This window comes from Lissotriton helveticus, chromosome 8, assembly GCF_964261635.1.
Source record: "Lissotriton helveticus chromosome 8, aLisHel1.1, whole genome shotgun sequence".
Lineage (NCBI taxonomy): Eukaryota > Metazoa > Chordata > Amphibia > Caudata > Salamandridae > Lissotriton > Lissotriton helveticus.
Window position 1 is genome coordinate 557800137 of NC_136069.1, and position 144179 is coordinate 557944315.

The 144179-nt window shown below is 43.1% G+C and overlaps 1 pseudogene; it reads right to left on the reverse strand.

Annotated features, from left to right (window-relative positions):
- Positions 1-78675: 78675 nt before the first annotated feature.
- LOC144771710 (platelet-activating factor acetylhydrolase IB subunit alpha2 pseudogene) lies at positions 78676-79363 on the reverse strand (annotated as a pseudogene).
- Between the last annotated feature and the right edge of the window lie 64816 nt (positions 79364-144179).

Genomic DNA, 144179 nt, shown 5'->3' on the forward strand with positions numbered 1-144179 from the left:
TCTGGGTGTCCACTATTTCTAAGTATACAATTGCTTAATCATCATTTTCATATGGTAATCCCACCAAGGAAAGGATGTAGGAAAGGGCTATTGTAATCCCGACAGTTGTGCCTGCCTCAGCACCACTGCCATTTGAGGATGCAGCTCCGACTGCTGCCCTGTCTTGCGTTGGAAAGCTGTGGATCTGACCACCAGCAACGTGATGCAGAGGTCAGACCAAAGGGCTGTGGCTGGCCAGACCACCACTCACAGCCTGCCAGCATTCCGCCTGCCTCTATGGTAATGTGGCCCTGTTTCTACTCATATAATCAGTAAATGCTGGTCTGCTTTGGCTAGCATACATCTAAACTCCTAAACCAACAGAGTTATAGGTGTTTTCAGTAACCTAGCACATGGTTCTTAGATTCTCAATATGTTCCTGGAAACAGATCTAACCCTTTTGTTAGTTACTTCTGCATGCAGGACTATAAGTGAAAAATATCCATGGGTAACACATGCCCTTAACCAATCCCAGATCATAAGACAACAGTAGGAAAAAATGTCAGACAGAAGCAAAAATCGCTGTGGCCATCATACAACAACTATCACTTCCAGAACTTCAGCAAGCGGCCTTGTAAAATTGCTGCAAGAAGGACCCCATCACTTCCAGGACCACAGCAGATAGAGTTGGCATAAAGTTGAATAATTGTGGTTAGCTCCATACACCAACCCCCAACACAGATCACTGAGCCTAGCATCATGTGCACACATTATTATGATTACTTTCATCAATATGCACCATTTGCACTAGTGCCTAGACTCTTAACGCCTCCGGCACAACTTCATAGGGCTAAAAAAAGCTCACTCTCTGCTCTACTCCAGGACTCACAGCAATACTTGAGCAGAGGTTTATAGCAGCTGATATCTCTTGCTGTTGCCAAACCCAGTGTACCAATCCCAAAGTCACTCCATTTCTCCTGCATGTGTGCCCACCTAGCATGAACTTGCACAAAATATCCTTCATGAGCCGGACAAATGTGCATGAGAGGGAGCCTGACATGAGCAGCCGATTCACAACCAGGAAGGATCGCTACACTATTGACATGACTGGAAGGTGGATCCTCAGGAATAGTACCAAACAGAGTGTCACCTTCCTGCAGCTCTGGCTCTAGCAATGAACTTTAACACAGATAGATAGGGTGGCCAGATGGGGGGTGGATGATAGGCTGTGTACTGCAGGGAAGGAAATCTGAAAAATATACAGCAAAGAAGAGCAAAATTCAACATTCCAATTACTCTTAAAAAGAAAACAATATGGCGACAAAAGCTTTTATTAAGGAAATGTTTCAGTTCAAATTAAACACTGCTTCAATTTTTATGGTGTTGGAGGCATTTAAAGCCGCCTTAAGGTGACAACTTATTTCCTACAGAGTATGGATTGCTAAACAAAACATCAGGAATTATCTAAAGTTAAGGGGGAGCTAAAATATTTTTTTGCTTGTTGTGCTAGCAGAGGTTTCAGGGAGTTAAGCATATCAACAAAAACTCTACTAGGAGAACTAGCATAGCAGCAAATGTCTGTCTTGGACTACGAAAAGCCAGAAAAGTGTCCACATAGCTGAAGGATCCAATCTCCCATCAATTAGTAGAAGATTACTATAAGATCACAGATATTTTTCTAATGCATTTTTAAAACCATTTTCCAGAAACACAGACAATAGCTGAACATGAGCTAATTTCATATTTAGAATTTTTAGATCTGCCTCAATTTTTGAAGAAGAGTATGGGGTGCGCGAGGAGCACTCTCAGTTTAAAGTTCAAACTCACTTTTATGTTGGTGCTATGATTGTTAGGATTGTCACTCCTGGGTCAAACAGTGGTTTTGACCAGCCTATAGGTTAGTCCAATCATGCACTTTTCACTCAGTGTTTTCCTACACCTGCTCAGTTTGATATATCAATTCACAATATCATCAAAGTTCAATCTTTTTTAATATTCTTAGTTTAGACCGTAATTCATTTTATACTTCATGAACCATTACTTTTTCAAAGTCATATCAACAGTGTAAATTGCATTTTCATTTACAGTTATACATAGCGTTATATACAGTGTTACATTTTCCAAATAGTAATCAGCATTGATATTTCACACGCCCGATGCATTTCGGTACTGAGTACATTCCTCAGGGACAAAAACTACAAAACAAGAAGAAGAATAATATGTACATTAATGCGTGTGCCCACAGTAGCTCTGGGTTTATCAGTTTTCTCGTTGTTATGATGCATACCTTTTTATTAGTGATTTCTTCGTTGAAACCCTATGAGATGAAAGAATTTCTAATTGTTATTTATATTGTTATGGGTTCCTAAATGACGTGAAAGTATTATCGTTTACTTCTCTTACCTAAGGAAGCTGTGTGTCAAGACCAATTCTGCAATGAAAGTGGTGAATGCAAAGTATTTAGTGCTTCATGTCTACTGATAAGGTTGCCATACGGGTAATACAAAAAGAAAATAACTAAGCCTACCTTAGATGGATGGCAATTTATGCGAAAACCTATACGATGAGAAAGCAATAAAAAAATTGCATTAATGCTTAGGTCTGTAGGTGGAGGATGTTAATGCCGGTTACTTGACGTGTACTCCTACCTTACGGTCAGTCTTACTGGTGCTTTCTGCAAAAAAACGATAGTGCATATATTTAAGCCGTGATACTCCGCAATATCGATTAAGTAGTGTCAAAATCATTTTTTCATACCGCATTACTCATAAAACGTACCTAATGTTGAAACCGCTGCCGTCTATAAACTCGGACGCCGAAAAATCCCAGAACGCTATCTTCCTTATCGTCCTCTATACAAGTACTCGTGGGTTGGCATGATCATAAAAAATGGACTGGTTTAAGTTTGATGGGCGCCATCTTACATTGGTGTGCCCCTCATGGGTTTAGCTACCTGTGCCGATACCTACCTATGTTGACTGGAAATTATATTAAAGAGATCTCGTAAACTAAATTGTCTTACCAATTTTTGAGAACAAACGTTTCATATGATTGGTCATGTTAGGGAGATACAAATGACCGACGAACACTGTCTTGATGGTTCTAATGACGATACCTATTTGTACTCCATCTTGGATTTGTGTTGTGTATATTAAGACTAACTCACCGATATCAAGATTAGTTCATGGGTGATTATGTTATATTCCTACGTGTTATTACGATAAATGGTGTTACTCAATGTTATACGTGTTTACACCAAATATAGGTAAATGTATGTACTCATTGGGTTGCATTAACCCAAGGATCAGTGCTGGAATTATACATTGATCTTTGCAATGGAGACCTTGGTTGAAAAAACAATATACATTAAGTATCTATACATCGTTTGTTACATATTTGAAATAACTTGTTACAGAATCATTGCTTCTAAGAAGCTATAGTCAACAATAATATGTACTCTAACCTCAGTGCATAGTGCCTAAATTCATATACCCTCAGTAAGATTATTGTTCCTTTTCTAAATGTAAGCGATTTCTCAGTTCATACATAAGTGTCATGATAGCTCATATCAATAAAGTTTTAGTTCTTTCTTAAGGGAATGCCATTACTAAATGCCTCTCATTGGGGATTTCTCTACCCTATGTTCTAAGACTCTCTCATAAGTAACACGATAGATCATATCGGTCATTCAGCCCGATTGGAGTCATTGTTTGTAGAGTTCTGATCCAAAATAACTCTCGTTGCAGTAATCTTTGTTTGTTGTCAACCCCTTGTTGTATTTCAACCTTCTCTATCACAAAAAAACTTATTTGGGATATCGAATGGTGCAATTCTTGCCAGTGTTGTGCTAAAGGTGATGTCGCTGTTACATTTCTGATCTTACTCTTATGTTCCGTTATTCTTATTTTGAGTTTCCGTTCAGTCTTGCCTACATACATCTTGCCGCAAGGGCATTTGATTGCATAGACAACGTTCTGTACGTTACAATCACTCGTATGCCTCAATGGTACCTTTTTGCCTGTTGTTGGATGGTTAAACGAATCACCTGTAATCACATTATTACAGTGTATGCAATTCTGACAACGTGTTGTCCCTTTATATGTTCTCTCTTCACTTTGAGGTTTCGGATGCTTTGAAATTTCTTTTAAATTTCTTCCTCTAGTGTATGCATGAAGCGGCAAATCTTTGAACAGACCTTTGAAATCTGGTTCTGTAGCAAGTAGTTCCCATCTTTTGTTGATTATTGTTTAAATGTTTTTAGACCGGGTTGTATACTTAGATACAAAAACCATTCTATCCCTACTTGTTTTCTCTTTGGGTTTTAGCAGATCTTTTCTGTCTATTTTAAGGGCTTTCTCCTTGTTTTGTTGTAGTTTGTCCAACGGATATCCTCTTTGTGTGTATTTAACCAGGTGTTCATCCATCTTAATCAAACCTGTGTGAGTTTCTGATCAGATGCGTTTTATCCTCAAACATTATGAGTACAGTAGATTGTTAATCAAGCTTCTCGGATGGAAGCTGTCTTATGCCAATGCATTGTTTCGATCAGTGGGTTTAGAATATAATTCAGTGCAAAAACATGTTTCCCGTTTAATTATCCTTACATCCAGGAAGTCTACACTTTGTTTGTCGATTCTATGTGTTACTTTTATTCTGGGGTCTACGTTGTTCAGTTCCATGATCATTCTTTCAAGATCCTGAATGGGAGCTTTCCAAATCAGAAAAATATCGTCAATAAATCGACAGTATAATCTAATATTTTGCCAATGTGGTGTAGTCATTAGATTCTCTGATTCAAACTGTGCCATGAAGATGTTTGCATATGACGGTGCCCCTGAAAATCCCATGGATGTCCCTGTTAGTTGTGCAAAGTATTGGGTATTCCATTTAAAATAGCTATTTTGTAGACAAAATTTCAGCAATTTCAGGATCAAAATTTTTTCTGCCTGTATCTCTCCCATCTGAAGCAATGCCCATTCTACCGAGTCTAATCCAGCTGTGTGCGGAATGGAGGCATAAAGTGCTACCACATCGATAGTACATAATATCCACGACTCGGTGTAATCATCGTTTAGACTGGCAAGTTTGTTTAAAAAATCGGTAGTGTTCTTGATATATGAGCTCCTATTTTGGACAAATTGCTGGAGAAAATGATCCAGATATCTTCCGATGGGATCAAATATTGATCCACACCCCGAAACTATGGGTCTAAATGGTGGATCCTGCGGGTTCTTGTGGATTTTTGGAATCATGTATAATTCGGGGCATCTGGGGTGTGTTGAGTACAAATAGGCCCGGGTTTTCGTGACTATCCAGTTGTTGTCTTCTGCTTCTTGCAATAATTGGTTAAGTAATGATTGTACTTGCTTCGTTGGTTCAGTGTCCAAGGGTAAATAGGTGTTGCTGTCATTTACATCCATGTCAACCTTATGTATATAGTAAACAGTGTCCATTACAACAATTGCTCCTCCTTTATCTGCTGGATGTATGGTTAGATGCTTGTTATCGGTTAGGTTTTGTAATGTATGTTGTTCCTGTTTAGTTAAGTTCTGGTGTGCCATTTTAAAAAAATCCAATGCCTCAATATCCTTTTTCACCATTATCTCGAATGTATCCAGCATTTTGTGTGAGATAGGCGGTTGGTAAGTACTCTTAGGTTTGAATACTGCCTCTTGGTCTGTCTGAGTTGAGGTATCTGATTCCAAAACATTAGTAAAGAAATGCCGTAATCTGAGTGTTCTCATGAACCGGTAAAACGCCGCTTCAGTCTCTATTTCATTGGCTCTTGTTGTTGGGACAAATGACAATCCTTTATTTAATACTTTAAGTTGAAATTTGTTTAAGTTCGTGGTTGACATATTGATGACTACATTACTGTCCTCCCGCTTCTCAGTGCTTTGCCTGCCCCTTCCTCGCCGGGTCGGGCGGTTTCGCTGGTTCCTCCTAATTGTGACGTCGGTTGTAATCCTTTGTTCTGGGCCTGTGACAAAAAAGCCACACTGCTGGTTGTAGGTTGTGCTTCCGTGGATTGATTCACTGGCCTATTAGTGTCTGATGTTATGTTGACTGGACCTCTGTTGATTGTTATTTCCTTATCCGTGACTAAGCTTTTTTCCGATGAGTGCGTTGTTGCTGTTGTTTTTTTTGGTTCAAATCTTCGGCGAGTGTATATGTCAGCCCATGTGTACACTTCATTTAATTTATAGTCTATGGTGTCGCGATTGTACTTGCGCAGCTTTCCTTCCTGCAGCTCTTTGCTATATTTGTCTAATTTTTGTTTGATTCCTTCTAAATTCATTTGCCATGTATCTGTTTCCAGTCTTTTTTCCAGATCCATTTTAAGCATGTTGATTTCCTCCTCAAGTTCTCTATAGTCTTGCATAGTTCTTCTACTATAAGGAGTATAAGATCCAGGGAACATTTGTTAAGGATACTATACCACTTTTCCATGAATTTAGCGTCAAGGTTGAAACGGAACAACATCGGTTTGATTGCCAATCTAAGTCCTCTGGGGATTCGTTGTGCTTTATGATATTGCACTAGTGTTGAGGCATGCATTTTTTGGTTGAGTTGTCGACGAGTTAGATATTCCAATTGTTTAAGTTGTTGGCTGATAGAACTGCCATGGGCGTCTTGAGTACGTACTTCTTGTATGAGTGAATATATTTTGTCTGCCTGATCCGCTGTGTATGCCAATGTTGCTGCTCTGTTGTCTGTGATTCCTGTAATTTGATCGAACTGCATTTTTCAATGGGTGCTTCCTCGCTGTTTTGACAGTTAATTGGAACAAGAGTATGGTGTGCGCGAGGAGCACTCTCAGTTTAAAGTTCAAACTCACTTTTATGTTGGTGCTATGATTGTTAGGATTGTCACTCCTGGGTCAAACAGTGGTTTTGACTAGCCTATAGGTTAGTCCAATCATGCACTTTTCACTCGGTGTTTTCCTACACCTGCTCAGTTTGATATATCAATTCACAATATCATCAAAGTTCACTCTTTTTTAATATTCTTAGTTTTGACCGTAATTCATTTTATACTTCATGAACCATTACTTTTTCAAAGTCATATCAACAGTGTAAATTGCATTTTCATTTACAGTTATACATAGTAAGCATGACCTATAGGCTAGTCAAAACCACTGTTCCAATTAACTGTCAAAACAGCGAGGAAGCACCCATTGAAAAATGCAGTTCGATCAAATTACAGGAATCACAGACAACAGAGCAGCAACATTGGCATACACAGCGGATCAGGCAGACAAAATATATTCACTCATACAAGAAGTACGTACTCAAGACGCCCATGGCAGTTCTATCAGCCAACAACTTAAACAATTGGAATATCTAACTCGTCGACAACTCAACCAAAAAATGCATGCCTCAACACTAGTGCAATATCATAAAGCACAACGAATCCCCAGAGGACTTAGATTGGCAATCAAACCGATGTTGTTCCGTTTCAACCTTAACGCTAAATTCATGGAAAAGTGGTATAGTATCCTTAACAAATGTTCCCTGGATCTTATACTCCTTATAGTAGAAGAACTATCCAAGACTATTAGAGAACTTGAGGAGGAAATCAACATGCTTAAAATGGATCTGGAAAAAAGACTGGAAACAGATACATGGCAAATGAATTTAGAAGGAATCAAACAAAAATTAGACAAATATAGCAAAGAGCTGCAGGAAGGAAAGCTGCGCAAGTACAAACGCGACACCATAGACTATAAATTAAATGAAGTGTACACATGGGCTGACATATACACTTGCCGAAGATTTGAACCAAAAAAAACAACAGCAACAACGCACTCATCGGAAGAAAGCTTAGTCACGGATAAGGAAATAACAATCAACAGAGGTCCAGTCAACATAACATCAGACACTAGACACTAATAGGCCAGTGAATCAATCCACGGAAGCACAACCTACAACCAGCAGTGTGGCTTTTTTGTCACAGGCCCACAACAAAGGATTACAACCGACGTCACAATTAGGAGGAACCAGCCAAACCGCCCGACCAGGCGAGGAAGGGGCAGGCAAAGCACTGAGAAACGGGAGGACAGTAATTTAGTCATCAATATGTCAACCACGAACTTAAACAAATTTGAACTTAAAGTATTAAATAAAGGATTGTCATTTGTCCCAACAACAAGAGCCAATGAAATAGAGACTGAAGCAGCGTTTTACCGGTTCATGAGAACACTCAGATTACGGCATTTCTTTACTAATGTTTTGGAATCAGATACCTCAACCCAGACAGACCGAGAGGCAGTATTCAAACCTAAGAGTACTTACCAACCGCCTATCTCACACAAAATGCTGGATACATTCGAGATAATGGTGAAAAAGGATATTGAGGCATTGGATTTTAAAAAAATGGCACACCAGAACTTAACTAAACAGGAACAACATACATTACAAAACCTAACCAATAACAAGCATCTAACCATACATCCAGCAGATAAAGGAGGAGCAATTGTTGTAATGGACACTGTTTACTATATACATAAGGTTGACATGCATGTAAATGACAGCAACACCTATTTACCCTTGGACACTGAACCAACGAAGCAAGTACAATCATTACTTAACCAATTATTGCAAGAAGCAGAAGACAACAACTGGATAGACACGAAAACCTGGGCCTATTTGTACTCAACACACCCCAGATGCCCCGAATTATACATGATTCCGAAAATCCACAAGAACCCGCAGGATCCACCATTTAGACCCATAGTTTTGGGGTGTGGATCAATATTTGATCCCATCGGAAGATATCTGGATCATTTTCTCCAGCAATTTGTCCAAAATTGGAGCTCATATATCAAGGACACTACCGATTTTTTAAACAAACTTGCCAGTCTTGACGATGATTACACCGAGTCGTGGATATTATGTACTATCGATGTGGTAGCACTTTATACCTCCATTCCGCACACAGCTGGATTAGACTCGGTAGAATGGGCATTGCTTCAGATGGGAGAGATACAGGCAGAAAAAATTTTGATCCTGAAATTGCTGAAATTTTGTCTACAAAATAGCTATTTTAAAAGGAATACCCAATACTTTGCACAACTAACAGGGACATCCATGGGATTTTCAGGGGCACCATCATATGCAAACATCTTCATGGCACAGTTTGAATCAGAGAATCTAATGAATACACCACATTGGCAAAATATTAGATTATACTGTCGATTTATTGACAATATTTTTCTGATTTGGAAAGCTCCCATTCAGGATCTTGAAAGAATGATCATGGAACTGAACAACGTAGACCCCAGAATAAAAGTAACACATAGAATCGACAAACAAAGTGTAGACTTCCTGGATGTAAGGATAATTAAACGGGAAACATGTTTTTGCACTGAATTATATTCTAAACCCACTGATCGAAACAATGCATTGGCATACGACAGCTTCCATTCGAGAAGCTTGATTAACAATCTACCGTACTCACAATGTTTGAGGATAAAACGCATCTGTTCAGAAACTCAGACAGGTTTGATTAAGATGGATGAACACCTGGTTAAATACACACAAAGAGGATATCAGTTTGACAAACTACAACAAAACAAGGAGAAAGCCCTTAAAATAGACAGAAAAGATCTGCTAAAACCCAAAGAGAAAACAAGTAAGGATAGAATGGTTTTTGTATCTAAGTATACAACCCGGTCTAAAAACACTAAAACAATAATCAACAAAAGATGGGAACTACTTGCTACAGAACCAGATTTCAAAGGTCTGTTCAAAGATTTGCCGCTTCATGCATACACTAGAGGAAGAAATTTAAAAGAAATTTTAAAGCATCCGAAACCTCAAAGTGAAGAGAGAACATATAAAGGGACAACACGTTGTCAGAATTGCATACACTGTAATAATTTGATTACAGGTGATTCGTTTAAACATCCAACAACAGGCAAAAAGGTACCATTGAGGCATACGAGTGATTGTAACGTACAGAACGTTGTCTATGCAATCAAATGCCCTTGCGGCAAGATGTATGTGGGCAAGGCTGAACGGAAACTCAAAATAAGAATAACGGAACATAAGAGTAAGATCAGAAATGTAACAGCGACATCACCTTTAGCACAACACTGGCAAGAATTGCACCATTCGATATCCCAAATACGTTTTTTTGTGATAGAGAAGGTTGAAATACAACAAGGGGTTGACAACAAACAAAGATTACTGCAACGAGAGTTATTTTGGATCAGAACTCTACAAACAATGACTCCAATTGGGCTGAATGACCGATATGATCTATCGCGTTGCTTATGAGAGAGTCCTAGAACATAGGGTAGAGAAATCCCCAATGAGAGGCATTTAGTAATGGCATTCCCTTAAGAAAGAACTAAAACTTTATTGATATGAGCTATCATGACACTTATGTATGAACTGAGCAATCGCTTCCATTTAGAAAAGGAACAATAATCTTACTGAGGGTATATGAATTTAGGCACTATGCACTGAGGTTAGAGTACATATTATTGTTGACTATAGCTTCTTAGAAGCAATGATTCTGTAACAAGTTATTTCAAATATGTAACAAACGATGTATAGATACTTAATGTATATTGTTTTTTCAACCAAGGTCTCCATTGCAAAGATCAATGTATAATTCCAGCACTGATCCTTGGGTTAATGCAACCCAATGAGTACATACATTTACCTATATTTGGTGTAAACACGTATAACATTGAGTAACACCATTTATCGTAATAACACGTAGGAATATAACATAATCACCCATGAACTAATCTTGATATCGGTAAGTTAGTCTTAATATACACAACACAAATCCAAGATGGAGTACAAATAGGTATCGTCATTAAAACCATCAAGACCGTGTTCGTCGGTCCTTTGAATCTCCCTTACATGACCAATCATATGAAACGTTTTTTCGCAAAAATTGGTAAGACAATTTAGTTTACGAGATCTATTTAATATAATTTCCAGTCAACATAGGTAGGTATCGGCACAGGTAGCTAAACCCATGAGGGGCACACCAATGTAAGATGGCGCCCATCAAACTTAAACCAGTCCGTTTTTTATGATCATGCCGACCCACGAGCACTTGTATAGAGGACGATAAGGAAGATAGCGTTCCGGGATTTTTCGGCGTCCGAGTTTATAGACGGCAGCGGTTTCAACATTAGGTACGTTTTATGAGTAATGCGGTATGAAAAAATGATTTTGACATATTGCGGAGTATCACGGCTTAAATATATGCACTATCGTTTTTTTGCAGAAAGCACCAGTAAGACTGACCGTAAGGTAGGAGTACACGGCAAGTAACCGGCATTAACATCCTCCACCTACAGACCTAAGCATTAATGCAATTTTTTTATTGCTTTCTCATCGTATAGGTTTTCGCATAAATTGCCATCCATCTAAGGTAGGCTTAGTTATTTTCTTTTTGTATTACCCGTATGGCAACCTTATCAGTAGACATGAAGCACTAAATACTTTGCATTCACCACTTTCATTGCAGAATTGGTCTTGACACACAGCTTCCTTAGGTAAGAGAAGTAAACGATAATACTTTCACGTCATTTAGGAACCCATAAGAATATAAATAACAATTAGAAATTCTTTCATCTCATAGGGTTTCAACGAAGAAATCACTAATAAAAAGGTATGCATCATAACAACGAGAAAACTGATAAACCCAGAGCTACTGTGGGCACACTCATTAATGTACATATTATTATTCTTCTTGTTTTGTATTTTTTGCCCCTGAGGAAGGTACTTAGTACCGAAATGCATCGGGCGTGTGAAATATCAATGCTGATTACTATTTGGAAAATGTAACACTGTATATAACGCTATGTATAACTGTAAATGAAAATGCAATTTACACTGTTGATATGACTTTGAAAAAGTACTGGTTCATGAAGTATAAAATGAATTACGGTCAAAACTAAGAATATTAAAAAAGAGTGAACTTTGATGATATTGTGAATTGATATATCAAACTGAGCAGGTGTAGGAAAACACCGAGTGAAAAGTGCATGATTGGACTAACCTATAGACTAGTCAAAACCTCAATTTTTGAAGAAACATATTAAGCAGCCTAACAATGTTATAGAACTAGTAGAAAGTGTTGAAGTTCCAAAAAACATGGCTAATGCTAAGGCTAATGGGTGTGAATGAAGGGATTCTGGTAGAGGAGTATAAGGGGTTTCAAGACAAACTACTCCTTTTTAGGTCTCGCCTGAGCCAGCGCATGCACTGCTCTGCGAGACATTTAGTTAGGGCTTTTAAAAGTGCTGCCACACAGCCTAGCGTTTGCGTTCACGCGTGCATGCATGCGCGCAGCCTTAAGCTTTCAGTGCCCTGGCTTTCCTTTATGGATTTTCTTTGCCGTGCACACCACTCCCAGGCTCATCCCCTGCTCCCCCTCCCGCCACAGAGCACGTCTCGCAGCCGCACGTCCAACTCCTGCTTCTCCCCCTCCCCCACAACATAACGCGTCTCACAGCCGCTCGTGCGCGGCCAATTCTTGTATATTGCCTGCTACCCGATCCCAGATTAGATGTTGACATTTGACTTTGCGATGCAAGGCGCGCTAGAAAATTTGTTTTATTAATTAAATTGTTTACTTACCTGCAATTATCCATATGCCGGTTTTTAGCACCCTCCACCCCGCCCCTCCCCCTCCCCGCCTCCCTGCCCCACCGTAACTCCCTCCACGAGCCGTGGCTGATAGAATAATAGCATTAGTATTTGATGTTCTGAGAGCTCTTTAATATGATCTCCTCTAGTCATTAGTCCGAAATTTGGAATGCACCCTCAATTCAATTCAATTCAATAAGCTTTATTCGATTATAATAAAACAACCATAAAAGCACATATAAAACAATGATAAAAAGCCTATACATTTCATTTGGTTAACAGTAATCAATCATAACTATAAAATCAGTTTAAAACATCATACTTTTCCTAACATCAATTGATCGCAAAATATAAGTCACGGTAAAAAAAACAAATATCTGGCTCTCGCAATGTACACAACAGATTCATAGCAGCATTCGTGGTTAAAGTGCAGTATTTTTTAAACAAGGGTTTAGGGAGGCAATACAGAGATGCAGATACAGGTCACATATAAGGAGAAAGTGCAAAGTGCTCTGTTTAGTAAGTCCATCACATGGGCATGGGGAAACAGGGTACTTTTTTACACATGGAAATGCAACCAGATTATGGACAATGCCTAATCTCATTCTAGTGAGAACAAATCGATGTGATGTTCTAGTTATCAGGCCTAAATATTGTTGGAATCCCTCAGTTTCCAGATATGAGTAATAAAACTTACTGGTTGTTAAATGTTCACTCATTTTTTGGCGTTCAAGGTTTTTCTTCGTCAAAAATGTTTTCTTCATTTCTGGTTTCGTGATATCAATTGCTCCATTGGAGGTTTCCATAATGTTTATATTAAATAAATCTTTAAATGTTGTTACTATATATTTAAGCCACCCGATCTCTAAACAGTTATCTAGGTGAAGGCAATCATTAATAATACTTCTATTAAACATAGTTTCTTCCTTCAACCACATAGACCTCCATACAAGCAGTGGTCTCAGCCCGATTAAATCCGTCAAATAGTTGAAATAGTTGAGCCCCACTTCGCTATGTATTAAATCAGGGAAAGCAGACGTGGGTAAACAGAGTAACTTTTTAAGGAACCTGTTTTCCTCTATTTGCAGTTCTTCATGGTGGTAATGGCCCAAAAACCCCCGCACCATAAAGTGCTATTGAGGTACATCTAGATTGGTAAATGTGCAACATATCGCGAATTCGTAACAGCAAACTTGAGAACCCCGTATGCACTTTTAGCCAATTTGGACCTAACATTCATCACTTCCTGTAACCATATTCCGTTACCAGTCAAAATTATCCCTAGGTAACAGAACTTATCGACTGTTAACATTTTTTGTTGATCTACAAAGAAAGATTTCGTTCTCCCAGTGCTCGAGCCACAGATCATAGTGTACGTTTTGGTTTTATTGATCATCAACTTTCTACCCTTAATAAAATCTGTAAATGTATCTATTATCCTCTGTATGCTCCTTGGTGTCCTTGATAAAAGTACAGTGTCATCTGCATAAAGCAGAACCGGCACATCTTGGCCCTCCACTTGGGGTGCATCCGACTTTACAGTTTTAAGTGCTGCGTCTACTTCATTTATTTAAGGGGTACACTCTCCCCTTCGACCATAGTGCACCGATGTTGATAATTTTTCATAGAACCTTGCCAAAAAGAATATGATGGACTCTGGGGCTCCAAGACCCAATAAAATCGGCCATAGCAGGGCATGGTCCACTAAATCAAATGCACTGCTTAGATCAGCAAAAAATCGGCCATAGCAGGGCATGGTCCACTAAATCAAATGCACTGCTTAGATCAGCAAAGCAAAGAAAAAGGGACCCTTGCTTTGAACGGGTATATTTACCAATTATTAGATCCAAGTTAATGCATTGTTCCAGGGTTTCCCACCCTTTCCTGAATCCATATTGCGATTGCGTTAAGATCCCATTTTCCTCTACCCACTCCTCTAACCTGACAAGTAGGACCCTACTCATAATTTTGTTTGAAGAATCTAAAAGAGAGATCGGTCGGTATTTTTTGGCTTCAGATCTATTCCATTTCTTAAATATAGGGATTATCATGGATTCGCCCCATGGCAGCAATAAAAGCTCTATTTAGTATCGGTACCCTGAGAGCTGGTGTAGCTTTATATACATCTACTGGTACACCATTCGGGCCGGGTGCTTTCCCTCCCTTGCTACTGTTGATTCCTTGCTCTACCTCTGTAAAATGTGCAACCCATGCTTCACTACTGACATGGGATGTCAAATCGGGGGCCTCGTCGTTTTTTAGAAAGGGTGAATTAACTGTTTCCCAGAACAACTGGCTGTTCGATGTATCCACAGCCAATGTTAATTTGTCCCAGGCCTGCTCTTGAAGCTCCCTCTTTCTCCGTTTTAATTGTTCTTTATAGGCCAGTCTTAAATTTCTGACAAGCAATATGTCCCTATTATTTCTAGACAAGGCTTGTTTTAGCTGGCTCAAGGAGTGAGTACATGCGTGGTCAAACCACCTTTTATTCTGCACACATTTTTTATTAATGGTTGTAGTCAAGGATTGCACACTCAATTTAAAAGAAACAATCCTGATAGCTAGGTCGTTATGGTGATTTCGTTTAGTTTATCAGAAATGAAGGAAAACAAATGAATCAATATATCAGGTTAAGGATAGGTTAGTCAACTTCTAATAAGGCATTTGAAATAGTTCAGGAAGGGACCTGAAACATGACAGTTCAAGCAGTCTCCCAGAAAGGAAGAGACCACTCAGCACACGCAGTGTAAGCGTCAGTTTGTATAGAAAGCCAGGTGAGTCTACATCGGGCAAATCAAGATTTGCCAAGGATAGCTCCACAAAGAAATTCGTAAGTAACAAATATCCAACAGCTCATGTGTCACCCACTCCAGCCAGACAAGAAGAAGGTCCACGTAAGTTAATTAGAGCAACATTATATCCTTGAAATTCCAGGGGTGACACCTCCTGGAATCACCTCTTCTGGTCAGACCACTCAGTCCACTGGTCAGTTTGTATGGGATAGGTGTCAAGAAACATAAAGAAGACACGAATTTTAGAAGGAAAGGGTGGGAAAATTGTGCAGTCCTTACGCAATCCTGTGTGTGAATCATTAGTACAATGCTCCGTCCACAAGAGCACATAACAAGTTTAAGAGGACAGTTTCCCAGGCAGCTGTTCAGAATTGTATCAGGAAAAGGCAGCAAAGCCTATTGTACAGGATATGAGAACTCAGGAAAGAAAACACTGTTTCACATTATTTGTTAAACTGAGGAATTCTCTCACAAATAGTAGATTCAGCAAGTCAAGGGACCTCACATATGCCATCAGGCCTACATTAAATTTTAGCTAAGATAACATAAAACATATATAATTAATAATCATACATTCATAAGAAATATAAGACATTATAATTCTAGTATAACTCTGATGCACTTGAAATCATGTAGTGTGGTTACAAATAACATGTGACAGTATGACAGATTTTTTTTGTGGTTTTCTCATGTCACTAAAGTTTATATGTGGATCTTACGCTGTCCTTGATAGGAACAATAGATTTAGCAGTGGCTCGATCAATCCCTTTGGCGGTAATCACTTTAGATGCCGCCAAGGCATTTGACAGAGTCAGCTGGCGTTTTTTATGGGGTGTGCTGGAGGCTATGGGTTTAGGCGGAGATTTTATAAGAGATATGCAAAAGCTGTACAAACATCCAACGGCCAAGATTCTTATTAACGGTACATTGACAAGGAGTTTTGAGATCCAAAGAGGGACAAGGCAAGGCTGCCCCTTGTCTCCACTCCTTTTCGACCTGTACATAGAGCCACTAGCATACCTGCTGAGAACTGATGACCAAATCATGCCTATACATCAACTTCTGTCACATAGTAAAATCGCGTTATACGCAGACAATTTAATAAAATATACCTCTGACCCAGCCCATACACGGATGTATGTCATTACAACGCATGCTTTCACAACGCATGCCTTTACCACGCAAGTTTTACAAGGCAAGTCGTTACAACGACTTGCGTTGGGGGGTGCTGGATAGTGAGTAGTTTAATTTACTATTCCAACTCCAGTCCCCGTGGATAGTAGGGAAGGTGTTGGATAGTAAATTAAACTATTCCCTATCCTAGAGTGCCCCCCAGCGCAAGTCGTTGTAATGACTTGCGTTGTAATAGTTGCATGGTAATGGTATGTCGTTGTAATAGTTGCGTTGTAATGGTTGTTCTCCCCCATACACTAATAAGAATGAAACAACTGACAAATGAATATGGGGCTTTCTCGGGCTATACAATAAATTCATTAATGACAGAAGTGATGTGTTGGAGCTTGGAGGATTGGGGCGGTATAAGATGTAAAGAAATGAGATATTTGGGGATAGACATCACTGATAAAATTGAAGAGATCCCCTCCTGTAATTTGAGGTCATGAAGAGGGTGGAGAAGCAACTAACTAGAAATTTCCGCTCCCCATTTACGGGAGAGTAAATCTGGTTATGATGTCTGTCTAACCAAAGCTTAGATATCTTTTTAATGGGATACCTCTTACCTTTCCTGAAGAAGAAATAAATAAAATCCAGGGTAAAATATCAACCTTTATCTGGGCATCTCGGGGTATACGCTTGTCATTGAATAAACTACAGAGAAGTCTTAAAAAGGGGGCGTTAGCATTGCCTGACCTCCAATGTTTTTGTATGGCCTTCCAATTTAAAAATATCCGTATGCTGGCAGGGGATCCCTCGAGTAGTACATGGGGGTTAATACTGGGTGAATAGTTAAGGTTTTAAGTCCAAAAGCAGTGTTATACAAATTTGGAGTCCAAATATTTTTTAAAATTTAAGATTAAAAATCCTAAAATAGGCAATAAAATTATGGCTTACAGTGAGACAGCTTTTAAACAGCTGTTACTTTTCAGACTTTTCTCCAATCTGGGAATCCCCAGGAACCCCAGAATGTATGAAAGACACGCTGAGTTTACCACTAAAACAGGCAGGAATAGCAAACTGGGGGGATCTTCTATCAGCAGAAGGAATGACTCCGTGGGATGTACTGAATAATAGGACTGGCAAGAGATAAAGGTTCAAATACCTGAAGCTTACCCTATGGTCCTCCACTATTGTAGAGGAGGTGGGGGGCAATTGGGACTTTGAAGCTTCATTACAGGACATAAACCCAAGCACTAAAGAAGTGGCAAAATGGTATGGACACTTCTTGGAGGCTGAAGAGGACAAAATGAATGCTCTAACGGATGTCTGGGCAAGCTCATTGTAAGAAGACTATATACAATCTTTGTGGACGTAATCTTTGAAAACTTTATACACCTTTGTATCGTCTGCCAATCTTAAATGCCATCATTTTTTTGTCATTCATAGGATATATTGGATTTCTCAAAGATTGGCTAAGTTTGTATCACAACCGGTCCCCAGTTATAGGAGGTGTAATCTTTTAACGGCCAGCGATGTCCAAGTCTTCTTTTCTTGCCCAGGTATCCAAGAATACTGGAACAATTTTGAAACCACTCTAGAGGCTATCTTTACCAAGAATATTGTCCTGACTGAACCTCTGGTGTTCTTTGGGTTCGATAATGCATCCCGGCAGGCTTTGAACAGTAAACAAAGGGGCCTACTATTTAACTTGCTGCTTTTGGGAAGAAGAGAGATACGCCAAAGATGGTTGGATCCCCTGCCCCCTCATCCAGTTGTCTGGTTAAACACAATAAATTGGACATGCAAACTAGACATCAAATGCAACCCACATAGGTCAAAAGAGCTATGGAACGACTATTTGACCTGGACAGAATAGGATTTTAATTTAAAGATTGTTGGTCTGGTTATTAACTCAGTTACATGGTCCAATGATCACATCATGCAGTGGGCTTTGTGGAGGTTGGCCCTGCTCGCCCCTCATAAGACTAGCGCCAGTGTGGTCTGGCGTCTGCATGGACCATGGACGGATCGAGGGCCATGGTGAAATGAGGACTGAAAAAACCGAACGTTTATATGTAAGTTCCTCTCCAAGAACCTGAACACTAGATCAAACTACACAAGTTTGGAGATCACTGGATGTTGGAAAGTGGATTATTGGTAGGGGCAAATGTATATCTGCCACTGGCAATAATCCACTTTCCAACATTTGGTGGCAGCATTGGGATCCCGCAAGAAAAAGCTTCATAAAAGTTTCTAAGTCCGAACGAAGAAAAGGTGACCTGGAGCAACCGCAAGAGCCAAGCTGCCTGCCTTCAACCACGAGTTGACCTGTATCCTTCGTTCCTCCCGCTGGAAGGATCAGGAGATCGGACTATCATAAGTTTGACCAGGAGCTTTTTGCAGGTCAATCTGGCGAACCCTCAGCGGATCTGGACTGGCTGAGAGCTTCGAGAAACCCCAGGAATAAAAGCTCTAGAAAAGTTTCTAAGCCAGAAGGTAAAAACTTTGATTGAGACCTACCACATGGGGTAGCTGACCAGGGCTCCATCACGGTTGGCCTGAAACTTTGACTTTCACCCGATCTATCACAACCAGCTGTCCCGATAACGAGCTATAGGTTTTCATGTGCTAGATAGTGCTAAATCGTTATAAAATTCATATCTCCGACTCCCTACATTGGATTTCTGTTGTTTTGGTCTCATTTTGAAGATTTTTTATAAATTGGTGTGGATTTTTATTGGGATTGTGTCTTAATTATTTACTGAATGTGTGTTTTTAAATGCTTTACATACCTGTCTTTGAAGTTAAGCCTTGCTGCTCACAGCCAAGCTACCAAGGGTTGAGCATTGGAATTATTTTCTAAGACCTATTCTGAGCCCTATACTGTGTTAGTGGCCTTATTGCCAGTGGTGGATATACATTTGCCCTACTAATAATCCACTTTCCAACACTGGAGGATTACTGCAGGATGCTGAGCAGAAGCTGGGACTTGAACAAGGTTCCACAAAGACAACATCTCTGACTTTTAGGTCACATCGTCCCCGAAAGCATTTAAATGCTTTCTCTGATTATAAGTCTGGTAACTCAGTAAGGACATACGTTTCAGCCAATTTAGACATTTCTGGCTGTTGAAGAGGTAACCCTCCTAGAGATGGTTGCAATGGTTACACGTGTCTTGAAAACAACGTTCTGTTTCATTTTGTAGCTAAGTATTTAAATATTTAAAATGTAATAATCAGCCTTCATTATCTGCACATATCCGGTGGATGATTATATATCAATGTGATAAAGTTTGTCACATTATAGTCACATATTGCATATACCCTCATGCTGTCACACAGTAATTTACCATTCTCTGCCTATCGTGCTTTTCCCCTATCCTTTCACTCACATTGATAATCAAATGCTATACTAGCTGAGAATGCTGGTGTTTTGCTCTAACCAAGACAATGGCACCTCATTGCATGACCTACATTGTAATTCATAAACAAATCTGTACTTTAGCTATAGTTTTGTAAGGATTTTAGCATATTGCATATTACACAGTCTACAATAGTAATACTTATGGTTAGATTTAACATTGTGAAGGCTTCGTTCATTTTCTTAATAACTTTGATACAGTTTAATGAATCTGTTCCAAAATAAAGGTTCATCCAGCTTCAGCTCGGCTTGGCAAGTACTGTGTAGATACATCCATTGGAGGGCACAAAAGGGATTTTTACCATTTTAACTCCTGTAGGAATCTTTGCTTCCCAGTGCAGAACAAATGACTGAACCCAGTACATCAAACCTGACATGAAAGTAGACATTCAGTCTAGTATCAGTGCATGGTTTTGTGTAAATCCATTCTGTAATTCTCAAGATATTAGCTCTTACATAGTTTTGGGTGGGCTTGAAAGCACTATAAAGTTATAGATATCTGGATCATTATACCACGGATGGTCCTAAAACCCAATTGTGTGGAATATCTGGGGACTAATTTTAAAAACCAATCAAACTAAATTCAAAGGAGATAGCTTATTTCTCCTGTTGCTCTTTTTAAATCTGAGAAATCATTGGCAGGTTTGTGAACCAGCTCTCTCTTTTTGGCAGTCTGCAACACAGAAAAATCTTTTATGGCCGTCATTACCAGAAATAGGGCTTAATCCCGGTGTCCTGAAAGAAATGTAAAGGCCACATAAAGGGGCAGTGTGATCACACACTGACTCCCAAGAATAGGTGAGTGGATCACAAAGTGCCCTATAATTTACATTGTTTTAAAAAATCTTGTTTGTGTTCGAAACGCCTCCTGAAGTGCACATGCCCTGGGAGATCACCAGGCACCACCGTATCTGTTTGCATTTAGAAGTCTGTACCCGAGAACAAGTTTACAAACTCAGAAACGGAGTTCGAAAAACGGCCTGTTGTGTTTTTTTTCTTTCGCATACTCTGGCGGACGCGCATACATACTAAAAGTCACTGACCTGTTTTGGGCCCCTCTAGAACTTCCCCTTGAATGCAGACAAAATATTTTGGCAGAGCAGGTCTTCCTATTATAAGTCGCCAGAACAAAAATGTTAAGGAAAGGAGTGATGCCAATGGTAGAAATTCTTAGTGGTGTGCTAAAGTGGTGCAAATTGCTTATGCATGATTAAAATACTTGAAATTAAGCATAGATATGCGAAAAGTAAAGCCGTCATTCTGCACTATATTTTGGGACAAAATGTGTTCTTGGATCAATTGTGTGGTGTATGGACGCATTTAAACAAAAGCACTGAGAACAACAGCTGTCTGCATTCTGTTGTTACTGTGCATTTGCAGTAGTAACTGTTTACTGCAAATTCCATGTCTGTTCTAAATTTTAACTGCATGAGGTGCATGTATGAAAAGCGGGGTTTGTTGAGCATTTTTGTACGTTCATTTTTATGTGCATCATTAACAACGTGCAGAATATATCTTACACACGTACACACCAATATGGTACAGTTGCTTTAAAACGCATTATCTATGGGGTGTAGAAGTGAGTTTTTCTGATCCTTGTTAGCTATTCCTCAAATTAGTTTTAAACACTATCTTGTCCTAGATGGAAGTCACACTTGCGCGGATGTATTTTCCCCCACCTACGTCTCTCTTCACAATTTCTACAGCACACAGTCAAGCTGAGATACACGTGTTTATTTCCACTGTTGATGTTTATGGTGCTTTCGGTCACTTTCTTTGGCTCAGTCACAAACTGCTACTATAACCTCAAGGTCCTTCCGCTGCTTTTCTGTGCTATATTCATTAATATGCAAAATAAACAATTGACGGAATGCTGAACAATGCAAACATTCACCCCCAGTCACAAGGATCTGCGTTAAATCCATCATTCTTTTGCTCACCACACCAGCCCAGTTTGGACCCAGCCAAATGAAAATCAGTCTTGACCCTGTTCCTTTGGGAACAGTCCAGTCCGAACTGCCAAGCCAGGTCCTCCCTGGACCGGAAACAAGCAGGACATCATGATTCATTAGCCAGGCTAGCTTTAATCCAGTGGTGTAGTGAGTACAGGACCCACGTCTGGGCATACCCTTCCCACTTAGGGTGACTTATGCAAAATTAACATATGCTGGACCCTGCGCCATCGCTATCGATGTTACAGGAGGGGCCACACAAGCGTCTGCTGCCCCTTCTGTAATATAAAGTGCCCTGGGGCGCGCACATCAGGTGCAAAAGCCCGTTGCGCCCCTGGGGCACTGTGTGTATTACAGCCCCAGGCCTGCAACCAGCTTTTGGATTTGGTCAAGGATCAAAAATACTAAAATTATTGAAGAAAAGAAAAGCTAAAGTGAGTTTTTAGGCAGAAACGATAACTTAGGTTTATAAAAACAAAGCACTTCACTTTAAACAAGCTTTTCAAGTACAGTTATGTTTATGAATTAAATCAGAATAACATTTAAATTCACAATTTATGGTTAGCTTCACAACCCTAAATTCACTTAAAAGCCAAGTAAACCACCACTCTAACATCAAGCACAAAGGTTATGATAATAACATATATAAAACTCTAGTCAGTAACATTCTTACATTGCCACCATGTGGTTCTGTTGACATTTTCAAATAATCTATCACCAGAACCACTTGGTGGCAGTACAGAATGACACTAGGAATCAAGTAGCAGGATGAACATACATTCTCATATCAGAACATGGGAATCATATTGTATCATGAGTCCCTCACTCAAATGGAATACAAGCAACAACATTTACGGACGGGTATCTTCAATGTTTTTTAAGTACAGAATTAGCTCATTCATGGCTGCATGTGGCACATTTCAGTTGTCTCATAGATTTTCCAACCAAAGTGGAATTATCTGAAGTCACAGGGATAAAAAGAGTCAAATCACTAACCGTAGTCATGGATATTAAAGGTATACTCCAGGATGTGGACATCACAATAGGAATACAAAGTTACTCTCTCCATTGATCAATATAAATAGATAACTATCATTCTATGCTCAGGGCCCACTGGGCAGGAAGGGGATACTGGGCTAGAGTTGCGTTTGGGGTCGTTTAGAACTGGTGTCCTGGGGCCTGACTTACTTTGGCTTTGAAAACTGTGAAAAATAGACCCTTTCCATACTTCACTCTCAAGGTAACAAGGGCAAGAAGGAAGGCTCCCAATAGCCAGAACACACTATGGAGGTTACCCCCTGTGGTAGGTCACCATCAATGTGGCAGCTGCGTGGTTTGTCCACAGAATAAGCAATGCAAGGAGATTAAACTCACCGACTCATTTACATGGCACTTAAAAAGGCATACCAATTGCAATAGTTCCCACTGTATCTACCTTCTGATATGCCCCTGTAATAGATACTATGTTGGCATGACAACGAGACAGGTGAAGGTTAGGATCATGGAACATAAAAGCAACATTCTCTGTGGTAAGACCCATACCAGGCTGTACGAACATTACAAGCAGCGAGGCCATCCCGCAGATAGCATGCAGTGGTTGGTACTAGAATCCCATCCCTACATGACACAGCAGGCATTATTTAAACTGGAACAAAGATGGGTTCATCGCCTTAGCTTGGACACTGTGGGCCTGAATGATTCGGTGCCCTGGGCGTCTGTTAGCAGCTAAATTACTGTCACTTCTCGAAGGCTACAGTGAGCAAGTATTCACTTAGCCTTGACTGGGGTATCTAGTCTGCTCTTTCTATAGGGTTTTCCCATAGACTGGCTGCCCCCATCTGATTTCAGTCTTGGGCACTGCACTGACGGCCACTCTTTGGATGCCCTTGCATCACTACTGACACCACTCCAATATGGCCACCGTATGAGAACTCTACATTACACATTATACTCTACATGATGAGAGATCCCTGGCATTACAGATTCGTCAGCCATCCAATCCAGATACATACCCCGGGAACCAGCTCGCTTCTCGGACATCCTACCCAATCCCATTCCACCGAGCAAATGGATGTGAGGATTCAACCTCGAGATAGTTGTGAGATAGTTGTGAATCTGGGCTCCACGATCCAGATTCCCCTTGGGTAGTGAGAGGGTTTATCCCCCGTTGAGGCACTTGTCCGGAGGGATACAGGGGCGTGTCAATACCAACAGCGCCAGGCATTAACCTACCACTTGACACCATTCAAAGATGGCCGAACAGTAAACGGCCGCATTTCACCTACAGTAAGCGTGCAGACGTAACCTCGATGCTAGCCACGCCCTCCGTGGGCGTCCGAGGCAACGCGGCGTTGATAACCCTGGTCCTGGCGGATGACGGGCACCAGCTGTTCCGCGCCCTGACCAGGCGCTGTACGTGGGGGTAGGTGCTGACAGGTGATGTTCCCACGCCGGTCAGGTAAGTGTGTGCCTGGGTTCCTGCGATGCGGGTCCTCTGGATGTCTTCGCTTGCACTAGACCTATGCCTGATGGTCGACCGTCGAGACCCATCTTGTGTGGTCCTTGGAGACACAACGCTGCCACGGGTCCGCTGCTCCTTTCTGTGGGTACTATGTGCGGATGTGGGGCTGGACGCGGACTGGGGGTTGCCCAACCTCCCCTGATGCCTTGTGCGGACGGGGGGTTGGGTTGTCCTCCGCCCGCGTTCCGGTTCTGTGCCTGACACGTCGGTCCTCCTGCGGGATACCTTTCCCCGACTGTGGCTCCCTCACCCGGTGGCTTAGCGTTCAGGTCTCCCCTGTGCTACCTTAGCATTGGGTCCCTCCCGGAGGTTAGCTACTGTCACGGGCTGCCTCTATCTGCTTCGGGTACAATGGTGGATTCCGCAGCGCTCTACCCTTTGAGCATCTCCTGTTCCCACTTGTGAGCCCCCTCTACAATTTCTGTTCCCAATAGGTACCATATCCATATGCGTGTCGAACCCACGGGAACAGTCTGCGGGGCCCTAGTAGGTTTCACTTAGGGTAAGGACCATGCTCCTTCATATACATTATTTTCTGTATCCACTGTGAAAGAATGGCTTTGTTTTGTGTTGTTGTTTTCTTCCTCGAACGTAGATAAGTTTGCTTCCTCGAACGCAGAAAATTGCCCTTTTCCTTGTGTTCTTTTGTTTAAATTTACGTAGTGAGTCCATTGGTCAGCTCTTAATTTTCTTGACTGAGTAATGGTTGCTCCGTGAGGTGCCCCCACTGTGCAATAGCTTCACTCACCGATTTTATTTAGCCCGTGTTACGGCTATTAACAACCAGACAGTGTGTGCCCTCTGGAACCACTTCAAATACAGATATCCTTTGCACATACATTTGGTTTCTGCTACCTATTTGACCCTTCCTACTTTTCCTTTTAGGTCAAATCCTACAGAGTAGGACCAAAGGCCTGCCCGTTTACCGACCTACCAAGGTTGTATACTTTCTATGTTTTTAATATTTTCACTTGTGTGCACTGTGTAGTACGCTACCGATAGGTCCTGAAGAATTGCCCTAGTGGCATGAAACATGTCGACCAATAAAGAGGGTAGAGTTAGTCACCTGGACCAACTAAGCAGGTTTCAACTCCCCCTTTTCACCCTTTTACTAAGGGAGCCAGCCACGCCATTAAACTCCCCCTGTGGACTGACTCACCTTTTTTAAACACCCTTCACCACTTTTTCACGACTACACCACACGAGAACACTCACACTTCCGCTCATTTTTTCGGCCGGGACAAAAGATCTCCACCAAAAGTAGTACCCTCGGGTACTCCGTCAGTCATTGCAGCGCCGGTCTGACGTAGGAGCAAAGAGCCGATGATGAAGCTCGACACCTAGCCGCTGAGTGATGAAGTATGTCACTTAGCCTGCTGGATGTGTGAGGTTCTTTAGTCCCACCAAGGGAACCCCTTAGTTCCCTGCTGGTTCACTTTCCTCTTGGTCACACACTATCACAACAAACTCTGGGGAACTTCTAATTGTAGATTACTGTCGGGACATGTACAGTGGACCCCATTAAATATCGTCCTATCAAGGTTCCCCCTTTTGTATTAATAGCTTCACGTGGGTTCACCCCCACGGAACCATTGAGGTTACCTATAGTGCTAGCGCACTATAAGGTCCAACAGGGTCGTAACCCGGTCACTGTGAGAGGACACTTCCTCTGCAAGTGATTTTTAAAAACGTCTGGAGACCTCCCCAACTATGGAGGACGTCCCAGGTCTTAGTTTCGATGAAGAAGCCATTGCAGAGGCATTAAGAACAACACCTTCGCTCCTTGGAGCAGCAGAAACACCCGCCTCAGGGTCTAACAATGAGGACTGGACTACCATCACAGTACTCAAGAAAGAGTGGCTCAGAATTACCATTCATGGAGCATTAATGACTGAGTACCTGAGAGCCAACATAGCTCCCCAGGGCCTTATTGTCAATATCGTACCCAGATTATTCTTAGAGGACGGCACGTTCAAATTTGACTGGTGCCAGGTATCCTGGAAATGTACGAAAGATCTACTGTTTCTGATAGTCAAATCAGCCAAAAGATTAGCCGATGCCTTACTTGAGAAAATCTCTGCTATTGAAGCCACCATGAGGTCATCCACAAACAAATCTGCCAAGACCGCTTTCACTGCTAAATTGGCAGAGATCAATCAGGAGATCAGCGATAGTCAGGAATATCTCTTGAAACAGAAGATGGCCAAGCTGCAAAAAGATGTGGACAAATTTGACAAAGAAAAGGTGTATCCCTATCTTAAGGAAGGGTACACCAATAGGAAATCCGGCTATTCCTCAGATGAGAGTACCGATAACAACAGCCGTAGGGGCTCTTCCAGCAGTGACTCCAGTGGGAGTCACCAACCTAATAATAACCGTAATCAACGTAGATCGAACTGGAACCAGGGCTATAACCAAGCCCCACATTTCTAGGGTCCACCACAGATGATACCACCTTGGCAATATCCTTTTTACCCACAGGGCCCGCCACAGTTCTTCTCCCTGAATCCACCTTTTCACGACAGAGGTTGGGGCAGAGGAAGAGGGCGCAAGCGAACCGGGCCAAGAGGGGTACACTGGCAAGATCAGACCAACATGCCAATACAAGTGGAGACCAGGAGCACCACAAGAGGAAAGAGAGCTTGATTGTGAACCTCTCCAACAGGGTACTTACACCTATTGAAACAAAATTACTTGAAAGAGGCTTGGGGTTTGTCCCTACACCCACCCCCGACAAATTCACTGAGATGTGTGAAGTGAAACAACTGATCAGAAAGGTACGCCTGCGTGCCTTCTTTGGCGAAACCACAGATACATTGGCCAGTGACACTGGCCTGCGGAAGCCTTCCACCTTTACCCCATCTGATGGGATGATCCCCCCTGAAGTCCTAGTGTTTGAGCGAGCTGTGCTCAAGAGTCTAGAAAACAGACCCAATACTAATGAATATAACAACCTCAGCAGAGCAGAAAGGGATGCTGCTTCCTCACTAGGAAACGACCCTACTGTTGTGATTAAATCAGCTGACAAGGGGGGTGCGACAGTGATCCAAGATGCCACAGATTATGACACAGAGTGCAAACGCCAACTGGCTAACCGCACACACTATAGACCACTTTCTGTGGATCCCACCAGGAGACTGACTAATGACATCAACAGTCTACTACTTGAAGGAGAGGGAAATGGCTGGATTACCAAGAACGAGGCTGAGTTCTTGCTCGCCTCTGACCCAGTAGTTCCCTACTTTTACACTCTCCCAAAAATTCATAAGGGTGTCAGCCCTGTCCCGGGAAGACCCATAGTGTCAGGGATTGGCTCACTCTTAGAGCCACTTTCCAAGTTCTGCGATGTGTTCCTTCAACCACTTGTTAGGAAAATTCCTTCTTTCCTCCAGGACACACGTGATGTGCTAAGACTTATTGAGTCCATGGATGGGAGGGACAACGTTGATCTACTAATAACATTAGATGTGGAAGCGTTGTACACCAACATCCCCCAGGCAGCCACCTTAGAAGCGGTTGAAATGACCTTACGCCAAGAGGAATGGACCTCTCCGACGCCCATATCCTTCATCATGGCATGCGCTAGTGTAGCATTAACCGAGAACTTCTTTCAGTATGGCACCCAGTTGTATCACCAAATCAGAGGTACGTCTATGGGTTCGACTTTTGCTCCCAGTATAGCCTGTATCTACATGGCCACCTTTGAGGAACAGACTATCCACGCACCCACGAATCCTTTTAACCAGAACTTGACGATATGGCGTCGTTATATCGACAACATTTTGATCCTATGGAAAGGAGACCGGGCAACTGCTGAGACTTTCTGTGCCTGGATCAACCTCCAGAATCCCTATCTGAAATTTAGTGGGACTATATCAGATACAAGCCTGCCATTCCTTGACCTGACAATCCAACTGACCCCAACAGGGCTGAGTACAACCCTGTACAGGAAAAATACAGACCGTAATAGTCTCTTGCCCTATGACAGTCACCACACCAGAACCCTTAGAGATAACCTGCCCTTTGGGCAATTTCTAAGAATTCGGAGGAATTGTAGCTCACGAGCTGATTACAAGCAGCAAGCCTCTATTCTACAACATAAACTACTAGACAGAGGTTACCCTACCAGACTGGTGCAGAACTCATCTAAAAGAGCCCCTAACAATCCTAGGGAAACATTGCTGGAGACACGTCCGAAGGTCTCTGAAGATGTTATCACTTGCGTGACTAAATACACAAAGAACTCCCCATTCATTAAAAAGACAATTAAGAAACATTGGGGTCTTTTGAATGCTGGAGATCTCTCGATCACGCAACCCCGTTTCGCATTCAAACGGACTTCTAACCTCAAGGATAGCTTGGTACACACCCGACCAAGAAGGAAGGCTCCCAATAGCCAGAACACACTATGGAGGTTACCCCCTGTGGTAGGTCACCATCAATGTGGCAGCTGCGTGGTTTGTCCACAGAATAAGCAATGCAAGGAGATTAAACTCACCGACTCATTTACATGGCACTTAAAAAGGCATATCAATTGCAATAGTTCCCACTGTATCTACCTTCTGATATGCCTCTGTAATAGATACTATGTTGGCATGACAACGAGACAGGTGAAGGTTAGGATCATGGAACATAAAAGCAACATTCGCTGTGGTAAGACCCATACCAGGCTGTACGAACATTACAAGCAGCGAGGCCACCCGCAGATAGCATGCAGTGGTTAGTACTAGAATCCCATCCCTACATGACACAGCAGCCATTATTTAAACTGGAACAAAGATGGGTTCATCGCCTTAGCTTGGACACTGTGGGCCTGAACGATTCGGTGCCCTGGGCGTCTGTTAGCAGATAAATTACTGTCACTTCTCGAAGGCTACAGTGAGCAAGTATTCACTTAGCCTTGACTGGGGTATCTAGTCTGCTCTTTCTATAGGGTTTTCCCATAGACTGGCTGCCCCCATCTGATTTCAGTCTTGGGCACTGCACTGACGGCCACTCTTTGGATGCCCTTGCATCACTACTGACACCACTCCAATATGGCCGCCGTATGAGAACTCTACATTACACATTATACTCTACATGATGAGAGATCCCTGGCATTACAGATTCATCAGCCATCCAATCCAGATACATACCCCGGGAACCAGCTCGCTTCTCGGACATCCTACCCAATCCCATTCCACCGAGCAAATGGATGTGAGGATTCAACCTCAAAATAGTTGTGAGATAGTTGTGAATCTGGGCTCCACGATCCAGATTCCCCTTGGGTCGTGAGAGGGTTTATCCCCCGTTGAGGCACTTGTCCGGAGGGATACTGGGGCTTGTCAATACCAACAGCGCCAGGCATTAACCTACCACTTGACACCATTCAAAGATGGCCGAACAGTAAACGGCCGCATTTCACCTACAGTAAGCGTGCAGACGTAACCTCGATGCTAGCCACGCCCCCCGTGGGCGTCCGAGGCAACGCGGCGTTCATAACCCTGGTCCTGGCGGATGACGGGCACCAGCTGTTCCGCGCCCTGACCAGGCGCTGTACGTGGGGGTAGGTGCTGACAGGTGATGTTCCCACGCCGCTCAGGTAAGTGTGTGCCTGGGCTCCTGCGATGCGGGTCCTCTGGATGTCTTCGCTTGCACTAGAGGTATGCCTGATGGTCGACCGTCGAGACCCATCTTGTGTGGTCCTTGGAGACACAACGCTGCCACGGGTCCGCTGCTCCTTTCTGTGGGTACTATGTGCGGATGTGGGGCTGGACGCGGACTGGGGGTTGCCCGACCTCCCCTGACGCCTTGTGCTGACGGGGGGTTGGGTTGTCCTCCGCCCGCGTTCCGGTTCTGTGCCTGACACGTCGGTCCTCCTGCGGGATACCTTTCCCCGACTGCGGCTCCCTCACCCGGTGGCTTAGCGTTCAGGTCTCCCCTGTGCTGCCTTAGCATTGGGTCCCTCCCGGAGGTTAGCTACTGTCACGGGCTGCCTCTATCTGCTTCGGGTACAATGGTGGATTCCGCAGCGCTCTACCCTTTGAGCATCTCCTGTTCCCACTTGTGAGCCCCCTCTACAATTTCTGTTCCCAATAGGTACCATATCCATATGCGTGTCGAACCCACGGGAACATTCTGCGGGGCCCTAGTAGGTTTTACTTAGGGTAAGGACCATGCTCCTTCATATACATTATTTTCTGTGTCCACTGTGAAAGAATGGCTTTGTTTTGTGTTGTTGTTTTCTTCCTCGAACGTAGATAAGTTTGCTTCCTCGAACGCAGAAAATTGCCCTTTTCCTTGTGTTCTTTTGTTTAAATTTACATAGTGAGTCCATTGGTCAGCTCTTAATTTTCTTGACTGAGTAATGGTTGCTCAGTGAGGTGCCCCCACTGTGCAATAGCTTCACTCACCGATTTTATTTAGCCCGTGTTACGGCTATTAACGACCAGACAGTGTGTGCCCTCTGGAACCACTTCAAATACAGATATCATTTGCACATACATTTGGTTTCTGCTACCTATTTGACCCTTCCTACTTTTCCTTTTAGGTCAAATCCCACAGAGTAGGACCAAAGGCCTGCCCGTTTACCGACCTACCAAGGTTGTATACTTTCTATGTTTTTAATATTTTCACTTGTGTGCACTGTGTAGTACGCTACCGATAGGTCCTGAAGAATTGCCCTAGTGGCATGAAACATGTCGACCAATAAAGAGGGTAGAGTTAGTCACCTGGACCAACTAGGCAGGTTTCAACTCCCCCTTTTCACCCTTTTACTAAGGGAGCCAGCCACGCCATTAAACTCCCCCTGTGGACTGACTCACCTTTTTTAAACACCCTTCACCACTTTTTCACGACTACACCACACGAGAACACTCACACTTCCTCTCATTTTTTCGGCCCGGACAAAAGATCTCCACCAAAAGTAGTACCCTCGGGTACTCCGTCAGTCATTGCAGCGCCGGTCTGACGTAGGAGCAAAGAGCCGATGATGAAGCACGACACCGAGCCGCTGAGTGATGAAGTATGTCACTTAGCCTGCTGGATGTGTGAGGTTCTTTAGTCCCACCAAGGGAACCCCTTAGTTCCCTGCTGGTTCACTTTCCTCTTGGTCACACACTATCACAACAAACTCTGGGGAACTCTGTACTTCTAATTGTAGATAACAAGGGCAAGAAGTCAGAGACTTCTCCAGGAGGTACTGTTAGGGGCAGACACTCAGAACTGAACAACTAAACAATAGACACAATAAATCACTGTCCAGCCCAGTGCTTGTCTTTCAGTAAAAAATAATATTAATGTGACAGGAGACTAGAATGCAACACAATTAAGTAGTGGGTACAAGAGGGACGCAGAAGTAAACAATGCATCAACAATATCACCATCAATGGCACATTCAGCAATGAGTGCATCCTCAATTTGCAAAGTCCTAAGAAAGATCAGAAAGGATAGTGCCCCGGGCTCTAATGGTCTTCCCGGGTCACTATTCAGAGAAGACACATAGTACTGGGCCTCAGCACGATACGCCAAATGTAGGCACCTCAAGGACATCAGGGAGTCATAGAGAGGATCCCTTCTTCAGCCTATCTTCAAGAAAGGCTCCAACTCTAACCCAAGATATTATTGTCCAATAGGGCTGTTAAGGACATTAAGGGTGGAGCCTACTCCAGCATACTATCGCAATGGGCCTCTTCAGAAGTTTTACTACCCTTCTCCTATACTGGGTTTTGTGCAGATGGGTCAATGGTGGACAATATTGTTGCCCTTTCATGCTTTTCACATCTAGCAGTTACTCATACATCTCTCCCTGTGTTGGCCTGTTTCATTGCCTACTCGGACGCTTTTGATGAAGTTATCTGGAACATCTTAAGGCAGAAGCGAGAGAGATGGAAAATCTGCCCTAATCATGTCCCTCCACACCAGGACTTGGGTATGGGTGAAACTTACGGGAAGACAGCCACTGATAATATGGACACACACTGAGGACTGAAATGGGGCTGTGTGCTTCCCCCCTGTTATTTAACATCTATACAGCTGATTTGGGCCTGGCCTTAGCCGGTTCTGTCCTTGTCACTCCAAGATTCATTGACAGGCGAATCCAATGTATGAAATAACGCAGATGACCTAATGCTGCTAGACCTCACAAAAATTGGCCTGCAAAAAGCCCTCACTGCCCAGAATATGTACAATCTCAGGAACAAGCCTGTGGGCAATGGGAGAAAAACATAATTAGTGATATTAGGGAAATATTGAAAGAAGAGGTCCACTGGAAGGTGGCTTGGGCCACAGAGGCTAGATTGAGGACAACACTAAAACTCTCTCAATGCATGGTTATACGAAACCGGCAAATAAGCTCTGCATCTACACAAAATGAAAAACAAAGCAAGAATAGTTAATATGCCATGTGCAAGTTAAATACCTCCCTCGAAAGTCCAACGCATGTACCCTTATGGAGGGTTCCTCATGCCAAAGTGCTCCCAGCCATTAATTAAACACAGCAAGCTTCCCCAGGTATGAAGTCAACAGACCTAGAAATGGTACACTGCACAGCCTAAAAGAAGTTATTTCACCTCCCCTCAAGGAATACATTAATCAAGCTGTCATTTGGGCTTCTTCAGCAAAATCTTGAAAATATGGTAGCCCTGGCAAATTACTACTTTCAGATAACAGATGCACCTGCCAACACAACGATGGGTCTGATAAAAACAATATTTACAAATGCTAATACCCATTGTTCTTTAAACGTCACTGCAGCAGAGAAATGCCTTCAACTTGCACTGTGGCACAAGTAAGACGAGATATATAAGAATTTAATCTGCAATAAAACAACTATTGTACCACCACTCAGGAGAACTGGAAATGAAGACCTTCTAGCTAAAGCTCTGCACAAGTCACTAACAGCGATACAACTCAACAATTCAGCCAAGCCCCATCTTCACCAGCCACTGGGAAAATAGTCTCTAAATCAAATTTCATTGGAACATTAGTACCGCTTTCAATCAGAGACCTGAATGCAACTTGGAAAAACCTTGAAACCATCATTCGTTGAAGATTGATTAACTACAGAAGGGAATCTCTACAACACTTACTACTCTGCTGTTCAGCATTGTTACCTGCCTGCTGAACCTTACCGAGTTTCATTTTTTTACAACATCGCTCAGCCAATGAGGCTGTTTCCCTTTTAAAAACCCTCCAATCAGTGACTGACACTGCCAAGTCCAGGAAATTGATATAGCAAGCTCGCAAACTGTTAAAGGGCAAACACGGCCACCAGTCCCAGTTATCTCAGCTCAACATACAGCATGAATTTTGTCTGCTATAAAGTGGCCTGCACTATTACAACAAACTCCAACGAATCCGCATCATGTCTGCACTTAATAAGTCGTGTCCATTTGGGTACTGGATTTTGCATTTGAATGTTACAGTTCACAATTCAGCGGAATCAACTTTGCACTTATTTGCATGTGGTTTCCCAGATGTTACTATGCTCAGCACATCCTCGACCAGTTCCTCTACATGTTGTTGCCACCTTTTCTATTATTCCCAGCACCTTATTGTGACCAAGCACTAACATTCAAATATGTTTTTTATTGAAGATTTTAATACAATAAGGTGCTGTAAGACAATTCTCACTTTTATACATTTTGTGTTGATTTTATTACGCTATTACAAATGTATGAATATGCAGCAGCATAGGAAATGTAATTTTTAATGATTTTATTGATAATATGTTTTTAGCAGTATGATATTTTGTACTTTCATTCATTCTGTAATGATTTTAATTGATCATACAATAAGCCTGCCATTGACTGCTGTACACTCCTCCCCACTTCATGGTGCCCCAAACTCTGTGTTGAAATCCTGGCAAATTGAGTTTAGACATGATTAGATATAAGTGTAAGTTCACTAAGCAGTTGCCACACCTGCAACTTGTAAGGCTCCTAAGCAGCTTTGCTCCTCTCTCTCAGACTACTGAAGGTATCAGAGTGGCATGCCGGACTAGTGGGAGATTCTCTTTGGTAGTTTCAGCCTCAGTGTTAGACTAGCCTGAACTCATCTTCCGCATTTGCAGCCTTCAAGCCAAGATAGATATCCCGCTTCTGCTGTTGCAACAACTCCTGGGGTTTGCACTCCACATCAGCAGAGGCTGCACCAGACCGTTGAGCATGCTGCAAATGACACAATGTTGTTTGAGTCAAAGTTCATTTACATACTTCATCAAAAGAACCACAATCTGGGAGAATAGGTGTGCCCTCCCAAGACAGGTCAGTCCTAGTGATGCCATTGGTTTCTTCAGGATGTTCCACACCTTGGGATAATACCTGGTCTTCTTCTCCTGGACAGTCACTCCTTCTGCAAGGCAATCCACTCTCCTTCCCTCTCTGCTTGTCAATTTCAGTCCCTCTGTAGCACTCCTAGCGACTGGGCAGACTGAGCTCTGCTCTGAGTGTATATGAATAAACAGTTATTGGTTTGTATTCCCTACTGTCTGATCAACTCTTCATTTGTTATGGAAGGCTGTGAGGTGGTCATTAGTCACCCGGGTGACCTTAAATGGGCCACTTCCTTCAGGGCACCTTCATGAACATAAGTAATTATTCCCCCATCGCAAGCACCCTTGCACTATGGTGAAAGGGTACCTGCGTTGCCGACAATGCTAAGGAAAATGCAGGGTTGGGTCATATCCTTGTAAATATGGCCCATCCCTGTGTTTTCAGAATGGTGGAGCATGGCAGGCACAGGGTTTTGTGCTTAACACCATGTTCTGCCATTCCCTTGCAAATATACCCCTTAGTGACTTTGAGGCAGATGACAAAACATGTTGACTTGTTGTTAGACTGGCACCTTTTGGTGTGTTTCCCCTGTCTATTTGCAGGTTTTGACTCTGTTTTTGCTGGTTGAGTGTCTCTGCAAACTCTCTCACTGTTGGGCACTGTATCCTACCTGCGTTCCTTTGAAATAATTCTGCTGCAAGAGACATGGCTTCAGAGGTTACACCCTAGAATTGTTTGAAATCCATCACAATCCTGCAACCAAATTAAAGACCCTTGGCCGTAGCAGCAGAGGGCTTGCAATCTACATATCGGCCCTCAGCGCAATCTGCTCTTGGGATCAAGCAAGTGCTAACCCAGAGCTCCAGGTAGTAGGCACCTCACTTAGAACCCCGAACGGCCAATCAAGGAGTCTAACCTTAATGAATGTCTACATCCGCCCAATTTCGGCCTCTAGGTCAGCACTAACTGAGGAGCTTACTTCAATGGTACTAAATGTCAGATCTGGAGACTTCAATATGTGACTGATGTCTGATCTTCATCCTAACGAGGTAAAAACTTAACGCAGCCGCAGGAAGGTGACTGGGCATCAGTAAATCTTGTCACACTTTTTTTCTTGATCTATCAGGCCAAATCTAATATTAGTCCTGTGTGGGCTTTATAGACTATAAAGTTGCCTTCAACAGGGTAAAAGGAAGGAAGCTGAAGCAGAAACTTTCCCTGCTCAACATTCCAAACAGCCTTATCAGGGCCCTACAGCTTTTGTATCATGAGACATGGGTCAGAATCAAGATCGGGAACAATTTCAATCAATCAATCAATCAATCAATCATGCCATTTGTATAACGCACTACTCACCCGGGAGGGTCTCAAGGTGCTTGGGGGGAGGGGTATGCTACTGCTCGAACAGCCAGGTCTTGAGTTGTTTCCTGAAGGCGAGATGGTCCTGGGTCAGCCGAAGGTGGATGGGGAGGGAGTTCCAAGTCTTGGCAGCCAGGTAAGAGAAGGATCTTCCTCCGGCGGTGGCTCTTCGGATGCGTGGTACGGCTGCGAGGGCGAGGCTGGTGGACCGTAGCTGGCGGGTGGGCGTGTAGAAGGTCAGGTGGTCATTGAGGTACTTGGGGCCCAGGTCGTGGAGAGACTTGTGTGCGTGGGTGAGGAGCCGAAACGTGATCCTCTTGTCGACGGGGAGCCAGTGCAGGTTCCTCAGGTGGCTGGAGATGTGGCTGCGTCGGGGGACATCCAGGATGAGTCGGGCGGAGGCGTTCTGGATGCGCTGGAGTCTTTTCTGTAGCTTGGCTGTGGTTCCGGCGTAGAGGGCGTTTCCGTAGTCCAGTCGGCTGGTGACGAGTGCCTGAGTGACAGTCTTCCTGGTCTCGGTCGGGATCCAGCGGAAGATCTTGCGAAGCATACGCAGGGTGTTGAAGCACGATGAGGAGACGGCGTTGACTTGTCTGGTCATCGAGAGGGAGGGGTCCAGGATGAAGCCCAGGTTGCGTGCGTGGTTGGTTGGCTTGGGTGCGGTGCCCAGGGCTGGGGGCCACCAGGAGTCGTCCCAGGCGGAGGGCGAAGATCCCAGGATGAGGACTTCCGTCTTGTCTGAGTTCAGTTTCAGGCGGCTGTCCTTCATCCACTCGTCGACGTCTTTTGTCCCTTTGTGTAGGCAGGTTCTGGCGGTGTCGGGGTCTCTGGTGAGGGAGAGGATCAGCTGGGTGTCGTCGGCGTAAGAGATGATGTCGAGGTTGTGCTGGCGTGCGATGGCTGCGAGAGGTTTCATGTAGATGTAGATGTTGAAGAGGGTGGGGCTGTGTGAAGATCCTTGCGGGACGCCGCAGATGACTTCGGTGGCCTCGGAGCGAAACGGGGGGAGGCGGACTCTTTGTGTTCTTCCGGCGAGGAACGAGATGATCCACTCCAGTGCCTTCTCTTGGATACCGATGTTGCTGAGGCGCTGAACTAGGGTGCGGTGGCAGACCGTGTCGAACGCAGCGGAGAGGTCCAGGAGGATGAGGGCCACTGTTTCCCCCTTGTCGAGCAGGGTCCGATGTCGTCGGTGGCTGCGATGAGGGCGGTCTCGGTGCTGTGGTTGGCTCGGAAGCCGGACTGTGAAGGGTCGAGGGATCCGTTCGTCTCGAGGAAGGCGGTCAGCTGTCTGTTGACGATCTTCTCGATGACTTTAGCAGGAAAAGGGAGGAGCGAGATGGGGCGGAGGTTTTTGAGATCGGTGGGGTCCGCTGTAGGTTTCTTCAGGAGGGCGCTGATCTCGGCGTGCTTCCAGCTCTCTGGGAAGGTGGCGGTGTTGAAGGAGGATGATGTTCCGGAGTTGGGGTGCGATGGTGGAGTTGGCCTTGTTGAAGACGTGGTGTGGGCAGGGGTCGGTCGGTGATCCGGAGTGGATGGTGTTCATCGTGGTCCAGGTGCGAAGGGTGGCGGTGGGGGGCGTTGGTTCGACGGTTGGGTGCGTGGGTGGGGCGCCGAAGCTGTTGTGGATGTCGGCGATCTTGCGGTGGAAGAACGAGGCGAGGGAGTCGCAGAGGTCTTGTGACGGAGTGATGTCGTTGGTGCCGGTGCTGGGGTTGGAGAACTCCTTGACGATAGTGAAGAGCTCTTTGCTGTCGTGGGCGTTGTTGTCCAGTCATTCCTTCAGGGATTTCTTTTTGGTGGTGCGTATGAGCTGGTGGTGCTTGCGGGTAGTGTGCTTTAGGGCGGTCATGTTGTCGGTGGTCCGGTCGAGGAGCCAGGCTTTCTCAAGGGTGCGGCAGGTCTTCTTGGAGTCCTTGAGGTCGTCGGTGAACCAGGATGCCTTCTTGCTTCTGGGTCTGCTGGGAGGGTTCTTTAGTGGCGCGAGGTCGTCGGCGCAGGCGGTCAGCCACTGTGTGAAGTTGCAGGCTGCTTCGTTGGGGTCCGTTGTGTTGGCGGGTGGGCTCTGGCTGAGGGAGGGGGTGAGCTGGTCTGCGGTGATCTTGCTCCAATTCCTGTGAGGTACCTGTTGCGGGTGGTGGTGGTTCGTGGATCTTTTGAAGCTGAATTGGACGCAGCTGTGGTCGGTCCAGTGGAGTCCGGTGGCGTGGCTGAAGGTGATGTACTTGCTGGAAGAGAAGACGGGATCAAGCGTGTGGCCGGCGTAGTGGGTGGGGGTGTTGACCAGTTGCTTGAGTCCGAGGTTGGCGAGGTTTTCCAGCAGGGCGGTGGTGTTGCGGTCCTTGTTGTTCTCCAGGTGGAAGTTGAGGTCCCCGAGGAGGATGTAGTCAGTGGAGGGGAGGGCGTGCGGGCTGATGAAGTCTGTGATGTCTTCGCTGAATTGTGTGCGTGGTCCCGGGGGTCTGTAGACGAGGGTGCCTCTGAGGGTCATCTTAGGGTCGGTGTGAATCTGGAAGTGGAGATGTTCGGCTGTGGCGAAGGAGTCGTTGGCGTTGGTCGTGATGCGGATGATGGCGATGCCACCTCCGGTCTGGTTGATGCGGTCCCTCCTGATGATCTTGTACCCGTCCGGGATGGCGATGGTGATGTCGGGTGCAGAGGAGGCGTTCATCCAGGTTTCCGTGAGGAAGGCGACGTCCGGTGATGTAGCGTCGAGGAGGTTCCAGAGTTCCACGGCGTGTCTGTGGACGGAGCGGGTGTTGATCAGGATGCACTTGAGGTGGTTGCTGCTGGTGTTTGTCTTGGCGGGTGCGGGGCAGGTTCGGAGGCAGGTGAACTTGCAGGTGCAGCAGGTGAAGGGTCCGTGGGTGCGTCTCGGGGTGGCTCGGCAGCAGGCGTGGGTCCGGCCGGCATTGAGTGCGTTGAGAGTGGCGGCGTCGTAGGTCAGTCGGGTCGTCTTACCTCGGCGGGGAGGGCCAGGGGTCCTGGCGCTGGGCGCGGACGGGCGCAGACGGGCTTACCTTTGGCGCACCTTCGGCGCTCAATCGGCACTCTCGCTGCGCGCGTCCGCTGCGCGGTCGCTCTGGGGGCGTGATAAGTAAGGAGCCGGCAGGGAGGAGCAGCTGGGTGGCGGGAGCGGGGCAGCAAATGGAATCACAGGGGGGCGGGGCCGCAGGGTGGCAGCGGCGGGAAATTCCAAGAAGCAGCGGGCAGCGGGAAATTCCCAGGAGCAGCTGGAAATTCCCAGGAGCAGCGGGCAGCGAGCGAAGGAATCTGCAGGCAGGTGGCGGCAAAGGCAGGCAGGAGCGTCAGCAGTGAGTGGGGCGACCAAGCCCTGTGGAGGGCTGAGCGGTCACACTCTGTGGTCCCCTACGGTCCCCTTAAGTAAGGAGCCGGGAGGGGGGAGCAGCTGGGTGGCGGGAGTGGGTCGGTGAATGGAATCACAGGGGGGCGGGGCCGCAGGGAGGCAGCGGAGGGAAATTCCAAGAAGCAGCGGGCAGCGGGAAATTCCCAAGAGGAGCGGGAAATTCCCAGGAGCAGCGGGCAGCGAGCGAAGGAATCTGCAGGCAGGAGGCGGCAAAGGCAGGCAGGAGCGGCAGCAGTGAGTGGGGCGACCAAGCCCTGTGGAGGCCTGTCACAACCCATAATAACAATGCAAGGACTTAAGCAAGGATGTGTCCTTGCTTATATGCTTTTTAACCTGTTCTTGTGCGACCTTCCTGGAGTTCTCGACTCAGTCAATATGCATCCACCCAAACTGGGCAGCCTCCGTCTATCCAACCAACACTATGCTGATGACCTGGTTCTTCTCAGCCATACAAAGATTGGCTTACAACGTCTCCTGGACTCGACCGCCATATCCTCCAACAGGAATGACTTACTGATAAATAAAAAGAAACCCACAATCCTCGTGGTCTGTACAACTGCATCAAAAAAGCTGGTATGGTCCCTACACCAGGAAAGAATGGAAGCAACCGAATGGCACAAGTATTTAGGCGTCTTCTTCAATAACAATGGCAGGTACATGAGCAGCTGGCGGAACTAAAAAAGAAAGGTATTGCACCTTTGCACTTAGATCCATCTACAAAAGACTAAATGGACCCTCCTTTGCTCCAATCCTCCAGGTGGTCCACCAAAGGTTATACTAACCCTAACATATGGGTTTGAGGCTCTGGAAGGGCGGGACAGTGGGCAACTGGACAATGTAATCACAAAAATCTATAGAACGATCTTCCAGCTTCCCTCTTATACATCACCAGCACAAATTAGACTGGAACTTGGCATCTGCAGTCAGGCAGTGGCCCATATGGCGGCCTTCCTAATAAGCTGCTGCAAGTGTAGGGCATCTAAGGAAGGCCCTCTGGCCCACAAATTATGGATCCATTTGAATACAAGCTCTAGGTTGGCGGTTGACCGTTACCTGTCCCTTGCCCTCAGTTCTCTCGGCTTGACTCCCCATTGGGACCTACATGTCCGCCAACATGAATTTAAGAGGCTAGCAAATATCAGTACAAACCGACTTTCCTCCTTAGAAGACAGCGTTTGCCTTTCCATAAGGAATCATAGTTGGTTGACCAACGCACCTACATACAACTGAAACCCCAATGGTACCTAACAAATATACTCAACCAACACATTAAGCTTCAGTTTCTCAAGCTGAGAATGGGGGTGATCTCCCTATCCTGTCACTTTCAAAAATGGAAAAGAGACTGTGCTCAGTAAATGTATCGGCTCTGCAGTCAACAGAAGGAGGACATATTACACAAAATATGCCTGTGCAACAATCTCTTAAAAGATAGAAGGGCTCTGCTCTGAAGGGGTTGGATTCCAAAAGACATAGATCATGCAGAGGAGCAGTCCTCGCTTGTTTTGTACCCTCGAATACTACCCTGAATGGTGCCTTGGTGTGATTCCTGGATCGCTTCACCAAGAAGCTAGAGGAGGCAAGATGGGAACGCGATGGACAGACAGGTAACATGCCCCCTCGCCCGCACTGAGTCCAACTCCTCCGGTCATTGATCAACAGACATGCTTTCGACTTCCAATAAATGCATGGCACAAAAGGAGTTTCTTTGTCCACATTGTTTTTTCCTTTTTTTCACATAACGTCTCCTCTTTCATTTAGGAAGATGCCAAACTCTCTTCCTCAAACAAATATTATCTACATAGTATCCTAGGCTGTCCCTCATGCAATAGAGGCTTTTATGTTACAATGATTTTTTTGTTTTCAATTCTCAACTGCTTAAGCTAAAAGGCAGTGATTTGTTAGACTTTAGGTTTTGACCATGTTCATCACGTTACTGTCAAAGCCAGTATCTAAGGAAATAGCAATACTTTTAACTTCATTGTCAAAGTCAGTACCTAACGAATGAGCCTCTGCCTTTGTGTACTGTTTCAAAGTTTTTTTTTAACAAATCATACAATAAAGTCATATTGCACTGATGTTCAGTATTAAAGTGCAAGTTCTCCTGTTGTAAGTTGGTATTAAATATTGGTGTTTCCATTATTGGCATATTTGATTTACTGGTAAGCCCCTAGTAAAGTGCATTGAGTGTGCCAGGGCCTGTAAATCAAATGTTACTAGTGGCCTGCAGCACTGATTGTGCCACCCACATGAATAGCCCTGAAAAGGTAACTCAGCCCTACCACTGTAGGGTCTGCACGCATTTTGTAACTGCCATGGCAAGTACACCCACTTTCAATACAAAAGGGGGGACTGGGGTAGGACGATATTTTACGGGGTCCAGTGCACGAGTCCCTAGACTTGTGACACAAAAAGGATGTACAAAGTTCCCCGGGAAGAGTGACGGAGAGGGGTGTGTGCTAGTAAGTGGGGGAATCCCCTAGTTGGAACTAGAACCCTCACACACCCAGCAAGCTAGGTGTCATGCTTCATCATATGGGTTCTGCTCCTCGTCAGACTGGCGCTGCAATGTCTGACGGGCTCCCGAAACCGGGGCTCTTTATCAGAGATCTTTTGTTCCCGCCATATGGTGCATGCGTGTGAGAGGGCCTGGGGAGTGTGGTCGTGACGTGAGTGCTAAATTAAAAAAGGTGAGTCGGTCCACAACCTAATTTTATTCTCGTGGTAGACTCCCTTGGTTAAAAACGGGGGGTGGTGGTGTAAGAGGGGAGAAAAATTACCCTAGAACTATCAGAGTGAATTTAACTACTACCCTCAATTATTGGTCGACATGTTTCATGCCTGATGGCAATTCTTCAGGACCTAGTTAGATAGTACCACACAGTGAAAGTAATAAAGTGAAAGGTCAAAACTTGCAGAAAGGTATACAACCTTCTTTAGTCAATAATACCGGGGTGCAGGCCAATTGGTCCTGCTGCAGTATTGTTACCCTAAAAGATTCCCTGACGGACCTCACAGTCTGCTCCCGTGGGACCGGCTGAGGAGGTATGGTACCTTCGGCGGCAGCAGTCCTAGCCGATGCACCTACCCCACGAGCGGCGTCGGAATAATGACGCAGAGCAGCTGGTACACCCACTTGCCAGGGCCTAATCTTCCCTTTTATTACATATAAATCACCTGTTAGACCTGGCACCTTGGCGTGAGTCTCCCTTCCACTTTTTTGCTGCTGTGCCTCATGTGTTTTGCTGGTGTTAGCTGCTCAGACCACTGTGCCACTGCCAATCAGTGCCACAGTGCCAGTGCTCCCTGTATAAAGTGTATACATTGATTGGTTTCAATGATTGGCTTATTTGGTTTACTGTCAGACCCCAGTAAAGTGCACCAGGAGTGCCAGGGCTTGTAAATACAAATGCTGCTGGTGGGCTTGCAGCTCTGGTTGTGCCACCCACAGAAGCGGCCTGGTAAAATATGACTAAGGTCTGCCATTGCAGAACCTGCGTGCAGTCTGGTATTGTCATGCTGACTGGTCGGGGCACCCCCTTGCCAGTCCCTAAACCTTCCCTTAACTTCATATTAGTCACCCCTTTGGTAGGCCCAAGGGCAGGATACATTGTAAGTATAAGGTAGGACAAGCCCTGATGTGTGTGGCATGTCCTAATAGTGAATTACAGCCATTTTTGTGTTTCACTATTGTAAGGCTACCTGTTCTCATAGGCCAGAATGGGCTGTTGGAATTGTTACACTCTATGATCCCAACAGACTCAGGGAACACGGTAGAAATTCAAGTTTAGTATGCCTGAACTCAGAATAATAAAATACATCTTTTAGTAAAGTTTATTTTAATATCCTGTGTTTGCAAATACCACTTTTAGAAAGATGGTATTTGCTAGCCTAACCATTTCATCCCGCCTCTGCTCTGATGTGACAGGAGACAGGCTGGGGTTGACAGGTAGTGAATAGGGAGATTACACCAGGATAGATGGGGGGAGTGCCCCTTGACTCCGAATAGGGCTGTGCTCTGCCACCTCAATGCTGGCTCCGCCCCCTGGGGAGCGTCTGATGTCTCTGCCCTGCACCTTGTGAAGAGAGAGGGAAAGACTGTCAACAGAGTACTCCTGGACTGTACTTGTCACCACAATGCTGGTTTCACCTCCTGCGGAGCATCTGATGTCCCTACATTGCTCACTGAAAGATAAGCCAGAGCTGCCCAAAACAAAGTGCTCAGGAACTGGACTGGATTAGGCAAAGGCCCCCCTGGCATGGAAGAACAAAGGATTTTGTGTATTAAAGTAGGAGCCCTGCTCCTAAGAAATCAGATCCTGTTTGCGCCAAGAAGAACCTCTGCCCGAAGAGAAGGACCTGGAAAAGGTGCATGGAGGACTACTGTCTTTGACCTGGGAGACTGGCCTGTGGTGGGTGCCTTGCTGCAAGAAGGAGAGGAAAATACTGAGAGAGAATTTTGAATCTACTTGTGCTTTTTAAAAACGATCTCCGAGTGCTTGGAAGCGAGCTTGGCCCCTGAACTGAGTCCCAGGACCATTGGACTCTATTCCTGCCTTTAACAAGTGTTGCTGGGCTGCCTGTGTCCGTGCCCCGCTGAAATCACCACCGAGTGCGCTTGGTAACCCTGCCGCCTTGAAGCCCGTGCTGCGCCGCCCGGCACCATGTGTCCCCGCTTATTTCTGAAGCCGGAGTTCGCACCGTACCTATCTGGGCCGCCCCGCACCGTGCTCCTTCCACCCCCGATCGAGCTGCACTGCCACTGCCTCTGGCCACCAAGGACTAGCCAGCCTGTTTCCAGCAAGGTACGGCCCGTACGCTATAAGCGTACCGAACCGCACCGCACTCTGAAGCCTGAAGTCACCTCGCATTGAAATCCGCCCGTACATCTCGTACGGATTGCCGAAGTGCCGGACCACCTCTTCAGGAAACAAAGGTATGACTCGAACGCCGCCCTAACGCCACGGACTTCGCAAGCAACCCGGACCCTCCAGAGCATCCCCTGAGGTCCCGCTCCAATGCTGTGCATCAAGACGCCTGCCCCGAGCCGGACCGGCATTAGACAGCTGCCGATCGATGTCCCAAGAACGCCGCTTACCCCCGCATTGTCCGTAGCGAATTCCACACCAAGGTACTGTGTGCGCATCGCACCAAAGGGTGCACGCCTCGGACCAGAGTGTCTATTTTGTTGTTAACAACTCTTTTTGCACTTTTTACCATCCAGGGGTCGCCCCAGGAAGTACGAACTGCGAAACCTGAAATTAAGCATATTTACAAGAGAACTCTTTTTCCACCAACAGTATTGTGACCATTTGAAACGTTATTGTGGTCTTGTAATAAGCCTGCCTGAATACTTATATAAAGCCTACTTATTTTCACATAAATCCTAGATTGGTGTCCATTTGTGGTGTTGTCATTTAATTACTGTATGTGCTCACCAATGCTTAACCTATGACGCCCTGAGATAAGTCTTGTCTGCTTGCGCCACACTACCTAAAGGGTGAGCAGGGATTATTTTAGAGGGTGATCCCCTTATCCTGATTAGAGGAGAGGGTCCATGCTTGCCACAAGTCTTTACCTGTGCCAACCAGAGACCCCCAAATCTAACATCACCCCTAAGGTAGGCCCAAGGTACCCCTGTGGGCAAAATGCTGTGTGTGTTAAAGGTAGGACATGTACTGGTGTGTGTGTGACATGTCCTGGTAGTGAATTACAGTGCCTTTCGTTTTTTACTATGGAACAGCTATCTATCCCATAGGGTAGAACGGGAGTTTTGCTTATAACATCTAATAAGCATAACTTTCCCTTGGGACAAGATAGGGAAAATGGAGTTTAGTATGACTGGACTCCGAATGTAAAAACGCATCTTTTAATAAACATGATTTTTATGGTCTATGTTTGAAAATACCAATTTTAGAAAGTAGGTATTTTCTTGGTTGGTGATCCTGTGTGCCTTTGCTGGGTTGGTAATTGACTGCCTGGCTTTGGAGTGACAGGGGTTGGAGATGTGCATTCTCTTCAGACAGCCACGGGGGGTTGAGGTGTGTCCTGTCTTTCCTGGATGAGTCAGGGCTGGGCTGAATAGACCTGGACTGCATTTAGAATATAGGGAGGAGATTTCTTTGCACCTGAAGGGGCCTTGCCTGCCTTCAACAATGCTGTCTCCACCTCCTACCAGGAAGCTGGCCCAAAGAGGATAGAACTGGTTTGGACTAAGCACCGACAGTCTCTGCCTGAGAGAACAAAGGCATTTTGAGTATAAATATGGGAGCCCGGGCTGACCCTTCTCTACTTGTGCTGATTATCTCCAATGGCTTGAAGTAGAGCTTGCCTCCTGTTCTGGAGTCTCAGGGACTGCAAAGACTTCACCAACCTCTGGGTACTGCTTCCGGAACCGCTGTTTCAGTTGCCATATATAAGGGAAAAGCAAGCAACTCCATCATCGACTCCATCCCCAGCTCTGCCGCATCCCGCACCGCAACCCTGGTTACACGGACAATGATGACCGATGCCGCTGCCAAATAGCCGCTGCTTGCACCATGACCTGTGGGCACTGCACTCCGCACCGCCTCACTTCGCTGCTCTGGTCTCACCGACGCTGTCGCTGCACGCTGACCACGACTTCCGTGACCACATGATGGCGAGGGGGAACCGACCGACACCAGCTTCCCACAACCAGCTCTGTCGCCTGCACTGTGACCTGTCAGCACCCCATCGAGCACCATCTTCACTCCTCACCGCAGACCTGGTCTCACTGTCGTCACTGGACGACCGTCACCGAGCCACAGCCTGCAACGCACCTTGAGGGCCCTGAATGCAGCATCACGCCGCATCAGTGCCGCAACAGTTACCACAACCGGATCACACCAACTTGTCAGCCACAACACAAAAGGTACTTTTTACGAGTCTTTCGACGCCCCTGACTGCTAAGGTTAGATGGAACTGTTGGATTCTGTTGTTTACAGCACTGCGGTAGCACCTGACGGAGCTACCCACTTCAAGTGACTGTGTTTTTAAATTATTCTTGGAAAGTGCATATTTTCAAAGTACTGCAAGTTGAATTTTTGTCGTTTTGGTCTTGTTTTGAATATATAAAAAGATTGGATATTTTTCTAACCTGGTGTCGTGTCCTTTTGTAGTGTTTTCAGTGTATTTCTGTTGGTTATGCTTTACATACTGCCTCTGAGATAACCCAAGCTACCAAGCGGGTAAGCAGGGGTTATTTTTAGGAGTTTTTACTCCCTTATCCTGACTAGAAGGAAGGGTCCCTACTTGGACAAAGGTGCAAACTATTGCCTTTTGAGGGGTCAGGCTTGCTGGCACACCATGAAATGTGGGAACATTTGCAAAAGGCACATTTCTAATTCGCACCATTTTTGCAATACACTTTCGTCCAGTGAAACATTCATGGTCCCTGGTTTCACTTCTCACTCAGATTAATTCGTGTTCTGTATTTATGCTTCAGCACTTAAAATTATGACCACCAGCATTGTGGTTTTAGTAACATGCAGACTGCACATTTCTCTGTAAAAGTTAGTGGAGCATTTAAATACATTACTCTATCCAAATATCATATGGAATACCACAGTTTCAGTCGATTAAAGCATCTGCTTTAGAAAGCCCTGAATAACAACAGCATGTCACATGCACTGTATAAAACAGATTATGATGATATTGTAAGTATCATTTCACTGCTGGTTAGAGACCTTGGCGTGTCCTAATAATTTAGATTAAGTCCTAAGCAAGTAAATGCCACCATGACATAACAAGGCAGCTAGCTATCAAAGGTTACATTTACAAGAAAGGCACAGTGACTTTAATTAAACGATCGTAAAAAGCTGTTATCTATTGATGATTTAAGGAAGCAATAATGAATTTGACCTTAGGCTAGATTAAAACACATCTAACATTAACTCATATCTTTAAAATGGGAAGGCAGAAAACAATCTACATCTTTAAATGGTTCACAATGTGAAAATTGGAGTGAAATATTGAATTTCCGCACAGCACAGTGATTAGAAGGTCTTAAACATTATAGAGTCATGCCGCTCCCACACACAATAATTATAGTATGTGTTATTACCCAAGGCTTAAAATACCAGCTATAGATTGATCGGAAGGCTCTTAATCCATCGGATCATAATCTTAGTGTGAGGAGACCATGTTAAGATTTCTGGTTATAAAGCTACAGGCTACGCACGTCACTTCAGATGTCATGTTACAGTACAGCGGTTTCTTCAATCCTCACGGGGACAGAGGACGGATGAGCGCGCGCACACACACACACTCACGTGTTTCAAGCGCTAGCCTGGATTCACAAACATTATTTCCATTTTCGTGCAAGCGCCGAATAGGGCGTGTATATATTGGGAATGCACACACGTATTTATATATTTGGCTAATGGAAACTTGCAGGCTGTCTGATCACGTTCGTTTACCCTCTTGTGTAAAGTTCACAGCATTAGTCACAATCTTTACATCGCTGCCACTGTTGTCCGACCGCCACTACTTAATGTCATGTCTTTAGTTTAGAAAGAAACCTCTTAACAATATCCAACAAGCACTGGCAAAGTCATTATTTCTGGCCTTGCAACAGCCCACATGTTCAGACCATAAGAAAGAAGGAACTTTGTCAGACAGTGATTGACATGGACATTTTACAATATCAGTTACATAGTTCATTCATTTCACGCAAGACAGCATTTTATTTTTACTTAGGCCCATTTGAAAAGACTGCATCACGAGTGAAGTACACTGCACATTTTAATTTGCATAAGAGAGCTGCTCTTAGATTGTTCGCAGCTGAGGTACGATTTTAAAGAAGGTATGATAGAGAGTGACTGTGATAGGGCCTGACAAGCACAGGTTGTTGATGTAATGGTGAACACATCCTTAGAAATGTTAGCTTCAGCAATAGTTTTGCTAAGAGATGTAGTGAAGAGATTTCAAGGTTTGCAGGTCAGACCATTATTGACGAGGCTTAACGTGGCCTTTCAGTTAATGACAGAGTATCCATAAGGCCCCTTTTGATCTATGGGGATTCAATCATTTACTTAGTATTCAACTCCTCTTGCAGCGTCCTAAAATGTTGGGTATGAGTTTCTGGAATCTGAGTAAATTCAGGTTGCTCGGGCTGTTCGTATGACCCTGTTGTAAATAGAAGTCTGGAGCCTGGTATGATTTAGGTTGTTTTATTCAAGATAGATTTCAGGTCTTATCATCAAGATGGTAATAATAAAAGACCCACCAGGAGTGACCAGCTTGTCACTCAGCCTGCCTGGTTCCAACTGCCAGTTGTCACCAGGCTAAGCCCCAAACACTCCATGATGTCACCAAAGGTTCTAGTGGTGACATCATGTGAATGACAGTGAAATCCCACAGGTAGAAAAGAGACAGGCTAAATACAACACATCTCCTTTCTTTAGGGAAATCAAAAAGATAAAATTAGAATAGGTAAAATTAGCTTCGATGTACCCCTCCATATAAAAGTACACAGTACACTAAAAGTACACATTACATTCTAAAAGATAGATCATCAAGGCTAGGGTACACATGGATTGTAAAAGTACGTAACACACATTCTAAAGATAGAGTTACTAACACAACCCAAGCAGTTACTAACACATCCCAAACACAACTCGTCCCAAACACAACTAGTCCCAAGTCCCATCCCCTTTCCTTGGGAAACACAAACACAAATTGATTTTGTGACAAAAATAATGGAGCCCACTTTGCTCCGTAACGGGGTACAAGCTTCCCCGTGAACTACAGCTTGGAGTAGCCATTGCTCCGCCCCCAATTTTCTAATGGGGTACTCACCGGGGTACAACCCTCCCCGTGAACCGCACCTTGGAGTAACCATTGCTCCGCCCCCAATTTTCTAATGGGGTACTCACCACCCTTAAATTTTAATAAAAACATTCTACACCGTAACGGGGTACAACTCTCCCCGTGAATTCACCCTGGAGTAGCCATTGCTCCGCCTCCAATTTCCTAATGGGGTACTAACCACCCTTAAATCTTAATAAAAAAAACACTCTATACCGTAACGCCACACCTTGGAATAGCCATCGCTCCGCCCCCAATTTTCTAATGGGGTACTCTCCACCCTTAAATCAAAAAAACACTCTGCACCTTAATGGGGTACAACACTCCCCGTAAACCACACCTTGGAGTAGCTATCGCTCCGCCCCCAATTTTCTAATGGGGTACTCACCACCTTTAAATGTAGAAAAAAACACACTGCATCATAACTGGGTACAACTCTCCCCGTAAACCACACCTTGAAGTAGCTATTTCTCCGCCCCCAAACTTCCATCTCAAAATTAAAGGACACACACCTCCCCATTAATACCCAACTTTACGCCACCCCAGAAACACAAAATTTCATCACTCATCACTCTCTAGCCACTCACCACACTTGAAATACACTGCACCACCCCAAAACACATTAGCCAAAACCCCACACAAACCACGAGACAAACATTACATTGACCAGAAAAAATAATGTCAAAGAAAGTCTCGTGCTCCGGTGAGCGGTCTCTCACCCGAGGTTGCCAAAGACATGGTAATCGCCATCCTCCAATCACAGCATCTGTAAAGTTCACGCGTGGGTTCGAATCCCACCCTCATCGCCAAAAATGTTGTAAATAGAAGTCTGGAGCCTGGTATGATTTAGTTTGTTTTATTCAAGATAGATTTCAGGTCTTGTCATCAAGATGGTAATAATAAAAGACCCACCAGGAGTGACCAGCTTGTCACTCAGCATGCCTGGTTCCAACTGCCAGTTGTCACCAGGCTAAGCCCCAAACACTCCATGATGTCACCAAAGGTTCTAGTGGTGACATCATGTGAATGACAGTGAAATCCCACAGGTAGAAAAGAGACAGGCTAAATACAACAGACCCTTAGGCAGATTTGTGCAATCCTGTCTGCAGTACTGGCTAGTCCTGATTATTAAAACCGCAAAACGAGTGGCGGACAAAATATTGGTGGAAATACAGATCTTGGAGGGCAAAATAAAAACAACTGTTAAATCAACATTGTTCAAGAATAGTCAGGAGGACAGTAATAAGAAGAACAATGAATTTAAAGATTCGATCTTATTTTCCAAATTAGAAAAATTTAAGAAAGATTTAGCCAATTTCTCCACCAAGAAAATGTACCCTTACACAAGCGATACATATGTTGCACCAGCCTTCAATCGTAATGGACGGAGAGGGGGGTCTACTTATGCCACCTCTAATTCAGAAGACACCTCAAGTGATTCTGATACCTCTCAGAATGGTAACACGTTTAATATGAACAGAGGACGAGGCAACAGTAGAGGTTGGAGGGGTAATTTTCAGAACCAAAACCAATTTCAACCATGGTGGCAGCCTAACCCATGGATGTACGGTCCCAATTTCCCCCAACAAATGGGTCCTTTTTGCCCTCCGCAGATGCAGCAGGGCCTAAGTATGCCGCCTTTTTTAGGGTTTGGCCCGAGAAGAACAAGGGGCAGAAGAAGACAGGGGTCGGCACAACAGATCCACTGGGGAGCAACACCACAAGCCACAATGGACTTACGGAGCATGAAAAAGATACCCCAAGAGACAGCAGGAATGAGCAGCGGGACAAACCCGACAGTCTTGTGATCAATCTAAGCTCTCTCACACTAACAAGTGATGAAGAGAGTCTCCTGAATAGAGGATTGGGCTTTGTAGCCACTCAAATTGGGGATCCATTTGTGGCACAAGTCGAGTTACCCAAGTTTTTTAGGAAGATCAGACTTCATTATTTTTTTGCAAAACAAACCAATACCGAAATGGAAGTCGTGGACAAAAACACTGGTTTAAAGAAACCATCCACGTTCAATCCCCCAAGTATCGGTTTGCCTGCCAAAGTCCGTACTTTTGAAGAGGCGGTTGAGAATGACATCAACAACCTCTTCCAGACCAAAAAGAAAAACTCTTACGTCAATCTACCAAGAAGGGAACAAGAAGCTTTACATTCTCTTACATTGAACGAAAGTATCATAGTGAAGCCTGCCGATAAAGGCGGTGCAATTGTTGTTTTAGACACTGTAACCTATCGTAATGAGTGTCTGAGGCAGCTGCAGGACCAGAAATCATACCTCCCCTTAAAAGAGGACCCCACAGAGAGGCTGCAGACCACTATTGGTCACCTTGTGGAGGAAGCAACATCTGAAGGGTGGATTACATCTCAGGAGGGTCAATACCTTCAAACTTTTCACCCTTCTATCCCTTATTTCTACTGCCTCCCAAAGGTACATAAACCTCAGAGACCACCCCCGGGGAAACCAATAATCTCGGGAATTGGTTCAATTTTAGAACCATTATCCACCTTCGTGGATCATTTCCTGAACCCGATGGTGAGGGAAATGCCTACTTTTCTTAAAGAAACCAAAGATGTCCTGCGGATGCTCCCTGAGATAGAGTTTGATGTGGCCACTGATCTCCTTGTCTCATTCGACGTGGAATCATTATACACGTCGATCCCCCAAACTGAGACACTTGAGGTAGTCAGTGATTTATTACATCAAAGGGACCTGCAATCTATTACACCTGTACCATTCATTATGACTCCAGCAGAGTTAGCGATGAAGGAGAATTATTTTAAGTTTGACGACACTACCTACCAACAAACATCTGGGACCAGCATGGGTAGTGTCTTCGCTCCTAGTCTCGCTAATCTCTATGTTCATCATTTTGAACAGGCCGAGATCCTATCACCTACTAACCCCTTCTATGTATCGCTTCGAGTTTGGAAGCTATACATAGACGACATTTTTGTAGTCTGGCGAGGCACAGTAGAAGACCTGAACTCATGCAACACCTATTTAAAATTCACGGTGGAATACAGCAAGACACACTTGGCCTTCTTAGATCTCACAATTCTAGCTACGGCAGGAGGACTGGGTTCCGAACTGTATAGGAAGCCCATGGCCCGAAATGCATTATTGAGCTACGAAAGTTGCCACCCTAGGGCCCTCAGGAACAATTTGCCTTTTGGACAGTTTCTGAGGGTCCAGAGAAACTGTTCCAGTAGAGAGGCCTTTGAGGTACATTCCGCAAAATTGGCAGAACAACTCAGAGAAAAGAAGTATCCCCAAAAAATTATACGCCAATCCAAGAAGCGAGCATCCAACAACAACCGTGATGCCCTTCTTGAATTGGCAGTACCTAAAGAAAAAACGGAGAGGATCACATTTGTAAACACTTTTCACACAAAGTCATATCAGGTCCAGAAAATTGTCAAAAAACATTGGTCAATTTTGAATACTCGGGGTGATAATTTACCAATGCCACTTTTTGCATTTAAAAGAGGACAAAACATAAAGGACCAACTTGTACATACAAGACCAAAAAACAAAACCATGAGACAAGTTGGTACTTTGTGGGGCCTTCCACCAGTAGAAGGCCACCATCCATGTGGAATGTGTTCTGTTTGTCCCCAGACCTGTAAATCCACGACTATAGACAGACCACGGCAACAGCGAAATTTCACAAATTGTAACAGTGAGAACATCATATATCTCATTACATGTCCATGCCGGAAAAGGTATGTTGGCATGACCACGAGAAAAATAAAAGTTCGAATTTGTGAACATAAAAGTACTGTACGATGTTGCAAACAGGCGACCCGTTTAACATCACATTTCTTGGAAGCTGGCCATGGTCAAAATGATTTTACATGGACAGTCCTTGAACAGCCCACCATCCCTGATCATTGTTCTGATGTGAGCAAATTCCTATTTAAGAGGGAACAGAAGTGGGTCTACAAATTAAATAGCGACAAAGAAGGTTTGAATGAACCTATACCTTGGATGTCGCTATAGGGCTCCTAGTCCTGTTAATAAACGTTTCAATATCATTATACCACCTTGAAATGCGTTTTGTATATATTATCTTAATTAGGACTGTTCTAAGTATGTTACAATATAGCCCATTTATGAGATGGTTTCACTTCTGTGATTTCAGCTTGAAAATGTTGTTTCACATGAGATACTTTTATGGCTGTACATTTCACATCGCATTTCACATCGTTCCTTGATGGTACTTCTGACAGTATCGATTTGTCGTATGAGTTTCAACTGAGCAGTTGAACAGGCGAGATTAATCGTCGTGTCGCAAATACTCAGTACGCTGGGCTGGGCAGTTTGACGTTAACTCTATAAATCTGCAAAACGTACACTTTTTGATACACTTTTTGGTATTAATTATTTTGTGACATTTGTCACAATGTAATAGTAATTGCTGGCGCCAACATATACAATTAGGGCGCTTAAACATCTGTCACACGTTGTAGCCCGTACATGCGCTGATACTCTTTAATTTGTTATTGGGCATGTTATAATTGGACTACATATCCCACGTTACGTGATGTGAAATGACGAGTTTGGACTGAGACAGTGTTGAGCAAAATTGATAATAAACATGACAAAATGCTTGAATCTCATTTAATACACGGGAGGGATTATAATATAGATGTGGGGTAAACCACAAAGGCCTCTTACGGCATACATTGCTGTATCAGAGTTTGCCAAACTACAACTCCCAGTGTTCTCCGGCCGCGTCACGTGTCCGGAAGGGTCTTCCAACAAATGTGTTGGTTCTGATATGGTCGGTGCCTCCCCAGTCAGCGTGGAGGAACGCTGGGAGACACCGACGGATAGGTAAGAAATGTAGCTGTCCTTTGCTTTTCGATGCTGAGACGACCAGACACGCGCCTTTGAACCACTAACTGCTAATTGTTACGCGCTTGTCATAAACAGAGGGCGAACATGATTACTTACGATACACACGCTTGATACCAGTAATTGTAGAAAATAGAGTGCGAATATGAGAATGTCGAGGTGTCTTTTAAGAGAGACCTATCAAGGTGATGATTGGCGCTCTTTATGAGAAAAGGAGTACTTTAAGGTGTACTAACAGTGTAGGGTTTTCCTACCAGCTCAAGCCTTGAGATATCATTAAGTTTTATCTACACTCGATTACATGCTCATAGTGAATGAAGGGCAATTAAAGTACCCATTTTTGACCGGATGGTTTCTTCTGTAATCCAGTATGTTCCTATTCATGAAATACACCGAGCTTAGTCATAGACTACACTTGCATGACTCAAATGTGTGAACTGTATGAACTATAGAATGTCTTCATATATTTTTTCTAAATAGAGCGGTGCTCCTCATTACCTGAGCTGCAGCCAGGTGGGGTGAAGCGCCATCTCCACAAATATTTGGTGAGTGGCTGCATAAGTTCGTAGTAATGACCATTTGACTGATTTGGGAATGGCATATTCATCACAAATTAATGTATTGTGATATGTTTCTGATTTGTTTTTGTTTCTCCTCACTCTTTTGTCTTTGACATGACGTTACAACAGGATTGTGGTGGATTATTTAACCTAAAGTCTCAGGTGATATAAATTTTAAACTCTCTTTCACTTTTTCACTAAAAAGCAGTAGCAACATCTAGGTCCTGACGAAAGCAGTGGCATAATAGCCACTTATGCAGAAACATGTCGACCCTCATTGCTGAACAGACATTATGTTAAATCTGTTTCGTTGCTTCTTTTTTCCTTTTACATTGTTTTAGATTTGGAGGAGCTGAGAGAAAATATTGAAAATTAGACTTCTACTCAGCTTTATCCAATTTTATTCTATCACTACTTACACTAATTGCACTGCTTTTTCAGTTGCCTAATTACATCTATTTAATATCTGCACTACCCATTTGTTGGAACACTAGCCACTGGGTCTTCACAGCATCTATTATACTATATGACTGTGGATACATTCTCTCCTGGGTAAGGAGAACCCAGATGATGTTAAAAAGGGCGGAACAGATCGGCAACTGATGGGAGAATTTCACCTACCCTTGGGGTTACTTTGCCCACGTTTGTTTGCCCATGTGTATTTAGTAATGCATAATGGATCACTTGGGTTTTCCACTTCTTAGAAACCAACATTTGGTTATGTTATTGATATGTTGTGAGTTGAGTCTTTTTTCTTACTTCCCTGACCCCTAGATACTTTTTGTTTGTTGATGTTATTAGTAGGGGCGTGGATCTAGTTTTGGGTGATAAAACTTTCCCTTGGACCCTTGTTCGAAAATAGTGTGTTGTGTATCCTGTCTGCAGTGCCACAACGTCTCACAACTGAAGCATGAGGAACCACCAGGAAGAGGAGAATCTCACCTTCTCCCCCTTGGCTCCATCTTGATCTTCCTTCCCCTGCCCCAAGGTGGTCCTTCTCCCTTCCCATTCCCCCCGAGCCCCTCATTCTGACTATTGTTTTAAGAATTGCGGGGCATATAATCAAGGACCGGTGTTAAAATTATCGCCGTTTTATCGGCAGGAAACTGCCAATAAAAGGGCGATAATGGGCTTGATAATACGCCCTTGTTAATTCCCATAGAAGCCCATGTTAACATCAGAACATGGGGGCATATTATCAAGCTTGGGTGATAAAATTATCGCCGCTTTATCGGCAGGAAACTGCAGATAAAGTGGCGATAATGGGCTTGATAATATGCTCTATGGAATTCCAATCGAAGCACATGTTAGATGAGAAGAACATCTAACATGAGATTCGATTGGTAATCCATAGAGCATATTATCAAGCCCATTATCGCCACTTTATCTGCAGTTTCCTGCCGATAAAGCGACGATAATTTTATCGCCTAGGCTTGATAATATGCCCCATGGGTTTCTATGGGAATTAACAAGGGCGTATTATCAAGCCCATTATCGCCGTTTTATCTGCAGTTTCCTGCCAATAAAACGGCGATAATTTTAACACCGGTCCTTGATAATAGGCCCCTGCATTTGTAAAGCCTTTAGTTTGGACTTCGCTAATACCTTTTACTTTGTTGAAAAGCAACACAAGGATTAGTTCAGAGACAAGTCCAAAAATACCACTATGTTTTGCAGCTGCTGCTAATCTTTAGGCAAAAATCCCCGATCGAATGAAGCACCAGCAGATTTTTAAGTAGCACTAGCCGAGCCAAAATAGCTGTCATGTACGTTTTTAAATGTTGAAGATGTTCAGCCGTCGTTTCACCTTTAATTATGCTTGCAGTTATTAATATTGGTCCAGTTTGTTTTCATCACACATACATCAGTAACAGCCTTCAGCAACTCATCCTAGGCTGCAATAGAAGCCGCTGCATCGAGAGGTGCCTGTTATGGCCAAGCACCTCTCCAGTAAAAGATTTTTCACTTTACTCATCAGACAAACTAGGGTCATAACATTCAAACCGAGTTTACAATTCAGGACAAAGCATTTGTGAATTTTCACGTATACTTGAGAACTGTTGTTTGATAGGTACAAGAGCAACTGGGAACCAGGGAAATGGAGTTAGGCTAAACCTCCGACTCCAGTGTCTTGATGTTTTCTCAGAGGCAAAAGGGCGTCTGGTTGGATGTGGGAAATATCATTGGAGCTTTCGCTTACTTTCTCACTACCCTAAGAGGAACCTTAATCTAGTGGGGGTTTTCTCTGAATGTCTGTTGCCCTCCGCCCTGTGGTATTCCTCAGACTAACTGGACATAGCAGGGCTTTGAGACCAACTAACTGCTCCGATGCATTGCCGTGGAACTGTGGAGTAATGAGTGAGACAACATCTGGGGCAGCAAGTGGGGTGTCACCAGATCAGATTCTCATCTTGTCCTTGGGTCAGTCATGTGGTTGTTGGCTGCAGGTGCTGTGCTCATTTGCACTGGGGTTTCTTGTGCCCCACAAGCCAGCCCTTTATCTTCCCCTAGTCCATCCCTGGGGGCATCCGATTCTGGACTTCCAGCGTCTCATGGTACTACTAGTTTTTTCATTTCTTCATTTCTGAGCTTCTCACTGTCCTGTGATTAAGTTATGCTAATTATTCTGTATTTGTTTCTTAAAGTTATTCATGCATTCAATATTAAAGGTACTTTCTTCCGGAAAATACTTTGTATCCTCGTCACTAATGCACTTAATTCAGTCATGAATATATCTGAACATGCTTTTTGCATACTAGTGGTACATTGTGTTGCCAGGAGCTCCTTTTGCTGGAAATCTTTCTATTTTAGATATTTCTTGCCACCATCACCTCTCAACACCCACATTTTTGACCAGGTACACAAGTTGGTGTTTGCCAGCCCTGTGCTGCAGTTTATCCTATACAGGGAAAAGAAAAAAATGACATTTTAAGAAGAGTGTGAGTGGGGTTAGCAGCTTTTCCCATCTGTTTTCACGAGGGACAGTAGGAACGTTTCTTCATGTCTGTACACGGAACTGCTTGCAAACAGAGACTACTGGTTCTCAGTCTGTTGAGCATCACAGAGGTTCAAGGGTAGCTGATATTAATGCACTTTTTACGTTCAGCATTCATTCACTAGGCTCTGGGCTAAGGATTCTAGGCATGTTTTGCCCTCTCCTCTCCTTTCTCTTTCTAAAGCCTCCTAACCCATTAATGCAGTGATATTTAAAAAGGATTTGACAAACAAGTGCTTTAGATTATATATAGTGCTCCATGTGGATTAAAACTTGATCGGTCAATATGTATTAAATCTTCAACTATAAACCATTTCCTTGCGCTCATCTATTTCCCTCCAGCAGAGAGCTCAACATAATGCAAAACACTCATTGTATGTCACAGCTTTATGCTACGAGTCAATGCCTGTGCAGATTCTAGATATTTTTCAGATGATTTGATGGCTGTTACAACACCGGGGAACCACCTCTAATCAGCCATCTTGCTGACCATGCCACTCGCCTCCTCATTTTATACTACAGTGTACACAAACGTCTAATACTGTCATACCTATGCCAGGAAAATGGAGACAGATTCACATGGTTTTGATTAGAAGAATAGTTGTAGAGGCAAGATAATGATTTACATTAAGGGCTAGCACTGTGGCACAGGCCTGGGTCAATCCGATAAGAACTCTTCATTCTAATTGTACACAAACAAAAAACAAAAAATGGCTAACGATTACTAGGCTGTTACATTTGAATGCAATTAGTCGCATGAGGCAGGATGTGAGAAAATCCCAATTTTCGTATGATCACCCATTTTTTGTTGACCGGTATTGCTGTTTTTTATCACTGTACACATGGGCACTGCTGTCCAATTACCAGTGTATGGGAAAGCATGGTAATGTTGGCTATTTCTCATTTTAAACATCTACCTTTCTAGGAAGGCCATAGAATACAGCATAATATAATACACACATGGCATAGAAAGTTAAATGTAACCTGTGCACTGTTTTCCAAATTCTGATGATCACTAGGCTGACAAAGAAAACATTGCCTAAGTCTGCCTGTGTATCATGAATAGTGCAGCTGTTAAACCTGCAGACAAACCTGTCAGAATAATCCTACTTTTAAATATTATTAAATATGTCAATTCTAAGCAGAACTTGCAGCCCACAAGGTAGGGGTCCTAGTATTTAAAAGTGGTACATGCAAGAATGAAGTATTGGCATGTACTTACAGTGAATAAAGGCGAGAATCCACATTCCATGTACAGTGATACAGCTGCCCCTCAGAAAAAAATAACATTTAGATAATATAATATTTCTGTTCACTGGTGAAGTCAGATTTTTTATTTTTTTTATAATTGTTTTTATTGGAATTTTACAGTACATTAAATAATCTTTATGAAAAGTAACTGACTCTTTTTCTGAAAGTCCAGTTGACTAGATCACATTAGCCTGTCAGCAGTTGGGTCCTGTTAGTGCTTCCCCTTAATGAGGTGAGAGAACAGCTGCCATAGCAGAAAAAGTGGTGTAGGCTTTGTGGTAGAAATACTTGGGTGTAAGTTATTTGACTCCTCTCAGCTCAGGATGGTCAACATGGAAGTGTTAAGGAACTTCCATACCTTAAAAAGGACTGTGGTAGAGGCCAGTACATTCTTAGTTGAGTGTAAAGGGAGACTTGAGGAAAATAATCCTTTTTCCCTGAGCAAGCTGTAGGCAGATTGGCACCAGTCCAGTTAGAGCGAGAGCTGGCACTAGGATTGAGGAGGATTGAGGAGTAGAAGACTGTTTATTTCCCTGAACATACCTGTTAGACCTGGCATCCTTGGTGTGGTTTCCCCATATTGTTTGCCTCTACCTCCTGTATTTTTGATGCTGTGCTGGATTTAGTTTTTGCTGCTTTAGATGCTTTGGGCACTCGGCCACTGCTGATCAGTGTCAGAGTGCAAGTGCTCCCTGTGTAAATTGTTATTGTGATTGGTTATACATGATTGGCATATTTGTATCACCAAGAAGTCCCTAGTAAAGTGCACTGGGTGTGCCAGGTTTGGTGATTCAAATGCTACTTGTGGGCCTCCAGCACTGATTGTGCCACTCACATGAGTAGCCCTAAAATGGTGTCTCAGGCCTGCCACCGAAGTGCCTGTCTGCAGTCTGTGAACTGCCATGTCCTCCTGGTCAGTGTCCCCACCGACCAGGCCTAACCCTTCCCTTTCTGTGCACATTGGTCACCCCTATGGAAGGCCCAAGGTACCCCCTTGGGCAGGGTGCAGTGTATGTCAAAGGTAGAGCATGTACTTGTGCAGGTGACATGCTTTGGTAGCGAATTACAGCCATTTTCGTTTTTCACTATTGTAAGGCTATCTTGCCCCATAGGCTATCATGGGGAATGCTGGATACAGTGGCTACCAGCATATCTTCCCATAGGAGCAAGATAGGACATACAAGTCTGGTACCCCTGAACCCAGAATTTAATAACACATCTTTTAGGAAAGGTTGTTTTTAAATCCTGTGTTTGAGAACGCACTTTTTATAAAGTAGCTGTTCTCTTGTCTGACCTGTCTGAGTGCCTTGGCCTGTTTGTGAATTGACTGCCTGGTTTGAGTGTTACAGGGGCTGGGGAGCCCCCAGGAGGCTGGCTGGGTCAGCACTAAGCTGAATGACTGCATCTGCATCTTGAATGGTGGGAGGGGATAGCACCTGGGCTTGAATAGGGCTGTGCCTGTCTTCCACAATGCTGGCTCCACCTCCTGCTGGGCGGCTGACGACCCTGCCCCTCACTCTGAAAGGGAAGGAGAAGCCAGGAAAACAAAGTGCTTAAGGAACACCCAGAACTGGTTCAGACCGGGCTCAGAGCCCTCCTGCACAAAGAGAACAAAGACTTTTAGGGGTATAAGTACAGGACCACTGACTACAGAAAATTAGATCATTCTGGAACCTAGAAGGAACCTCTTTCAAGGAGAAAGCTGGAAGACTGAAGATGGAAGACTGTCCTGCTGTACTGACCTGCTGTTGCTTTGCTGCCAAGGAGAGGAGAAGGACTTTGCTTTGTGCTGTGTCCCCTTGCTTGAAGGAATCTCCAAGGGCCTGAGAAGAGCTGGCTCCCTGTTTTGAAGTCCCAGGAATAAAAGGACTTCACCCCCAGATTCCCTGAACTCTGCTGAGAGAGTTCTGTCCTTGCTAGAGTGCTTGGGCCAGTTGTGGTGCCTCTGGAAGTTGTACCTGTGTTCTGCAAGTTTTGTCGCAAACCGGGCAGAGCAAGAAAATTCCCACCGCTACGAAGACCGAGAACGTCACAGCACCTGTCGCCGCTGCCTGAAGACGTCGCACCCTTCGTTAGCGGGAAGATTTCCGCTGCTGCAAACATCGTCGCAGAGCCTGTTGCCGCTGGGTGAGATCACCGCATCACGTCGCTGCGAGAATCATCTGAGAGCCATCGCATCGAGGAGCTGCGAGAGGAAGTTCGCCGCTGGACCGCGCATCGTCACCCCGGAGATCGTCGCAGCCCCCGAGAATCATTGCATCGTGCCTTTGCGGGAGAAAACATCCTACGGAACCTACGCACCGGAATCCATACAAGGGATCGCCTTCTTCCCCATACAGACCGGATTCGTTACAGCACGTCCGCTACTGCAGGGGGGCTGTCACTCACGCCTCCCCAGGGTCTCAGGAGCAACGCATTGCTTGTTTTCCACCGCTACAGCTTCTGTGCTTGGAACTTTTTATCGCTAACAAAAGGTACTGTGGCTAAACATGACGCAACTGTGAACATTTCACGCAACTGTGGATTATTTCAACGCTAACATTAAGAACTCTTTTGGAACCATATTCTTGAACTGTGTATTTTGGTCATTTTGGTCTTGTGTAGTTTACATTAAATACCTTTACTTTTCTAAACTGTTGTGGAGTCAGTTTGTGGTGTTTTCACTGTGTTACTGTGAGTTTTGGTACAAATGCTTCACACAATTGCCTTTGATAAGCCTTGACTGCTCGTGCCAAGCTACCAAGGGGGTGAGCAGGGGTTATCTCAGAGGGTTTCCTCCTTACCCTGACTAGAAGCAAGGATCCCTATTTGGACAGTGGTACCTACCTCTGCCAACTAGAGACGCCCAGTTCTAACATTGTTGGTCAGCAGTGGGATTTGAACTTGTATTTGTACTAGACCACAGTAATTTGTGTACATCACTAGTGAGTGCTGACCACTACGCCATCGCATACTACTGTTTTTTTTTGGTTGGTTCTATTTTTAAGTAACTCTTCAAAGCATCATGTCTGTGAGTGGGAAGGCACCCAGTGTGGAAGCAGAATTAGAGTTTTGCATTGAGGATTTGTATTCCTACAAAATTGAGCAGCTTAAGAAATTCTAACATTAGTTTGAGTGCCCCATAAAGAGCGGCTACAGGAAGGATGAGCTGCAGAGAATCTTGAAGGCCAATTAGGAGGCACAAGATGGAAATGATGCAAGTACCGGGAATGGTTTTCAAACCACAGATCTGCCTGTGAGCAGAACAGGCTCAAGGCCGGGCAGCAACCATTCCAGTAGGGGCTTCACCCAAGAGGAGTCACAAGAAAATCAGAGAGTGAGAGAATATGACTTGGAAGTAATGAGGATAAAAATGAAGCAATTGGAAGCAGAAAGGGCGGCGGAGGAGAGCAAACATGCCCATGCCCTGGAGGAAAAGAAATTGCTTCTGGCTCACGTGTTGAGCATGAGAGAACTGGATATGAAAGCCAAGGAGGTGGATTCCAGTTCAAATGGTGGCAGCGCACAGCCAGTGCAGAGGGGTAAAGTATATATTCCCAAGGATCTGGTGCAGAATTATAATATGAGTGAGGATATTTATGCCTGGTTTACTTCGTATGAAATTGCATTCAGAATGAATGGTGTGCCTGAGCAGCATTGGGGGGTGGGCCTGTGGAAACATTTTGAGGCTTCTGCAAGGAGAGCTCTAGAGCCCTTAGAGTTGGCAGGTGCCAAGACCTATCCCAATATGAAGGAGGCCTTATGTCTCAGGTATGGACTTACTCCAGAGCAGTGTAGGGTGTAGTTTAGAAACTCCAAGGAGAGAAAGTCTGAGACTTGGATGGAATGTGTGAATTTGTACTCACGTGCACTGGAAGGTTGGATGAGGGGCAGTAAAGTAACTGATTTTAAGGGGTTGTTGCATTTAATCAGTTGGGAGCACTTGAGTAGTCTTTGTGTCCCAGAGCTGCGCCAGCATCTTTTAGACAGCAAGCTGACAGACCCCATGGAGCTTGCTAAGGAGGCGTATCGCTGGACCAGTACCAGGGTCCACAGAGGAATTGTGGGTACCACAGCCAAAGGTGGGCAGGGTCCCCTGCAGAAGAGTGGGGGGGGACAAGGGTAATCAAAAGGAGTTCTCTCAAGGGCCCCAAAATAGTTCCCAGGGAAAGAAATCCCAACCCCCAGACCTAGACAGCCATGGCCCCCTAGGGGCAGGCGGGACAACAGGGACAACAGGAACCACGGAGGCCCTCCTGCCTGCTATCACTGCAATGAGGTGGGCCACTTTGCCCCTAAATGTCCCAAGAAACTTCCAGCACCCACTGGTGCTCCAGACCCAGGGTTAGCAAGTGTAGCTTTGGGAGGGGGTTTGATTTCTGGTGGGGAGGAGGGACTAGCAGTTATGACCCTTGTCTCTCTAGGAGACCAAGAGATGGTCCAGTAAACCTTACTGCCCCCTAACACTAAGAAATACGGGAAGAAGGTGACCATCAATGGGAGGGAGATAGAGACTCTGATAGACACAGGAGCCTGTGTGACATCCGTGAGGTGTCAGTGGGCGTCTGAAGAGCAGGTCATTCCCAATGTACTCCGCCCCGTAGTTGCAGCTGACAGATCAGTGCCCCTATGCAAAGTAGCGCGTGTTCCCTTTGAATGGGGGGAGTCTCTGGTCTTTTGGAAGTTGTTGTCAGTGATGCCTTGCCTGTAGACTGTTTGCTAGGTAATGACCTGGAGAGTTCTCTATGGAAGGATGTGGAACACCGAACTCATTTGGAGATGTTGGGTTTGCCTGCGTGGATCTGTGTGACCACGCGTGCTATGGCAGCCAGTAGGGGTGATTCAGCAGAACTGGAGCCTGAAACAGTGGCCCAGAGACCTGCCAGGAGAGGAAGAGGAAGGGGGCGCAGTTAACCAGCCCCAGCCGTTCTCACGGTCCAGGAAGGAGCAGAACCTGAGAGGGATGCCTTGGACCCTAAAGGGGAACAGGTGGCCGAACTGGGCGACATACCTGAGCTGACCCATTGGCAGCAAGAAGGTGGGCCCTCCAGGGAGGAATTCTGCAAGGAGCAGAAAGAGTGCCCTTCTCTCGTTGGTATGCGGCAACAGGCTGCAGACCAGGCAGCAGGTGGAGCAGCCAGAGATCACTATATCTACTGGGAAGATGAGTTGTTGTATAGTGAGCCTAAGTTTGCTGAGCCCGGTGCAGCCCGTGTGCTGGTGGTACCCGCGCACTTCAGGAACTTCCTAATGGGTCTGGCTCATGACGTGCCTCTCGCAGGACGTCTGGGGCAAGACAAGACCTACCCGAGGCTTGTCGCCCACTTCTACTGGCCCCAGATGAAGAAGCACGTCGGTAACTTTGGTAGATCTTGCCAAACATGTCAGGCCAGTGACAAGACTGGAGTGAAGTGCAAGGCACCCCTCCAACCCTTTCCTGTGGTGAGCACCCCTTTCGAGTGGGTGGGCATCAACATTGTAGGGCCCCTGGACCCCAAGACAGCCTTAGGCAACAGGTTCATCCTGGTCTTGGTGGACCATGCCACCTGGTACCCGGAAGCAGTCCCTCTCAGGACAATCACAGCACCCGTGGTGGGCCATGCATTGATGGGGATCTTTTCCCATGTGGGGTTGCCCAGAGAGATGGTCTCGACCAGAGTACCAACTTCATCTCTAGGTACATGAAGTCTCTGTGGGAGGAGTGTGGGGTAACCTATAAGTTTACCACTACTTACCACCCTCAAGGAAATGGGTTGGTTGAAAGGTTCAACCGCACCCTGAAAGGTATGATTATGGGCCTAGCGGAGCCCATGAGACGGAAGTGGGACGTCTTCCTACCATGCCTGTTATTTGCCTACAGGGAAGTGCCTCAGAAGTCCTTAGGGTTCAGTCCCTTTGAACTCCTATATGGCCAACCTATTAGAGGACCTCTCACACTGGTGAAGGAGGGATGGGAGAAATCCCTTGGGAAAACCCCCCAGATGTGTTCAGCTATGTGCTGGCCATCATGCAATCAGACCCAACGCTTCAGGAAGCTCGCTCAGGATAACCTGGAAGCTAGCCAGGACGAAATGAAAAGATGGTACGACCAGAATACCACTCTGGTCGAATTTCAACCTGGGCAGAAAGTGTGGGTGATGGCACCAGTGGAGCCTTGTGCGCTCCAAGACAAGTAGACTGGGTCATATGAGGCGGTGGAGCACAAGAGTGAAGTAACCTACCTGGTTAACTTGAAGACTCCCAGGCAGCTCCCGAGAGTCTTGTATGTGAACCGCCTCAAACCCCACTTTGAGAGGTCTGAAGTGACAATGCTCATGGCTACAGATGCTGGAGGGGAAGAGGATAGTGATCCTCTCCCTGACCTCCTGGCAGCCAAGGAGCAAGACGGGTCAGTGGATGGTGTAGTCCTCTCACCCACCCTGACAACAGAACAGCAGAGGGACTGTTGCCAGGTGTTGGGTCAGTATGCCTCCCTGTTCTCCCTGACCCCAGGTGTCACCAATTGGTGCATCCATGATGTGGACACTGGAGATAATCTGCCTGTGAAACAGAAATTTTACAAGGTAGGTGACAAGGTCAGGGCCAGCATCAAGGAAGAAGTTTCCAAGATGTTGGCGCTTGGGGTATTGAGCCCTCCAGCAGCCCCTGGGCTAGCCCTGTGGTCTTAGTCCCAAAAGCTGCTATGCCCGGTGCCACTCCAGAACTCCGGTTTTGTGTGGACCACCATGGGCTCAATGCGGTCACCAAGACTGACGCACACCCCATCCCCAGAGCTGATGAGCTCGTGGATCAGTTGGGAGCTTCACGGTACCTCAGTACGTTTGATTTAACTTCTGGGTACTGGCAGATTGCCTTAACTGATGGGGCCAAAGAGAGGTCTGCATTCCCAACGCCAGAGGGGCACTTCCAGTTCCGAGTCATGCCCTTTGGGTTAAAGAATGCCCCTGCCACATTCCAGAGACTGGTTAACCAGGTACTGATCGGGCTGGAGGAATTCAGTGCCGCGAACCTGGATGACATTGCTGTGTTCAGCTCCACGTGTGAGTAACATTTGCAACACCTCTGTGAAGTGTTGAAGGCTCTGCAAAGGGCAGGCCTCAATATTAAGGCCAGCAAGTGCCAGAAAGGGCAGGGATCTGTGGTGTACTTGGAACACCAGGTAGGGAGTGGCCAGGTGGCGCCCCTACAAGCAAAGAGTGATACCATTCTGGCTTGGGAGCCCCCCAAGACCCAGACAGAGGTGAGAGCCTTCTTAGGACTCACCGGGTATTACCGACGGTTTGTCAAGGGATATGGCACCATCATTGCCCCCTTGACAGAGCTGACTTCCAAGAGGCAGCCCAAGAAAGTGAGTTGGACCGAAGCCTGCCAGACTGCTTTTGATACCCTGAAGACTGCCATGTGCACAGCACCGGTGCTCAAGGCACCCAACTTCTCCAGTGAGTTCATAGTGCAGACAGACGCTTCAGAGCATGGTGTGGGAGCAGCACTCTCACAGATCAATGACAAGGGCTAAGACCAGCCTGTAGATTTCATTAGTAGGAGGCTACTCCCCAGGGAACAGAGATGGAGTGCAATTGAAAGGGAAGCTTTTGCTGTGGTCTGGGCTCTGAAGAAGCTGAGGCCTTACCTGTTTGGAACTCACTTCCATGTTCAGACAGACCACCGGCCCCTCAGATGGTTAATGCAGATGAGGGGTGAGAACCTAAACTTTTGAGGTGGTCCATCTCCCTTCAGGGAATGGACTTTACGGTGGAGCACCGCCCTGGTACAGAACACGCCAATGTTGATGGTCTGTCCAGGTTTTTCCGCCTTAGTGAAGAGAACTCCCAAGAGGGTGGGTAGTTCTCCCCACTTTCAGCTGGAGGGGACACGTGTTAGACCTGGCATCCTTGGCGTGATTTCCCCCTATCTTTTTGCCTCTACCTCCTGTATTTTTGATGCTGTGCTGGATTTCGTTTTTGCTGGTTTAGATGTTTTGGGCACTCTGCCACTGCTGATCAGTGTCAGAGTGCAAGTGCTCCCTGTGTAAATTGTTATTGTGATTGGATATACATGATTGGCTTATCTGTATCACCAAGAAGTCCCGATTAAAGTGCACTGTGTGTGCCAGGGCTCGTGATTCAAATGCTACTAGTGGGTCTGCAGCACTGAATGTGCCACCCTCATGAGTAGCCCTAAAATGGTGTCTCAGGCCTGCCACCACAGTGCCTGTGTGCAGTTTGTGAACTGCCATGTCCTCCTGACCAGTGTCCCTACTGACCAGGCCTAACCCTTCAATTTCTGTGCATATTGGTCACCCCTATGGAAGGCCCAAGGTACCCCCTTGGGCATGGTGCAGTGTATGTGAAAGGTAGAACATGTACTTGTGCAAGTGACATGCTCTGGTAGTGAATTACAGTCATTTTCGTTTTTCACTATTGTAAGGCTATCTTGCCCCATAGGCTATCATGGGGGATGCTAGCTACAGTGGCTACCAACATATCTTCCCATAGAGCAAGATAGGACACAAAAGTCTGGTATCCCTGAACTCAGAATTTAATGACACATCTTTTAGGAAAGGTTGTTTTTAAATCCTGTGTTTGAGAACGACACTCTTTAGAAAGTAGCTGTTCTCTTGTCTGACCTTTCTGTGTGCTTTGGCCTGTTTGTGAATTGAGTATCTGGTTTGAGTGTGACAGGGGCTGGGGAGCCCCCAGGAGGCTGGCTGGGTCAGCCCTAGACTGAATGACTGCATCTGCATCTTGAGTGGTGGGAGGGGATAGCTCCTGGGCCTGAATAGGGCTGTGCCTGCCTTCCACAATGCTGGCTCCACCTCCTGTTGGGCGGCTGACAACCCTGCCCTCACTCTGAAAGGAAAGGAGAAGCTAGGAAAACAAAGTGCTCAAGGAACACCCAGAACTGGTTTAGACCAGGCTCAGAGCCCTCCTGCACAAAAGGAACAGAAACTTTTAGGGGTATAAGTACAGGCCCCCTGACTACAGAAAATTAGATCATCCTGGAACCAAGAAGAAACCTCTGCCAAGGAAAAAGCTGGAAGACTGAAGAAGGAAGACTGTCCTGCTGTGTGATGCTGGACTGACCTGCAGTTGCTTTGCTGCCAAGGAGAGGGGAAGGACTTTGCTTTGTGCTGTATACCCTTGCTTTAAGGAATCTTCAAGGGCCTGAGAAGAGCTGGCTCTCTGTTTTGAAGTCCCAGGAACAAAAGGACTTCACCCCCAGCTTCCCTGAACTCTGCTGAGAGAGTTATGTCCTTTCTAGAGTGCTTGGGCCAGTTGTGGTGCCTCTGGAAGTTGTAAATGTGTTGGGGAGCTGGAAATCACGCTTTTAAAGAACTTTCTGCAAGTTTTGTCGCAAACCCGGCAGAGCGAGAAAATTCCTGCCGCTACGAAGACCGAGATCATCGCAGCGCCTGTCACCGCTGCCTGAAGACGTCGCACCCTTCATTAGCCGGAAGATTTTCGCTGCTGGAAACATCGTCGCAGAGCCTGTCGCAGCTGGATGAGATCACCGCATCACGTCGCTGCAAGAATCATCTCAGAGCCATCGCATTGAGGAGCTCAAGAGTAAGATCGCCGCTGGACCGCGCATCGCCACCCGGAGATCGTTGCAGCCCCCGAGAATCATCGCATTGCGCCTTTGCGGGAGAAAACGTCCTTCGGAACCTACGCACCGGAATCCATACAAGTCATCGCATTCCTCCCCATACAGACCGGATTTGTCATATTATGTCCGCTGCTGCAGCAGAGCTGTCGCTAACCCCTCCCCAGGGTCTCAGGAGCAACGCATCGCTTGTTTTCCACTGCTACAGCTTCCGTGCTTGGAACTTTTTATTGCTAACAAAAGGTACTGTGGCTAAACACGACGCAACTGTGAACTTTTCAGGCAACTGTGGATTATTTCAATGCTAACATTAGGAACTCTTTTGCAACCATATTCTTGAACTGTGTATGTTGGATTTTTGTAGTTTTGGTCTTGTGTAGTTTAGATTAAATACCTTTATTTTTCTAAACTGTTGTGAAGTCAGTTTGTGGTGTTTTTACTGTGTTACTGTGAGTTTTGGTACAAATACTTTACACATTGCCTTTGATAAGCCTTGACTGCTCGTGCCAAGCTACCAAGGGGGTGAGCAGGGGTTATCTCAGAGGGTTTCCTCCTTACCCTGACTAGAAGCAAGGGCCCCTATTTGGACTGTAGTACCTACCTCTGCCAACTAGAGACCCCCAGTACTAACAATACCAATGGCATTGGCACAGAAGCCTTTAAGGTTAGAAGGGAGCTCCCTCAGAGGAGTTTAATTAGAATAGTTCTCTGTGTGGATAGTTTGTAGAAAGTCAAACAGGATGTGCTGCACAGTGGGAAGGGTTGCTCACAGGAATCTTTTTCTCATTGGTCAGGAAGTGCTCATAAATTCCACCCACCCAAGACTAGTGAATACTATGAGAGTGGTACCTCACCCACAGTCATCAGAATATTTTCTGGATATGTGGAAGAGCAGAGCAGGACTGGACCTGTGTGGAGATTTTGAGGAGCTGGCTCTTCTCCCACTGTTACCCATGGCTGAGGAGTAGACTCCAAGGCTCAGTTGCTTGGCCTCCTGGTTAGTGAAAGGGACACAACAGGCTGCAAGAGGACTTTTGCCTGGACTGCCCACCTGACCAGTAGAAACTGTCTTCTAGATTGCACACTGCAGGTCATCTCTGCTGGAGTGAGTCCTGGTCCCTATATGCTGAACTAAGGTCCTAACAGCTGTATAAAATACCATGAAGTAGTGCTACAGAAAGCCCAAAACCTTTGAACTCCCAAGACCTCTGGAGCTTTAGTAGGACCTTTGCAGCCATGATTTTATATTTTGAGAGGTCTTCATTAGTTTCAACTTCAGGCTTGCCCCACTGGAAGATTTCATCTCCATAAAAAAAGACTAGGTCCGAATGTAGAAACCTTGACCGGATGAAGGTGCAAAAAGTGTCCGACTAATGAGAGGTCTTCAGCAGGTGCAAAATTCAAATTTTACCAACATGAGCTTCTCCCCTCAAAACCTACAGTGATCATACTGTGCCTTCTGTGTCATCTGCAAGCGTGGATATTTCTCCGAACTGCTTAAAAGCATGTCTCATATACCTACAAGGGAAACAAAATTCAATTTGCAGATGAGTTTTCGCACAAGAAGAACATACTCCACTCCTCCATTGAAAGTAAGTATGGTATAAACTGCTGGACCCGGGGATTATACTGGATGCAGGATAGGGCAGGCTAAGATAATTCTATGATCGACAGGAACTCAAACATTTTTTAGAATGTTTGCAGCAACCCACGAGAATGAGACAAGTCGGTGTTGTCTTTCAAAGCCTTAACACATGTACAAAGATTTTAACTTTGACTTAAAATTAGGACACACTCTGAATTTTAAGGTTAAAGGGCAATTCATCAAACTGTACAACAAAAACATACCATTAGACTGGAGCAGACCTAGGATACCCAGAGTAAGGCACGTTCTTATAAAGACTGAACGAGTGGTAGCTAACAAAAGCTCTATTAACGATTTAAATATGAGAATAAGTACCAACTCAGTAGCTACATCTCTACGGATCGTAAGTCTCCAGATATCTTCTTTCATATAATCTTGATAAACTCCTATAAGAGTACAATAAAAACAACCAGGAACACTGTTTCCAAAATCTTTAGATCCACAACCCACGTTTTAGATTAACAAACTTTCCTGACCGCCTATGTTTAATCTACATTATTGACCACATTACGTTATGTTTACGTTGAACATTATTCAATGTAACGAAATCATCAAGTGGCAGCGCACTGTAATTTAAAGATAGCATATGTTCTATTGAAATGGCCACTAAATTTGACAGGTATACAATTGTACGGATACAACTATGTTGCACATAAATTATAATGTGTGTAAAATGGTCTAGATTTATTTTGATTTTATTAAAATATTCAATACGATCACACATCAGGATTACAAAAAAGTGCTTCATTTTTTGCTTTTCTAATTATTGAATGAGGTAGTTAATTTACAGGTATTTATATTGTGTTATGTGTGCAAACAATGACATTTACAGCCTTTCTATTTACATTCTGCACCCCAGCAAGATTGTCACATAATTCACTTTACATTCTTTTCTCTGACTGCAAATTGATATGAGACTGTAAACACCAGCTGCAATTTGTCAAGAGACATATCCTGACTTTTTACCTCTGTCTTTGCAGCAAATGTGAAAAGATAAGTGCACAATTTAAAGGCATTCTTTATTGCTTGGACTTCCACCACAAATGGGCTCACAGTTGGCACTAACCACTTTCACTAAAAAAAGATACAATGGGGCTAGCTGTACAACAATTTTAGCATGCGCAAATGCTAATATCGTCATGGCCATGTACCAACACAAGTTTGTGAGTCACAAATAAATTGCAACTTGCAAAAAAGTGTTTAGAGAATCGCTATTTGGAAGGGGTGTTCCCTTCCAAATCGCGAGTCTCAAACCCATGTACTAATTTTTTGCGACTGCAATTGCGGTCCCAAACACTCAGAATTACCACCTACTTCAAATAGGTGGTAATGCTTTTGCCAATAGAAAGAGGTCCCAGGGGACCTTTTCCCCTTTGCAAATGCATGCAAAATTATTTTTTAAGGGCAGACAGTGGTCGTTGGGAACCCTGCCTGCACTCATGAAATGAAACAAAAACATTTCATTAAAAAAAAATGCATCACGTTTTCCTTTAAAACATCCAAGCACATGGTGCTTGCCACACGGTGCATGGATGCTTAAAAAGAGTATTTTTCCTATTGCAGCTTGTGCTGCGGTCCGAAGCACAAACAGCAATAGGGAAAATACACTTTCCAACCACCGTGAAGGCGGTTGCATTGCAATTTGGGAAGCGGGACTGCCAACTCCTTGTCGGGCGGTCCCGTTTCCGACATGATGCCAGTGGGAAGCTCGTCCAACTGGTATAATAATGAGGCCTTAAATGGGGGACTATTCCCTCATTGAACCAGTGCTTAATTTGAACCAGTGGTTTCTGGTGCTTGGCACCAACACCTAATTGTCAATACCAGAGCTTGTGACAGTCTGCTATAAAGTGCCCTCCAATGGATAGTTTAGAGATCACCACAACAAGAGTTAATTATGAACTCAATATGCATAAAAAATTACTATTACTTGCTGCCCAAGCTATTCTTATAGCTTTCAGTGCCTGAAAACGTCTGAATTTGTCACATTTGTAGGAATGTGATGTTTAGTAGTTGTATTGTTTCCATCTTTGGCAGCTTAGCAGAGCAATTTTGTGATACACGCTGCAGTGGCATCCTGACGAGCGCCCTGGCACTTATTATTTTTTACAATTTAAGCACTGCATTGAACCTTGGAGACCCCTGCACACTTCAGACAGTGGATGCATTTATTTATTATACCAAGATGACATAATACAATAAAAGATTACTTTCTATTTAATGGCAGTCTGCTTCTAAAGGTCAACAACTGTGAAATAGGAGTTGAAAATTATCATTACCAGAGCAAAGATATGGCATCAAGACATTGCCAGTTGGGAAGAGTCAAGAGGAGGATGGATGCTCCTTGGAACTTTGATAAATGATGGGCATATTAATGATATCTTTCTTGATGAATCTATCCAAGTTAGTGTCCATCAATGTATTACATACCCCCTACAATCATCAGGCATGAGGATTACAATAATTTCCATTCTAGGGTTGAGATGAAAGTAAGATCATCAGGTTTGGGACTGTAAAAACCAGCGCAAGCAAAGCTATAATTATGGTATTTAATTCTTCCTTTAGCGCACCTTCCGGAGTAGTCAGTCTTAAAGTCTATTGAATTATTAAAATAATGGCAATCCCCCTGACGTATTCTGCCTGGTCTGAAAAGGCACACAGGTCAATCCACTTCTGATTTGAGAATAAAGCTCTACTTTCAATTGATGTCAGGTGTGTCTCTTGCAAAAATGAAATGTGAGCCCCACTTTCCTCCAAATAATGAAGAACACATCTCTGCCTCCCTTTAGACCTAATGCCATTCCATGTTAAAAACTTGATTATTTTATCCATCCCCACTTAGCTCTGGACCTTATTGAGGGAATTCTCTTAGGACTCTTAGGAAAATCCTGACTGAGTGTGGATACAAAGGAGTGAATATGAGGACTATTTTTTCTTTTTTTCCTTATTTTCCCCTCCAAATGCTCCACCCACTAGCCACCCCCTAGAGAAACATCCCACTATTTGCAGGTGTTAGAAATTGAGGTTTTTGTTTGGCAGAGTATACACCCTGTCCAAGAAGGAGCCACAATCCCAGACAGGGTAAGCCAGATGCACAACCCAAGTTAAACTCACCCTCTGGTAGCTTGGCTCAGAGCACTCAGGCTTAACTTAAGAGGCAAAGGGAAAGTATCTATGCAACACTTAAAATACAGTAACACAGTGTTAGTGTCCACACCAGTTTAGCTCAATAGAAAATATTTATCTGAGTAGAACAAGACCAAAAAGACAAAAAGTAAACAAGTAGAACTTGAGATATGATTTTTTATAGGATTAAATGCAAGAAACAGTGCTAAGAAGTCACCAGCCATCAAAAGATTACTAGCTTTGTCATCCAACCTCGCAGTCCGGACCCGCATTGTCAATGAATCTCCACCGCACTGGAGGACACTGCATTGGTTGCGATGAGCACACAGGGGCTACTATGTCAATTTTTGAAGAAAACAGCTATAGAATCAACATCTGAGGACCAGGACTGGAGGAGGCACTTCAGGCATTGGTAGCCCTCACATATTGCAGAGCTCATAGCAGAGAAACAGAGCTAGTACTAGTTACTAAGGAGATTAGGGACATCATAAATAAGGGTGGCTAGGCAGTGGGGGTCTTACTGTATAAATCTGCAGCCTTTGATATGGTTAGTCACTCGGTTCTAAAGCACTGGTTGGCCGATATAGGTATTCAAAGCACATCCCTCAGTCTGCAATGCTCTGTTCTTGATGAAAGGGAGCACTCAGTTACTATGGGAGATGGCACCTTTAAGCCTTTCTATTTACACTGCATCCCGCAAGGATCTTCATTAAGTCCCATGCAATTTAATATATGCATGGCTCCTCTTTTGAAACTGGGAAGGATGTTTGGATTTTCTGCTGCCTCCTATACTGACGATACCCAAATCACAGTATCTATAACTAAAAATATAGATGAGGTTGCCACACGTTTTAAGAATTGTATGGTTGCGATTGTCAACTGAATGATCTGCCACTGTCTAAAATTCAATGCTGAAAAGACAGACGTGTTCCTTTTTGGACGTGACACTTCCTTTTGGAATAATTATTAGTGTGCACAGTCCCTTGGTTCTCTTTCTACCCCAGTATAAAAAGTAAGGAACTTGGGAATAATGTTTCATTCCAACCTCACAAAATTAGACGAGTCAACTTACGTCTTCATGTTTCTTAATTTTAAAAACTTTGAAGAAAATTCTTCCATTCTTACCCCTTGATCTGCAGAAAACACTCACTACTTCTCTCGTTCTTTCACGGATGGACTATTGCAATGCCCTATACGCTGGTACACAACAAGGCATTTAAAAAAACTTCAGACACGGCATAATGGAACATCAGAAAAAAATTCAAACCAGTTTCGAAAGCTATGGAAGACTTACACTGTCTCCCCCTTAAAAAAAGAGATGCTTTCAAAGCACTCTGCACAGTACATACAACTCTCAATCACACTAGCCCTATTTTTCTTAAGAACAAAATCTCATGGCACATCCCTAAAAAATGCCTTCGATCAGCCACAGCCCAAATTCTTTTTTTTTGTGGGAAAAAAAAATCTTTCCTTCAAGGAGTGGAATGGAAAAGGCGACAAAATTAAAAATAATGCACACAGGGTGAAAGACAAAACATTGGGAATAAGACACTGAGCACAACATCAAGTGAAAGTCATGGTCCCCAGGATCTACTGCAGTCACACAATGCTCTCAAGAAACACCATATACACAAAGCACAACTACCTCAACAGCACACAACAGAAGCAGCATCTACTGGAGCAGCCAGTCAACCATTCGAGAAGGCTGGGTCTATTTACTCGGCAAGCTACAAACTACACACTATATACAACTGAGAAGTCTTGCTATGAAGAAGTCACTTTTTTGAACTGGCCACCCTTGGGACTTACAGCACAGCAGAGGGAGTGCAAGATTCCAGATAGAAATAGTGTGTCACTGGTGGCATTAGCTGTTAAAGTTCAATGAACAAGGATACACTTTCTTTGATAAGGTCATGGAAGGGGAAAAGTGAGGACAGCTTGCCACATACGATGCTGATAGCACATCTGCCAACCTATTTCTTTTGAGGACAGAATGTATGCCAGCTACACTGTTGTCTATAGTGGGAAACCATGCTGAAGGTTTATAGGGTATCTGCTCTTCCGCTTAAAGATTTCCTTTAGAAGAGGCAGTGATTAACCCCAGAGAAAGGAGAAGATGGATAACGATTTAGCAGGGAATTTTGGACGCAACGTTATACTACACCAGAATCAAACATGCTATGAAAATATTGGAAGAGGCGGGTGAATTTACAAGGTAAATGACTATTTACAGAACCATGGAGCTTAAGCAACGAGAGCTAGACCAGATGCACAGCAATGAGAAAGAATATGCACATGTGGAATGAGAGTGATTTTAACATCAAGAACTGTCCCACCCCCAGATCTGATGAGGGACGCGAGAAAGGAGCAGACAAACCTAATATTTCGCTAGCAGTCCCCCAATCAAATGGTTGCAAAGTGAGGTGGGTATGAGGCAGCTGAAGGATGCTGCAGCACTTCAGTTTCACATGACAAATAAAGCAAAATTCAAAGTCAGTGGGAGCAAGATAGGGTGACTGGAGACATTTAAAACTCAGAAGCCAATTTTCAGCACAAAGGCAGACTAGCTAAACTCCTGAACAATAGTACTGATAGTTTAAGAGTGGTGTATGGCCCTTATATCCAATATTTTAACAGCCTCACTACTAAGAAATGCTCAGGCTTCAAACAGCACATCTTTATGGCACCAAGTACAGTAGATGTTAAGATGTAATTCTTTCTCCAAGGGAGTCCCTGCTTAACCAATCTGAAGGTTTCCATTACTGCATTTTGGGCCAGATGTAGGTGTCCAAACACCGGTCGGAAACGGCCGAAAATACCGATTTTCGGCCGTTTCCGACCGGTATTTGGACATTGGTATGTAGGGGCATGTAAAATTACAGAATTGGTAATTTTACCGATTCTGTAATTATACTGATTCGGTAAAATACCGAATTGGTAAAATTACCGATTCTGCAATTTCAGATGTAGGTAGCACTGTTTTCAGTGCTACAAGGGTTTAAGAATTCTTAATTTACCACCAACTAGTAGTTGGTGGTAAAATAAGAGAACCATTTAAAAAGCATTTTTTTTGCTTTTTAAATAGTGCCATGTTACAGACATACATGCCCTAAGGGCATGTATGTCAGCAACATGTGCACCCATGCACAATTGAGGGGTGCAACAGGGTGTCAAAGTGACACCCTGCCACCCTTCAATATTTCCCCCAATTACCAAATCAGTATTTACCGATTCGGTAATTGACATTGATTCCTATGGGCCTCAAGGCCCATAGGAAACAATGGCAGTTACAGACTCGGTAAATACCGATTCATTAATTACCGAATCATAGCGATTTGGTAATTAATTCGGTAAATATACCTACATCCCGATTGCCAGTTCTTAAATTCCGAATCGGTATGATTCGGTCTTTAACCACTTCGACGCTAATGACAAAGCCAGCTCGTCATGGGCGTTACCTGCCCTGCGCTCATGACGAGCTGGCTTTGTCACAAACAAGCCATTTATTACTTTTTCAGCGCACAGCAGGTAAACGCGGTAGCGCTGAAGCAGTTAAGAATCGGTTATCAGGGATTACCTACATCTGGCCCTATATCACCACAGAACAACATGCCTCCTAAATGTAAACAACCAGGAGAAAACAGTGCCGCTCTGTGCCTTTTTTTTACCACTCACCAAGCATGCTCATGTAATTTCTTAGCCCATCCCTTGCCCTACCTTGACTGCTTTATCCATACAGCCGTACAAAAGGGGGTGGTTGAAGACGGCTGAAATGCCAGAAACCGGTCCTAGGAAGCTTGTTTCCGGTCCAGGGAAGGCATGGCTTGGCAGTTCGGCTGGACTGTTCCCATGAGGCACAGGGTCAGACTGATTTGCATATGGCCATGTCTGAACTGGGGTGGCAGAGTGGGCTAAAGAACGGTGATGGATTAAACCCAGATCTGTTGACTGGGTGTGAGTGTTTGATTGGTTCAGATGCTCCGTCCATCACCACCCCCTTTTGTACCGCTTTGTTCACCATAAGTTGACAGGGTATGCTCAGACGTGAGTCCCTTGCTCACTTTGCCACTGGATTCAAGAAAGCCTGGCTGAAGACGTCTGAAATGCCAGAAACTGATCCTAGGAAGCTTGTTTCCGGTCCAGGGAAGGCATTGCTTGGCAGTTCGGGCTGGACTGTTCCCATGAGGCACAGGGTCAGACTGATTTGCATATGGCCATGTCTGAACTGGGGTGGCAGAGTGGGCTAAAGAACAGTGATGGATTAAACCCATATCTGTTGACTGGGTGTGAGTGTTTGATTGGTTCAGATGCTCCGTCCATCACCACCCCCTTTTGTACCGCTTTGCTTGCCATAAGTTGGCAGGGTATGCTCAGACGTGAGTCTCTTGCTCACTTTGCCACTGGATTCAAGCAAGCCTGGCTGAAGACAGCTGAAATGCCAGAAACCGGTCCTAGGAAGCTTGGTTCCGGTCCAGGGAAGGCATGGCTTTGCGGTTCGGGCTGGACTGTTCCCATGAGGCACAGGGTCAGAATGATTTGCATGTGGCCATGTCTGAACTGGGGTGGCAGAGTGGGCTACGGAATGGTGATGGATTAAACCCAGATCTGTTGACTGGGTGTGAGTGTTTGATTGGTTTAGATGCTCCGTCCATCACCACCCCCTTTTGTACCGCTTTGTTTGCCATAAGTTGGCAGGGCATGCTCAGACGTGAGTCCCTTGCTCACTTTGCCACTCGATTCAAGCAAGCCTGGCTGAAGACGGCTGAAATGCCAGAAACCGGTCCTAGGAAACTTGTGTCCGGTCCAGGGAAGGCATGGCTTGGCAGTCCGGGCTGGACTGTTCCCATGAGGCACAGGGTCAGAATGATTTGCATGTGGCCATGTCTGAACTGGGGTGGCAGAGTGGGCTACGGAATGGTGATGGATTAAACCCAGATCTGTTGACTGGGTGTGAGTGTTTGATTGGTTTAGATGCTCCGTCCATCACCACCCCCTTTTGTACCGCTTTGTTTGCCATAAGTTGGCAGGGCATGCTCAGACGTGAGTCCCTTGCTCACTTTGCCACTCGATTCAAGCAAGCCTGGCTGAAGACGGCTGAAATGCCAGAAACCGGTCCTAGGAAGCTTGTGTCCGGTCCAGGGAAGGCATGGCTTGGCAGTCCGGGCTGGACTGTTCCCATGAGGCACAAGGTCAGACTGATTTGCATATGGCCATGTCTGAACTGGGGTGGCAGAGTGGGCTAAATAATGGTGATGGATTAAACCCAGATCTGTTGACTGGGTGTGAGTGTTTCATTGGTTCAGATGCTTCGTCCATCACCACCCCCTTTTGTACCGTTATCCATGCAGCCGGCATAAATTTGGGAAAGAAACAGTCCTTGGTACGGTTTCTCGGAATGAAACTTATCAATAATGAAATAAAGAATGATTAAATAGGAGAAGCATGTCAAGCCAGAGTGGTCGGTTTTTCTTCGGGTGTTTCCTCCACTAGCTGCATGATCAGTTCATGGAGAGGTTTACAGGCTTTAGTGTAGCCGTGGACGTCAAGTGCAGGAAGACGAACAAATCATGGCATGAGATAGTTCCGTCTGAGTGCACAAAGCCTACATCCACATCCATAACTGCACCCTGGGGAGTTTAGGAAGAGCCACTCTGTGTTTCATTTTCACCTTTGCATTCTTTTGCAGCAGTTGGTTGGGCTTCTCACCTCGTGGCTGCAGACCCATAACAATAATCTTAGCTTGCGGCTGTAACCGGTTAATGAGCTTCACAATGGTTTCAATGCCACCAACCACTTCCTTCGCTGTGTTCTCAATATGGTTTGTCCTGATCCAGACAACAATAACCTTAGGCTTGATGTTCTCAAGTTCCCCATTTTACAGCCTCCAAAGCAAATGCTCTGTCCTATCTCCCCCGATGCCGAAGCCCAGGGCATGAAGGGGAGAGGAGAGCTCCCTCCATAGCTCATACTGCTGAAGCACTTGCACCATGGAATCACCAGCAAATACAATTTCAGGCTCTTTGTCTTTGCAATCCAGGACAAACCAGAGGTTCTGAGACATCCATCTGTCATCTCGAAAAATCTCGGCACCAGGCTGCAGGACTGCTGCGGAGTTTGTGTCCCCCTGGCTCATTTTATCCTTGACGAACAGTCTGAAAATTTCAGCCTAATGTCCGTTGTTGATCTTTTATTTAATAGATGACATTTGTCAGTACTTCCGGGTCTCATGACAGACTATTCCATCCAGCCAAAAAATTGTTAGTTTCAAGAATTCATAAAGCCTCTTGGGATAGGAGAAACTTCTCCTATGCTACCCCCCTTCTCTGGAATCAAATGCTGTGGCATTTGAAAAGTCAGACAAATCGCCAAATTAAAAAAAAAACATCTCAAAACTTGGCTATTTACTCTTCCCATCTAATTTTAGACTGGAGGCAGTTTTCAGCCTGGAGGCAGATGGCAGCACCAAGACCCCTACAGGCATATGCTGAGCTTTATATATTTATATTGAATCGAATCAAATCAGAGTCCAGCAGCACCAGAAGAGTTGCAAGAAGACTTTTGTGTTTTTGAGACTTCAGAAAACAGGAGGCAAGCCAACAAGCCATTGGAGAATTTTTGGTTCAATGATGTAGAGAGCGTGTCCGATCTCTCTCAGTCCCAGAAGCAGCTGGAGGCAATCCAACACAGCAGAGCAGATAGTTGTGCCTATATGCATGAGGAATAGCTCTCACTGATCAGCTCTTTTGATGGGCTTGATTTAGGCATCAACATCCTCCACTTACCGGTATGTTATGCCTGATTGTTCCACACTATGAGAAGCATAGCCAGGAAATGTTGGTGAACTTTGGTGCCCAATTTCTGAAGTTCTTCCATTCTCCTCCCCAGTTCCCACTGATACTATTCCATGGCCTTGCAGACATCTGACCTTATAGTGAAGGTGAACCCATTGCCAGGGTAAGAGCTAGTTTTTTAGCGCTAACCTCCAAAGACTTTTTAAGGCATGGGCAAAGTTGTCTCTTGCCTTTCAGCCTTTCAGCGGGGGCTCCCTGATAGCCAGCTCTGTTTTACAAAGGCTTGCCCTGATGACCTTGAATATTTCTTCAACAGATTGCTTTAAATACTGTTTCTCTTTAATTTACGTATTAACGTGTGATGTGTGTAGGTTTATTACAGACATTTTGCAGAGGAATGTTGTGTTTATTTTTCATGCAACATTCATAAATAAGGTTTATTTTAGATCAAAACAGGACCTCATATATGAGAAATGGGAGGTGTCACAGAGATTATCTGCAATGATATTAGTGAGCTGCTGCTGTTGAAAACACCTCACTATCCATGAATATTAGATGTAACAACTTTAGAATGTGGACGAGTGTCTGTCAGTGACCTGACCAAAGAGGTTATGAAAGAGCTGAAATTGGATCATGAATTCAAAACTGTTCTGAACAGGGGCCCTCAAAATCCAATTGGCACCAGGCCCCCAAAATCCTTAAGATGTCCCTGCTAATCCCAAGATGAGCTCCTTTGCAGCAAAGGAAAGAAGATTTTTCAGAATTTTGCTAGGCTTTTGGTGGCTAGGATTCCTCCAAAAAGGATCTCTGTGGGCGCTCTGCCTCAAGGTTCACATCAGGCTGACCCTAAGGATAGTTTCATTGAGTGATGAAATGATGAAGCTTTTCACATCCCCTTACTCTTTTGCTTCTGGAGCATTCAGAATCCTGTTGTTGTTTCTCCTTGAATGGCTCTCAAGTCTTACCATGTCATCACTTAACATTTCATTCGGTCTAGTCAACTGTATGATCTCTGTAGAATTTTTCTGAAATCTAGGTTAGCCATATTAACTTCATCTTCCAATGCTTTGGTGTGCTCGATTACCTCATCTAACTGTTTATCTAAAGCTTGACAAGAGGCTTATATTCCTATTTGATTGGCTTCAGAGACCTGAAATCTCTTTTACATTTCAGCTTTCAGGCCCAGGAGAATCGAGCCATCAACCAGTCAGTCAGATCTCATTCGACTGTTTCCACTGTCATAATTCTGGTATTTTTTGATGGAAGCATAGCCTCAGGCTGTTGTAGAGCTGGGCTCATTCTCACTCTCTATGCTGGAAGGGATGCGAGAATACTGAATCTGTTACCGATAATCAGGGGAGTAGTTTGATTTATGTTTGCATAAAAAGTGTCATCCTGCCTGGTGGTTGATAGACCATGTCCCTCTGTATATTAGAATGTTGGAAGTCTCATATTCGGAGGAGTATCACCCCTTTTATCTCCCTGAGTTACATTTGTGAGCTCTTTTTCTGCATTTTGAGTGGACGATAAGATCATGGCTTTAAAGAAGGAGTTCAATGATGGAGTCACTTTAATAGAGATAGGAGCTTTCTTCTTATGTTTGAGCTCCACTGCTGTCGACCCTTTTACATTGCCTAACTTCTTCCCCTCAACTGGAGATCTAGGGCCCCATTACGATCTGCCCGCCACCGTTACGGAAAACAGGAATGACCGCCAGCGGTGCGGTGGTCCCACGGGGGCAATCAGGATGCGACCGCCATCTTTTGCATTGTGGCGGGCGTTGCTGCAAGCAGCACCCGCTGCAATGTAAAAGCGGCATGTTGCGCAATAAGCTTTACTGTAGAGGACTCCCCTTGGCATATCAAGTTGGACAAAGCACTAGGGACCCCAAATATTGATGCTGACAGTTTGTCCCTACCTGATATCTCGCAAAAGACCTGGTCAAATACCATGAAACGGCAAGTCCGCTCCTTTTCGTTCGAAAAGGATCGAGCTGCACTACGCCATAACACCATTTAGGATTTTGTCTTCAGTTAGTTCTGTGCATCGGGCCCTTTATGTAATTGTTAAATATTCTGGTATGTGTATATCTTTGTACCTTTTAGGGGCAAGTTGGGTTTTACTCATTTTAAAGTCGGGATAGTTGCTAATTGCCCTGTTATGGGTTTGGTGGTATCTCTTTAAGAATTTTGGTAGTGGGTTCCTGGTAGCTAGTGCCTGCCTCTCTTATATCCTGCAATATCTCCCTTCCTTCTATTTCTGCCATGTTTGGGGGCGGATGTGCTCTCTTACAAGAATTACAACATAGCCTTATGTAGTTGTCTTTCTGTAGCATGCCTTAGAATAATATTCAGTGCATTTACAGTTTATAATTTCTGATGATCCAGGTTCTTAGCTAGAGGTGTAGCCCATGTTATTTAGTAACTGCTTTCCTTTCTATCAATCAATATAGTTTGCTACTTCTGTCATTGTATCTGAAAGTAGTATAATAGTATAAATATATATCATGAATTTAAGTTTGTATATTTGTTACTTCCATTTAAAATATGCAACTAATTCTATTTTGTACACTAACATGTATGTTCTGTTAGAAATTTCACATGGTTTTGCAGTTTTTTCTGTTGGGGGTGTTCAAATGTAGTTTCTACAGTTTGAGGTTTATTTTTGCTTGCTTTTTTGTTAGTTTATAGTTGTTTTATTAATTTATGTATACTTTTGTGTGATATTTGTTATTTTGGGGAGTTTATCGATTTTTCATATTTTGTTACTATATTATGTTTTTCAGTTTAATAACATTTATGTTTTTAGTTTTAATTGAAATATAAATGTTACTTACATGGTTAGTTAGTTGTTTGGATGTATATATTTCTTCGAGAAGGGTCTAGTGAGAGAATCCAGAAGAGTTTCCTCGTCTTACATCGTTTGTCATTTTTAAAGTATTTAGTAGTTTAAATTAGTTTGTCTTTCATACTGCTGATTTAATGTTTGTCTGATTTTGTTGATTGGCAGTTGTTTATTGTTTTACTTGTTAATATTCTAATGGTATAATTTATTGAGGTGTTTGGTAAATGGTTTGCAGATTTTTTATTTAGATTTAATATTTGTATGAAATGCTTTGGGTTTATTTGAAGTAATTGTTTTATGTAAAACAGTTATTTTAAATATTTATTGATTAATATTTAATTATTTTGGTGATAATATTGTAGTCGATATTGTGTGAATTGATATTTTTGACATATTATATGTTTATTTAAAGATAAAGTCATTTTTGTTTTCGATATATGTGAAAATTGACATTTTAGCTACAGTATTTGTGTTTTGATATTCATAGTTTTACTAGTTATGTGTAGGAAGTCAATATTTTTGTTATCAGTATTTCATTTCTGATACTTCTCTGTTTTGATATTGTAGGCATAGATAATATTATGCCAGGGAGTGTGTAGAGAAGATTTATCCACTTTAGGAAAGAGAGACTGAAACCAAGACGCCAGAGCAGTGTGACAAAAAAAGGGCCATGCCAGTGAGTCAAATGCCTTTGTGGGGTCTAAAAGGAATGCAAATGCTGGTAGCTGTGGTTAGAGGGTATGTATCAGGGAGAAAAGAGTGTAGAGGCAGCCCAGTATGAAGCCCTACTGACCAGGACGGACCATGATAGGTAGGAAAGGTAGCAGTCTTGTCGCAAACATGAGTGCTAGAACTCTATTGTCTATGTTGATCCCAAAATGTGGCCAGTAGGAATTGTACAGGTTGGGTGGCTTGCCTTGTTTCAAGATTGTCTCAACCAAGGCTTCATGAGCAGAGAGCCATAATAGGTCTGTCTGTCTTCTTTGAACATTGCTAGCAAATATTGGGAAAATAGATCATCATATTATCTGTATTATTTCAAAGATTTGCACTGTATATGGTGCACAACAGTCTTGAGTCATAATCTCAAAGAATAGTTATTTATCTGACATTATGACTTGAGACTATTTGTGACATACATAGCAGATATACATAAGCATATTAGCCTTGAAAAAGGGGCCTCCCGGCTTCACTTCAAGCTTGATCATTGGGAAGAATCTCCTGAATGCAACTTACATAGAAAGAGTATGAGAATTTACCATTGATTTCCTGATTATACATTGTGAATAAGATAGAAGTGGAAGGATGAAATTGCCCCGAGGAAACCTTTGTTAAGGTGAAACACATTGGCTGCATTCTAGCTTTTTGGATGAAGAACCTGAAAAAATAAATAAAAAAATATGAAAAGGATCTTTTAGTCCTATCTATCATGTTTGGTTATTGCCTCTCTTTTTCAGTGCAAAATATTTCTAATGTATGGCCAATGAGCAGCTGCCCTTTAGAGGTGGGCAGTAGAGTTGTATTATTACGGTGCATACTCTAGGTGGCGCGACATTGGGTTCCCTGGCTTCCACAATTTATTTCCGAATCAACTGCAAGTGGGTGTTGGATTCACCAGATATCCTCCAAAATGTGATTGGTGAGACGGGACTGCAAGCAAGTGGCAGTCTGGTGGTAGGGTCTAGTTTTGGATGGGGATTTGTCTAGGTGAAGGTTCAGCTCCTTGTTAAAGTCTTCTCCCCATATCACTGTAGTGTGACCAAAGGTCATAATCTGGTCCCAAAGCATAATAAAGAACTCAGGGAATTCCAATCTGGGACCATAAACACATAGAAGGGTACCCTTCACGCCAAGGAGCAGGCCATGAGCAAGAGCATTGCGTTCATCAGTGTCACACAATATTTTTTGCATTTGCTACTGGACCCCTCTCCATATAACAATTTCTGTTCCTCACGATTAGGCCCAGTAGATAGACACGTAGGTTTTTACCACCTGGCCCACTTTTAGATGAGATCCAGTGTCCCTGATGAGATGGAGTTCATATAGTATCACAGCATCTGCATTATGTCTGTGGAGACATGTGAGCATTTGTCAACTTTATGAGAGTCGTTCATGCCAAGTACATTCTAGGATATAATAGTAATATCTCTCACATGGGTATCTCAGCAGCATGTCCAAGATGTCAGCTCTCACTGGGTTCTCCAGCTCACCAGTGTAGCCCGAGAGGTACAGGCATACACGTGCTGAGGTAAGCTGTGTATAGTGCAGACAACAGTAATGTACGGATTATCCATACAACAAAAAAAATGCCTATCCCTCCCCCACCCACTTCAACCACCCAAACCAGAAGAATAGGACATGCTCCCCACAAAACAATAGAGGCAAGAAAAAACAAAGTGGGAATCTTCCCTGAGATGTCCTGGTGAGCAGGCAGTCTCCCTATCCTCCGAAGTGGTAGGCAGCCCAGCGTAACAATGTTTTCAGCAGTAGGTCGATAGTATGTCGGAATCAGGCATGCAATTAGAATGCATTCCTTTTTAACGGCGGTATTAGTATGAATGCGTCATAACAACACATTCCTTTTGCATGCAAGACGTTACAATGACTTTCCTTGCAGCGGTGCTGATCTTTGGATTAGTGTAATTTACTAATCCAACTCTAGTCTGCCCAACAGTAAGAAGGTGTTACACTTTCAATCCAATACTACTCTACCAATGAGCCCTCCCAAAAAAAGTCATTGTAATAAATTGCGGCTAAGCGAATGCGTGCTAACAACAAATTCATTCTTTTGCCGACACTGTAAAAGCACAGTGTGATTCTGGCATCATGCTAAAGGATGCTTTTCCTGTAGAGCATGAGCATCAGTCAATGTAGTCTCGATAACTGTTGTTGTCATTAAGATTTGGAAAACTAACGGTCATAGCGTATCAGGTGCTTATGCAGCAAAATGTCATCGTGAGGTTGGAGTCCATAAAGCAATGAGTGTTGCCATTGTGAAGGACCCAAAGGCATGCTGGATAAAGATAGGGATGGGGAAATCCATCTTCTAAGCAGTCATTTAGCAGGAAAAAACTCTCTGCAAGTAGATCTCACCATCTGGGTGAAGTCAGGGAAGTATGAGTATTTATTCCCTTGATATTGAGGTTTGCTTTTTTCATTGTGTCATGGTTCCTGTACTGCAATTGATAAGCCATAATAGGCAGGGCCAGTGCTCCCAGTAAGAGATGGGGCCCCAAACTCTTGTGGGCTTGTTCCATAGAGAAGAGGTTGGTCATGTGGTCTCCAAATAGGGTGGACATGGTGATGGATTCTAATATTGTTTCTTCTCAAGCGTCCCTCTCAGCCCTCATTCTTTGCTTTTTTTTAAGAACAAGGACATTTTCCATTTTCATGAATCTTTTTGTGCTCGTCAGAGCACCATCCTCTGAGTCTGGCACCCGTTGGTCCAATTAGAACAGTCTGTCTTCATGTTTGTTCAGCCTATTTCCCATGCAATCCAATCTATTAGTGCCTGTGTCAGAGTTGGCATCATTAATTATTAAGCTCTTGTGAACATCAGTGAGAATATCTTTTATGGCCACACCATTTTTGCAGTCATCCTGGCCTCCCACTACACCACGTTCCTCATCAGTTTGTACAAAGCAAGTTTCCATTGGTGTCTGTCCATCTTTTCCATTGTTAATGTGCCACCAGGAAGCTGGTCATTAAGCGCTGACCAACTGCTATCACAGGTCTATCAGTACAGGCATCCCCAATGATTTAGGTCAGGCCCCATCTCTCACCGGTACCCTAGGGGTGGCACAAGCAGAGCGAGATGCAAGTGGCAATGTTGAGAGCACTCTCCCAAGCACTGCTCACTGGCCCAATTATACTCCTGGAACAGAATATCTCCAGGGTGTACCTAGTGCCTTCAATAGCTCCCTCCAAATCTGGGGAGATGGAAGCAAGAGGAGATCACAAAGCAAAGAGTGAAAGCAAATCAGTCTGCAGCACAAGCCAGAGTCCCCTAGACATATCCCAGGCCAAGTGAGCTGGTGCAGATCTAGCAATCCCCCACCTAAGTGGGGACGGTTGTTTGGTTTGAAATCCCCATTCCTGCAATGCACTTGTTTCATGCTATAGTAGGTTAGCAGTGCGTGGCTAAATAGACGACATTTGTGTTCACGTTATGCAACCCACTGAGTTATCCCCATAATATGCAGGCTTCAATTAGCAAGTGTGACTCCATTTTTATTTTCTTAATCCCTATCTGGCTGCTTAGACTGTGCCCTAGTTAGGCCTCATTGCTCATGTTGCTTGCCTCAGCAGAATAATGCATCTTGTTATTATTTTCTCAGTTGCTGAAGGCTGTTTTCTGACTTGCTAATGAATAGGCCATTCTGCCCTGCCACACTTATTTGAATGTGTAGTTTCTGCTCCCATGTAAGGAGATGCTGAGACCCAGCACTGTGGCCTTGATAATGTGTACTCATATGGCAGTTGTTAGCTCATAGAACTGTGCCCCTTTGTTCATGTTTTGCCCAGGCCAGTATTTTTCCATTGTGGGCGTGGTTGGGGGCCTCACGAGATGAATGATTATCCACTGTAGGCAGTTGGGGGGCCAGTCCCTTGGCAGACATCTTAAGGTGCAGGTCATGATGGACTCCTCTGCAGAGTATTGCTAATAAACAAACTGTTTGTATTCTCTACTGTTTGCCCGACTCTTCATTCTTAGAAAGGCATACCAGGTGGTTGTAAGTAACCTGCGTGGCCCCTAAGGGCCACATCCTTCACGGTCCAGCTCAGTATCCACCTCAAAGCCCACTCTGTGCAGGCACTGCAGTTGGCTGCATCTGCACAGGCTCAGTCCCAGCCATGGTCCAACAATCAGGTGCAGTGAGGGGCCTTGCCCACAGGTTCTGCCCAGGCATCAGAAAGCCCTCTGTAAGCAAGCTGTAGTCATGGAAAACCCAGGCCATAGGCCTCATGCACTCAACAGTCAGGGACAAAGTGGCAGACAGGAGCATCCACCCACCAAGTAGCAGTGAGTCTAGCCTCACCAGCAAGGCCACGGTGGCATCGAATACAGGCTTTCCTTTTCCTGGTATACTGATGCATCACCTCCTAAAAGTGGGGCAGGCCCAAGGTGGCATGTCACGTTCGCTAGACATCCTCTCCCACAGCCCCTGCTGGCTCCTTAGCACTGCCGCAGTTACTCTCATTGACTCTTTGACAATCCAGGATGTAGTGCCTGTCAGTGAGCCACGCTGATGTCAGCCTGATCAGTCAGCTATTGAAGGCTAATTTTGCTGGGCTAGCAGAGCCTCACAGGGTGGCATCTAGGGGCCCGGCTTACCAGTGCCCCTCTTTATTATATACTTACCTTGTAAAGAAAAGGCTGGAAAAAAAATAGATAGCAGTCATTAGACTCTTATTGATAACTGTGAACAATAAAAAACTATGCACAATGTATAACCTAAACAATGTATACACAGGTATGCAGCCTGTGGAGGCCTGACATAATGGGAACTATGATAACAAATGCCAATACCTGTGCTAGGCTGAAAGCAATGAGCCACAGAGCGACCTCAGGTGCCAAAGAGCTGTATGCTGTTTACGGGCAAGATATTTTTCACAACTCTGCTCCCTCAATAAAAAATCTCCTCTCTGCTTTTTATCAGAATAGATTGATTTTGTGTAGTCTCTATCAAAAAGAACAAACAATGTGTGAAACAGGATCTCTCTGGTTAGCTTGACATGTATGAAAATATGTGTCAGGTATTGTACACCTTACCGACATGGTTTACTTAACACCAAGTCTAGCCCAGATTAGATGTAGAAGCTGCTAGAGTCACCATTTATCACAGTGAAATATTATAACAGACTAGGTAAAGATCTGATTTAACAAATCTGTTGATATGATAAATGGCGACTCTAATGCACATAAATTATCAGATTGGCAGACTATTGTTTGCTGTCTTATTTGTCTCTCCCTCTATTCCTACCTATATAGTCGACTCCATTTTCAAGGTATGTCCTTGCCCACGGAAAATATCTGACATTCGGAAATTCAAGTAACAACTGTAATCACAGTGAGATAATGTTATCTAAATGTTGATTTAACCCACAGCATTGTCAAGACACAAGAACTCTGGGTTGTTCCCAAGTTTAGGTGGAAGGCAAATCCTTTGTATAGTGCCCTCAATACCAGCGACCTGACATTTGAGGTGAGCAGATTTAGAGTGTTGCTGGTATTGAGGGTGCGCTATACAGGAATTGCTTTCCACCTAAACTTGGGAACCACCCAGAGTACTTGTGTCTTGACAAATCTAAACCTTCCTGAAGAGCAATAATGATAGCAAAACACTTGTCAGGGGCCCGCTCCTTCCCTGGGGGTGATTTGTCAAGTGGGGGCCGAGAAAAAAGGGGGGTCCCAAAACGTGTTTTCTCCATGCAATTTTCCAAAGGGACCTTTAGCCAGGGCTACAGCCTGGACGGCTGAACGGAATTATAGCAAATTTGGAAGAGAGGTAGAGTTCAGTTCGCAGATTGTGCTTTTTTGTTAAATGGTGTAAATCCATTCAGTAGTTTCTGAGAAAATTACAAGTAAAATCATAGCAATATCTAGAGACTGAGTCCGACACGCGTACCGAAAACCGTACAATTACGAGCACGAGCTGCATGCTGATTGGATGTCAACTGTCTGTGAACACTGCAAACCAGGAAGTGTTGGCAGCCATTTTGTTCATCGCTAGAAGCGAGTCACAAGAAAACAGTAAAACAAAGTTGAGAAATAAGGAAAGGGGGCAGGGTAGAAATATCCTAACTCTCTAGGCTTGCTCAGGGGGTCCTACATGGATTTTTAGGGTCAATTTTTAATTTTTTTTAAAATAAAAAATTGCGGAGTACGCGTATGGTACTCGTACGCGGTGGGAAAGGGAAAAAAAGTAGAAGTCTGTTTTATTCATTAGGTCTGGGGGGCAAATTCCGGGGGCAATTTTTAGAGGTATATTTCTATGACAGTATGTAAAACTTTCCGTTTTTTTTCCCTGCATCAGTTGTACTCTCTACGCATGCGCAGCCTTGTTTGCAAGTGCACTTTTTTTTCTATTTCTTCAAGTTTGCCAAGCAAACCTCTCCTGATTTTAGGTATTAAATTTGCTGCTTTCTTTTCCCGGGTCGTGTGTGTCATCCGGTGCTATAATTTTGTAATATATTAATAAACATATTGTATGTATATTTATTTGAAATGTAGTGTCGAGGCGCTAAACGTTGAATACATACTCCATCCAACCGCCATTTTAGTAGTTTTCCTCTGTTATTTTTATTATACTTGTTACTTTCCTTTTACCCTGCGCATATTTTCTCTGTGATTGATGAGATTTCCTGCCACAGACCCCACGGTGTTTGTCTTTGGCCTCCGATCTTATCAGACTTGGTCACACGTATACCTAGAAAGTAATTTGAAGGACGTAAGCCACAGCCATTACAACGCGTGTTCATCAACAAAAAAACATTATTAAAATTATGCGTTTATTATGCGTGGTAAATGCATAGTAGTTGTAAAAGCATGTGTGGTAAAGCGATATGCGTGCTAATGGTTTTGTGGTGACGATCACACGTGCTTATGAACCGGGCCTGGGCGTGGTGGTGTCTAGGGCACCAGGCGGAGGGCCACGCTGCTCCACTCAAACAATATAGAATTTATATAGGATTTTCAAAAGTAAAAAAAATGATTTCATAATTATCCTAGATTAAGTCTTCTGTTAGTATGTTCATTAAATACATGAATATATGTTTTTATACAATTAAAAACATTTGCGTCTTTCGCGTACGGGGCGCCGTACATGACGTCACACGGAAGTTTTGATGCGACGAGTAACGTCAAAGCGTATTCGTAGCGTATGCTGAAAATGATTAGCATTACAAACTATGGTGCGATCACTCTCTCACTGTCAAATCAGAGCACAGGCCGCACTATGAGTATGGTTAGAAGTGGTCACTCATTGGAGATCCAATTCAGGTGTGTGGCTTATCCACAGTATCATAACGTTATTTTTTAACCTGTTTAAGTTTGAGGTTTGCATGAAATACTATGCTATAGGCAGATATGGATGTTTAGGCAGGGCTTATTTCCATGAAGCTTGGTTATTACCATTTACATATAGGTGCCTGAGGGAGGGAAAAGAAGTCTATCTGAATGGCGATCATTGCACAATAGCACCAGATCACTCTTTAATTTGTAGACACATACAATTGCATGTCTCTTGTAAACAAGATGAGCCTAATTTGGACTGAGTTTTGAAAGGTAGTCTGACACCTGCTATCATAACAACGTTCAGTTTACTGGAAACGGGAGTTATTTACTTTGAAATAATGGAGATTGTTGTGCAATGTTGGCAGGCATCGCTTACATGATTACGGTAACTGAGCGTGTGGTTTGATTAAAAAAAGTTGTGTTAACTCCTCTGCATGGGAAGCTGGATGTTTCCATCTGGCTGTCGATTTCGACCTTGAGAGCAGAGTCAACCAAATGAGTCGTATAAGAGCACTATTGTCTTAAAAAGAGGTCGCTCTTATATCTGCTACAGAAACATTTGTCCTTCATGTAGCAAACACCCGCACAGAAGTGCCTGATATATTAAATACAGACGTGCTCTTGAATTTTGTAGAGTTAATTTACAGTATCTTTAATGTGTCCTTGACTACGGGGTTGCCTTACTTTCTTAAGGTTAGAAGCAGATGCCTTGTGACTTCTGTAGAAAGTATATTTGGTGTCTTTTTGGGATTTTTTCATTCAATTTTTTCCAGCATCTTTGGTGGATTGTGCTTAATACTCGCATTAGTTGCCGGTGTGCTTTTATTAATTTGTTTACATAAATATGGATGCACATCCTGCAGCAGACGATAATATGTCCCGGCTGTTGATGGTTCGCAACCGAATGATTAGTTATTACGGAGCACTGCCTCTGGCTACATTGAGTGCAGCTTATGGATTATCATTTCAATTTTCCTTTTTCACATGCGTTCAACCTGTGTTCCATTGCCTGAGCTGCGATTTAAACTGGGCCCTGGATTTGTGTCTTTGCAGTACGGTGTCTCCCAACGCGGATTATGGCCAGCTGATGAGCCCGTTAGTGGTTCATGACTTGCTCTGTGCTGGTGGCGGGATTATGGCCTTAGCAGTGATACATGGAATAATGGGATGTTGGAATGTTTTTGCAGCGGCGCTTGAGTTCTTGGCACGCAGTTACATTGAAGATGACCCGAGTTTTCCTCCGATGGTGATAGAGGCTCCGGTTGTTGAGGAACATGTATGTTCATTCCCACTATTGAATTGGATGGCTGAAATGTTTTCAGATGAGAACAATGACTTCCTGTTGGAGGCTGTTGCTACTTACTGTGCTTACAAGCTGTTGGATTAAGACTCTTTTATTTTTTTACGTATTCTTTATTATTTAGCTACTGCTTTCTATCAAAGAGCGAATAACTTTTTTTGGAAATGTGAACTTGACTCTGCTTTTTAGGCTTGGACTCTGCGTTCCTAATTCGCCCACGTTTATATCACGTGCTTCGATCAAGGAAGGGTGCGGTGGGGCTGAGCATTGATCTTACACCCTGTTAAGTTAGCATGGGTTTATTAGAAGCTTACACAATATATTTGCTTTCCTGCTCTGCTATGCACACGACACGTACTTGTGATATTGTTTAGAGAACGCTGAGTATTTTGCTTTATATGAGAATAATTTGGTATGCTAGATTTGTAAACTGCCTCGCTAGTTTTGTGTGTATAGTGAGAGCATGGAACATCAAGGTTATCTTGAATACTGTGTCTGTTATTCAGAATGATCCTCACACGTTCGAGACTTAACACATATGCAGCTGTGGCCATCTTTGATCCTTGTGCGTTTCATAATGCATTGTGGAGGCAAAGTTACACACACTTGGAGAACATTCGTATCTTGACAGTTTGTGGAGCACTGAATGTGATCCACTACTGCTGAGTACCAGAGGTATGGGTCTGCCCATGTAATCCTATGAGACTTTCTGTAGTTATAAACTAATCTGCTAGGTAGAGAGGGTGAAATGTAGGTATATTTTACATTTGTTTACCTTTACCATTATAGGATGCTTTTTCCGTTTGTATTTCATAGAATAGTAACAATGCTGGCAACCTTGTTTCTGATAATATGTTTGGTTATATTATCTAAGGTACTGTGCATGAGATTATGGCATTAGAAATAAACATTTCAAAATTGCACGTCTTGTTTTGGACTGGTGTAAGACTATAATGAAAGAGTGCTCTTGTTATCCACTTTACTTCATGTAATCTAAGTCGCATGTTCCGGGTTGACTAGTTATTGGTGTTTATGCTCTAGGGCGAAGAACCAGTGAGTCACTGATTGCCACTCTTTCACAAGGATGATGTCATCAGTGATATCATTTGAGATGTCATCAATGATGTCATGAGTGATGTCACTGACCATGTCATGAGTGATGTAATATGTGACGTCATCAGCAGTGCATTGGGGGCACGCGAGTTATAGTTAGCTGAACTAACTATAACGGGGGAATTTCAATGGTTTTGTATGAGTGAAATGTCCAGCTAACTATAACATGTGTGAAACCTATGTTTTTTTCAGTGAATTTCCAAGTTTTTTTAAATGCTAATTCCTAACTATAACGTGTGTGAAACCTATGTTTTTCTCAGTAAATATATATATGTATATATATATATATATCAGACAATGAATCACTTCCCTCGAGAAGTGACAGACGGAGCGCACTCAAAGAGAGGTTTAATCCAGCGTTTATTTTAAAAAATGCAAGTTCGTGCACAGCCTCCTACGCGTTTCGTTCTCCATCCACATTCACTTGATGATGTCATCAGTGATGTCATCAGTGATGTCATTTGAGATGTCATCAGTGATGTCACTGACCATGTCATGAATGATCTAATATGTGACATCATCAGCAGTGGATTGCGGGTGCGCGAAATATAGTTAGTACAACTAACTATATAGGAGCAATTTCAATGGTTTTGTATGAGTAAAATGTCCAGCTAACTTTAACACCACTAAAACTTATAGTTTTTTGAGTGAATTTCAAAGGTTTTGTAAACTAATTCCTAACTATATTACTCCTGAAAGGTTTTTTAAATGCTAATTCCTAACTATATAAGGCCTGAAACCTATGTTTTTTTCAGTGAATTTGCAAGGTTTTTTAAATGCTAATTCCTAACTATATAAGGCCTGAAACCCATGGTTTTTTCAGTGAATTTGCAAGGTTTTTTTAAATGCTAATTCTTAACTATATAAGGTCTGAAACCTATGGTTTTTTCAGTGAATTTCAAAGGTTTTTTAAATGCTAATTCCTAACTATATCAGGCCTGAAACCTATGGTTTTTTCATTGAATTCACAAGGTTTTTAAATTCTAATTCTATTAGCGGATAACGTTTTTATATATTCAAAAGTTTTTTTAATGCTAATTCCTAACTATATAAGGCCTGAAACCTATGGTTCTTTCAGTGAATTTCAAAGGTTTTTTAAATGCTAATTTCTAACTATAAAAGGCCTTAAACCTATAGTTTTTTCAGTGAATTTGCAAGGTTTTTTAAATGCTAATTCTATTAGCGGATAACGTTTAAATATATTAATATCCTAGTGGGACCACCTGAGCAGCCTTAGGGGGTCAGGGTGTTTCTACCCTGCCCCCTTTTTTTGTTCTACACATTTGTTTTTCTGCTTTCTTGTGCCTCAGTCTACTAAGACCCAAGATGGATGCCAACACTTCCTGGTTAGAAGTGTTGACAGCCAATGAGCATACAGGTTTCTCGGGAAGGCATGCTGATTGACTGTCACTGTCTGTCAACACTAGCACAAGATGGATGCCAACACCTCCTGGTTCGAAGTGTTGACAGCCAATGACCATGCAGCTTTCTCGGGAAGGATGCTGGTCCTTGTGGGACCCCCTGAGCAGGCCTAGGGGGTCAGGGTGCTTCTACCCTGCCCCCTTTTTGAGTTCTACACATTTGTTTTTCTGCTTTCCTGTGCCTCAGTCTACCGAGGCACAAGATGGCTGCCAACAGTTTCTGTTTTGGAGTGTTGACAGACATTGGCAGCCAATCAGAATGCAGCTCGCACACTAGAGGTACGCGTACGGTACGCGTACGTGCGCGTACCGTAAGCGCACGGGTAAGCTCACGGGTAAGCTGCTATAGATATATATATTTTTTTTAACCCAAATTACTCAAAATCCTCTGGAGCACATATCTTGAGACATAGCAAAGGCACATCGGCTACCAGTCCCTACAATTTTGCCAAGTTTGGTGAAAATCCATTCAGCCGTTCGAGCTAAAAGTAAGTTCGACCGCCCTATGGAAATTAACATGGGGAAAACACGTTTTGGGACCCCCCTTTTCTCTCGGCCCCCCCTTGATGAATCCCCCCCAAACTTTCAGGGAAGGACCGGAGCGCCGCGAGGCAAAGTTAAGGAAAAATTCAGGAAGATTCCTCAACCGGCGCCAAAGTTATTCCCAATAGAATGTTGCGATTTCCCTATGGAAAACAATCCTAACTATATATACCTACTGGCTATCGCCAGTAGGTAATATATATATATATATATATATATATATATATATATATATATATATATATATATATATATATATATATATATATGTATATATATATTACCTACTGGCGGTCGCCAGTAGGTATATATAGTTAGGATTTTTTCTCTATGGGTTTTTTGAAAATTCTATGTCTAATAACTTTGGCGTTTGTGGACGGAATTGGCTGAAATTTTCAGGAAAATGGCACATTTTGTTTCTGAGCAGCCCTTGAAAATTTGGGGGGGGTTCGTCCAGTGGGGGCCGAGAAAAAAGGGGGGTCCCAAAACGTGTTTTTAACATTGAGTTTTCCATAGGGCGGTTGGCCTCACTTTTAGCCCGAACGGCTGAATGGATTTGCACGAAACTTGGCAAAATTGTAGGGACTGGTAGCCCGATGTGCCTTTTGTAGGTCTCAATATATGTGCTCCAGTGGATTTTGAGAAATTAACGTTTAAAAAAAGATATATATCTGTAACAGCGGACCGGTTAGCGCTCTGGTTCGCGGACTTTTCGCGCAACGGAGCTTTGTGAAGCGAAGCTGATTGGTTCTCCGGCGTCTGTCAACATTCCAAACAGTCCGTAGCGGCCGCCATCTTGTCTCTCGGTAGGATCGAGAGACAAGAGGAGGTCAAAACAAAGGGGGAAATAACTATAAGGGGGCATAGTAGATCCTCACTGACCCCCTAGGTTTGATGTGGAGGTTTTAAAAGGGCCCCGCGGGGCAAAAAAAAATAATAAAAATAATAATTGAACGGCTGAATGGATTTGCACGAAACTTGGCAAAATATTAGGGACTGGTAGCCCGATGTGCCTTTGCTAGGTCTCAATATATGTGCTCCAGTGGATTTTGAGAAATTAACGTTCAAAAAAAGATATATATCTGTAACAGCGCTCCGCTTCGCGTAACGGAGGTTTGCGAAGCTGATTGGTCATTCTGTCACTGGGCTATAGTTGGGCTACATCTGGCTGATATTTGGGCTACATTTGTTTTTTTGTGTGTCTGGCGGCCATCTTTGGGCTACATTGGGCTACATTGGGCTTCATTGGGCTACATTCGGCTAATTAGCAAATAGCTCATCGCAAACTAGGAATGGTAAAGAATCGCTATTTATTCCTTAAAGTTCGCTATTTAGGAAATGCAAATAACTTTGATGATACATATGGCGGTTCATCTCTAACAAGATAAGAAGCATAGGGATAGATTTATGATGACTGGCGCATCACCAGGGATGTGTTAGTCATTCTGTGCCGCTGTTCCGTCACCTATGGTGTGCTGCATTTACAATGCGGCGCATCACGGGGCAAAAACAGCACAGATGCGTGATGTATCTGTGCCGTAAAGGTGGCGCATTGCTGGAGTTGTATCGCAAGTGTGATGAAGGTCCAGCAAGGGTCGGGGGTGCCCCTGTCGCAGGGTTTCTGTTCTCACACAGAACTGTGGACAGAGGATTGGAACCTCGGCGAATTAGGGTGTCCCAAAACTCACGTTAGTAATCAAAAACTATTTAGCAAGCTAGGTACAGTGTCACATTGGATATAACAAACTCTCAATGTTTAGACAATCCAGAATATGAACTTATAGTACCTCAGGATACGTGGAACTCATGAACAGTCGGTCGTTATATATTTCTTAGAAACCAGAACATGGAGTTAAGAAGAACACATGTGTATTTGAAATGTTTATTTACTAATGCCGTCTTCTCAGGCGTAGTACCTTAGATAATAAAAGTACACATATTATCAGTAGCAAAATTACCAGCATAGTTACTAGTACATAAAAAGTGAATGGTGATAGTATGTTAACATGCTGTAAATGAATAAGAGTTAGCAACACTTATAAGCAGCCGCGGGCCGTGGAGGGAGTTACGGTGAGGCAGGGAGGCGGGGAGGGGGAGAAGCAGGGTGGAGAATACAAGTACACATATTATCAGTAGCAAAATTACCAGCATAGTTACTAGTACATAAAAAGCGAATGGTGACAGTATGTTAACATGCTGTAAATGAATAAGAGTTAGCAACACTTATAAGCAGCCGCGGGCCGTGGAGGGAGTTACGGTGGGGCAGGGAGGCGGGGAGGGGGAGGGGCAAGGTAGAGAGGGCTCCACCCTGCTTCTCCCCCTCCCCGCCTCCCTGCCTCACCGTAACTCCCTCCACGGCCCGCGGCTGCTTATATCTCACCCTCCCTAATACACATATTATATTATTTGCTAAGAAGGTCTCTTTGTGTTGGTTTAGGGCGTGCCCATACTTTAGTGTCTTAGATTTGAAGGAATCACATCAGCATACACCAGCTCTCTCTTCATGTGAACCGCATCAACTGTTGTGTATGTGTGTTCGGCAAAGCAATATAAAACCCGCCTCATGCCCAGAATTGGCAGAAGTTGCACTTATGTTATGAGTATGAAGTCGTGGAGATCAGACCTCATAACAATTCTGTACCGTGTTGTTCTTGAAACTTTAGCACTCGCTGTACAGATATAGTTTAACAAGTAAAGCAGATAGTAGACCAATAACATATTATTCTCATGTAAACCACGATGAACTACTAGGTGGAAAGCTAAAGCAACAACTAAATGTCGTGTGCAGAAGTTGCAAAAAAGGAAAAATGGCGTTTAAACCGGTAATGAGCCCATGCTAACTTAACACGGTGTAAAGATATCCAGGACCTAGATGACACCTCCTCATGATCCGGAAACGAACTGAATAAGATAATAGAAGTGCCATCTCATGAGAGCAGATTGCAAGTTTATATGTGGACGGTCCGCAAGGTAAAGCATTAAAAACTAGGAAAATTCAATGCTAAAGAAAAATAAAACAGCCAAGTACTTTATCGAGTCTTAAGCCAATAGGCAAGGTAAATAATAAAAACTTGACAATTAAGTCAATGAATTGTCAATGAAATGCTAGTACTCAGCATATGAAACATGAAAAAGGTCTATGACATAACTGTGTATGCAAAATAAGCTGCAACAGCCTCCAACAGGAAGTCACCGTCTTCATCCGAAAACAGTTCAGCCATCCAATTTAAAAGCGGAAAAGAACATACGTGCTCTCCCAGCACCGGATCCTCTATCACCATCAGAGGACAGCTCGGTGGGTTTTCAAGAAAGCTGTGTTCCAAGAAAGACTGTGCTGCCGCCAGTAAATTCCAGGGACCAAGTAGTCCATGCATCAATGCCACAGCCATAATCCTTTCGCCAGGACAAATCAACTCGTGAGTAATGATAGGAGTCATCAGCTGATTAAAGTCGACGTCAGGAGAAACCGGTCCGCAGAGACACAAATCAATGGCCCAATCGAAATCACAGGTCAGGCAGTGAAATACAGGCTGGACACAGGTGAAGTAGGAGAACCGAAAAGATAATCCATATGCCGTGCTTAATATCGCCAACGGCATTGTGCCATAATATTCTAGCATGCGATTGCGGAACAGTGTCAGCAGCTGCAGGGTCGGAGGTTGCATAGGAGGGACATCCATATTTAAAAATGTAAAAAAGTACAAGAGCGTCCGCTGGTAATGCAAGTAAAAATGCAATCCACGAACCAGAGTGGAGAAAATGGAATGAAAGGGAGCAGGGATGACTCCAAAGATTTTCTCAAATGAAGTCACGAGACCACTGGTAACAACTTTAAAAAAGTGTGCCAGGGATTTTGTGGAGGATGCGTTAAAGATAGTCGGAAACATGTTGCTGAAATTGAAAGGCAAACCTGTGTACGGGTGTTCGCTATGTGAAGTACGAAAGTTTCACGGGCCGAACTCAAGGCCACCTCTCTCTGAGACAAAAGAGCTCTTATTCTTGTCATGCCGTTGAAACGTGTCCCAAGGTTGGTATTTGTGGCCAGATTGAAAACTCCCTATGTTCATGTGTGGGAGGAAATAGAACATTTCTGCAGCAAATAACCCGTTCACTTACTGTTACGATAAAAGGAATACTTTTAATTAACTCAGAACAATCTTCATTATTGAGCATCAAATAACTACCATTTTCCAACAACTTGAACGTGGGGATGATAGCAGGAACTGGCGTGCCTTGCATCACGCAAGCCATATTTGGTCGCTGTTTGTTGCATGAATCGTGTAACTGTATGTGCCTACACATTAGTGAATGATCTGGCGTCTCAGTGCATTCCTCTCCATTCAGATAAACTTCTTGATCATCTTTGAAACATCTGTATGTGTATGGAAGCGACCAGACCTCATGAACAAAAGCACTACCTAAAGGTTCATAAAGACCTATTGGTATATATTTCATACAATTTGAAAACTTATATAAAGCAAAAGGCAGCGTTATTAAACCGTCGATAAGGCATGTTGCCAAAAAACCCGCAATCCTCTGCTGATGATGTCACTGAGCATGTCATGAATGATGTAATATGTGACATCATCAGTAGTGGATTATGGGTAATAGTATCTCTAGTTTACTCCCCTATAGCTGTCTTTCTTTTAACATAAGTGTGTGTTTCCTTCCCTTATTCTTACTGTTTTTGGTTCGCTTCCAGTTCGCGTACCAGCGAGCGAACTAGGAAGCGAACTAAGAGAAATAGAGGTTGGCACAGTTCCAAATATTGTACCAATTTTTTAATAACGGGGAGGTAGTTCTGAAAAGAACTTTTTTTTTTATTTTTCTGAACATTTTTTTACTGTAAGGTTCCCGATTCGCGAAGCGGGAACGAAGAAAAAAAAATATTTAAAAAAATAATTATTCATAAACATATAAAATATATTTTTGGATTTAAAGAAGAATAAATTTTACAGCTACAGATATTAGCTGTTAAAAAACCAATGAAATTCACTGAAAAAACCATAGGTTATAGACCATATATAGTTAGGAATTAGCATTTACAAAACCTTGAAAATTCACTGAAAAAACCATAGGTTATAGACCATATATAGTTAGGAATTAGCATTTACTAAACCTTATTTTACTCACACAAAACCATTGAAATTCCATATATAGTTAGTTGCACTAACTATATATCGCGCACCCGCAATCCACTGCTGATCATGTCACATATTACATCATTCATGACATGGTCAGTGACATCACTGATGACATCACTGATGACATCTCAAATGACATCACTGATGACATCTCACTTGATATCAATGATCACATCACTGATGATATCATTCATGTGATAATACAATGCATCTCCTCACACTCTAATATAACCTCCGTTACACCCAGTGTTAAATAGAGAGTATCATTTTTGAAACCATTGACACACCAATACTAGTTACTACATACGCACTCACTGATTCCTATGTCTACACACACATTCACTCATACAATCATTCATACATACAATCACTCATCTTTACAACACTATCATATGCACTCATACACCTATACAGACACTCACACTCTGCCACTCATCCATGGAGTTACTCACACACCTAGTCAGTCCTGAAAAGAATCAATCACACTTCCATTTTCTCATCTATACAGTTAAACACAGAACACCTTACATTTTTGAAACATATACTAACACATAGTTACTCTCTTATAGAATCACTGATACAAGTACACATTGATCTGCACAGAGTCACACACCTCCCAGCCAGCCATACACACACTCAGTCTCCCATACAAATACTTGTGCAACCAATCAATAACCCATATAGCTACTTATATAGCTACTGATCAACACGTGCAGCAGCTTGCACAACAACAGACATACTGATGCACACTTTTAGACAGTTTAGTCACTAACCCGTGCATTCAGTAAGACGCATTTAATCACTCACTCATACAGTCAATCACGCACCTACTAAAACCTTCATTCAGACACTTATACATCCACTCATTCTTCAATATGTAAAACATATTTAAACTTTACAGAAACACATAATCACTGGATGTTGTCATCAGTGATGTCATCAGTGATGTCACTGACCATGTCATGAATGATGTAATATGTGACATGATCAGCAGTGGATTGCGGGTGCGCGATATATAGTTAGTGCAACTAACTATATATGGAATTTCAATGGTTTTGTGTGAGTAAAATAAGGTTTAGTAAATGCTAATTCCTAACTATATATGGTCTATAACCTATGGTTTTTTCAGTGAATTTTCAAGGTTTTGTAAATGCTAATTCCTAACTATATATGGTCTATAACCTATGGTTTTTTCAGTGAATATATATATATATATATATATATATATATATATATATATATATATATATATATATATATATATTTTAGATCTTTTTCACTGAAAAAACCATAGGTTTCACACCAGTTATAGTTAGCTGAACAATTTACTTATACAAAACCATTGAAATTCCCAAGTTATAGTTAGTTGGACTCACTATAACTCGCGCGCCCGCAATCCACTGCTGAGGATGTCACATATTACATCATTCATGACATGGTCAGTGACATCACTGATGACATCACTGATGACATCTCAAATGACATCACTCATGACATCACTGATGACATCTCAAATGACATCACTAACTATAACTGGTGTGAAACCTATGGTTTTTTCAGTGAATTTGAAAGGTTTTTTAAATGCTAATTCCTAACTATAACGAGAGTGTAACCTAAGGTTTTTTCAGTGAATTTCAAAGTTTTTTTAAATGCTAATTCCTAACTGTAACAATTGTGAAACCTATGTTTTTTTTAGGGAATTTCAAAGGTTTTTTTAAAACTAATTCCTAACTATAACGTTTGTGAAACCTATGTTTTTTTCTGTGAATTTCATAGGTTTTTTAAAAGCTATTTCCTTTGTATATCGACTTTGTAACCTATGATTTATTTTTTATTTTTTATTAGCTGTTATGTGCAACAATTAATTATATATATTGTTTTTTTTTAATTATTTGTTCAATGTATATATTTTTTTTTAACAGTTATCCTGCTGCGCTCGGGGTGCGCGCACCGGTAAGCTTACCGGTACCATTTTATCTTGGAGCGCTCAGGGTGCGCGCACCGGTAAGCTCTCCCGAGAGCGCTATTTCTGTGTTCGTAAAAAAAAATATGTATGAAAAGTAAATAATAATGCAAGACATTTAGTACCATACTTATAAAAGCAGTATTTTTGATCTACGAAAAGAAAATGATTTTGCATTTCCGTAAAACTATCAAAACGTCACTCAGACGCGCCGCGTAAGCGCCCCCGGATGCGCCTACGTTTGCGCCGCGTAAGCGCCCCCGGAAGCGCTCTGGTGCGCGCAGTGTAAGCGCGTCAAGTCATGTGACCTTAAAATAACTCTTTTTATAGGTTGCTAACAGTTTTTTTTTTTTACAAATAATGACATCCCCACCCATTTCCTTCACTTCTTCTTTCACTTTTGTGACTGCAAGACCTGTCTTTTTGCTGCTTAATCTTTGTTGGTTTATCATGGCTGCCAGAGCATCCAGCAGCAGTGATGACACTGAAGGATTTATAGATGAAGAGGTTCCTCAGCCTAGATTTAAGGAGCATTTTATCTGGAAATTCTTTGATATACCTGCGGGACGTAAGAAAGTGAATGCTCCAAAGGTGGAATGTAAGATCTGCCACACTGTACTTTCCAGAGGAGACCCCACAAGGAAGTAAAGTTTTGGTAATTCTACCATGATTCGCCACGTGCAGAGAAGGCATCCCCAGAACTATGCCCGGGAGATTGTCAGGGCTCTGGCACGAGAGGCTCCCAGGGATGGTGCCTCTACTTTAACCGGAGGACCAACTACATCGGTGAGGGGGCGACCAGAAGAGCTGATCCCTAATATTCAGCCTGCTTTTAATGAAGCCATAATTAAATGCAGAAAATTTGATCAGCTACTTTGTTATGGGGAACAAAGTGTTATGCTCATGGTACGAGCATTAGAGAACCACCGCTGGCGTCCCCAGCCCTAATTTTGATTATTTCTTTTGCTCCTGTTGAGCAGTTTCCCATTCCCAGTTTTTGTTTTTGTTCAAAAAAAGGAAAAAAGAAGAAAAACTACCTCCAATTCTCATCAAAGAGCTGTATTCTTAAAAAAATGAAAAAGAGTAACTGAAGTGGAGTGCAGTGAGAGAGGAGAGGAAAATGAGTAAGAAAGCAAAGAAAGGGACGAGAGGGGAAGGGAAGTGAAGTAGGGGGACTGAAAGAAGGTGAGTGTGGGGTAGGAGAGCGAGGAGAAGGAGAGTGAACATGGGGAATGTGGATAAGTGAAGAAAATGTAGTAAAAGAACGGTGGTGTGGAAGGGTAAGAAAAGAGCAGTGATGTTTAGGAAAGAGTGGAGATACAGACTGGATAAAGACAATTGAGTGTGAGACAAGGTGAGTAAGGCAGTGAAGAAACAGAGAAAGGGAAAGAAAAAGTAAGAGTAGAAGACCGAAGGCCTCATTTATGAGGCCATGTGTCACTTTTTTGCCACTGGTGCGTCACTTTTTGTGACGCACCAGTGCTGTAAAAAATGCACCTTGTTGAGTCATATTTACAAAGAGACGCTTCTAGGTAGATGCGTCACTTTGTAAACCCCTGTGCCACATTATACCTGCGTCAGGTGTAATGTATGCAAAGGGGGCGTATTGACGCAAGAAAGGGTCATAGAAGTGACGCAGTGAAATCTATGAAATTTCACTGCGTCACTTTTAGGACACCGTTGCGTCAAAATCTTGCTCCTGCCTCACAGCAAGCGTAAGAGTGACGCAGGCCCTTTCACATAGGGCTGGCCCCATGTGAAAGGATGCATTGCTGGAGTTGCGTCACTTTTGTGACACACTCCAGCAATGCATCACTTTTGCGCTTACAGATACGTCAGAAATACTGACGTATCTGTAACTCCTTGCGACATAATGCGTCATACATTAAATATGACGCATGAGTAGAAGACTCAAGAGGCGGGGCTTGGCGCCGACGATGGCGGCTGCCTGAGGGCCGAGCTCCGTGATCGAGCTGGCGTTTATCCTCATAACTACCGCGAGCTGACCTCCTCCTTCCCTCAAAAGTTGTGGGAAGCGGCTCTCCAGCTCGGAGCGTGTTGGTGGCGCTTGAGTGACCCCTGGGACCTGTAAGAGCTCGCCGAGGTGGCGACCGGGGGGGCGGCCGGAGCAGAATCCAAAATGGCGCCTGTATCGGTGGGCTGAGCGCCGGGGATCTCTGACGACCTGCGGACCCCGGATTCATTGGATGGCACCGCCGGGGACTGCTGAACTCACCGGGTGTGCGGCGGAGCGGGAGAGAGCCGGCGCTTAGGACATTTGATCGCGGAGGGCGACTGGAACGCTTTTTCCCCAGCCGCGCCTCTGAGGGTGAGTCGGCTTGGCCCTTCCCGCGGGGCATCCAGTGGGCGGCAGTGCAACCGCATGAGGACAGCGAGGGCTGGCGAGATAGTGGCCCTGGGGGAGCTGTGTCCTGTTTGGAGGCTGGCGGGGGGCCTTGTGACCTGCCCTCCCCTTGTGTGGCCGCCTGCCCCGGAGTGCGAGCATCGCTGTGGGGACCTCCTGCGGGGCAGCGGTATCTGCTGCCTGGCCCGGTTGGTGCTGAGGAGGGCGGCTTCAAGCGCATGAACCGGCCTGGCCTTGATTTCCCCCCCTCCCCCCGAGGAACCCTGAACATTTGTACGACCCGCAGAAGTGGACAAGGGGGAGGCGAGAGAAGCGAGGGCCATGGAATGCTCCCCCACATGTGCGGGGGCGACGGGAGGCTGATTGGAAACTCTCATTGATTGGGGGCAAGGGTGCTGCGCGGGCGCGGCTGGGGACCCTACGCCGCTGGACAAAGGCGAGTAGCATTGAATGGGCCGAGCTGCTGGGCTTCCCTTGAATCCACCGCTGTGCGCACCTCGTGCCCTGTGGAGACCCCGGCGGTTTACTATTGCGGCCTGGGGAGTCTTGAACGGGTGTGGACCTGGCGGACACTAATTGTTACTACCCGAAAATGGTGCACCTGCTGACCTGAAGACTGCTGGCGGACTGTCGCTGCCTGGCGGTTCAGGAGGACTTGGAAATATACGCCCAAGTGAGACTCCCCCCGGGGGCCTTGGTAGTGTTCGGCTGCACCTGGGAGGCTCGCCCTCTGCTTAAGGCGGACGACATCTGATACCCATACAGGTATGAGGAAGCCCAGGGGAACCAAGGGTGCCACGCAATCCACGTCGGATACGGAGATGCCGGATAAGGGAGATCAACAGGACCTGGAGTCGACACGAGATCCACATTTGCAACAACAGCTGGACAGGATCTTGAAGGCGATTACAGATACGCGAGCAGCCCTCCAGCAAGACATTGCGCTGGTGGCAACCGGGCTCGGACTGCTCGGAGCGGATCACAGCAAACTATCTGACAAGGTTAAGGAGGTGGAGTCCACGGTTCGCACCTTGGAACCGGCGCAGAAGGCCCTATCGGCCACAATGACTGAGGTGTTGGACCGATTAGATGTACTGGAGAAGAGGGCAGACGATGCAGAAGGGCGCAATCGCCGGAATAATATTCAAACTGTAGGCCTTCCGGAAAAAATCGAGGGAGATGATATGGTTCGCTTTCTTGAAGACTGGCTCAAGACGGTGGTGGTGCCGGAAGGGTTGTCTTCCTTCTATACACTGGAACGAGGGCATAGAGTCCCGGCCCGTCCGTTGCAACACGGCCGCCCCCCGCGCCCAGTGATAGCACGGTTGCTCCACTACAAAGACAGAGTTAAGCTGCTCCATGATGCCCGCCTAAAGGGTCCTTTCCAGCTGGAAAATAGTAATGTCAATATATTTCCAGACTATACATATGATACACAGTGCAAACGAACTTCCTTCCTGGCAATTAAACGGGACCTGAGAAATGAGGGCATTCAATACTTCCAATTATTCCCGGCCAAATTGCGGATAATAGTTGATGACACCACCAAATTTTTTGACACACCAGTTGAAGCATGTAATTGGCTGGAAATTTATAAAGCTGCAGGGATGGCCCTGACCTGCACCGTGCAACAGCGCCTGAAGAAAATCCGCAGCGGAAGTCCAGGCGAATACACAATAGGCGCAGAGGACTGGGGCGCCCGTCACTCCTGGAAACTGCGGCAGAACGGCGGGGTGTCCTGGAAGTGGTGTCGAGCATTTCGGGATCGCAGGACGCTCCCTTGATGGAGGGCACGGAGTCCGGCAGGGGGGATGACCGCTCTGAAACAGAGTTCTCCGAAACTGACAGTGTGCCACTACCCACGGTCACCCCAGAGACAGCTGACGGAATATTGGACGAACAATGAGATCCTCGGCTGATAGCAGTGAAACGTGCTGTGGAGCCCTGTCTGCTGAGTGCCATTAAAAGGGAGGTTGGTGGCTTAATTGGAGAGGGTGGAGGGGGAAGCAGGGTGATGTACGGACTTTTGCAGAGCTCGATCACCCACAGGTAGCTTGAGCACAGGGTGGCTCCCCGTTGGCCCTCGTTCCCCCTCCGATTGCCCTTAAGGCTCATCTACGGTGACTACCGTTAGATTTCTTTTTTTGACTGTTCCATTTTGGGAGTGTTTGGATGGGAACTAGACTGCGATCTTTGGGTCCTGTTCTGGGGGGGAAAGGGGTATTAGGAGATGTTATATTGTTGGGGGTGAACAAGCCATCAGTGCTGGGAACTTTTTGCATTTGAAATGTGTAGACGTGGAAGGGAGGAGGAGAGGTGGAATTTTGTGGGACAATGGGTGAACTGTCTAACTTGAAATGCATTACCTGGAATGTTCGTGGTTTACACACAATGGTGAGAAGACACAAAGTGCATGCCTATTTAAACCGTAGAGGAGTCCACATAGCGGTATTGCAGGAAACACACCTAACGAAGACTGAGGGATTGGCACTACAACGTAGATGGCGGGGTCAAATATTTAATACTACATATTCAGATTATGCTAGGGGTGCGCTGATCTGGATCAGGGCAGGAATCCCATTCCAAGTTGCTAAACAGATGGTAGACCCGGAGGGGCGGTTCATGGCAGTAACGGGAAAGTTGGGGGGCAAGGAGATTGCTATCAGCAGCGTATATGCGACTAATGTAGATCAGCTGGCCTTTTTTACTACACTGTCTGGTTCCGTGGCCCATTGTCTGACAGGGCCCCTGCTGTTAGGAGGTGATTTCAATTCGGTGTTGGATGTTGATCTCGATAGGTCGCACCCCCCGTTAGCGGATTCTCCAACACACCACATAGCTAAAGGCAGATTGGAATGGCAATCGAGGTGGGGTCTCAGACATCTGGCGCGCCCAGCACCCACACGCTCGAGATTATTCTTACTTCTCTGGCATGCACGAGTTACATGTGAGGCTGGATGCACTACTGTGCTCCTCAGCGCTGATACCGGCGATAGTGAACACTGAGTACCTCACTAGGACGATTTCGGACCCTAATCCACTGCTGGTGGATGTACGTTGGTTTCCGGGCGCCTCCTGTGTCACCACTTGGAGGCTACGCCCCGAGATGCTCGAAGACCCGCCATTCCGCAAAGATCTAGAGGAGAGAAAAACACAATATTTTGCGGAGAATGAGGGCACGACCGAGAAAAGAGCAACGGAATGGGACGCTTTTAAGGTGGTGGTGAGAGGATTTTGTATAGCACAGAAAGTGGGAATACGTGAGGCACTATTACAGGACCTTGACAAAGCAGACAAAAAACTCCGAGAATTGGAGCTTAAACGACCTGGGCACCCTGAACTAAAACACCAACATGTCGCTGCAAGGGAAGCGGTAGCAGTTGAGGTGGAAAGGTTGCAAAGCTTTGACCATAAAGCATACGTCACCAGATCTCATGCGGAGGGAGATAAATCAGGAGCCTTGCTGGCCTGGCTTGCCAACCCTGCAAGGCGTGGCTCCCCGGTTGTATCTATGAGGACGACTGAAGGGAGGGAGGTATATACCCAACTGGGAATTCGGCGCTGCTTCTCGAGCTATTATGAGGCACTGTATCAGAGTAAATTAGTGGCTGGTTCCCCAGCCATTGATGAATTTTTGGAGGCTCTCCCCTTTCCAGAGTTAGACCTGGAGCAGGCGGAGTGTCTGGGCAAAGATATCGAACTGGGTGAAATCCGTCGGGCCGTGAATCAGATGGCACGTAATAAGACCCCAGGCCTAGACGGATTGCCTATCGAATTTTATGCTACGTATGTTGACCTATTGGCTCCTCGGCTGCTGGCAGTCTACAGTGAAGCGAAAGAACTGGGTCGGCTACCAACCACTACCCACGGTCACCCCAGAGACAGCTGACGGAATATTGGACGAACAATGAGATCCTCGGCTGATAGCAGTGAAACGTGCTGTGGAGCCCTGTCTGCTGAGTGCCATTAAAAGGGAGGTCGGTGGCTTAATTGGAGAGGGTGGAGGGGGAAGCAGGGTGATGTACGGACTTTTGCAGAGCTCGATCACCCACAGGTAGCTTGAGCACAGGGTGGCTCCCCGTTGGCCCTCGTTCCCCCTCCGATTGCCCTTAAGGCTCATCTACGGTGACTACCGTTAGATTTCTTTTTTTGACTGTTTCATTTTGGGAGTGTTTGGATGGGAACTAGACTGCGATCTTTGGGTCCTGTTCTGGGGGGGAAAGGGGTATTAGGAGATGTTATATTGTTGGGGGTGAACAAGCCATCAGTGCTGGGAACTTTTTGCATTTGAAATGTGTAGACGTGGAAGGGAGGAGGAGAGGTGGAATTTTGTGGGACAATGGGTGAACTGTCTAACTTGAAATGCATTACCTGGAATGTTCGTGGTTTACACACAATGGTGAGAAGACACAAAGTGCATGCCTATTTAAACCGTAGAGGAGTCCACATAGCGGTATTGCAGGAAACACACCTAACGAAGACTGAGGGATTGGCACTACAACGTAGATGGCGGGGTCAAATATTTAATACTACATATTCAGATTATGCTAGGGGTGCGCTGATCTGGATCAGGGCAGGAATCCCATTCCAAGTTGCTAAACAGATGGTAGACCCGGAGGGGCGGTTCATGGCAGTAACGGGAAAGTTGGGGGGCAAGGAGATTGCTATCAGCAGCGTATATGCGACTAATGTAGATCAGCTGGCCTTTTTTACTACACTGTCTGGTTCCGTGGCCCATTGTCTGACAGGGCCCCTGCTGTTAGGAGGTGATTTCAATTCGGTGTTGGATGTTGATCTCGATAGGTCGCACCCCCCGTTAGCGGATTCTCCAACACACCGCATAGCTAAAGGCAGATTGGAATGGCAATCGAGGTGGGGTCTCAGACATCTGGCGCGCCCAGCACCCACACGCTCGAGATTATTCTTACTTCTCTGGCATGCACGAGTTACATGTGAGGCTGGATGCACTACTGTGCTCCTCAGCGCTGATACCGGCGATAGTGAACACTGAGTACCTCACTAGGACGATTTCGGACCCTAATCCACTGCTGGTGGATGTACGTTGGTTTCCGGGCGCCTCCTGTGTCACCACTTGGAGGCTACGCCCCGAGATGCTCGAAGACCCGCCATTCCGCAAAGATCTAGAGGAGAGAAAAACACAATATTTTGCGGAGAATGAGGGCACGACCGAGAAAAGAGCAACGGAATGGGACGCTTTTAAGGTGGTGGTGAGAGGATTTTGTATAGCACAGAAAGTGGGAATACGTGAGGCACTATTACAGGACCTTGACAAAGCAGACAAAAAACTCCGAGAATTGGAGCTTAAACGACCTGGGCACCCTGAACTAAAACACCAACATGTCGCTGCAAGGGAAGCGGTAGCAGTTGAGGTGGAAAGGTTGCAAAGCTTTGACCATAAAGCATACGTCACCAGATCTCATGCGGAGGGAGATAAATCAGGAGCCTTGCTGGCCTGGCTTGCCAACCCTGCAAGGCGTGGCTCCCCCGGTTGTATCTATGAGGACGACTGAAGGGAGGGAGGTATATACCCAACTGGGAATTCGGCGCTGCTTCTCGAGCTATTATGAGGCACTGTATCAGAGTAAATTAGTGGCTGGTTCCCCAGCCATTGATGAATTTTTGGAGGCTCTCCCCTCTCCAGAGTTAGACCTGGAGCAGGCGGAGTGTCTGGGCAAAGATATCGAACTGGGTGAAATCCGTCGGGCCGTGAATCAGATGGCACGTAATAAGACCCCAGGCCTAGACGGATTGCCTATCGAATTTTATGCTACGTATGTTGACCTATTGGCTCCTCGGCTGCTGGCAGTCTACAGTGAAGCGAAAGAACTGGGTCGGCTACCAAATACTATGCGTGAAGCGTTAGTGATTCCTCTACTCAAACCCGATAAGGAGAGCAATGACACGGCGTCCTACAGACCGCTGTCGATGCTCATGGCGGATTAAAAGATCTTGAGTAGCATATTGGCGTCCCTCCTGTTGGGGCACATGACTACGCTGGTTCATGAAGACCAAGCAGGCTTTATACCAAAACGCAATACTACCATGAACATTCGCCGCCTGCTGTGGGTGCTGGAGGGGGATCATGAGGAGGCCCCTCACCCCATGATATTGTCGGTAGACCTGGAAAAAGCGTTCGACAGCCTCGAGTGGGAATACCTGCATAAGGTCCTCAGGCGCTACGGGGTGGGGGATAGATACCTGCGGTGGACCTTCGTGCTCTATGCTTCGGCAAATGCCAGGGTGAAATCGTGTATGCTGATATCACCGCAATGCCCGGTGAGGAGAGGCACGAGGCAGGGGTGCTCATTGTCTCCGCTACTATTTGCCTTGGCGGTGGAACCCCTGGCAATGTCGATCCGCACGGGAGCTCATTACAAGGGTTTAAAGAGTTTGGCGGGGCGGCAGCTCATTTCCCTTTACGCTGATGATCTATTGCTTTTTTTAGAGGATGCCGATGGGGCTCTGAGAGGAGCCGACAGTCTACTGACCGCCTTTGGTACCATCTCTGGCCTTAGAGTGAATTGGCCTAAGACATGCCTCTTTCCGGTACGAGAGGGAGAATCTCAGCCCTATACGACAAGAGATATCCGTTGGGAACCCAGCTGCTTGAAATACTTGGGCGTCCATATATATCATACCCCTACTGCTGTGCTAGAGGGTAATATCTCTTGCTGTATCAGGGCATTGAGGGGCAGCATGTCCTTTTGGGCGACCCTCCCGCTTTCGGTGGCGGGCCGAGTAGCATTGCTAAAAATAGTGGCGCTCCCACGCCTATTGTATTTTTTCAGAACGCTCCCCATTTGGATCCCCTCTGCCATCTTTCGTCTCTTAAAATCCCTGGTAGTGTCCTTTCTCTGGGGAACGGGCAGACGCAGAGTGGCACTTGCGACACTGATGAGACCCAAGTCAAAAGGAGGATTAGCTGTCCCCGATTTTGAGGGGTATTACCTCGCGGCTCAATTACAAACGTTTACTCAGGAGATTGCACGTGAGTTCCGTAGGCCAGAGGTTAAACGAGGAATGGGTATACCCAGGCATGTTCTCTCCTATATAGCTATGCAGCAGAAGCTAACCCCTAACGATCTTACACAAGAGGAACGCACCCTTAGGCTATGCTGGAACCGAACACAGTGTAAGGCAGGGGTGAGACACCCATATGCCCCGGAAATTCCGTTGGGGAAGCTGACGGCGCTGCCACATGGTGGCGACTGGTCGCAGTTACAAAGCTGGGAGGACGCGGGGATACAGGTCTTGGGAGATCTGTATGAAGACGGGGTGTTGCTGTCCTTTCAGGCGCTCTTAGATGGTTAAGACCTGTCTAGAGGTGACTTCCTGTTACATACGGCGATCACAAGGGCAATACAGCTACACTGGAAGGAAGGGATGAATGAACCAACGACGACAATGGCCTGCCAGTATACCATGATGGCAGCTGGTACGGTTAGGGCAGTTACATGCCTGTACACTAGAATGCTCAATGAGGGATTGCCACCGCTAGTAACGCTTAAGAATAAATGGGAAACCGATATAGGGAAGGAAATCCCGGAGACAGATTGGGCGCAGCTGCAGCGTCGGGCCTGGAAGAGCACGCGTAATGCGCGCTTTCAATTAGTTCATTTCTACATTCTTCACAGGGCGTACTTGACCCCGGGAAGGATCAGGAAATACTTTGCTGTTGATGCGGCGGCCTGCCCCAGATGTGGGATGGTGGGTGTGGAGATTGTCCATATGCTCTGGTTGTGCCCTAGCTTAACCCTCTATTGGCAAAAGGTTGGGGGCAAACTTAACATGATAACAGAGCGCGAACTAAAATTTGATATGGCCGTTGGGGTCCTCCATTGATTCCCGCATACCCCTAAAACCAAGATTACGAGTAAATTCATTGATATAGGACTGATCCTGGCGAAGCGCGAACTCACGTGTCACTGGAAGGCGCAGCAGGGTCCAGCGGTCACTAAGTGGCGTTCTGAATTTTTTAAATGGGCGGGAGGCGAGAGCACATTGAGATTCCAACTAGTAAGGCGACAACAGAACTCTGGAAGCGGCGCAGGCATGGGAGGACCTGGTGCAAACACTGCGCGACTATGATGCAGGGCTTGACCAAGACGGCTAGTACCATAATCGGACTATACACCCATACCACGACAGGTACATTGTATGTTTCACTAACTGACAATCCTATGCTTCACATCCACGATGACTGATTGATACGCGGCACCGAGGGCGGGTGGGTTGGGTGGGGGGGATGTTGGGCTTTCCTTTTGATTTTCCTCTACCATTGTGGGCTTTGATTAGGATCACCTTATAGGTTTATACCTGGGGATCAAGCTTAATTTGGGTCCCTTATTTAGGAATCTATCGGATGGACCTACGTATAAGGGATTGAGGGGAGGTGGGAACTGTTATGATTGATGTATGCTTTGTCACAAAAAAATTAGTAGAAGACTGAAGGCCTCATTTATGAGGCCATGCGTCACTTTTACGCCGCCGGTGGGTCACTTTTTGTGACGCACCAGTGGTGTAAAAAATGCACCCTGTTGAGTCATATTTACAAAGTGACGCATCTAGGTAGATGCGTCACTTTGTAAACCCCTGCGCCACATTATACCTGCGCCAGGTGTAATGTATGCAAAGGGGGCGTATTGACGCAAGGAAGGGTCGTAGAAGTGACGCAGTGAAATCTATGAGATTTCACTGCGTCACTTTTAGGACACCGTTGCGTCAAAATCTTGTGCCTGCCTCACAGCCGGCGTAAGACTGACGCAGGCCATTTCACATGGGGCTGGCCCATGTGAAAGGATGCATTGCTGGAGTTGCGTCACTTTTGTGACACACTCCAGCAATGCATCACTTTTGCGCTTACAGATACGTCAGAAATACTGACGTATCTGTAACTCCTTGCGACATAATACGTCATACATTAAATATGTCGCATGAGTAGAAGACTGAAGGCCTCATTTATGAGGCCATGTGTCACTTTTACGCCACCGGTGCGTCACTTTTTGTGACGCACCAGTGCTGTAAAAAATACACCTTGTTGAGTCCTATTTACAAAGTGACGCGTCTAGGTAGATGCGTCATTTTGTAAACCCCTGCGCCACATTATACCTGTGTCAGGTGTAATGTATGCAAAGAAACGTAAGTAAGGGAGTGTGGGAGAGTTAAAGGGAGTGAGCATGAGGAAAGGGGACTAAAAGAGTGAGGGGACAGAGGGAGTGAGGCTAAGACAGAAGGAGTGATGGAATGAGAATGAGGATGTGACAGGACAGAGGGAGTGACAGAAGCAGAGTAAGGTGAGTGAGGGAAGGGCAATGAGTGAGGGAGCGAAGGAAGGGAACAGAGGGGAACAGGACTGAAGCAGAGGTACTAAGAGAAGGTGACTGGGGGATGTAAGTAACGTTTAGTTCTTTTTCCAAATCTTCTAAGTCAACTCCATCCTCCTGAGCTTGTTCCATGGCTCTTTCAACTTCATCCATGGCAGTGGCAGCTTCATTTTGTATAATTGGTCCTCCTAGTGGATCCTGACTCAATGAAGCAGAACTCTGACTATCTTGGGAACTGTCTCTAGCAATCTCTGCTGCAATTGTAGCTTCTTGCTGTATTTCCTCGTTCAACATTTGTAGATAATTTGAAAAAACAGGACATTCTATCGTATCCTTGCTTGCATTGAACAAATCTTCATAAGTAAGAAAATCTCCAAGTAGTTCCTCTTCTCTACGCCAAGGCTTAAAGAGTTGCAAAAGAGCTAAGTAATAAAATTCCCTTTTGTCTGGAGAATCACAATTCAATTTTCGATGATTAATCAAATGGCCTTTTCTTTGTTTTACTAGACAGCCTTCAAATCCAATTACAGCATATACACCTTTATTGATGTCTTCTGTGACGTTCTTTTTAAAAATGTAGGTATGCAGAACTTCATAGAGACAAGCGTTCTCAAGGTGAGTACTTCTATTTGGATAGTATGTATCCAACATGTTTGTCTTCAAAATATCTGTACTGTGTGGATCTTTCTCCGCCAAATACTCTATTTCTTGTACAGATTTCAAAACTCGGTTTCGTGTTGCAGCAAGACCTAGACTCACCCAAATGATGGTACTAGATTTGGCATATAGACTTGCTGATGACAACCGATCAGAACATTCATATGCTCCAATTTCTCGATGCGACAACATCTTCAGACTGTAACTGTAAAATTTCTTGCTTAGACCCTTTTCATGTGAAATTTCCTCCCATATTTCCTTCAGTTCCGTCTTTTCTGATTTTGTGATGTAAGATGTCACATATCGAGCCACAGCAATAGAGTTGTCAGTCACATATTGAATATCCATGTTAGCATTCCACATGGACAAAATGACTGGGTTGTAGTCATTTATGAATTTGGATTCCTCATTTCTTCTTAGGTTGTGTGTATTTTTGGGTGATTTTCTTGTCACAGTATGTAGCAGAGAAGACATAAAATTGTTGACTCTTCCTTTCGATGTTACTGGACGTGGAAATGCAAAACGACATTTCGTGTAGAACTTGTCCTTGGATTTGTATTTTCGACAACAGTATTTCCCACAACGATGGCTTTGAAAGCGTAAAACTTGATGTCTTAAATTGTTTTCTTCTGTACATTTCGGAACAGCACATGTAGAATACTGCTCAATGAAACTCATCACTTTCTCATCTGAATCTGTTCCAAATGTTGGTGCATCTTTTATCCATAGCAGCATATGTATATGAGGAGCACCTCTTGCTTGATACTCCTTTCTCCAAAAGAAATCCAACACCTCTCCAAGAGGAGGATTTTTTTTGTTTGTAATAAAAGACATCATAGCTTCGAACCTATGATTAAAATACCTGCATACATTAACTGGATCCAAAGAGCACAGTTCTCCAGGTGTCTTGTATTCAATATTTTCAATGTTTTTATTTGCCTCTCGTAGAAATTCAAGTAAGTCTTCCCAAGCATACTCAGCACAGCTAAGAGTGAGGAACCATGTAGGAGTTCCTAAGTTTCTTAGCATACATTTCAATTCCCCATGACAACGGTACCAATACTCGTTAGTACCACGCTGACTTGCCATGAGATTAATTAGCTGAGATTCCAAAACACTGTCTTGCAGTTTGACTTTATCCATAAAATCCCTTGCTGAAACATTTTGTAGATGTGCTCCACTTTTCAGTATATGGTTTACTGCTTAGGAAAGTCCAGACAAGTCACTCTCAAACAGTAGATGAAACAAATATGGAATGCATTGACGAAACCTTGGATCTTCTGCATATAATCTTGAAGTCCGGTATTCAGATGCAGGAATTTGAACAGGTCGGTCGTCATATCGTCCACCTTCACCTGTTGGAAATAACTGTGGAAAACAACAAGCTTCTAAACTTTCTTCCCATACACTAATGGGACTTCCTTCGGCTTTTTTCATCTGAAACAAGTCAATAGCATTCCCCATTACTTCTTTGGAATGCAATGGATGAACACTATAATGTTCGTAAATTTCTTCACTTCTAGAGACATCAACTTTTTCAATTTTCCCAGTAGAGACATCAGTGTCATCTTGTACAGTTGTTTCCTCTTCTCCCACATAAACATTTTTATAGTACTGATTATTTTTTACCAGATACAACGTTGCCTTTTTGACTTTCCTAACATCCACTAATTCTTGCCAGATTTTCTTACTTTTTGTCGGAACACCATTAACTAGAATAACCAGAGGTTCCTCTTCTACTTTTTCAACACCAATTGTATCAATATTTTTCTTAAAATCTAGAGGCAAAAAACAACTCTTCCCTTTAATCCTCTCTGTAAATCTGAAGGAGGCAATTTCCCTGTCTTAGGCTCCATGCAAACAATAGCCTGAAAAGGATGCACACATTGAATCAGAATAGACTCATAGGTATTTAAATCCATCAATTCAGAAGGAATGTCTACCAACTCCATATTATTATGAACAGCTCTAGCAGGTATTCTGTTTTCATTTAATTTATTATAACAATATGTACAAATACGTTGATCAGAGCCCAAATCAAAACAATTTTCAACCAACAAATAAGTTGCAAAATCCTACGACTCATTATTATTTATCTTTTCGCTTTTTACATATAAATCAACTAATCTAGTCTGATGCTTATAATGAGTTTGTCGACAACAAACACAAAAAAAATTAGGCCTTTCACTTGAATTGACCTTAAACTTTATAATTTCATTTTCAAATTTTTCTGTACTTAAAATCTCTACATTCTCTTCTACATTACCTTCTATTACTGTATCAATTTCTGCAGTGACCTCTTTTTCACCAAAGTAACAATACTCAATTTCATCACAAATGTTTTTGACATCTAATTCAGTTCCATGCAAAAGAGCACTGTTTAACTGTTTTAGTTTAAGTGCTGGACTTTTTGCATAGTACAACCTTCTCACTAATTTCCTCACTTTATTATGATGCACTGCTAACATCCTAAAATGGTGAAAAACACTCTGACATACTTTTCTTGAAAGACAAGCCAGTGAATGCCCTTGCAGACCTGTTTTTTCTCTCACTCTACAAGGATCAAACTCTTGTAAAATTTTCATTTTTTGTTTCACACTTTTTTTAGTATATGTCCGTAAGAAATTGCGAAACAAATCAATTGATTCCTGTCGGACACTACAAATACTACTTCAATTCCATGTATATACTGGAGCCTTAGGACATTAAAACTTCATCAGCTAACACCTCTTCTGTATTTCTAGGCACAATCACTTCTTTTTAAACCGGACAACTGTCCTTCACCTCATATGCTTGACCACTGCTGTCAACTGCATGCACCAAATCATTATCTTGAAAGTAACTTTCTTCATTAAAAAATGGCTCAGAACTTGAACTATGCTTCCATTCTCCAGAAAAAAACATCACAGAAATTAGTTCGATTAATTTCTCTCCTCCACTTACATTTTGATTTGAACACATTGATTATCTTATCAAGTGTACGAATTCTATTCATTACTAAACAAAACAGTTTATTTTTCACTTTAAATGCTTCATCCACGATCTTAACTATGTTTTTTTTATACTTTTTTACATTTTTTAATAAATTTGTTACTATTCTGTTGTAAAACATTCGTCTACGTATTTCAGAAAATTGCTTGCTTCTTTGTTTGGTATGCAAAATGGCATCTCCTTGTACAGATCTAACATTTTTAGAAGGACATCCTGTTTTCTTCGAAATTACAGGTATTTCATCGTTCTTTCTAAAAAAATGCTTTTTCTTGGCATTTCAATAACTTCCTGAGAAAATTTTTAGTTTGCTTACCAGGAGCATTTTTCTTTTTCTCTGAAGATTTTATTTTGGTTGGTTGTTGATTTTCTTTTCCCTTAGTCCTTAATTTTCTTTTATTAATTTTTTTCTCTTCTTTCTTTAGAAGGCATCTTTTAGTTTTTTGTATAGATGATTATAATCTGTAGTAAAGAAAAAATAACATAATATAGACCACTACAAACATATTACACATCAATTACAATAAGTAAACAATATAAAAACTAGTATACAACAAAAGGCTCATTTACATTACATGTGCTTTCTTTTCTGTCAAAAACGATTAACTAATTAATTTTTATGTCTTGTTTACATATAGGTGGTCTGTGTTTGGCCTGTACATACTTTGAAATAATATAAGCAAAGACACACATACTGCTTGCAGAGAAAGAGATGGTAGATTACATGTAATATGGTGGACATGTGCCTAACATCACACCAAATCTATTGCATTTTCAATGCTTCTTTACTTTGGCTCCATCAAGAAGGCATTCAGATGTGTCACGCATTTGCCATAAAATCTAAATGTTAGCACTCTAGTTGCTCATTATATCAAGCTTCAGTCACAGTGTGATCTTAGGCACATTAATAGGATTTTAAATATATTGTACCATGTGTGTCTCTGCCAACAGAATGTGTGACTCTGCCTAAGATTACAATGATGGGTGAATCAAGCTTCACTTACAGTGTAATCTTAGGCAGATTAGTAGGATTTTAGATATAATGTACCACGTCTGTCTCTGCCAACAGTATGTAAGACACTGAGGGCGACATCTATTGCATTTTCAATGCTTGTTTACTTTGGTTCCATCAAGAAGGCATTCAGATATGTCACACATTTGCCATAAATTCTGAATGTTAGCATTCTAGTTGGTCATTATATCAAGCTTCACTCACAGTGTGATCTTAGGCAGATTAATAGGATTTTAGAAATATGTGTGATACATCTGAATGCCTTCTTGATGCAAAGTTTCACATGGGTGCAAGCAGAAAATGCATGCAGAATAATAAAATTGGCGCCCAGACAAGAATATGAAATGCCATGAGAGATGTTTAAAGGTTTTTTTAATGGCATAAATGGAGATAGAATATACAAAAAAAGACAGGCATATTTACAAGCTGCGTGCGCAATCTTTGACATTAATGCTGGTCCAGAGATAATGTAATGGTTTCATTGGCATATTTACAAGCCGTGTGCGCAATATTAGATATAATGTACCATGTCTGTCTCTGCCAACAGTATGTGTGACTCTGCCTAAGATCACAGTGATGGATGAATCAAGCTTCACTCACAGTGTGATCTTAGGCACATGATCAGAATATTAGATATAATGTACCATGTGTGTCTCTGCCAACAGTATGTGTGACTCTGCCTAAGATTACAATAATGGGTGAATCAAGCTTCACTTAGAGTGTGATCGTAGGCAGATTAATAGGATTTTAGATATAATGTACCATGTCTGTCTCTGCCAACAATATGTGTGACACCGAGGGCGAAATCTATTGCATTTTCAATGCTTGTTTACTTTAGTTGCATCAAGAAAGCATTCAGATGTGTCACACATTTGCCATAAATTCTGAATGTTAGCACTCTAGTTGCTCATTATATCAAGCTGCACTCACAGTGTGATTTTAGGCAGGTTAATAAGATTTTAGATATAATGTACCATGTCTGTCCCTGCCGACAGTATGTGTGACTCTCCCTACGATCACAGTGATGGGTGAATGAAGCTTCAGTCACAGTGTGATCTTAGGCACATGATCAGAATGTTAGATATAATGTACCATGTGTGTCTCTGCCAACAGTATGTGTGACTCTGCCTAAGATTACAATGATGGGTGAATCAAGCTTCACTTACAGGGTGATCTTAGGAAGATTAATAGGATTTTAAATATAATGTACCATGTCTGTCTCTGCCAACAGTATGTGTGACACCGAGGGCGAGATCTATTGCATTTTATATCTTTTTTAATTTTTTAATTTATAAATTTGCCATTAAAAGAAACCTTTAAACATATCTCTGGACCAGCATTACAAGCTGCGTGCGCAATCTTTGATATAGCTGTGTGATTATAAGCTAGATTTCTTTATAAATTGCGCAAGAGTCTTGTAAATATGCTCCTCTTTATCTTATATTCCATCTCAATTGATACCATTACTGAAATACTTTAAGCATCTCCCACACCATTTCATATGGTTTTCTATCTGCTATTCCTATCCCTCTCCATACATTCACTGCTTCCACCCATGCTAAAGGTTGCACAAGGCGCTTCAAAAAAAGGAGCATATTTACAAGTCCAATGAAACCATTACACAATTTCTAAACCAGCATTGAATCCAAGCATAAAAAACAATTCATAAAGAAGTCTACCTTTTAAACACACAGCTATGTCAAAGATTGCGCACGCAGCTTGTAAATATGCTTCTCTTTTTTTGTATATTCTATCTCAATTTATGCCATTAAAAGAAACGTTTAAACATCTCTCACGGCATTTCATATTCTTGTCTGGGTGCCAATTTTATTATTCTGCATGCATTTTCTGCTTGCACCCATGTGAAACATTGTGCAAGAGTCTTGTAAATATGCCCCTCTTTATCTTATATTCCATCTCAATTGATACCATTACTGAAATACTTTATGCATCTCCCACACCATTTCATATGGTCTTCTATCTGCTATTCCTATCCCTCTCCATACATTCACTGTTTCCAACCATACTAAAGGTTGCACAAGGCGCTTCAAAAAAAGGAGCATATTTACAAGTCTAATAAAACCATTGCACAATTTCTAAACCAGCATTGAATCCAAGCATAAAAAACTATTTATAAAGAAGTCTACCTTATAAACACACAGCTATGTCAAAGATTGCGCACGCAGCTTGTAAATATGCTTCTCTTTTTTTGTATATTCTATCTCAATTTATGCAATGAAAAGAAACCTTTAAACATCTCTCACGGCATTTCATATTCTTGTCTGGGTGCCAATTTTATTATTCTGCATGCATTTTCTGCTTGCACCCATGTGAAACATTGCGCAAGAGTCTTGTAAATATGCCCCTCTTTATCTTATATTCCATCTCAATTGATACCATTACTAAAATACTTTTTGCATCTCCCACAGCATTTCATATGGTTTTCTATCTGCTATTCCTATCCCTCTCCATACATTCACTGCTTCCACCCATACTAAAGGTTGCACAAGACACTTAAAAAAAGGAGCATATTTACAAGTCCAATGAAACCATTACACAATTTCTAAACCAGCATTGAATCCAAGCATAAAAAACAATTTATAAAGAAGTCTACCTTTTAAACACACAGCTGTGTCAAAGATTGCGCATGCAGCTTGTAAATATGCTTTTCTTTTTTTGTATATTCTATCTCAATTTATGCCATTAAAAGAAACCTTTAAACATCTCTCACGGCATTTCATATTCTTGTCTGGGTGCCAATTTTATTATTCTGTATGCATTTTCTGCTTCCACCAATGTGAAACATTGCGCAAGAGTCTTGTAAATATGCCCCTCTTTATCTTATATTCCATCTCAATTGATACCATTACTGAAATACTTTATGCATCTCCCACACCATTTCATATGGTTTTCTATCTGCTATTCCTATCCCTCTCCATACATTCACTGCTTCCACCCATGCTAAAGGTTGCAGAAGGCGCTTCAAAAACAGAGCATATTTACAAGTCCAATGAAACCATAATACAATTTCTAAACCAGCATTGAATCCAAGCATAAAAAACAATTTATAAAGAAGTCTACCTTATAAACACACAGCTAGGTCAAAGATTGCGCACGCAGCTTGTAAATATGCTTCTCTTTTTTTGTATATTCTATCTCAATTTATGCCATTAAAAAAAGATTTAACATCTCTCACAGCATTTCATATTCTTCTCTGGGTGCCAATTTTATTATTCTGCATTTATTTTCTGCTTTCACCCATTTCAAACATTGCGCAAGAGTCTTGTAAATATGCCCCTCTTTATCTTATATTCCATCTCAATTGATACCATTACTGAAATACTTTATGCATCTCGCATACCATTTCATATGGTTTTCTATCTGCTATTCATATCCCTCACCATACATTCACTGCTTCCACCCATGCTAAAGGTTGCACAAGGCACTTCAAAAAAAGGAGCATATTTACAAGTCCAATGAAACCATTACACAATTTCTAAACCAGCATTGAATCCAAGCATAAAAAACAATTTATAAAGAAGACTACCTTATAAACACACAGCTAACATTATGAAAAAAGGTAAAAATTTGGGGACCGATGTAGGTGGCAAATACCGGTCGGAAACGGACGAATTTGGCCGTTTCCGACCGGTATTTGGCATCTTCAGATGTAGGGTGCCAGATTTTACAGATTCTGTAAATTTACCGAATCGGTAAATTTACAGAATCTGTAAAATACCGAATCGGTATTTTTACCGATTCGGTACCTTCCAGATGTAGGTGGGACTCTTCAGAGTCCCTAAGGCCTTACAGAATTGGTATTTTACCACCCAATCCAATTGGGTGGTAAAATACCGATTCCAGGTGTGCATGCACATGTGTGCATGCACACCTAGCCATGTGACAGACAGACATGCCCTTAGGGCATGTCTGTGTGCCACATGGCAAACATGCCCGTCTTTGGGGTGCTAGAGGGTGTCAAAGTGACACCCCCTGCACCCTTGCTAAAATCGGTATTTACCGATTCTGTAATTACAGAATCGGTATTGACCATTGATTCCTATGGGCTTCAAGACCCATAGGAATCAATGGGCAATACCGATTCGGTATTTACAGAATCGGTAAATACCGAATCTTAAAGATTCGGTATTTACAGATTCTGTAATACCTACATCTCCCCCCTTCATATTTACCGACTCTTAAATACCGAATCGGTAGAAATCAGTATTTAAGAGTCGGTAAATATGAATTACCTACATCTGGCCCCTAATTCCTTAATTCAGACACTCACTATGAAACATGTCAAAAATCTTTAAGCTCTCTATCTTTTTTAAAACAATCATTACTCACCTTTAAAAATGTTTTGGAAGATGTAAAACAGTGTCAGTCACAGTCAACAGATATTCTTAAGCAGAATCTCTGAATAATGCTACCTTCAATGGAGCCTTTCAATAATGGAACAGATTCTTTCTCATTTGAGACCCATATTCTTGTACATAGCCAATAAAAATTGTTCCCACACACATTCAAAACCAAACTGCACATTTTAATTTGTTATACATTTCAAGCCTTTGAAACTCACATAACATTCACCCATCCCCCAAGTGCTCATTTACCCTGTAACCATGGTAACTCCCTCTTAAACCAGCACACAGTTCACAAGTTCATCATACTATGTTGCAAAACAATCCTTCAAGGCTGTTTGACCTCTCAATCTACTAGCTAATGAAATGCAATGTTTCTTTTAATGACTTTTTCTCAACCATTGAAATGACTTCTTACAAAAAAAAAAGCATGCACCCTAATTTTCAGTGGAGATTTTTAACAAAGCTCCAATCATTTATGGTTATTCAACTGCACTGATTCACAACCACTTTTTTTCATAATCAAACTGCCATTTCATTTCCACAACTCATCTGACTTGAAGCACATCTACCTTCACAATGACAAAAGTCTGGTTTGTGGGTCATAGCTATGTCCACTGGAGTCAAAAATACGCAGCTAACAGAGGTATTTACAATCTTGATTTACCAAATGTGGACATTGTATGGATTGGACAGAGAGGATTGAGGAGTCACCAATTGATACCATTGGTAAAATCCTTTATGCATTTACCACACCCTGACCTTTTAATAGTGCACTGTGGTGGAAATGACTTAGGCACTTTGACTGGTGTAGGTCTGGAAATGCTTTTAAAGGACATCTTTGGGCAATTGATGTTACTTTTTCCAAAAACTGTCTTGGTATTTTCTAATATATGCCAAAGGCAAAAATGGAACTGGTCCAACCAATTTTGTCCACAGATTGAGAAAGCAAGGAAACATGTGAATAAATCTGTTTCTGCTTACCTCAGAGACTATGGTATGGGTTCCATTTACCACAACAACTTGCCTTACAACATGCAAGACATCTATAGGAGAGAAGGTGTGCATTTTACAGATGAGGGGAATAGAGTTTTCCTCTTGAATATAAGACTCTGCATTGGTACCTACTTGTAGGTACAAAAAACACCCACTTAGCACAACAGCTCTTTTCAGAGCTAACTTACCTCTAAACACTCTACAAATTTTTTTTTACTCTATTTTTTTACACTGTTTTTCCCCATGGTGCGCTCAGGGTGCGCGTACCGGAGAGCGCACCTGGGAGCGCACCCAGCGCTTACCCCGCGAAAATTTCAACAAAAAAAAAAGGGTTTTATCCCTTCAGGGTCCTTCGAGACCCCCCTCAGAAAGCCTAGGGGGTCAGGGGGGTCTACTCTGCCACCTTTTAATTATTTCCCCCTTTCTTTTTCACTCTTGTGTCTCGATTCTACCGAGACACAAGATGGCGGACTATCCGGACTGTTTAGAATGTTGACAGACACGCGACAGCCAATCAGCTTTCCGCTCGCGCACTCCCGTAGCGCACCGGGTGCGCTCCCCGGTACGCGCATCTGTGAACGCTCGGAGAGCGCTTATAGATATATATGTGTTTTTGAAGTTAATTTTCAAAAAAACCACTGGAGCAATTTTCAGCAAATATAGCAAAGGCACATCTGCGTACCAGTCCCTACAATTTTGCCAAGTTTGGCGTAGTTCCGTTCAGCGGGTCGGGCTGTAGACTTGTCAGACTGTCCTATGGAAATTAACATGGGGAAAACACATTTGGGGACCCCCTTTTTTCTCAGCCCCCACTTCACGAATCCCCCCGAAACTTTCAGGGAAGGAGCGCAGCAGAGCTGGCCAAACTTTTGGAAAATTACACACAAATTCCTCAAGTGGCGCCAGAGTTATTCCCAATAGAATGTTGCGGATTTCCTATTGTAGCCAATCCTAACTATAACTACCTACTGGCGACCGCCAGTAGGTAATATATATATATATATATATATATATATATATATATATATATATATATATATATATATAACATATATATATATATATATATATATATATATATATATATATATATATTACCTACTGGCGGTCGCCAGTAGGTATATATAGTTAGGATTTTTTCTCTATGGGATTTTTGAAAATTCTATGTCTAATAACTTTGGCGTTTGTGGACGGAATTGGCTGAAATTTTCTGGAAAATGGAACATTTTGTTTCTGAGCAGCCCCTGGAAATTTGGGGGGGGTTCGTCCAGGGGGGGTGGAGAAAAAAGGGGGGTCCCAAAACGTGTTTTTAACATTGAGTTTTCCATAGGGCGGTTGGCCTCACTTTTAGCCCGAACGGCTGAATGGATTTGCACGAAACTTGGCAAAATTGTAGGGACTGGTAGCCCGATGTGCCTTTTGTAGGTCTCAATATATGTGCTCCAGTGGATTTTGAGAAATTAACGTTTAAAATAAGATATATATCTGTAAGCGCGCGCGTAGCGAAGCTGATTGGTTCTCCGGTGTCTGTCAACATTCTAAACAGTCCGGAGCGGCCGCCATCTTGTCTCTCGGTAGGATTGAGAGACAAGAGGAGGCCAAAACAAAGGGGGAAATAACCATAAGGGGGCATACTAGATCCTCCCTGACCCCCTAGGTTTAATGTGGAGGTTTTAAAAGGGCCCCGCGGGGCAAAAAAAAATATTTTTTTTTTGTTTTTTTGCGTGGGTAGCGCCCGGTCCGCGAACTGGGAAGCGTTCTGGGCAGCGTACTGCAATGAAAAATGAATGATAGACTTTTCAAATACTGTATGTTAATTGATTGTTGGTTTTGTTGATTATTTTTTATTTTTTTTTATTTTTCAAGCAATTATTTATTATTGTGATTGTGTTTCAAAATTTAATAACATTTCTAACATTTCACTGTCTGAAATGTCGTCATTTTCATTGAACATAGCTTGTAATCTATGAGGGTGTAAAATGTCCTCATTTTGAAGGAGGTCATCCACTGCTTGCACACATTGCAGTAGTTCTTGGTCCCAAGTTTCATCCATAAATTCTATATAATTTGGATCAATTAATTCTTGGCTGCTCTGTTGCAGGACAATTTGAAATGAAACTTTCTGTTCGCCTTCCATGTTGCCTGAAATTTGGATAAAAAAAATATATATTAGTAGAGATAGGGCACTGTTGGGATTAATTTTAGATAGGCATTTTTTAACAGAGAATTTATCTTTGGGCAGTGTATAGTATCAGAGTGGAAGTAGGAATATAAAAAAGTGCCTGTGAAGAAGTCTAAGTAAATTCATAATTATACCACAGAAACCTAAATCAATCCATAATTACAATAAAGAAGCCTTTCTCAATGTCTAACTCTTACAGAGGGATAGTATATAACTATCTGAAAATGTTTTCAAATTTATAAAATAATATCTCACCTTCTAAAAACAAGTTTAAGTTGTGAGTGAAAATGATCTTGCAATGTAGTTCAGGAAGTAGTAGTCAAAATGGTTGTGTTTCTCTCTCTTCCTTTATATATATTCAGGTACATAACCAATCAAATGTCAGGTAAAAAAAATAGAAAATGAAAGTAACATTTTAATTGGTTGTCAATTCCAACACTTCAGATGTGTTTTGTGAAGTAATTTACCTCAGGGTATTTAGAGAGGTCTACAGGCTAAATGGTTAAATGGAATTTCAATCAAATTTGTGAAAATGGTAGGGATTGGTATGTAGTATGAGCTAATCTATATTTGGTGAAATTGTCTCCAGTCGCTTTTCTGTAAACTACTTTCCCACCTTTTTTGATGGTGCGCTTCCCAGGGAGCGACCCGGTACGCGAACCGTTGAGCGCCCCGGTTCGCGAACCTTAAGCGTTACGGGAGTTCACCATTTTGTGTTTCGGTCGAATTAAGATACAAAATGGAGGGCAAATAATGTTCAGAATGGGTAGAAGGGGGCACGGTAGACTTATCTTGACCCCCTAGGTTTTGTGAGGGTGGCTGAGGAGGCTTATATGTGCGGAAAAAAAACCATTTTTTAAAAAAAATTCGCGAGGTTAGCTCCCGGTTCGCATACCGGGTAGCGCCCCGGGGAGCGTACTTTGTTGAAAATTAATGAAAAAAGTTAGAGTAAAATAATAATTGTGAGTGATCAGATGTAGGGTAGCTCTGAGAAGAGCTTTTGGGTTTATGGTACATTTAGGTACTTATAAGTAGGTACCAATGCACAGTCTTAAATTCAGAGTGAAAATTCTGTTGCCCTCATCTGAGAAGTAAACTCCATCTCCTCTGTAGATATCTTGCATGTAGTAACGCAAGTTATTGTTGTACAGGGAGCCCATTCCATGGTCTCTCATGTAAGCTGAAACAGATTTGTTTACATGCTTCCTCGACTTCTCAATTTGTGGACAAAATTGGTTTGACCACCTCCATTTCTGTCTTTGGCATATATTTGAATATACCAAGGCAGTCTGAGGAAAAAGTGCCATTAATTGCTCAAAGGTGTCCTTTAAAAGCATTTCCAGACCTACCCCAGTCAAAGTGCCCAAATCATTACCTCCACAGTGCACAATTAACAGGTCAGGTTTGGGCAAATGCATAAAGGTTTTCACCAATGGTATCAATTGGTGACATTTTAATCCTCTGTGGCCAAACCACTTAATTTCCACATCTTGTAAATTGAGGTTAGGTAATTTTCTGTTCTCAGCATACCTGTGAGCCCAGTGGATATAACTATGTCCAACAATCCAGACAGAAAACATGGTGAGAGAAGGTTCTCCTGCAGTCAGATGAAGTGTGGCAATGAAATGGCAGTTGAAAAAATGAGAGTTTAAAATGAAAAAAACTGTGGAGTTTCTGTGTTCATGAAGCAGTAACAGTGATTGGTGGATTTTGATTGCTGAAAACAGAAAGTTAGGGTGCATGGATGAGTTATTTGAAAGATGTATTTTGAATGGTCAATAAAAAATCATTAAATGAAAGAATGCACTGGATATGCAGGTGCACTGAGAGTTCAGAGTTCAATTGCAACATTGTTGTGTGAACTTGCAAACACCAGACGTCTTCCAAGAGGTGGTTGCCATGCAGAAAAGGCATGAAATGGCAGAGGGGGGAAGGGTTTTCATTTGAAAAAAAGTGAGGGAAGAGTTTTGATTGGGTGACATGAGAGATATGTGTGAAGAATTACAGCATTTCTGTGCTTTTGATAGCTGCAGACTCTGGAGTGCATACCTTTTGCTCTGCTGAAGACAAATTGGTGTGTTTCTGAGACTGTTTTCAAACTCAAAGTATTTGCTAAGGTGAGAAAATATTTCTTTAATTTAGATAGAGAATAGTGTGCATTAAGGAGAAAATTATGAATTATGTGGCGCAAATTGCTTGTAAATATGCTCCCACCTGTGCATGGAAAATTTATATTTTGAATGTTTGTGTTACATAGCCATGTTAAAAGTGATACAAACATGCTGCAAAGGCAATCAAAAAACGCTTTTATGTGTCTTAAGGACATTTTAAGTAATTTTCCCATGTGCAGTGTTTTGAAATTATGATTTGAAAATCGTTTTTGGGGAAAAGGAATTGTTTTTAAATTTATGACAAGGACATAATGGTGTATGCTTCTTTATAAGGCAATTGACTGTCCCTGATGTTATTTTTCCCATTTTAATGTAAGACCTTTCTCTGTGGCGCAAATTGCTTGTAAATATGCTCCCACCTGTGCATGGCAATTTTAGATTTTGAATGTTTGTGTTACATAGCCATGTTAAAAGTGACCCAACCATGCTGGAAAGGCAATCAAAAAACACTTTCATGTGTCTTAAGGACATTTTAAGTAATTTCCCTGTGGGCAGTGTTTTCAAATTATGAATTGAAAATCGTTTTTGAGGTAAAGGAATGTTGTTAAAATGTATGTGCGCCATATGCCCCCAAATTTCTTTTTCAGGGGTGCAGCAGGGTGTTCTTGAGACACCCCTGCACCTTTGGAAAAATTCCTAATTTGCGATGAGCTAATTGCTAATCGCAAATTGCACCTTCATTCATATGGGTATCCTGGCCCATGGAAATGAATGGGTAATTTGCAATTAGCAATTTGCTCATCGCAAATTTGGAATGGTAAAGAATCGCTATTTATTCCTTAAAATTCGCTATTTATGAAATGCAAAATAGTTTGATGGTACATATGGCGGTTGATGTCTAACAAGATAAGAAGCTTAGGGATACATTTATGATGACTGGCGCAATGAAGTGGACATTACTTACTTCATTGGTAGAGCTTTACATGTATTATGTCCTCTGTATTCTTCATCAAGCGTAACTTTAATCTGCAATCCTGAGTAGGCCTCACCTTAAACAAACCTCTGGATAGGCCACACCTTATCGTCATCATGAATTAATCATTTAAAATGCTAGGGACAGATTTATGATATGTGTATGTCTCTTTTGCGTCACTGATGACATCTCAAATGACATCACTGATGACATCACTGATGACATCTCAAATGACATCACTGATAACATCTCAAATGACATCACTGATGACATCACTGATGACATCTCATTTGACATTACTGATCACATCACTGATGACATCTCATTTGACATTACTGATCACATCACTGATGACATCATTCATGTGATAATACGATGAACCTCTTCAGACTCTAATATAACCTTTGATACACTCAGTGTAAACAGACACTCACAGACTGTCACTCATCCATGGAGTTACTCACACACCTAGTCAGTCATGCAAAGAATCAATCACACCTCCATTTCCTCAACTATACAGTTATACACACCTTACTTATTCAAACATATACTAACGCATATTTACTCTCTTTTACAATGCCTGATACATGTTCACAATGATCAATACAGCCACTCACACATTCACTGGCTCTTATGCACAGTTATTTATATATGTCAACTGTCACATGTACTGTGTTTTACATATGTACTTACTTTGACATATAGCACTGAGATATCCATTCACTCACCAATGCACTCAGTCAACCGCCCATACAGGTGTTTCTACATGCACTTTTGAACCCATACATCTAGTGAATCAACTGCTCACACATCTATGCACAGAGTCATACACCTCCCAGCCACCCACACACACACACTCAGTCTCCCATACAAATACTTGGGCAACCAATCAATAACCCATATACTTACTCATATAGCTACTGATCAACACATGCAGCAGTTTACAGAACAACAGACATAATGATGCACAAATTAAGACAGTTTAGTCACTAACCCATGCACTCAGTGACACACATTTATTCACTCACTCATACAGTCAGTCATGCACCTACTAAATCCTTCATTCAGACACTTATACATCCACTCATTCTTCAATATGTAAGACATATTTTAACTTTACAGAAACATACAGTCAATGGATGTTGTCATCAGTGATGTCATCAGTGATGTCATTTGAGATGTCATCAGTGATGTCATCAGTAATGTCATTTGAGATGTCATCAGTGATGTCGTCAGTGATGTCACTGACCATGTCATGAATGATGTAATATGTGACATGATCAGCAGTGGATTGCGGGTGCGCGATATATAGTTAGTACAACTAACTATATATGGAATTTCAATGGTTTTGTGTGAGTAAAAAACCCATATAACATAACCAATCAAAAATCAGAACTCCTTAAAATTAACTTACTTTCCATGACGTCGAAGAATATCCTATGAACAGCTTACACTCTGTTGTGCTGTTATTATTTTCAGCCCGCCACTTTCTGAAAGAAAAGCTCCATCGTTTTGACAAATATGTTACATACAATAAATGACTTCTCGCTCTCTACCACACTTTTCCACAAGGCCAAATCGTGTAAGAGCCATTTATAACTCTTGAAATTCTTCTAAGCAAATCCCGTCATTTTCTTTTTCCGCAACTTTCAGAAAGAAAACGTTCAAGATCACTTTCACAATCCTGTACTAGTAATATCTTACCCTTCTTGCTCACTCATGTTCCACATTTCCTATGACACTGATACTGCTTACTATGAAGCAGACTTACACTACCTCTATGACTACTACAATTATTTAATTCTCTACATCACTTTTAATCACAAAGCAATTTAAAACAGTAGATACAATTATATCAACCCTTAGAATCATTATAGGCCAGTTACCTACCCTAAATTCTCTTTTCTGAAAACAGAAAGTAAGAATATTTTTAAATAAAAAGGCAACATTGTATCGTAGTCAAATGGGAATAATTTCCGAAACAGCAATTTTTTTTACATTTTCAATAAGCTGTGTAATAAGCGGATCTTGTCAAATGACCATCATGCCATATAATAGCTGCAGTTACAAATGTTCTTCCTAAAATCAACGACTGTGTAGCCACAACATTTGTAATTAAAGTTGAAGACTTACTTTCATCAGGTTTATATAGTTGGATTTTTAAAATGACATTATAATCAAAAGTTTGGACCAATAATCTAGACAGCATTGCAGACTTACATTCCCTCTACTCCATGTTTTGATTGGCTGCTTGAATTAGCTTATAAAAAGAAACAGTTTTTCTAAACTCATACAAAGTGCAGTTATTTTTCCATGACGTCAAGTATTATGGTAAGAACACCGTTTGCTTTGGGAAATACTCTGTTGTCCTTCAACTAATCTCTGCCCACCACTTTCTGTAAGAAAATCTTCTTTTTTTCCAGGAACTATTTAAAACTCAAAAATAACTTTTGACTCTGTACTACACTTATCCTCAAGGCCAAATCGTGTAGGAGCCATTAGAACCTCTTGAAATTCCTCAGAGCAAATCCTGAGATTCCTTCCCTAAAATTTTGGTTTTAAAAACACCAGGTAAGAATTTTTAAGGTCAAAAGGCAATTTTTTTTTAAAGTTAAAACAGAATCATTGCAGAATGACCAGCCATTTCTAGACTTTAAATAAGCTGTGTAATGTCCTGATGTTATTGAAGGACCGTCATGATATATAATTGCTGCAGTTACAAAAGTCCTTCCTGATATTGACAACTGTGAAGCCATAACATTTTTAATTAAAGTTGTCAATTTTGTTCCATCAGGCCTACATCGTTGGAACATTAAAATGACATACTGGCCATATGTTCGTATAAATAATGTTGACAACATTTCAGACTTACATTGGCTACACTCCATGTTGTGATCAGCTGCTTTTACTAGCTTATTAAAGGACACTGATTTACTGTCTGGCAAAGTTAAATATATAAATCTTTCTGAGTCTACACTAGTAGTACTTGATACCCTACAGTTCTCGCAGTCATGCTGCCATTGATAAGAAAGCCCAAACAGGTGATCTACATCTACACCTTCAGCATGCAATACATCAAGCATATACATTAAAAACTCCTGACAATCTTGCTGAATATTTTGAGAGAATTGTGTTTGACCTGAACATCTGTCTAACAGATTTCGAATTTCAGACACACTTTCTATTTTTGTTCTATCAGTGCTACATTTCTCTAACACAGAATTTAACAAACTGCAAAATCTTTGATCAGAATTGACCACAATCTCTTCTTTTACATTTTCTAGAGAAAACAAAACATTAACCACTACATTAGCATAGCAGTTGACACCAGAACTGTTTTCAAATTGAAAACCAACAACATCTTCAACAGAATCCTTTTTCTTTCTGCTTATAATTTCAGGTTCATCGACTTTTCGTCTTTTTGCTACAACCTCCCTACTATTGGTCACATTTCTTCGTTTCCGGCCTACCACACGTTTCTCAAACAAAGGATATTGAGGCAAATGTGGCGCATACTCTCTTCTTAACCTATTGTATTCCTTAACACAATCTAGATCCGCACAAATGTTTGTGACATCACACTCAATCAAGTACAATCCCGATAAAGTTCTAACTCGTGACAATGCCACATATGCCATACCCTCCTTGAACACAGAACTGCCAATATTCACCAATGCACTGTCTACACTTAAACCTTGCGATTTATGGAATGTCACCGCATATGCCAAGCAAACAAGAAACTGCTTACGGCGAACATATAAGTCTTTTACAAGCAAAAATCTAGCAGAACAACGACCAATTAGCTGTACTTCCTCAATGCCATCAAATTTAATTTTTAAAAATTCAATTCCATCTCTATTTCTGTATTTCACAAAATCAACAACATTACCCATTGATCTATTTACCAGACCTCTTTCAACATGTAAATTCCTTCTTAAAATTATACGGCAGTTTAAGCACACATTCAGAGTCTTTTCAAAACCTGCAGTTTTAGATATAGTCTTCTCTAATGAATCCAATTTTGTTTTCAAATTCTCAGACAACATAATTGTTGATCCCATATGCTCTACTCTGTCAATAGCTTCCAGTTTCACAATCTCTTGGTTTTCTAAATGCAACATTTTGTTGTTGAAGATGGCACATTCTGCAAGAGTTGGCATCAAACATATTCCAGATTTCTTCTCAGTAATTTTCTGAAAAATATTCTCAGGCACAACGTCTTGTTCTGGATATAAATTTGACAGTAATCGTGCATGTAAAGCTTCTTTCCCATGCTCGGTCACTTTTCCAATTCTAACATCTTGTGGAATATTCTTGTAATCTTCATCCTTCGCCTGACGCATATTTTCATGCAGTTCAGCATAATTGAAGTTTAACCATATATTGACGTTGCCAATGCTCCCTAGGCACTTCCTGGTATCTTCATGCGTGAGCATTTTGAACACAGGTTGTCCTTTCACTGGTGTCAGCTGCAGAAGATCTCCGAAAACAATGATATGTTTGCCACCAAATAACACATCATACTCTGTTTTAAGAACTTCTTGCATTCTCAAATGCACAAAGGCAAGCATGACATTAGAAACCATGCTTACTTCGTCAATGATAAGAAGTTTCATTTTCCTCAAGACTCTTGAAACTTCACAACAAGCATCTCCAGATAACTTGTGGTATTGTAATTTGTTATCATGCTCCACTGGCAGCATCAGTAGACGATGCAAAGTAATACCTTTAATGTTATGTGCTGCCAGTCCAGTTGGAGCGGTGACAACACAAGACAGCGATGACTCAGTCCTTTCCTGCAAATAACATGAAATTTTTTTAATGAGGAAACTTTTTCAAGTTCCCGCTTCTCCACTCACGTACAGTCGGACAGGCTTCAACGACGTACATGAGCACTCTTTCTTCTCATGACTTAATCCATGATCAATTTGCTTGGTAACTTCGTCATATATTTTCCTCTGCTCAACGTTGAGTTGTCTTTCCAAGTCTTCTAAGTTAACCACATCCTCCTGAGCATGTGCCATGGCTCTTTCCAATTCATTCATGGCAGTGGCAGCTTCATTTTCGATAACAGGTCCTCCTAGTGGATCCTGACTCAATGAAACAGAACTCTGACTGTCCTGAGAACTGTCTCTGGCAATCTCGGCTGCAATCGTTGCTTCCTGCTCGATTTCCGCATTCAACATTTCTAGATATTTGGGAAAAGCAGGACATTCTATGGTCTCCTTGGCGGCAGTGAAAGAGTCTTCGTAACAGAGGAAATCTCCAAGCAGTTCCTCTTCTGCACGCCAAGGCTTGAAAAGTTGCAAAAGTGCTAAATAAAAAAACTCCTTTTTTTCAGGAGATTCGCCACTCAATTTTCGATGGTTTACCAAGTGGCATTTTCTTTGCTTGACCAGACATCCCTCACTTCCAATTACAGCATACACTCCTTTATCAATATCTTCTTTGATGTTCCTCTTGAATATGTAATTTTGTAGAACCTCGTACAGACAAACATTCTCGAGGTGACTGCTTCGATTTGGATAATATGTATCCAAAATGTTGGTCTTCAAAATATCGGTACTGTTTGGCTCCTTTTCCGCCAAATACTCAATTTCCCGCACAGGTTTCAGAACTCGATTACGCGTTGCAGCAAGACCAAGACTCGCCCAAACGATACTCCTAGATTTGGCATAGAGACTTGCTGAAGACAACCGGTCAGAACATTCGTAAGCTCCGATTTCTCGATGCGACAACATCTTCAGACTGAAACTGTACAACTTCTTACTGAGGCTCTTTTCATGGGAAATGTCCTCCCACATATCCTTCAATTCTGTCTTTTCTTTTTTGGTGATGTAAGATGTCACATACCGAGCCACAGCCATACAGTTATCAGCCACAAACTGTATATCCATGTTAGCATTCCACATGGACAAAATCACTGGGTTGTAGTCGTTGATGTACTTGGACTCTTCGTTCCTTTTCAAATTGTATGTGTTTTTAGGTGATTTCTTCATCACATTATGTCGCAGCGAAGACATCAAACTGTTTACTCTTCCTTTAGAAATCACCGGTCGTGGAAAGCCGAAACGACATTTGGTGTAGAACTTGTCCTTGTTTCTGAATTTACGACGACAGTACTTTCCACGACGATGGCTTTGGAAACGTAGAACTTGTTCTCTTAGGCTTTTCTTCTCCTTTGCGTTTGGAACAGCACACGTAGAATACTGTTATATGAAACTCATCACTAAGTCTTCTGGATCTGTTCCAAATTTAGGTGCATCCTTGATCCACAGCAGCATATGTATATGAGGAGCACCTCTTGCTTGGTACTCCTTTCTCCAGAAGAAATCCAACACCTCTCCAAGAGGTGGATTCTTCTTATTCATGATGAAAGACATCATAGCTTCAAATCTATGATTGAAGTACCTGCATACATTCACTGGATCCAAAGAGCACAGTTCTCCGGGTTTCTTGAATTCGATATTTTCAATGTTTCCATTTGCCTCTCGTAGAAATTCAAGTAAGTCTTCCCAGCCATGATCGGCACAGCTCAGAGTGAGGAACCATGTGGGAGTTCCTAAGTTCCTCAGCATACATTTTAAATCACCATGACGACGGTACCAGTACTCATTAGTACCACGCTGACACGCCATGAGATTAATCAGGTGACAATCCAAAATACTGTCTTGGACATTGACTTTATCCATAAAGTCACTTGCCGAGATGTTTTGCATCTGTATATCACTTTTCAAGATGTGGTTCACTGCATATGACAGTCCAGACAGATCGCTTTCAAACAGTAGATGAAACAAATAGGGAATGCATTGTCGAAACCTAGCATCTTCTGCATACAATCGTAAAGTCCGGTATTCAGAAGCAGGAATTTGATGAGGTCGCTCATCATATCTTCCTCCTTGACCTGTTGGAAATAGCTGTGGGAAACACCGAGCTTCCAAACCTTCCTCCCAAACACTAATGGGACTCCCTTTGGCTTGTTTCATTTGAAACAACTCAATAGCATTCCCCATGACTTCCTTGGAATGCAAAGGATGAACACTATAATGTTCATATATTTCTTCACTTTTAGAGGGTTCTACTTTCTCAATTTGACCAGCACACAAATCGCTATCCTCTTCCTCACTTACTTCCTCTTCTGCAACATATACATTCTTATAGTACTTATTATTTTTTTTCAAATACAATGTTGCCTTTTTGACTTTCCTAACATCCACTAAATCTTGCCATATTTTCTTATTCTTTGTCGGAACCCCATTAACTAAGATAACCAGAGGTTCCTCTTCCACTTTTTCTACTCCAATTGTGTTAATGTTTTTCTTCAAATCTAGAGGCAAATAAACAACTCTTCCCTTTAATCCTCTCTGTAAATCTGATGGAGGCAATTTCCCTGTCTTTGGCTCCATTCTTACAATAGCCTGAAAGGGATGGATACTTTGAATCAAAATAGATTCATAAGTATTTAAATCCTTCAATTCAAAAGGAATCTCAACCAATTCCAGATTATTATGAACCACTCTAGCAGGCATCTGGTTTTTATTTAATTTGTTACAACAATAAGTACATACACGTTGATCCGATCCCAAATCAAAACAATTTTCTACCATCAAGTATGTTGCGAAATCCTTCCATTCACTATTATTTTCCCTTTCACTTTTTGCATATAAATCAACTAACTTAGTCTGATTCTTATAATAAGTGCGTCGACAACACACACAAGTGAAATTAGGCCTCTCACTTGATTTCACCTGAAACGTGGCAATTTCCTTCTGAAAATTATCTGTACTGGAAACCTGTACACTATCTTCCACATTACCCTCTTCTTCTGGGTCAATTTCAACATTCTCCTCTTTACTTCCAAAGTAACAAAACTCAATTTCTTCACAAATATTTTTCACATCTATTTCAGAACCATGCAAAAGAGCAGCGCATAATTGTTTAAGCATAATTGCTGGACTCTTAGCATAATACAACATTCTAACTAATTTCCTCACTTTATTATGATGCACTGCTAGAATCCTGAAATGATGAAAAACACTCTGGCATACTCTCCTGGAAAGACAAGCCAGTGAATGACCATGCAAACCTGTCACTTCTCTCACTCTGCAAGGATCTAATTCTTGCAACAACTTCATTTTCTGCTTCAAACTTTTCTTATTAAATGTCCGTACAAAATCACAAAGCAAATTGATGGAATCCTGTCGCACACTGCAAATACTACTACACTTCCAGGTGTACACAGGTCCCTTAGGACGTCTTCCTAAAACCTCATTACCTAACACCTCTTCTGCCTCTGTTGTCACAAGTTTTTCTTTTTCAACTGGACAACCATCTTTCACCTCATAAGCTCGACCACTGATGTCAACTGCATGCACCAAATCATTATCCTGGAAATAACTCTCCTCATTAAAAAATGCCTCACAACTTGAACTATGCATCCATTCTCCTGAAAAAACTTCACAAAAATTACTACGATTAACTGTTCTCTTCCATCTACTATTTCTTTTGAAATCATAAATTGCCTTGTTTAGCTTCCTAATTCTATTGATTATCAAAATAAATAACTTTCGCTTAATTTCAAATGCCTGATCAATAACTTTCAAAAAAAATTTTTTCTCTTATAAAAAACCACTTTCTGTTGACCTTTCTTAATATTTTTTAACAAATTGCCAATTATCCTGTTGCGGAACATTCGTCTACGAATGTCCCTAAACTGATTTTTCCTTCTACTACCATGCACAGAGTTATCTCCTGCTCTAGCAGTAACATTTTTGATTGGCCTTCCCTTTCCGTTTAAATTGCTTCTCTTTTTCTGGACTAAAACATTTTCTGTAGTACTACTTTTTTTTCTACAAATATTTCTTATGAATGATTTCTTTATCTTACCCGGACCTTTCTTGGTGACTTGACAAGTTTTTATTGTAGAGGTCTGCTGCAATATTTTTTGGAGCTGCTGTCTTTGATGTTTGGTAGCCTTTCGCCTTCTGTCCTTCGAAGGCATTCTTTAATTTTGAAATGATCTGCAGTTGAATCTGTGGTAAAATATAATAAACATTTTTATTAACCACTATTAGCAAACAGTAAATCAATAACAGTCATCAAAAATTTAACACACTACTTGTTATTTTTACATAGAATAATTTTTAGTGCATTGGCAAATTTAGAAATCACAAATAGTAGCAAAGAACTGGAATGCTTCTACATTTTACCTGTTCTGTTTTATATGTGAATCTGATCTAATTTTATGAGCATATTTTACTATTTCATTAAAGACACTACGCATAACCTGTTTTTGAAGTTGTGTTTAATTTTAAATGAAACAGTTTACATTTTTACTTTTCATTTCAAGTACATTTTAAAAATAAATGTTTATAGTTCCATAGGCTCGAGCAGGTCAGCTTCCCACCCTATGTCATACAATTCTGACAAATCGGCATCCTCATCATGTTCTTCATCATCCTCAGGATTTAAATCATCCAAGGGATCTACTTCCACTGATGTTTCAATCACAATTTCAATGATAATATCGAGATCAACAGATTGCTCATTGTCACTCATGCTTGATGTTGTCGTTATCTTTAAAGAAAGAGAACAACAATGAGATGTTGCAGAGTAAGAGACAAATCTCAGAGATTATAATAGTAAAATTGTTTAACAAGAGTAACATTTTGCAGCTATTATTTAGCCATGTCCAGCGATGCTGAAGAGGTGAGGCCTATGTCCAAGTTTTCAGTAAACAGGACTCATCTCTTCTTAATCTTGGATAAACCTCACCGACTCTGTGTCCCCTGCACATACTTAAATGTAAAGGGGCAGATTTATGTTAACTGGCACATCCCCAGGGATGCACCAGTTAACGTGCACCGCTGCTCTGCCACCCATGGTGTGCCTCATTTACAATGTGGAGCACCATTGAGTAAAAACAGCACAGATGCGTCACGCATCTGTGCCGCAAAAGCAGCACATTGCACGAATCACATCGTAAACGCGACATGTCTACTGCAATGCACAGGAGGAAGCCACACATTGCATGGTGCTTCACTCCTTATGCCTGTTTCAAACAGCCATAAGGATTTGATTCAGCAATGCTATAAAGCTGACTCAGTGAAATCTTCTACATTTCACTGTGTTAGTTTTACAGGGCTTTCATGCAAATGAATGCCCACCCTGCAACAAAACACCTATATGAAACCTGACGCAGGTTTCATGTGGCACAGGACTTTACAGCATGACACATCTGCCTAGATGCATCAAGTTGTAAATATGTCGCCACATAGCAAATCTTTTGCACCGCCGCTGCGTCACAAAAGTGACGCACAGTGACGCAAAAGAGGCATACACCTATCATAAATCTGTCCCTAACATTTTAAATGATTGATTCAGGATGACGATAAAGTGTGGCCTATCCAGAGGTTTGTTTGAGGTGAGGCCTACTCAGGGTTGCAGATGAAATTTACGCTTGTTGAAGAGTACAGAGGAGATAATACATGTGAAGGCCTACCAATGAAGTAAGTCATATCCACTTCTCTCTTGAACAAAGGCCAGACCTTTTCTGTGTCCGTGGACAGACATAAACCTCATCTGCACAATGTCATTCGTAAACTTAGGAAACACAGGTGATGTAATTGAAAAATGTGGAGTTTCTTTTCCTCATTTCACAATCACATCACCTGTGTTTCCTTTGCTTAGGTATCTCATAGTGCAGATGGACTCTAGCATATCAAAGAGTACACAGAAGTTGAGCAGTGTATACAACAATTTTGACATTTACAGAAGATTCAGCTTCTTATCTTGTTGGAGATGAAATGAGGCCTGTCTTGCAACATGGTGCATGTTTTGCATCACTGCTGCATCGGTTTCATGTGGCACGGGACTTTACAGCATGACACATCTGCCTAGATGCATCAAGTTGTAAATATGTCGCCACATAGCAAATCTTTTGCACCGCCGCTGCGTCACAAAAGTGACGCACAGTGACGCAAAAGAGGCATACACCTATCATAAATCTGTCCCTAACATTTTAAATGATTGATTCAGGATGACGATAAAGTGTGGCCTATCCAGAGGTTTGTTTGAGGTGAGGCCTACTCAGGGTTGCAGATGAAATTTACGCTTGTTGAAGAGTACAGAGGAGATAATACATGTGAAGGCCTACCAATGAAGTAAGTCATATCCACTTCACTCTTGAACAAAGGCCAGACCTTTTCTGTGTCCGTGGACAGACATGAACCTCATCTGCACAATGTCATTCGTAAACTTAGGAAACACAGGTGATGTAATTGAAAAATGTGGAGTTTCTTTTCCTCATTTCACAATCACATCACCTGTGTTTCCTTTGCTTAGGTATCTCATAGTGCAGATGGACTCTAGCATATCAAAGAGTACACAGAAGTTGAGCAGTGTATACAACAATTTTGACATTTACAGAAGATTCAGCTTCTTATCTTGTTGGAGATGAAATGAGGCCTGTCTTGCAACATGGTGCATGTTTTGCATCACTGCTGCATCGGTTTCATGTGGCACGGGACTTTACAGCATGACACATCTGCCTAGATGCATCAAGTTATAAATATGTCGCCACATAGCAAATCTTTTCCACCGCCGCTGCGTCACAAAAATCACGCACAGTGACGCAAAAGAGGCATACACCTATCATAAATCTGTCCCTAACATTTTAAATGACTGATTCAGGATGATGATAAGGTTTGGCCTATCCAGAGGTTTGTTTGAGGTGAGGCCTACTCAGGGTTGCAGATGAAATTTACGCTTGTTGAAGAGTACAGAGGAGATAATATATGTGAAGGCCTACCAATGAAGTAAGTCATATCCACTTCACTCTTGAACAAAGGCCAGACCTCTTCTGTGTCTGTGGACAGACCTAAACCTCATCTGCACAATGTCATTCGTAAACTTAGGAAACACAGGTGATGTAATTGAAAAATGTGGAGTTTCTTTTCCTCATTTCACAATCACATGACCTGTGTTTCCTTTGCTTAGGTATCTCATAGTGCAGATGGACTCTAGCATATCAAAGAGTACACAGAAGTTGAGCAGTGTATACAACAATTTTGACATTTACAGAAGATTCAGCTTCTTATCTTGTTGGAGATGAAATGAGGCCTGTCTTGCAACATGGTGCATCTTTTGCATCACTGCTGCATCGGTTTCATGTGGCACGGGACTTTACAGCATGACACATCTGCCTAGATGCATCAAGTTGTAAATATGTCGCCACATAGCAAATCTTTTGCACCGCCGCCGCGTCACAAAAGTGACGCACAGTGACGCAAAAGAGTCATACACCTATCATAAATCTGTCCCTAACATTTTAAATGATTGATTCAGGAAAACGATAAGGTGTGGCCTATCCAGAGGTTTGTTTGAGGTGAGGCCTACTCAGGGTTGCAGATGAAATTTACGCTTGTTGAAGAGTACAGAGGAGATAATACATGTGAAGGCCTACCAATGAAGTAAGTCATATCCACTTCACTCTTGAACAAAGGCCAGACCTCTTTTGTGTCCGTGGACAGACCTAAACCTCATCTGCACAATGTCATTCGTAAACTTAGGAAACACAGGTGATGTAATTGAAAAATGTGGAGTTTCTTTTCCTCATTTCACAATCACATCACCTGTGTTTCCTTTGCTTAGGTATCTCATAGTGCAGATGGAGTCTAGCATATCAAAGACTACGCAGAAGGTGAGAACTGTATGGAACATGGCTATGTAAGTCAAATAATCAAAATCTAAATTTGCCAAGCACACATGGGGGCGTATTTACAAGGACCTTGCACCACAGGGAAAGGTCTTAAATTAAAATGGGAAAAATAACATCAGAGAGACTCAAAGGCCTTATAAATATGCCCCAAGCAACCTATGAATCTCTAGCAGTACATATCCAGAAACCTAATTGTTTTCATAAATCGTTTTTAAACACAACATCTAAATCAATTATATACCTACATTCATCGGGAAGTGAGTTAAAATACCCTAAGACACATGAAAGCATTTTTGTAAGACCCTTGCACTATTTTTGCGTCACTTTTAACATGGCTATGTAACACAAAGAAACAAAATCTATTTGTAAAACACTTGACACAAAGCAACATTTTAAATACACAACTTTCTTCATAATGTTCTCCCTAAACCATACTATTCTCTATCTAAATTAAATGAATCTTTTCTCACCTTAGCAAATACTTTATGAGTTTCAAAACAGTCTCAGAAACACACCAAATTGTCTTTAGCAGAGCAAAAGGTATGCACTCCAGAGTCTGCAGCTATAAAAAGCACAGAAAAGCTGTAATTCATCACACATATCTCTCATGTCACCCAATCAAAACTCTTCCCTCACTTTTTTCAAATCAACACCCTTCCCCCCTCTGCCCTTTATGCCTTTTTTGCATAGCAACCACCTCCTGAAAGACCTCTCATGTTTGCAAGTTCACACAACAATGTTTCAATTGAACTCTGAACTCTCAGTACACCTGCGTATCCAGTGCAATCTTTCATAAAATGATTTTTTCTTGACCATTCAAATTACATCTTTCAAAGAACTCATCCATGCACCCTAACTTTCTGTTTTCAGCAATCAAAATCCACCAATCACTGCTACTGCTTCATTAACACAGAAACTCCACAGTTTTTTTCATTTTAAACTCTTATTTTTTCAACTGCCATTTCATTGCCACACTTCATCTGACTGCAGCAGAACCTTCTCTCACCATGTTTTCTGTCTGGATTGTTGGACATAGTTACATCTACTGGGCTCAGAGGTATGCTGATAACAGAAATTTACCTAACCTCAATTTACAAGATGTGGAAATTAAGTGGTTTGGCCACAGAGGATTAAAATGTCACCAATCGATACAATTGGTGAAAACCTTTATGCATTTGCCTAAACCTGACCTGTTAATTGTGCACTGTGGAGGAAATGACTTGGGCACTTTGACTGGGGTAGGTCTGGAAATGCTTTTAAAGGACACCTTTGAGCAATTGATGGCACTTTTTCCTCAAACTGCCTTGGTATATTCAAATATATGCCAAAGACAGAAATGGAGGTGGTCGAACCAATTTTGTCCACAAATTGAGAAATCGAGGAAGCATGTAAACAAATCTGTTTCAGCTCACATGAGAGACCATGGAATGGGCTCCATGTACAACAATAACTTGCGTTACTACATGCAAGATATCTACAGAGGAGATGGAGTTCACTTCTCAGATGAGGGGAACAGAATTTTCATTCTGAATTTAAGACTGTGCATTGGTACCTACTTATAAGTACCTAAATCTACCATAAACCCAAAAGCTCTTCTCAGAGCTACCCTAACTATGATCACCATAAACAAATTTTAAATGTAAATTTTTTTTACTAATTTTCACAATTTACGCTTCCTGGAGCGCTACCCGGTACGCGCACCAGACGCTAACCGCGCGAATATTTTTTAATTTTTTTTTTTTCGCACATATGGGCCTCCTCAGCCACCCTCAGAAAACCTAGGGGGTCAAGATACGTCTACCGTGCCCCCTTCTAACCATTCTGAACATTATTTGCCCTCCATCTTGTATCTCAATTCTACCGAAACACAAAATGGTGGACTCCCGTAACGCTGCCGGTTCGCGTACCGGGGCGCTCACCGGGAAGCGCTCCATTAAAAAAGGTGGGAAAGTAATTTACAGAAGAAACCCTGGAGACAATGTCACCAAATATAGATTAACTCATACTACATACCAATCCCTACCATTTTCACAAATTTGGTTGGAATTCCATTTAGCCATTTAGCCTGTAGACCTCTCTAAATACCCTGAGGTAAATTACTTC